The 144,179-nt window shown below is 41.1% G+C and overlaps 2 protein-coding genes across 15 annotated transcripts in view; one reads left to right on the top strand and one right to left on the bottom strand.

The window, feature by feature from the left end:
* The first annotated feature begins 56,420 nt into the window (after positions 1-56,420).
* Positions 56,421-98,304, top strand: DIPK2B (divergent protein kinase domain 2B). The gene is made up of 5 exons (XM_058535705.1): positions 56,421-56,917; positions 64,340-64,604; positions 93,714-93,887; positions 96,470-96,758; positions 97,955-98,304. Exons 1-5 carry the CDS (start codon positions 56,685-56,687, stop codon positions 98,293-98,295), a joined length of 1,302 nt encoding a protein of 433 aa, XP_058391688.1. The 5' UTR covers positions 56,421-56,684; the 3' UTR covers positions 98,296-98,304.
* Positions 98,305-143,816: 45,512 nt separating this feature from the next.
* Positions 143,817-144,179, bottom strand: part of KDM6A (lysine demethylase 6A) — a 200,495-nt gene continuing 200,132 nt past the window's right edge. For all 14 annotated transcript variants that reach the window (XM_058535698.1, XM_058535699.1, XM_058535700.1 and 11 more), the window contains one exon: positions 143,817-144,179. This exon is cut by the window's right edge and continues 1,040 nt beyond it. The gene's annotated coding sequence lies outside the window, so the exon portion shown is untranslated.

The raw sequence follows: 144,179 nt of genomic DNA, 5'->3' as shown, positions 1-144,179 counted from the left end.
GTGGAGGGATCCATACTGCCGCACATCTGAGAGCAGAACGTGCTGGGCCCCCGGAGGAAGTGGGGAGAGGTAAGGAGAACTCCGCTCCCTCCCCATCAGATCAGTGATCCCAGTCCGCGCGGCTCCCAGAGAGGGGGGAGGGGCGGCCCTCGGCGGGAAACTGTAGCTCTTCGGGCTCTCTCAACCAGTGGGAAACTCCCGCACAGAGGGCTCAGAGGAGCCACAGGGCTACCATCAACATCTGAGCACCACAGAGAGCGGATAAAGAGGGGCAAATGAGAAGCCTCCCACGTCAGGGACCCAGAGGGCAAAAGAGAGAGCTCCCCCCTCCCCGCAACCCGGAGTCTGCAGCTCGACCAGACCTAGCGATCCGAGGCAGACCTGAACAAACTGGACTGGACCCGTGGATCGCAGTGGGGAAAAGAAACAAAACAAAACAAAACTGCAGATCGCAGCAGAAAAACTGGGGCAGAGCGCAGGGGGCTTAGACTACACAGCCCTTTACCACCAGACAGTGACGGCAGGTGGAAATTGCAACCAGAGACTTCCAGGATGAGGAAAATCAAAACCAACACAGGAACCACAATGCAAAAATATATGAAATCACCAGACCAGAAACAAAATGACAAGCACCCAGAAATCAACCCCGAAGACACAGAAATCCATAAACTAAATGACAGAGATTTCAAAATAGCTATCATAAAAACACTCAACGAAATACGAGACAACACAGACAAACAATTAAATGAGATTAGGAGTTTTTTCACAAAAGAGATTGAAATCATAAAGAAAAACCTATCAGGGCTGATGGAGATGAAGAACACAATGGAGGAGATAAAGGAGAATCTGGAATCTTTAAAGAACAGAGCTGACAATATGGAGGAAAGAATTAGTACTTTAGAGGATAGGAATACAGATATACTCCAGATGGAAGAAGAGAGAGAACTAAGACTAAAAAGAAATGAAGAAAGACTCCGAGAAATATCTGACTCTATTAGAAAATGTAACATAAGAATTATAGGTATTCCTGAGGGAGAGGAGAGGGAAAGAGGAACAGAGAGCCTATTCAAGGAAATAATAGCTGAAAATTTCCCAAATCTGGAGAAGGAACAGGAAATACCAGTAAGCGAAGCCAACAGGACACCTATATATATTAACAGACAAAGGCCTTCACCACGACACCTAGTGGTAAGGCTAGCCAGGGTCAACGACAAAGAAACAATATTAAGGGCAGCTAGACAAAAACAAAAAATAACGTACAAAGGAACTCCCATCAGGCTCTCAGCGGATTTCTCAACAGAAACTTTTCAGGCTAGAAGAGACTGGAATGATATATTCAAAATACTAAAAGACAAAAACTTTCAGCCAAGAATACTCTATCCAGCAAAAATATCCTTCAAATATGATGGAGAAATAGTAACTCTCCCAGATAAACAAAAGCTAAGGGAGTTCATGGCCACGAGACCCCCACTACAAGAAATACTCAAGAAGGCCCTCAGGCCTGAAAAAAAAGAAGAGAAAGGGAAAACAAAGCTTGGAGTAAGGAGAAAAGTAGGTAGACAAAATCAGAGAAATAGTAGATCTTTACCGGAATAGGTTAGCAACCACTTAAATACTAAACTCAAAGATCAAAGGAAGAAATTCACCAAAAATAAATTTAACCTCATCACTGTAAACACACAGCCACAACACAAGATAGAATAAGGTATAACAAGAGCAACTTAGAAGGGGAAGAGGAAAGTGACTGAATTGACTTAGTATAAGGAAATAGGAGGCTATCAGATAATGGACTATCTCATACACAAGATTTTTTGCCCAAACCTCAAGGTAACCACTAAACAAATAATCAAATTAAAACCACATATGATAAACAAAGAGAAAACTAGAAGAATCATAAGACAGAACAACCAAACTGAATTGGCAGTCCAAAACAAATGGGACAAGAAACAAAGGAAATGCAAAAGAACCAGAAAATAAGTGACAAAACAGCAACATTCAGCCCTCATATTTCAATAATTACCCTAAATGTAAATGGATTGAACTCTCCAATCAAAAGATACAGAGTGGCAGGATAGATTAAAAAGCAAGACCCAACAATATGCTGCCTTCAGGAAACACATCATAGCACTAAAGACAAGCACAGGCTCAGAGTGAAAGGATGGAAGACAATACTCCAAGCTAATGGCAAACAAAAGAAAGCAGGTGTTGCCATACTCATATCAGACAAAGTAGACTTCAAGATAAAACAGGTTAAGAAAGACAAAGAAGGGAAATATATAATGATAAAAGGGACACTCCATCAAGAAGACATATCACTTATAAATATATATGCACCCAACATAGGAGCGCCAATGTACATAAAACAACTATTAACAAACCTAAAAGGAGAAATCAACAACAACACAATAATAGTAGGGGATCTTAACACCCCACTTACAGCAATGGATAGATCATCCAGACAAAAAGTTAATAAAGAAATATTAGACTTAAATGAAAAACTGGACGAGATGGACCTAGTAGACATATACAGAGCACTCCACCCAAAAACAGCTGACTACACATTCTTCTCAAGCGCGCATGGAACATTCTCTAGGATAGACCATATGTTGGGAAACAAAGCAAGCCTCAATAAATTTAAGAAGATTGAAATCATAACAAGCATCTTTTCAGACCATAAGGCTATGAAACTGGAAATGAACCAGGAAAAAAAAACTGGGAAAGTGACAAAAACGTGGAGATTAAACAACATGCTACTGAACAACCAATGGATCATTGATGAAATTAAAGGAGAAATCAAAAACTATCTGGAAACAAACGAAAATGATAACATGCCATATCAAACCATATGGGACGCAGCAAAAGCGGTCCTGAGAGGGAAACTCATAGCGATACAAGCCCACCTTAACAAACAAGAAAAAGCCCTAATAGGCAACCTTAAATTACACCTAACAGAACTAGAAAAAGAAGAACAAACAAAGCCCAAAGCCAGCAGAAGGAGAGAAATAATAAAAATCAGAGCAGAAATAAATGATATTGAGACCAAAAAAACAGTAGAAAGGATTAATGAAACAAAGAGTTGGTTCTTCGAGAAGATAAACAAAATCGACAAACCCTTAGCCAGGCTTACTAAGAAAAAAAGAGAAAAGGCTCAAGTAAATAAAATTAGAAATGAAAGAGGAGAAATTACAACGGATACCATGGAAATACAGAGGATTATAAGAGAATACTATGAGAAATTATATGCCAACAAATTGGACAATCTAGAAGAAATGGATAAATTCTTAGACTTATACAACCTCCCAAAATTGAACCAAGAAGAAATGGAGAATCTGAATAGACCAATCACAAGTAAAGAGATTGAAATAGTAATCAAAAACGTCCCAAAAAATAAAAGTCCAGGACCAGATGGCTTCTCCAGTGAATTTTACCAAACATTCAAAGAAGATTTAATATCCATCCTCCTCAAACTATTCCAAAAAATAGAGGAAGATGGAACACTTCCTGAATCATTCTATGAGGCCAACATCACCCTGATACCAAAACCAGACAAGGACAATACAAAGAAAGAAAATTACAGGCCAATATCGCTGATGAACATTGATGCAAAAATCCTCAACAAAATATTGGCAAACCGAATACAACAATATATTAAAAAGATCATACACCATGATCAAGTGGGATTTATACCAGAGACGCAGGGATGGTTCAACATCCGCAAATCAACGTGATACATCACATCAACAAAACAAAGAATAAAAACCACATGATCGTCTCAATAGATGCAGAGAAGGCATTTGACAAGATACAACATCCATTTATGATAAAAACTCTCAATAAAATGGGAATGGAAGGAAAGTACCTCAACATAATAAAGGCCATATATGACACACCCACAGCTAACATCATACTCAACGGGGAAAGACTGAAAGCCATTCCTCTGAGAACAGGAACGAGGCAGGGCTGCCCACTCTCACCACTCCTGTTCAACATAGTACTGGAGGTTTTGGCCAGAGCAATTAGGCAAGAAAAAGGAATAAAAGGAATCCAAATAGGTAACGAAGAAGTGAAACTCTCACTATTTGCAGATGACATGATTGTATATATAGAAAACCCTAAAGAATCTGTTGGAAAACTTTTAGAAACAATCAACAACTACAGCAAAGTTGCAGGGTACAAAATCAATCTACAAAAATCAGTTGCATTTCTATATGCTAATAGTGAACTAACAGAAAGAGAGCTCAAAAAGATAATACCATTTACAATTGCATCAAAAACAATAAAATACCTAGGAATAAATCTTACCAAGGAGGTGAAGGACCTATACAATGAGAACTACAAGACATTATTGAGGGAAATCCACGATGACATAAAGAAATGGAAAGATATCCCATGCACGTGGATTGGAAGAATAAACATAGTTAAAATGTCTATATTACCTAAAGCAATCTACAGATTCAATGCAATCCCAATCAGAATCCCAATGACATTCTTCACAGAAATAGAAAAAAGAATACTAAAATTTATATGGGGCAACAAAAGACCCCGAATAGCTAAAGAAATCCTAAAGAAAAAGAACAAAGCAGGAGGCATCACAATTCCTGACTTCAAAACATACTACAAAGCAATAGTAATCAAAACAGCATGGTACTGGTACAAAAACAGACACACAGATCAATGGAACAGAATTGAAAGCCCAGAAATAAAACCACACATATACGGACAGCTAATTTTCGACAAAGGTGCTAAGAACATGCAATGGAGAAAGGAAAGTCTCTTCAATAAATGGTGTTGGGAAAACTGGACAGCCACATGCAAAAGAATGAAAGTGGACCATGTGCTATCGCCATTCACAAAAATTAACTCAAAATGGATCAAAGACCTGAAGGTGAGACCTGAAACTATAAAACTCATAGAAGAAAATATAGGCAACACACTATTTGACATTGGTTTTAAAGGAATCTTTTCGGATGACATGCCTACCCGGACTAGGGAAACTAAAGAAAAAATAAACAAGTGGGACTTTATCAGATTAAAGAGCTTTTATAAGACAAATGAAACCAGAATCAAGATGAACAGACAACCAACCAGCTGGGAGAGAATATTTGCAAAACATACATCTGACAAGGGGTTGATCTCCATAATATATAAAGAACTCACACAATTGAACAACAATAAAACAAACAACCCGGTCAAAAAATGGGCAGAGGAAATGAACAGACACTTCTCCAAGGAAGATATACAGATGGACAATAGGCACATGAAAAGATGCTCAACATCACTAATCATCAGGGAAATGCAAATCAAAACAACACTAAGATACCACCTCACGCCCGTTAGAATGGCTATAATCACCAAGACAAAAAACAACAAATGTTGGAGAGGATGTGGAGAAATAAGAACCCTCATACACAGCTGGTGGGAATGCAAATTGGTGCAGCCTCTATGGAAAACGGTATGGAGATTCCTCAAAGAATTAAAAATAGAGATGCCCTATGATCCAGCCATCCCACTACTGGGAATCTATCCAACGCACCTGAAATCAACAATCCAAAGAGTCTTATGCACCCCTATGTTCATTGCAGCATTATTCACCATAGCCAAGAAGTGGAAGCAATCTAAGTGTCCCTCGACTGACGATTGGATTAAGAAAATGTGGTATATATATACAATGGAATACTACTCAGCCATAAAAAAAGACAAAATCGTCCCATTTGCAACAACATGGATGGGCCTGGAGCGTATTATGTTAAGTGAAATAAGCCAGAAAGAGAAAGACAAACACTGTATGATCTCACTCATATGTGGAATATAAACCAACACATGGACAGAGAAAACTGGACTGTGGTTACCCGGGCAGTGGGGGTGGGGGGTGGGCGCAAGGGGTGAAGGGAGTCATATATGGGGTGATGGACAAACAAAAATGTACAACCCAAAATTTCACAATGCTAGAAACCATTAAAACATCAATAAAAAAAAAAAAGGTGTATGATCCTTTCAACATATTGCTGTATTCGATTTGCCGATATTTTGTCAAGGATTTTTGCATCTATGTTCATCAGCGATATTGGCCTGTAATTTTCCTTCATTGTGTTGTCCCTGTCTGGTTTTAGTATCCAGGTGCTGTTGGCCTCATAGAACAAGTTAGGAAGCATTCTGTCTTCTTCAATTTTTTGGAATAGTTTGAAGAGGCTATGAATTAAATCTTCTTTGAATGTTTGGTAGAATTCTCCAAAGAAGGCATTTGGTCCTGGACTTTTGTTTTTTGCGAGGTTTTTTTATTACTGTTTCAATCTCTTTACTTGTGATTGGTCTATTCAAATTCTCTATTTATTCTTGATTCAGTTTTGGGAGGTTGTGTGAGTCTATGAATTTATCCATTTCTTCCAGGTTATCCAATTTGTTGGCATATAATTTTTCAGAGTATTCTCTTATAATCCCTCTTATTTCTGTGGTATCCATCGTAATTTCTCCTCTTTTATTTTTAATTTTATTTATTTCAGCATTCTCTCTTCTTTTCTTAATGAATATTCCTAAGAGTTTGTCAATTTTGTTTATCTTCTCAAAGAACCAGGTCTTAGTTTCATTGACTCTTTCTATTATTTTTTTAGTCTCTATTTTATTTATTTTTGCTCTAATTTTTGTTAGTTCCCTCCTTCTGCTGACTTTAGGCTTTGTTTGTTCTTCTTTTTCTAGTTCTGTTAGTGTAGTTTGATTACTTATTTGAGATTTTTCTTATTTGTTGCGGTAGGCCTGTATTGCTATAAATTTCCCTCTTAGTACCACTTTTGCTGCATCCCATAAGAGTTGGTATGTTGTATTTTCATTTTCATGTGTCTCTAGGTATTTTTTTATTTCTCCTTTGATTTCTTTATTGATCCAATGGTTGTTCAGTAGCATGTTGTTTAGTCTCCGTGTATTTGTGACTTTCTCAACCTTTTTTCTTCTAGTTGATTTCTAGTTTCATAGCATTGTGGTTGGAAAAAATGCTTGATATGATTTCAATCTTCTTAAATTTATTGAGGCTTGCCTTGTTTCCCAACATATGGTCTATCTTTGAGAATGTACCATGTGTACTTGAGAGGAATGTGTATTCTCATGATTTTGGTTGGGATGTTCTATATAAATCTATTAAGTCCATCTGGTCTAGTATTTCATTTAAGGCCACTCTTTCCTTGTTAACATTCTGTCTGGATGATACATCCATTGACGTAAGTGGGGTGTTGAGGTCCCCTACTATTATTGTGTTGCTGTCAATTTCTCCCTTTAGGGGTATTAATAGTTGCTTTATATACTTTGGTGCTCCTGTGTTAGGTGCATATATATTCATAAATGTTATGTCCTCTTGGTGGAATGTCCCTTTTGTCATTATATGTTGCACCCTCTTTTTCTCTCATTGTCTTTTTAATCTTGAAGTCTGCTTTGTCTGATATAAGTATGGCAACACTTGCTTTCTTTTGCTTGCCATTTGCTTGGAATATGGTCTTCTATCCCTTCACTCTGAGCTTATGTTTGTCTTTAGAGCTGAGATGTGTTTCCTGGAGACAGCATATTGTTGGGTCTTGTTTTTTAGTCTATCCAGCCACTCTGAGTCTTTTGATTGGAGAATTCAATCCATTTACATTTAGAGTGATTATTGACATATGAGGGCTTAATACTGCCACTTTATCTCTTGTTTTCCTGTTGTTCTATATTTCCATTGTTTCTTTTCCCTTGTATTTCTGGTTGCCATTTCAGTTTGGTGGCATTCTGTGATGGTTTTCTCAGTTTTCTCTTTATTTACAATTTGTGGCTCTGCTCTGAATTTTTGTTTAGTGATTACCATGAGGTTTGCATAAAAGATCTCATAGATGCAATAGTCCATTTTCTGATAGCCTCTTATCTCCATTAACCTAAGCAGATTCCATCTCTTTCCTCTTCCTTGTCTGAGTTATTGTTGTCACAAATTGTTCTTTTTTATGTTGTGAGTTTGTGCCTAAATTGAAGTATTTATAGTTATTTTTTATGCTTTCCTTCCTTTTATCTTTTATGTTATAATTAAGTGTTTACTAACATATTCTGACATAGAGCTACAATTTTCTGATTTTATCTATTTTTCTCCTTGCTCAAGGTTTTGTAAACCTTTGCTTTTTAGTTTCAGATGAGAGGGCTCCTTTCAATATTTCTTGTAAAGCAGATCTAGTGGTGATGAACTCCCTCAATTTTGTTTATCTTGGAAAGTTTTTATTCTTCCATCGTGTCTGAAGGATAGTTTCACTGGATAGATTATTCTTGGCTTAAAGTTTTTGCCCTTCTGTATTTTGAATATATCATCCCATTCTCTCTTAGCCTGTAAGGTTTCTGCTGAGAAATCTGCTGAAAGTCTGATAGAGGTTCCTTTTTGTAGGCTATTTTCTTCTGCCTTGTTGTCCTTAATATTTTTTCTTTGTCATTGACTTTTGCTAGTTTTAATATTATTATTTGCCTTGGAGAAGGTCTTTTTGCATTGATGTAATTAGGAGTTCTATTGGCTTCATGTACTTGTAAGTTCAGTTCCTTTCCCAGGTTTGGGAAGTTCTCAGCTATAATTTCTTTGAACAAGCTCTCTGCTCCTTTCTCCCTCTGGAATACCTATAATTCTTATGTTGCTTTTCCTAATTGAGTCAGATATTTCTTGAGGAATTTCTTCATTTTTCAAAAATCTTAGTTCTCTCTCCTCCTCCACCTGAAACATTTCCATATTTCTGTCCTCTAAACCACTAATTCTATCCTCCATAACATCAGCTCTGTTTTTTATGGTTTCTACATTATTTTTTATATCATTAATTGTGTTCTTCATATCCAGAACTTCTTTTTTTTTTTTTTTTTTAAGAGCTTCAATCTTTTTGGTGAAGTATTCCTTCTGTTCATTAATTTTATTCCTAAGCTCTTCCAACTATCTTTCTGAGTTTTCCTGTAACTCGTTGAGTTTCTTTATGACAACTAATTTGAATTGTCTGTCATTTAGATTGTAAATTTCTGTAACTTCAGGATTGGCTTCTGGGGACTTGTCATTTTCCTTCTGCTCTGAAGTGTTACTGTAGTTCTTCATGGTGTTTGATGAACTGATCCTTTGCCAGTGCATTTGTGGTAGTATCAGGTCACAGATTCCAGCTGCCACTGCTGGGGGGGCGGTGGGCAGGAGCTGTGTTTTATGATCCTGCCCCATCTGCTGGAAGTTGTATCAGTAGGGCTGCTCTGCATTTGTGCAGGCTGGCCACAGCTGCTTGGTTGGTCACGCCCACACACACAGGCAGGGCCTCTGTGCTCCACCTGTGTGTCACTCTCATGCAGGTAGGACCACTGCACTCAGCAGGGGACCAGCTGAGCTGCTGCACTAGGTGAGGGGAGGGGCACTTTCTTTCATGCATGAGTCTGCTCTGAATTTGCAGGTTGTTCAGCTGAGCTGCTGCACTTGGTGGACGGGGCTCTTTCACAGGGGCTGATTTGCTGCCACTCAGTGGGGAGCATTCCCCTGGGTGGGGCTGCTGCAGCACAGTGGGCACTCCCATGGGCCAGGCTATCACTCCAAAAGTGGTTGCATACAGGCCGGGCTGCACCCACCTCCTCTAACAGTTGCTGAGTGAGGACTCGTGATTTGGATCACTGCCACTGGGGAGGGAGATGGGTTTGTTCACCTAGTTCCATTGCTTCCCAGGGATCCAGTCCACCCGCCTTCAGGGCTGTGTGGATCTCTCAGGTGTTCTATTGTGCTGTGTAGGGAATCCTCTGTTGGTTAATGAATGTCCATTTAGTTGTAACTTAGAAGAGAGAGACAGAGGGAACAACTTATTCTGCCATGATGCTGAAGTCACTCTCCAGCAATAAGGTATTTTTTAATCAAGATATGTAAATTGTTTTTTTAGACATAATGCTATTGCACACGTAATAGATGACAATATAGTGTAAACATAACTTTCATATGCACTGGGAGATGAAAAAATTCATGTGACTTGCTTTATTGTGATATTCACTTTATTATGGTGGTCTGGAACTGAACATGCAATATGTCTGAGGTATGCTTGTACTTAAGTATAAATCTAAAAAAACATGTATAGGACTTGAATGTTGAAAACTACAAAATGCCAATGAAATAAAACAAAAATCTAAATAAATGGAGAGAGACGTACTGTGTTCATGAATTGGAAGACTCAACATAGTAAAGAGATCAATTCTCCCCAAATCGATATGCAGGTTTAATGTAATTTCTATCAAAATTCTAGCAAGATTTTTTGTAGATATAGACAAGAATTGTCTAAAATTCATATGGAAATACAAAGGATGTGGAATAGCTAAAGCAACTTTGAAGAAAAAGAATAAAATGGGAGGAATCACTCTAGCCAATTGCAAGACATTTTATAGCTACAGGTGTCAAGACTGTGTGGTATTGACAGAGGGATAGACACATAAATCAATGGAACAAAAGAGAGATCCCAGCCACATACAAGTACAGACTACTGACTTTTTGACAAAGGTGTAATAGCAAGTCAATGGAAGAAGGATAGTCCTTTTAACAAATGTTGCTGGAGCAATTGGACATCCATAGGCAAAAGTATGAACCTTGACCTAAACCTCACATTTTTTACAAAATTTAACTCACTTAAATGTAAGCTTTTACACTATAAAACTTTTAGAAGATAACGTAACAGAAAATCTTCAGGACCTAGAACTTGGTGAAGAGTTATTAGACATGACACAAAAAGCATGATCCATAAAAGAAAAAAGTGGATAAGTTGGGCTTCATCAAAATTAAAAACTTTTGCTCTGTGAAAGACACTGTTAAGAAGATGAAAAGACAAGATACAGACTGCGAGAAAATATTTGCAAACTACACATCTGACAAAGGACTCGTATCTAGAATACATAAATAACTCTCAAAACTCAACAGGTAAAAAAAACTTATTTAAAAGGGAAAGAAGATGTGAAGGAATATGTCACCAAAGAGGACATACAGATGGCAAATAGGCACATGAAAAGATGTTCAGTATCATTAGCTATTTGAGAAATGCAAATTAAGACCATGAGGATATATCACTACATTCTTATTAAAACACCTAAAATAAAAAATAATGAAAATGTCAAATGCCAGCAAGGATATAGAGAAACTGGTTCTCTCACACATTGCTAATAGGAACACAAAATGGTACAGCCACTCTGGAAAACAGTTTGGTAGCTTCTTTAAAAATAAAATAAAACATACAATTACCATATAGTCCAACAATTGCAGTGCTGGGCATTTATCCCAGAGAAATGGAAATGTATATTCCCATAAAAACCTATACACAAATATTTACAACAGTTTTATTCATAATAACCTAAAACTGGAAGCAACTCAAGTATCATTCAACAGTGAATGGTTAAACTGTGGTATATGTATACCATGTAATACTACTCAGCAACAAAAAGGAACAAACTATTGATACACACAACAACTTGGATGGACTCCAGAGCATTATGCTGAGTGAAAAAAGCCAATCTCAAAAGGTCTCATACTGTATGATTCCATTTTTATAACATTCTCAAAATGACAAAATTATGGAGAAACATATTAGTGGTTGACAGGGTTTAGAGACAGTGAAGTAAATATAAAAGGGTAGCAGGAGGGAGATCTTTGTGGTGATGGAATAGTTCTGTATCTTGATTACAGTGGTGGTTACACAAATGTACACATGGTAAAATGACAGATCCATACACACATGCCTTGTACCAATGCCAGTTTCCTGGTTTTGAAATTGTACTATAGTTATGTAAAATGTAACTATTGGAGGAAACAGGGTGAAGGGTTTACAAACTCTCTGTACCATCTTTGCAACTTCTTGTGAATCAAGAATTAGTTTAAAATAAAAAGATTCTAAAAAAGGAAAAAAACATAGAAATCAATGAATAAACAAACTGTGGTATACCCATACAAAGGAATACTACTCAGTAATAAAATGGAATAAACTGATACACACAACAACATGGATGAATCTCAAAAACATCATGCTGAATGAAATAAACTTTACACAAAGTTTATACAGCTTAATTCCAAGTAAATGAAGTTCTAGAACAGGAAAACCTAATCTATGGTGAGAAAATCAGAACAGTGGTTTTGGAGGGTGAGGATTAACTGGGAAGAGGCATGAGGGAGCTTTCTGAAGTTATGATAATATTCTGAATGTTGATAGAGGGTTGGGTTACACAGGTGTATAAAACAAGGATTTACTGAATGATGCTGGGATAATCTATTATTCTTATATAAAGATAAAGTAGTTTAATTACAAAAATTAATTTCTAATGGATTAAATACCTAAACATGAAAGGAAATTTTTTAAGTTTTAGAAGAAAACATAAGAGAATATATGTATAACTTTGGGAAAAGGAAGGAGTTCTTGATAATGACATAAAAAAAAGAAAAAATATATATAAAGTTTACAAAGTCACTATAAACATGGTGAAAATATAAGCCACAGTTTGGTAGAAGATATTTACAGTGCACATATCTAAGAAAGGATTAGCGGGCCAACCCCAGTGGCCTAGTGATTAAGTTCAGCGTGCTCCACTTTGGCAGCTGGGGTTCGGTTCCCAGGCGCCGACATACACCACTCGTCTGTCAGTGGCTGTGCTGTGGTGGTGACCCACATACAAAATAGAGGAATATTGGCAGTGGATGTTAGCTCAGGGTGAATTTTCCTCAGCAAAAAAAAAAAGACAGAGGATTAGTATCCAGAATATATATAAAGAACTCCTAAACAAACCAAACAGTCAAATAGCAAAATGGGCACAAGATATAAAGAGACAATTCAAAGGTGAAGCAACTCAAATGGCCAATAAACATATGAGAAGGGTCTTCAAGACAATAGTATTGAGGACAATGAAAGTTAAAAAGAATGAGACAGCATTTCATACCCATCAGGTTGGAAAAAGTAATGTCTGATAACACCAAGAGTTGTGAAGATGTAAGGGAAGGAGAACACAGTATTGGTGGGGTAGGGTAAATTGGCACAACCACTTTGGAAAACAATCTTGCTTTGCCTATTAAGATCGAAGATGCTCATACCCCATGACTTGATGATTCCACTTCCACATGTCAAGAAAGAAACTCACGTACGTGAAGAGACAGAAATGAGAGTGTTCATTGCAGCAGTGTTTGAAATAGCAAGAAATGAAAACAATCTGTCAACAGCATTTGACGCAATCAATCATTGCCTCTTTCTAGAAACATTTCCCTCATTTGACTTGCAGATAGCCCATCTCCTGGATTTCCCCTTATCTCACCAGCTGTTCCTTTTCATTGCTGGATCTTCCTTCTCTTCCTGACCTCTACAGTTTGGAGTGTCCTAGGGATCAGTCTACATCTGTTCCTTAGTTGACCTCATAGATAATTTTGGCTTTTAGATACCATTACCAGGCACCAACCTGGACCTCTTCTCTGATCTTGACTTGGATATCCAACTGCCTATTTGATATCACTGATAGGATATCAAATTGACAGTGCAACATGTTAACATGTCCAGAACCAAAGTCCTAATTTCCCTCCAACCGCTAATCCTCCTTTAGGCTTCTCCATCGTAGTAAATGGCATCACCATTCACCTAGCCACTCAGGATAAACTCTTGAGGTCAAACTTGAGTCCTCTCTTTTGCACACATCCTGATATCTTTTTTTTCTCCACATTCTCCACAGTATCCTGATCCAAACAATAATCTCCTCTTACCTGGACTGTTGTGATTGTGTTCTTTCTATCTCTCAGTTTCTCCTCTAGCCCTCCTACAGTCTGCCTTCCTCCGGCAGAGTGATGTCAGAAACATGTACGCTCTCTGTGGCCAGAGAGAACTTATGACTTCCCACATTTGGTACGAAATGAAAACCCCTCTGACCACTGTTAACACTCTGAGTTCATCTCCTATATAACCCCCTACCCAGGGTCACTATGCTCTGGCTACACTGGCTTTCTTGCTGTTCCTTGAATACACCAAGATTATTCCTACTTTAGGGACTTTGCATTTGATGTTCCTTCTGCCATGAGTATTGGTATATGTGACTGATTCCCTAGTACCCTGCTGGATGACCTGGAAGAATCCTCATCATATGCCTCATACGGACTGGGAGATCTCAACAGGGAAAGGATTTGGAGTAACAAAAACCCCCTATAATGTTCTGAATTTTTGCGTCAAGAACACTCATCCCTGACTTAAAGAAATGGGCTGCTGGGCCGGCCCAGTGGCGTAGTCATTAAGTTTGCACGCTCCACTTCGGCGGCCTGGGGTTCGCAGGTTTGGATCCTAAGTGCGGACATATGCACCGCTCATCAAGCCATGCTGTGGAAGCATCCCATATATGGAATGGAGGAAGATGGGCACAGATGTTAGCTCAGGGCCAATCTTCCTCAGCAAAAAGAGGAAGATTGGCAACGGATGTTAGCTCATGGCCAAGCTGCCTCACAAAAAAAAAAAAAAGAAATGTGCTGCTGCATATTCCCACAACCTAGAAAACACATGCTAGGGGCAGGGGATGAATCCAAAGTCCAGATCAATCCCTGGCAGAGCCTCTGTAAAGGGGATGGAAATATCCACAGTACAGCATTGAAGAAGCTTTTCTTTCAGGAGGGCAGACCTGAGAACAGGGGAACATGGCCAGCAGCTGGAATGTTCCTGAAGGTACAAGGCCAGGAATAAGGGTGTCTCCCTATTTAAAGGTTGTATTAGTCTTCTGGGGCTGCCATAACAAAGTACCACACACTGGGTGGCTTAAACAACAGAAATTTATTTTCCCACAGTTCTGGAGACTTGAAGTCCGAGATCAAGGTATCAGCAGGGCTGTTCCTTCTGAGGTCTCTTTCCTTGCCTTGTAGATGGCCGTGTTCTCCCTGTGTCTTCACATGGTCTTCCCTCTGTGCCTCTCTGTGTCCTAATCTCCTCTTCTTATAAGAACATCAGTCCTACTGGATCAGGGCCCACCCCAATGACTTCATTTTAACTTAATCCCCTCTTTATAGGCCTTATCTCCAAATACAGACACATTCTGAAGCCCTGGGGGTTAGGACTTGAACATATGAATTTTGGGGTACACAGTTCAGCCCATACCAAAGGGCTCAACATATTTTCCTTTGAACCACGGGGACATATATTTGAAATATTCCAGTTCTTCCTTTTCCTATTTACCCCTGGGCCTTCAGAAAAGTGTGATCAACATTGTTTGGTAGTGTTGAGAAGAATAAAAGGAAATGTGATCTTCCCTACATTCACCCCTTCGATGACACCAAGAGGCAGAGAAAGCAACATGTTATAAAGGGGGCCATGTCCTGGAACTCCTACTAGGGACCAGCGCAATGGGGGACAGGAATCCTCCCTTGGAAGAGCTAGATGCCATGAGCAGGGGTAGGGCCCTCAGAGTGGCACCCCTGTGTGAGCAACTCAGCCTTGTGATCCAAGCTCCCCTCCCCACTATGTGCCAGAGCAAGGACACCAGAAAGGAAGGTGGTCCAGTGATCTGGATTCATTTATTTATTCTTTCAAAAATAATTATTGAGGGGTCGGCCCAGTGGTGTAGCAGTTAAGTTCACGCACTCCGCTCCAGCAGCCCGGGGTTCACAGGTTCGGATCCCGGGCATGGACCGACGCACCGCTTGTCAAGCCTTGATGTGGCGGCATCACATATAAAGTAGAGGAAGATGGGCACGGATGTTAGCCCAGGGCCAATCTTCCTCAGCAAAAAGAGGAGGATTGGCAACAGATGTTAGCTCAGGCCTGGTCCTCCTCACAAAAAAAAATATATATATATATTGAACACCTATCATGTGCAAGACAGTGTACTAGTTCTGGGATATTTAAAGAACATGACAGACAAGATCCCTGCCCTACATTGCAGTGAAGAAGAGAGACAATCATGAAATAAATATAATTGTATGCCGTGAAAGAACAACGTAGAATAAAACAAACTTGAGTTAGGGACTAGATAGTGAAGAAGGGGTGATATTTAAGACAGAGGGATGAGAGGAAGCCTCTCTGAGGGGGTGACTTTGAGAGAGATCTGAATGAAGTAAGTGAGAGAGGGAGCCACGTAGGGGTCATAGAGAAGCATTCTAGCACAGGGAGAGAGAGACAGAGAACGATTTCCAAAAGATTCGTATTCATTCTGAAAATATAGAGATTGGGGTTTTGTGTCAGACAGGGATGTGCCTCTCAGATCATCCTTCAAGAAAGAGCTTACTGCCCAGTTTTGAGAAGTATGGTTAACTGACAGTCTCCACCTGTTAGCTTCATTAGAGTTCACCTCAGCTTTTAAGCTGAGGTCATACCTTTCTCAGGGTATGACAGTCATTGCGGGCCAATGACTGAGTAAGGAGGTGGTGGCTAAGAGTAAATTGTTCTGGGGGCAGCCCCTGACAACTGACTGAGCAAGGTCATGATAAAGAGCCTAGCCATCTCCACCAAATGCAGGAATCCTGGAGTGGGTCGTCTTTGCCTCAGAGCGCTCCACTGGGCTGGGAGAGGTCTCATCACAGTCTGATGACTCCCCTTGCCCAATCCTGCTTCCTCCTTTTCCTTGCACAGGTGCTACTCCCCAAGGGAACTTCTGTACTATTTACTCTGTCTCAGCGTCTGCTTCCCAGAGACACCAAACTGCGACAGTTTTAAAGAAGAAAACATTTCCCTAAATTCAAAGTAATCAACTGGAGCAAGATGTTGAATGGAAATTTCATCCAAGACCATAAGGCGGTAAATAGCACACTCGAAGTGAGTTGTGAGATTTCAAGATAGGTTTTGAAAACTTCATGATTTGATGAGTCACCTTCATTGAGGGCATAAAAAAGTTGAGCTGGTGGAGATTAAGAGAAGAATGATTTTAGACAGAATTTCTCTAGAGATAACTGTGTTCTGAGTACTCCCCCAGAAGAGAAGTTGGGGGTGCCTGTTCCTCCCCTCAAGCCTATGAAAAGGTTTCAACAGGACCACTTGGAGTGTTTGAAATGTGTTCCCTGGAACTTGAGGGAGAAACAACAGTGTCCAATTCATGCCAAAAACCTCCCACAGGAGAAAGATTTGCTAGCTGGGAAGAGTTTGCTGTGTTGAGGGTAGCCCACACTCCCGGAGTTTGTGGAGACAGAGGATGGCATTGGAGAGACAGTTGATCTGGAACCATTTAAATCCTACCAAGAGGACCTCCAAAGGGGCAATAAAGCCTCCACAGGGAGAATCTGAGTTGACTGGATTAGAGAGTAAGAGGGGAACACAGACACTGAGGAAAATATGTTACCCACTTATGGAAATTACTATTAAATGTCTTCATGGGGGTTTCTTCAGAGGAGGAAAAGGAGTCAGCTTTTAAAACCCACCAGCCAGGTTTGGAAGACCTTAGTTAAAAGATCCCAGTGATTTAGAGAGTGGCCAGCCAAGAGGAATTTTTACTTGTTTTTCCCATTTGCTGCCACCCCCACATCTCTTTCTAGGTGGTATACTTTTTATTAGGGTCTCCCCAACACAGAACATTTGCATTTAATGCACTTATTAGGAAAAAAAAAAACATTTTCAAAGGATGACTAGAGGTTGCCTACGATTCATCTTGTCTCATAAACACAAACCTGGCAAGCAGGTAGAGGAGTTAAAGAGAGAGAAAACACAGACCATCTCCAGATGCCATCGACAACACTGCTTTCCATCTTCCCAGACCCAGGCCTCATTGGTCAAGTTGGCAAGTCTCTGGACAATTGTAACTCTGAAAAATCACTACCCCTTGATGAAACCTACCTGCATTTTCATCCCAATTAGGGGCTTAGGGAAGTGTGAAGAGCATCTTATTTCTTCCCAAAGACAAGTATTTCCCTCCCTTTGACCACAGCTGCCTTGGGAAATACTTTGAGAGTCTGTTCATTCTTGGCTTTGAAAGCAGCATTCTTTTCGAACTACCACTTGGTTCTCCTTCTCCATTCCCCACTGATTTAACAAGCTAAAGATATCTGAACTTGGGCCTGTTACCAATGGGATCTGATAGTTTACATCAAGAACCAATGGCTGCCTTATGAAATGCCACATGCCCTTCTCTCATGTTGTAGAATCTTTTTGTCAAGTTTATGGCCCATGACCAATGGAAGTGCCACGGGGTGCAAAGTTTTTCCCAATTATAGTATTAGCCAAATCTATAAGTAATAATAAGCCATATTGGGAGCATGTACTTGTGACCATTAGCCAGGGGACCCACAGGTCATTTGTGTATCTGATAGTTCAAGCCTATGAGGAGCTGGAGGGGACAGCCGAATTCATTCCAACTTTTTCTCTTCCAACAGAGTCAAGGCACAGAACCCAGCTTTGCTCCTCCACAACAAAAAGCTGCCTCTTTTGACTGTGTCACAAGAAAGGAAAGAAAACTGCAGTTTGAAAATTTGAAAATGCTTTGGAAACGAGAAGATTTTTGAAGAAAAGCACCGAGGGTCCATCTAAGCCTGATGGTCTGCTGCTAAGGATTACATTCCAACCATCCTTGGCAACTTTGCAGAGAGTTTGCCTGTTGGCTCTCATCTCTTTGCTGAGCAAAAGGCTTTGCAAATAGAAGACACTAATTGATTGATCTCATGCAGACCACAGAAATCTTTTCCAAGAGAAGACAGTTGGGAAATGCAATTAAAAAGAAGCCAGAAGGATTGTCCCCAGTCCCAGGCTTTCAGGGGCCAGTGATGTTTGTTTCACTGGCTGGAACATAACCTCTGTGGCTCATCTGATTTCACATTTTGCCTAGTGTAGGTCATCTGGTTCTGATCACAAGACAAGCAGAGTAAGCAACTATAGCTGGATTGACACAAACCCTCAACCACTCCTAGTAAACAAAGCAAAAACATACTCTATGACAGCACCAATAATACCACGTCCCACTGGGAAGGAAAACACAACCCAGGTCTCAATTCCCCATCCAGAGCTTTCCCTATTACAAGATGAATCAGCTTTCCCTATTACAAAACGTTCACAGGACAACCAGTGTTAGGTAGAGACCATATTAGCATTTCCAAGGGGTGGGGGGTGTGAGGAACACTAGCTGTGCAAGTTTCTGCTAGCAAGTGTTCCTTGTTCAAAAACTTGCAGGAAACACTGCATACTATTTCGTTCCCTTGGAATTTCATAGAACATTTTGACATTTCAAGAGCTCTAAAAAGCCCTGCAGTTAAACACAACAGCAACAAAAACCACACTTGTGCAACCATAGAAGTCTTTATTCTTGTAAAACATATGAGCATTCTTGTGGATTTGTTTTTCCATAAAACACACTTTAAGAAACACTGAACTGCATCCACATGTATCTTCCCACTCAGCAGCACAATTCTTGATGCTGAGTCAATCCAGAGGACAATACTCTCAGAAGGGCAAGGTCTCCCTAGACCCATTAATCTGAGCCTGTTGTGGTCAGCAGCCCCAGGACAAAACAGTGAGAGTCCTTCCCTTGGGAGAAGCAGCCTGGTGTCAGGCGGTACTCACTAGACTGAGCCAGAGCCCTGGGTTCAAGTCTAGATCAGGAACTTCAGAAGAAGCCCAAAGCCTTAAAAATATTATATGCCCCCCCATATATGCTATAATTCAAAATAAACCCAAATCAAATTATAGAATAAATATAAGGACGCTTAACAGAATTCTGAATGATTCCATAATGACAACTTCAATATTTGAAATATCAAATTCTTGCCAAGAAATTAATACTCATGCTTTGCTGGTGCCCTTGACACATGTTTAGTCTGTGTTAAGTTACTAGTCTTGCCAGCGTTCCCATCCCAGGATCTGCCATTCATTGACCCAAGGTCATCAATTCTTCTCTCATGGCCTCAGTTAAAATGACATAATAGGATAAACTAGTCTACATAATTGCTAAGAATAGTTTCTATTATTTCTCCTGCTATATTAATGAGTCCTTGGTCTTCAGCCTGACATTGGAGGTTAAAGGCCTTTCCTACAGCAATTTCCTAGGTGTCTACTGTAATAACACTGTCAGCTTCTCACCTTAGCAGACACTGTTGATACCCAGCCCATCTGCCCTTGGCACTCCCTTCATTCCCATATTTTCCACCTAACTGATGGCTTCCAGCTTCAAACACTGCAATGCTTTGCCTGAGGCCTTCCTCTGGCCATCAGAGCTCACTCAGCCTGTGTGGGGCAGGCTTGCACTGCTGCGGAGTTAATATCTTCCAGAGCAGTGCTCAACCAGTGGCTGATGAGAGTTGGTCTGTAAATACCCCAGCTCCCTGACCCTCAGTCAAAATAACTCTGAGGTGTGTGCGCTCCACTGTCTCCCAGAATTCCCCATCAGGATTGAACCACAGTTGTCCACAGTGGTAGCTGGCTTGATAATGTACTCTTTTTTGGCTTCTTTCATCTCTATATCTTAGTCCTCTCCTCCTTTACCAGTATTTCCTGGGATCACCTTTCAAATAATCTACTTACCCTCAAATCCTTGTTTCAGAGTTTGTTTCTGGGGAATCCAAACCAAGACACTAGACAGTATTCATTTCCCCACTTTCTTTCTCCCTAACCATATCTTATTTTGGTTTAGCTGTCCACTCTGCAAGAAAATGTATTCCTATCCCTAGTTCTAGGGATAGAGTCAAGCCAACCATGGTAATCTCAGTCCTCTGCCCAGTGATGGGGTAGAATTTGATCCAACTCTAGCCAATGAGATCTGAAGGGAGAATGCTGGGGAACAGTTCCTTGCTCCAAAAAAAGAGATGCCCCCTAATCTTCCTCTGGCAGTTGACATGTCATAATGTGATGCCCAGAACTGCAGCCACCAACTTATGACCAGGAGAGCCAGCCTGGAGGGAAAACTGACTCACCTATATGCAAAGTGGAGAGATGGCAAGATCCTGTCTCCTTTATGGCGTATTTGAGCTGCTGGAACCCACTAAATCTCTGGACTTCTTACATGAGATAATAGATTTTGTAATATTTAGACAAATTTCAGTAGGAATATTTCGTTACTTGCAGTTAAAGATATCTTATCTAATATACCTTCCCAAAGATTTCAGGAATGAAAGCAAAATGTTTGTTTTGAAACCCTGCCACTTGAGAAATTAAATCCTGCATAATTTTTAGCAGATGTCTTAACAATAGGGACTGGTTCAATAAATTATGGTACATACTATACACCCATGGAAAATCCCCCTTTAGGAAAAATGTTTAATGATACAGAAAATTTTTTAAGTGAAAAATCAAGTATGGTATAAATGCATTGAAAAAATATTAAAGTTAACATCCAGAACTGTTAACATTTACTTTAAATTTTTTTTGCATCTTCCAAGTTTTCTCTTAAGATGATGCATTGCTTTTATACTTGTTTTTAAAAAATGGTATTTGGAAAATTACCTAGACTCCTTCAAGTGTTCCTTCTCTTTCCTCCTTCTCAGGGAAAGGACCAAGTGTCCAGCATCAAAGAAGACACCAAGGGGCAGAAAGTGGCCAGGACTCTGCAGTAACTTAAGTTTCAAAAGGTCCTCTTCATGAGTTGTTTGGGGCAGAGTTGTCAAGGAAGCCATAAATGATAACCATTTGTCTTGCTGCTCAAGGGTTATGAGCAAATGTGAGAAGGCTTCCAACAGCCTGATGGGCATATCTAGATGTGCCTTCCTGCCTGAGCCACTCACCATTGGGAATGCTGTAGGTACATTCTGGACTTCTGGTTTCAGGAGAGGTGGCAGGGTTTGAAGAATGTCTTCTATGAGCTAATTTACTGGAAAGGAAGTAGGGGTTTTTTGCAGAATGGAAAAAAAATCCAAAAGGGAAACCAGAATAAGAAAGCAGAGAGAAATTAAAACCAGCATCATGAGGGTGATGGTGAATGGAGAAAAATAACAGAGTTAAGAAGGAAGAGAAACAGTACCAAGAAACCCGGTCACTGGCAACCTCTCCTAGGGTGAGTCCTGGACATCTGAAGTTGCCAACACTTCATGACAACATACACGTCTTCACAGGCACCAGCAGCTCCTACAGTGGTCCCTGCTGGGTAGAGTGGAGGGGACACAGGCTGTAACCAGGTGGCTGATTCAGAAGTATGCCATTTTCCTTGGGTGTGTTGCCAAAACATGTGGAAAGCCTTCTGAGAAACCAAGGCCACTTCTGCACGTCTGGGGATGCAAGTTAGACTTGCTGAAACCACCAGTACAAACTCAAGCCACATGTTGAGAGGCAGTGTGGTAGAGTAGACGCTGCACTATGTAACGCTTCAGAAGAGCTGGGAGTTCAAGCCTCAGGTCTGGTGCTGACAGAGAGAAAACTTGAACCCTATCGGGTTGTCATCTTTTATATCAAGGGGAATAATTTTCAAATATTAAATATTAGGGCTAATATTATTGAGAAAGAATCAAAGCGCAAGCGATCTGAGAGAATCATGAGATCACTTCCTTGGGGCTTTATGCTAAACAAAGTATTTCTGAGCCCCCCCTCAAAAAAAATTTAGACATTTGATCCCAGGACCAATGTCAGGAGAGCACAGAAGAACAATGTTTGTGTCAGTTGGGTTTTCCAGGAAGCAGACTCTGAGATACAGTTAAGAGTGTAAGAGGTTTATTGGTAAGAGATACTTGAGATAGATAGTGGGAGAGGAAGCAGTTTGGGGCAAGAAGAGCCTCAAATCACAATGCAGATCTGCCAAAGCCTCAGCCAACCCAACAGAAAGCTCTGAAGCAAAGATTCCCCATTAAAGTAATCCCATGATGGGCAGAAATGACCATACCTTACTACCTCCACCATGTTCAGTCATTAGCTGGGGGCTGCCCAGGAAAAGTATGGCCTCGGCTCAAAAGCTGAGGCGGATCCTGACGTGCTCACAGTTGGAGAGCATCAGCTAACTGTGCTTCTTGCGTTTGATCCATACTTTCTTTCATGAAAGGAGATGGAGCAGCACACCTCCACAGCTGCCACAACGTTGAATAAGAGAGGTGCCAGAAGGCTGAAGATGTTCAGACATACTGTGGGTTTTTAAAGGTGACCTCTAGAAAGTCTAGACTTGACTATTGAGCAGACTGTTTGTGAGCACTTACAATAAGCAGTGGACATCATTAGGGGCCAGTAGGGGTTCACCAAGAAAATGCCTTGATAGCTCATCTCACTTCTTGTTTTTAGCATTACTAGTCTGGCACACCAGAAGAATGCTGAGGACATAGCATAACTGGATTTCAGTAAGATATTTATCAAAATTGTTTTAATAGCCTTATCATTAAGATAGAAATATGGGAACTGGATAATAGTTTAGTTGGGCAAATTTTGATAGTCTAAAGCAATCATATCCATGGAGATTAATTAATAAGATCTATGTTAGCACCTAATGTTTTAAATTCAAAGGTCCCAAACCAGGATTTTTGTCTTCTTCCAATACTAGCTCACTGGTTTTTCTTCTTCATTCGCAGCTCCTGTCAATAGTATTATATTTTCCTAAACATCCAGATCGAAAGCTCTGAGTTTCCATGGATTCTTGCTTCTCCCTCATTCCCTTCATTGACTCCGTTTCCAAATCAGGCAGACTATGCTTCTTATTTTCTCTCACATTTGTCCCTTTGCTTCCATTCCTACTGCCATGTCCCTGGCCCTGGGCACCATTTCTTCAAACCAACCTCATGTCGTGGCCTGCCAAGTGTTCTTCGCCCATTAATCCATCCCACACACCCACATTGACCTTCCCTACCACTCCACACCATTGGCCTGCTAGCCAAGGCCCCTACAGTGGGGCCCTTCATCTATGCCCCTCCTCCCACCATTTGCCTATGTGTCCCACCCCCAGAATCAGGAAAATTAAAGTACTGTGCCTCTTCCTTGCTGTCGGCTGCCTTGCAGATTTCTTCAATGTTAGGCCACACATTTTTTAAATCTTTTAATGTTTCTGAAATTAGGAAGCACCTTATATTCAAGGTCAGAAAAAACTGACAGCCTCAGAACTGAGGAAGAAGTTATGAAAGGGTCCTCACTGCCTGTGACTGAGAATTTTGCAATGTGTAGAAGGGATCAGTTCATCTAATTGTCATTGCAGCTCTATATTAACTTTGGATCCCTAATTTTAAAATGAAGCAGCATATGCTAGAAATTGCTCTGGATGCTTGAGGCAAAACAGATAAAAATCTCTGCCCTGCTGGAACATACATCATGAAGAGCTGTTGCCAGGTTCTGAAAGATCTATCTGTCATAGGGTCTGGTTCTTTTAAGAGAAGCTCTTTAACTTTTAGTGACAACTCAATTAGGGAAAAAATGAAACTATGGTGCCAACCAAATAGGACATGCAGACAAAGCCTGTTATACTTTGTGTGGTAGAAAAACATTTGGAGAGAGTAACCTATGCTTCGTTACCCCTGTATTTTCCTCTTTCTGCCCCACTGTCTTGCCAATTCAAGCAGAGTTAGTCCCTTTCTCAGGGGGAGAATGTGGCAGGTTAGAAAATAAATATGGCCTAAGAGAGAGGGGATCTAGGCTCCACTTCTTAGTGGTACTAGGAACACAGGAGGAAGAGAGTGGCAAAACCCGAGAAAGGAAATGGCACTAGATGTACATCTAACAGCCTGGCAGGCAGGCTTGCAGGCTGAAGCACGTGTCCCAAGTGGAGCTTGAAGGGATTGAGAAGCAACCGGAACTGGATGTGACAGTCCATATGGAAGGGGAACAGTGGTACCAAAATCACCATTCAGTAACTGCATGTTGAGTAAGTCCCCCAGAACCACAATGAAATTCCAAAACAGAAGGTAAGAACTCAAGAAAGAACCACGCTAAGATTTCCCAACAATCCAGGATGGAAGGCTCAAAATAGAAATTAAGTTATAAAATGTAAAGTTATATGTCTTAGACATCTGAATTTATAGACTGAAAATCTTACCTACTATATTTGCTGTGTCATGAAATTAAAGGTGCCAAATAGACCAAGAATCATGAGAACATTATGAAAAGCAGAAAGTTACCTGGAATGCTTGAGGAGAAGAGCAATTGAGGAAAATATTCAGACTCTGAGTGTGAAAAACACATTCAAAATTTGGTCATGATTCTAAAAATGAAAATAGCGTATTTAAAAAATTGTAGGGATAATTTAGACCCCTTTTTAATAGATACTTGACATAGTTTTTCTTACTTTTTCCTTTAAAAAGCTGCTGTTTAAATTGATGGTGGATCTTACAATTCATGGCATTTTGGAAGTGGGGAAAAAAATCTGTTTTTCATCATTTTCAGGACTTTCAGCTGTGAAAATCCTACCCATCAGCAACCAAAATGTCAAAAATAAGGGATTTGTTAAATAAATTGTTCTACATCTATATAATGGAATGCAGTACTTATAAATGGTCTCATAGAAGAATATTTAATGACAGGAGAAAATGTTAAAGTTAACTTAGTGAAAAAAATCTGTGTGTGTGTGTAATCTACAGGTCTGCCTCCAAGCTATTTCTCAAACTCTCTAACCTCAAAGATTGTCCTTTAATCTAATAGCCAAATGGCACACTTGAGATCCCATCTCATACACCTCATATGGGAGGTCTCCCAGTGCTAGAGTGATCAACCATTTGAGTTTTCCCAAGATTAAGGGGTTGCCTGGGATGCCAGGGCTAAAACCAGGGCAGTCCTGGGCAAACTGGGACAGCTGGTAACCCTAATCAGTGCCCTTCCCATTGTCTCAAGAGCTGAGTCAAGTCCTCACTGCAGCAAGCCACTGCTGTACTGGCCATGAGCAACTTCCCTGGACTCTTGGCTCCCCTGCTGGTAAACCTACCTGCAGGACCTAAAATAAGGCCTTAAAGTAATAGTAAGTGCAACAAATATTTTGTTAAATCACATTGAACCTGGAACGCCATTTCCAGCATTTTTCCCAGAGCTCTATACTTGGCCCTGTACCTTTTTCAGCATTTCTGTACTTTTTATCAATGCACTGGATAAAGACATGCTTGCAAAAGTTGCAGATGACAGAAATTGGAATTAACAAACTCTCAAATCCAAAACATCTGCAAGGCTGAAACTAAAGCCAAACTCAAGATGCAGTGAGTGACATCAGCATCATGGCTGAATAAGAAGTCCTTTGTTTATGTGCCCTTCCTCAACAATAACAATTTGGCATCCACTCACAGACAAAAGTGCCTCTGTGGGAGCTGTGGATTCCAGCACCATACACCAACAGACTCGGGAGGAGTCTCACCCACCTGTGCATGGGGCAATAGACATACATATCTCAGTCCTGGCTGTGGACCCTGCAGTGGCCCATGGACCAGCTCCACCTCCTCTCATCCACATTCCAGGAGCCTCTAGAAAACACTGTCTTAGACAATCACCTACAGATGGCAGAGCCTTTGTGGGAGTCCAGGTTTCCAGCAGAGAAGTTCCAGCACACCATTGGAGCAAAAAAATACAAGTTTGGTTGCATTGGAGAGAGTAAGAGGAACAGTTTGACTTTACTCACATCACCTCTCTCCCAAGGTGCCAACACTTAAGGCCAAGAAAGATTTCAACTCATGATTTTTCCCATGGAGGAAAGTAAGAGCACGTGAATGAACATCCAGATTCCCTAGCTGTGTGAGATGCTGCCAAAGAGGCTCTTTTCACTCTCACCCCATACAGAGTACTGAATCATGAGCTGCATGACCAGAGAGTGGGAAGGGGCTGGAAGAGCAACAGATAGGACACTTGGAGAGCATTAAAGAGGCACAGATTCTACTAACTGTGTCATGGACTCCATCAAGAAGCCACCCATAAGCCACTAGGGACGTCTCACCCTCAGATCTCCCCAGCTGGTCCATGGGCACCACCAGCACTCCTCACACCTCACCCACACACACCTCCACCCTGCGGCTGGCTGCCTGTGCATGCTCTCAACGGTGGCAGCAAGAGCAAGCTTTGGCAGATGACTAGTGAGCATGTGCAGAAAGCTGATCCAAATCTGTGTGCCAGGGAGAAACCACAGACTTGAGCTTTAGTGGCACCTTTGGGGAAAAAAAAAAGCAAGACTGTCAGTGCTTGGCTTGGTGCATTGCAAGATGGAGAGAAGGTATACAAGCTTAAGAATTCTGCCACAAGAAGGGGCAAGGAACATGAAGAAGGTGTAACCATACATACCTCAGAAATTCCTAGCAGGGCTGACAGAAAGTGTTTCTCTCCCAAATGCAGTTAGTAAATACTGGAGGAGTGACGGCTACTTCAAATGCAAAGACAGCAATGCAAAACTTTGAGGAACATGAAAAATCAAGGAAACATGACACCATCAAAGGATTACAATAATCTTCAAGGAACTCATCCCAAAGACATAGAGATCTATGATATACCCAATAGAGAATTCAAAATTGCTATTTTAAGGAAACTCAATGGGCTACAAGAAAACATGGAATGACAATTCAAAGAAATCAGAAAAATGATGCACGAACAAAATGAGAAGTTTAACAAAGAGATAGAAATCATAAAAAAGAACCAAACAGAAATTCTAGAGCTGCAGAATACAATGAATGAAATGAAAAATGCAATAGAGAGAATCAACAACAGAATGGCTCAAGTAGAAGAAATAATCTTTGAGTTAGAAGACAAGAACCTTGAAATTTCCAGTCAGAGAAGAACAAAGAAAAAATAATGAAAAACAGTGAATGAAGCCTACAGGATCTATGGGATACCATCAAAAGAACCAATTTGCGAATTATTGCAGTTCCAGAGAAGAGAGGGAGAGGGGGCAGAAAGCTTATTTGAAGAGATAATGGCTGAGAACTCCCCAAATCTGGGGAGAGGTTTGGATATCCAAGTTAATGAAGCTCATAGGTCACCAAACTCAACTTAAAAAAATCCTCTCCAAGATACGTTATAATACAATTGTCAAAAATCAAAGAAAAAGAATCTTAAAACCAGAGAGAAAAGAAGCTTGTAACTTAAAAGGAAACTCCCATAAGGCTATTAGCAGATTTCACAGCTATTAAAATATACAACACACTGGAAAAGATAAGTATACAGTCAAATTCAGAATACTCTAGTGCTGATGTAATGCTGTTTTAACCATTTAACTTTAGTATAAAGGTTAAAAGACAGACTATTAAAAATAACTATAGCTAAGGCCAGGCAGGACCCAGGTCCCATAGGGAGAGCAGGGCCATGTGGGGTCTTGTGGTGACCACCATTCAGGCTTCCTGGTCAGTGGCATAGTGTAGAGAGCTGCTGGCCCCAGAATGATGGCCTGGTGGATGAGAGTGAGCCCTGTCCTGCAGGTTGGGAGGGCCTAATGCCTGAGGGCAGGTGTGCAGCAGAGAGCTGTGCATGCATGTGCTCGGTGGCTCAGCATCTAGGCTTCCTGGGATTGGTCTCTGGGTTGAGGCCATGTAAGGATAGACCAGGCCAAAATTAAAAATAAATAAATAAATAACTATAGCTGCAATAATTATTAATGAATACACAACATAAAAAGAGGTAAGTTGTGACATCAAAAACATAAAAAGGGGGGGCCTTCCCAGTGGCGCAAGTGGTTAAGTGTGCATGCTCTGCTGTGGCGGCCCGGAGTTCACTGGTTTGGATCCCAGGTGTGCACTGATGCACCGCTTGTTAAGCCATGCTGTGGCAGCATCCCATATAAAGTAGAGGAAGATGGGCATGGATGTTAGCCCAGGGCCAATCTTCCTCAGCAAAAAGAGAAGGATTGGCATTGGATGTTAGCTCAGGGCTGGTCTTCCTCACAAAAAAATAAATAAATAAAAAATAAAAAGGGGGAATAAAAGAGTAGAGTTTTTGTATGCAAAGTTAAGTTGTTATCAGCATAAAATAGACTATTATATCAGTAAGACATTTTATGTAAGCCTCATTATGACCACAAAGCAAAGACCTACAGTAGATTCACAAAAGATAAAGGCAAGGAAAATTAAAGTATACCACTACAGAAAATCATAAATTCACAAAGATGGCAGCAAAGAGGAAGAAAGGAACAAGGGAACTGCAAAACAGCCAGAAAACCATTAATAAGACAGCATTAGTAAGTCCTAACCTATCAATAATTACTCCAAATGTAAAGGAATTGAATTCTCCAATTAAAAGACATAGAATGGCTAGATGAAAAAAAAAAAACAAAAATCAACTATGTGATGCCTACAAGAGACTCACTTCAGCTTTAAGGACACCCATAGGCCCAAAGTAAAGAGATGGAAAAAGAATTCTATGCATGTGGAAAAGAGAGCAAAGGTAACTATACTTATATAAGACAAAATGGACTTTAAGCAGAAAATGGTAACAAGACCAAAGAAGATCATTATATGATGATAAAGCGGTCAAATAATCAAGAAGACACAATAATCATAAATATATATGCATCCAACATCTGAGCACCTAAATATATTAGACAAATACTAACAGACCTGAAGGGAGAAATAGATGAGAATACAATAATAATAGGAACTTCAATACCCCATTTTCAACAATGGACAGATCATCCAGACAGAAAATCAACAAGGAAATGTTGGATGTGAACCATACATTAGACCAAATGAACTTAACTGACATTTATAGAACATTCCATCCAACAACAATAGAATACACATTCTTCTCAAGTGCACATGGAACATTTTCCAGGATAGATCATATGATAGGACACAAAACAAGTCTTAGCAAATTTAAGGAGATTGAAATCATACCAAGTATTTTTTCTGACCACATGGTATAAAAGTAGAAATCAGCAACAAAAGGAAATCAGGAAAACTTACAAGCATGTGGAAAATAAACAAAACACTCCTGAAAAATCAATAGATCAAAGAATAAATCAAAAGGAAATCAAAAAGTATCTCGAAATAAATGAAAATGTAAAAACAACACACCAAAACCTACGGGATGCTGCAAAAGCAGTTATGAGAGGGAAGTTCATAGCAATAAATGTGTGTATTAAGAAAACAGAAAGATCGCAAATAAACGACCTAACTTTGCACCTCAAGAAACTAGAAAATGACAAACTAAGCCCAAAGTTAGCAGAAGGAAGTAAATAACAAAGATCAGAGCAAAAATAAATGAAACAGACATCAGAAAAATAATAGAAAAGATCAACAAAACTAAGAGCTGAGTTTTTGAAAAGATAAATTTACAAACCTTTAGGTAGAGTAAATAAGAAAAAAGAAGACAAATAGGGACTGGCCCAGTGGCGCAAGCAGTTAAGTGCACGCGCTCCGCTGTGGCGGCCCGGGGTTCACCAGTTGGGATCCTGGGTGCGCACCAGTGCACTGCTTGTCAAGCCATGCTGTGGCGGCGTCCCATATAAAGTGGAGGAAGATGGGCATAGATGTTAGCCCAGGGCCAGTCTTCCTCAGCAAAAAGAGGAGGAGTGGCAGATGTTAGCTCAGGGCCAATCTTCCTCACAAAAAAATAATAAAATAAAATAAAATATAAAATAAAACAAAATAGTAAAGAAGATAAATAAAATCAGAAATGAAAGAGACATTACATTGATACCACAGAAATAAAAATGATCATAAGAGATTACTTTGAACAATAATACACCAACAACTTGGACTACCCAGAGGGAATGAATAAATTCCTAGAAAGATCTACCAAGACTGAATCAGGGAGAAATAAAAAATCTGAACAGTGAGTAAGGATATTGAATCAGTAATCAAAAACCTCCCAACACAGATGAGCCGAGGACCAGATGGCTTCACTGGTGAATTCTACCAAACATTTAAAGAAGAATTAATACCAACCCTTGTCAAATTCTCCAAAAAAAAATGAAGAGGAGAGAATACTCCCAACTCATTTTACAAGGCCATCTTACCCTAATACCAACGCCAGATAAGAATGCTACAAGAAAAGAAAACTACAGGCCAACATCCCTCATGAATATAGATGCAAAAACTCTCAAGAAAATATTAGCAAACCAAATTCAACAACACATTGAATGGGTCATACACCATATTCAAGTGGGATTTATCCCTGGGATGCAAGGATGGTTCAACATACACAGATCAATAAATGTCATACACAACATTAAGAGATGAAAGATAAAAATCATATGATCATCTTCATAGATGCAGAAAAAGCATTTGACAAAATACAGCATCCTTTAATGCTAAAAAAAACTTTCAACAAATTGGGTATAGAAGGAACATATCCCAATATAATAAAGGCCATATATGACAAGCTTACAGCTAACATCATACTTAATGGTAAACGTTTAGAAGTTTTTCCTCTAAGATCAGGAACAAGACAAGGGTGCCCATTCTCACCACTCCTATTCAACATAGTACTGGAAGTCCTAGCCAGAGCAATCTGGCAAGAAAAAGAAATAAAAGGCATCCTAAGTGGAAAGGAAGAAGCAAAAAAATCTTTGTTTGTAGATGATATGATCTTATATATACAAAATCCTAAAGATTCCACCAAAAAACTGTTAGAACTAATCAACAAATTCAGTAGAGTTGCAGGATACAAAATCAACATACAGAAATCCGTTGAATTTCTATACACTAACAATGAAATATTTGAATAAGCAAAAAGAAAATAATTGCATTTGCAATGGCCTCAAAAACAAAATACTTAGGAATAAATTTAACCATAGAAGTGAAAGATCTGTACACTGAAAACTATAAGACTTTCTCTGAACAAAATTGAAGAACACACAAATAAATGGAAGATATCCCATGTTCATAGATTGGGAGAATTAATATTGTTAAAATATACATACTACCCAAAGCCATCTATAGATTCAATGCAATTCCTATAAAAATTCCAATGACATTTTTCATCAGAAATAGAAAAAGAAATCCTAATGTTTGTATGGAACCACAAAAGACCCCAAATAATCAAAGTAATCCTGAGAAAGAAGAACAAAGCTGGAAGCATCACACTCCCTGACTTCAAACTATACTACAAAGTAGCAGTAATCAAACAGTATGGTACTGGCATAAAAATAGACACATGGACCAATGGAGTAGAATCAAGAACCCAGAAATAAACCCATGCATATATGTCAATTAATTTATGATAAAGGAGCCAAGAATATACAACGGGGAAAGGAGTCTCTTCAATAAATGGTCTTGGGAAAACTGGACAACCACATGCAAAAGAATGAAAGTAGACCACCACCTTACTCCACACACAAAAAATCAACTCAAAATGAATTAAGGACTTGAAAATAAGACCTGAAACCATAAAACTCTTAGAAGAAAACATAGGCGGTAAGCTCTTGACATCAGTTGGCAACGATTTCTGGGACTTGACACCAAAAGCAAAGGCAACAAAAGCAAAAATAAACAGGTAGGACTACATCAAACTAAAAAGCTTCTGCACAGCAAAGGAAACCATCAACATATGAAAGGCAACCCATGGAATGGGAGAAAATATTTGCAAATCATATATCTGAAAAGGGTTAATATCCAAAATATATAAAGAACTCATACAACCCAGTAGCAAAAAAAACAAAACAAAACAAAAAAAATCCGATTGAAAAATGGGCAAAGGATCTGAATAGACACTTTTCCAAAGAAGACATAAAGATGGCCAACAGTACATGAAAATGTGTTCAACATCACTAATCATCAGGGAAATGCGAATCAAAACCACAATGAGATATCACCTCACACCTGTTAAAACGGCTATTATCAAAAAGACAAGATATAACAAGTGTTGGCAAGGATGTGGAAAAAAGGGAACCCTTGTGCACTGTGAGGGAGATGTAAATTGATGCAGCCACTGTGGAAAATAGTATGGAGGTTCCTCAAAAAATTAAAAATAGAACTACCATAGGGTCCAGCTATTCCACTTCTGGGTATTTATCCAAAGAAGACAAAAACACTAACTCGAAAAGATATATGTACCTCCATGTGCATTGCAGCATTATTTACAATAGCCAAGGCATAGAAGTAACCTAAGTGTCCACTGATGAATGAATGAATAAAGAAGATGTGGTATATATATACAATGAAATATTATTCAGCCATGAGGAAGAAAGTAATGCTGCCATTTGTGACAATACAGATGGACCTTGAGGGCATTATGCTAAGTGAAATAAGTCAGACAGAGAAAGACAAATACTGTATGATCTCACTTATATGTTTAATCTAAAAAACAAAACAAAAACCAAAGTCATAGATACAGAGAACAGACGGTAGTCACCAGAGGTGGGAGTGGCAAGTGGACACAATGGGTGAAGCTGGTCAAAAGGTACAAACTTCAAGTTATAAGAGAAATAAGTCATGGGGATGTAATATACAGCATCATGACTATAGTTAATAATACTGTATTGTATATTTGAAAGTTGCTAAGAGAGTAGATCTTAAAAGTTCTCATCACAAGAAAAAAAATTGTAACTGTGTGTGTGATGGATGTTAACTAGACTTATTGCTGTTATTTCACAATATATACAAATATCAAATCATTATGTTGTACACTTGAAACTAATATGTTATATGTCAATTATATCTCAATAAAAAAATTTGCCATTTGAAATAAGTAGTGTTGGGAAAACTGGATAATCACGTGCAGAAGAATGAAACTGGACCCCTATCTTACACCACTCAAAAATTAACTCAGGGAGAGAAGTAAAGATGGTGGCATAGGCAGACTCTGAACTCACCTCCTCCCACGGACACAGTCAATTTACAACTACTCTTGGAAAAATTACCCCTGAGAGAGAACTGAAAACTGGATAAGAGGAACTCCTGCAACAAATGACAATCCTAATTGAAGTGGAAGAGGCAGAAACTCCCTTCTGGAGAAAAAAAATGCCACCTTCACAAGCCACAGTGCTTCACAGCTGCCCGGGGGGAGACCAAAGGTATGCAGCCTTCCCTGGAGGAGTGGGACCCTGATCCAGGGAGCGTCCCTGCTATAGGCATATTTTGGACCCAGCACAAATCAAGACAAATGGCATAATATCTGACTTTGCTTACTACTAAAATATTGGGGAGTAACCCCAGAAAAGCTATTTCACAAAGAAATTAAAGCTGGCTCTTAAAGGGCCCATGCACAAACTCACCCATTTTGGAAAGCAACCTAAAATCACCAGAAAGAAAGCTGCACAGTCCTTTGGTGAAAACAGACTCACCTTATAGGCTCTGAGTGCATCTTGGTGAGAGGTGAGACCTCTCCAGGGGCTGGGAAATTGGCTGCAACCATTGTTGTGACCTGGTGTGGGTGTGCTGGCACAGATGCTGGCAGACACCCTTGGAGTTCTCCCTGGGGCCTGCTCACCCAGGGTCTGCCCCACCCACTAGAACACCGATTTAATCCAGCTCAGGCAGGGCAGGCAGACCACCCTAGAGACTGGCCCCACCCAACAAAAAGCCCTCGGGCAACTTGTGGGCCTGCTAAGTGAGCTGCCTGGATTTTCTGCAACCTGGCGGGTGGGTCCACCTCTCTGGGGGCAGAGCACGCACAAGGTGGAGAGTGTGGGGCAGCAGTGGAGTTTGTAAGGCTCCTGCCTTGGAGATACTGGGTCCACTTCAGGTGTTTGGGACACGCCCATGGGGCAGGAGTGTGTTGACTCTGTGTGTGGACCTGTGGGCAGTGGGGCTTGTCAGCTGCAGAAGACTTGTGCTTCTCAAAGAGCCACATAGGGGGTTGGCCCAACATTCCAAAGCCTGAAACAATTGGTGGTCCCATGCCTGAGGCCAGCCCCACCTAGCTGCAATCCTCAGAGAGCTGACAAGAGACCTAAAGGCTGGAGGCTTATAGCATATGTAAGCCCCTGAGCCTAACAACCTGCCACGCTGGGGACCTACTCACTTAATAGAAATACTGCAATAGGAATGTGCTATTAGAACTTGCTGCCAACTGTGCTGGGGCTCCCCACACCCAATAAACAGACTGAAGGGCCCACAACAATTACAAGCAGCTGAGCATTACAACAGCTGGCCAGGGGCATAGCTTAGCCTCCCCATGCTCCTACTGGAAAAGCAGCCATGCCACAACAGAAGGACACACGTAGCTCACAGAGGGGTCACTCCTGGAACATTCAGAATGGAGGGAAGCACACTGCAGGCCTCCTAAGGCATAACTTATATAAAGTCACCTATCAAAGAGCAGGAGACGTAGCTGACCTACCTAATACATAGACATAAGCACAGGGAAAGAGGCAAAATGAGGAGGCAAAGAAGTACATTCCAAGTAAGGGAACAGGACCAAAGGAACTAAGTGAAACAGAAATGAGCAACCTACCCAACAGAGAGTTCAAACAAAGAGTGTTAAGGTTGCTCACTGATCCTGGGAGAAGAATGGATGAACTCAGTGAGAATGTCAACAAACAAATGGAAGATATAAAAAAGAACCAATCAGAAATGAAGAATACAATACTGGAAATGAAAAATGCACTAGAGGGACTCAAAAGCAGAGTAGAGGATACAGAAGAACAGATCTGCGAGCTGGATGAAAGACTAGAAGAAATTACCCAAGGTGAACACGTAAAAGAGAAAAGAATTAAAAAGGGTGAGGACAGTCTAAGGGACCTCTGGGACAACATCAAGCACACTAACATCTGTGTTATAGGTGTCCCAGAAGGCGAAGAGTGAGAGAAAGGGGCAGAGAATCTATTTGAAGAAATAATAGCGGGAAACTTCCCTAACCTAAGGAAGGAAACAAGATAAATCCAAAGAGGCCCACACCAAGACACATCATGATTAAAATGTCCAGAATTAAAGATCAAGAGAGAATCCTAAAAGCCGCAAGAGAAAGACAAGTTACATACAAAAGAAACCCCATAAGCCTATCAGATGACTTCTCAGCAGAAACCTTACAGGCTAGAAGAGAGTGGCACGATATATTTAAAGTGCTAAAAGGAAAAAACCTACAGCCAAGAATACTCTACCCAGCAAGATTATCATTCAAAATGGAAACAGAGATAAAAAGTTCCCCAGACAAGCAAAAACTAAAGGAGTTTGCCACCAAGAAACCAGTAATACAAGAAATGCTAAAGGGACTTATTTAAGGGGAAAAGACAAATAGGAAAAATTATCTATTTCCATGATAAGAGGGTAATGGACACAAATGAACAAAAAGACGTTATTTATGATATCAAAAACATAAAATTTGGGAGGAGGGAAGTTAAAGAGTAGAGCTTTTGGACAGAGGTCAAACTAAAGAGACCATCAACTTAATATAGATTGCTATACATATAGGTTACTGTATATGAACCCCATGGTAATCACAAACCAGAAACCTATAATAAATACACAAAAAACTAAGAGAAAGGAACCCAAACATAATACTGAAGAAAGCCATCAAACCACAAGGAAGAGAGCAAGAAAAGAAGAAAGGAACAGAGAAGAACTACTAAAACACCAAGAAAAAAAAGCTAAAAATGGCGGTAAGTACACACTTATTAATAGCTACTTTAAACGTCAATGGACTAAATGCTCCAATTAAAAGGCAAAAGGTGGCTGATTGGATAAAAAAACAAGACCCATATATATGCTGCATACAAGAGACACACTTCAGACCTAAAGACGCTCAGAAACTGAAAGTGAAGGGATGAAAAAGATACTCCATGCAAATGGCAATGAAAAGAAAGCTGGGATAGCAATACTCATATCAGACAAAATAGACTTTAAAACAAAAACTGTAAAAAGAGACAAAGAAGGGCACTACATAATGATCAAGAGAACAATCCAACAAGAGCATATAACACTTGTAAATATCTATGCACCCAACGTAGGAGCACCTAAATATATAAAGCAATTATTAACAGACATAAAAAGAGAAATAGACAGTAACACAATAATAGTAGGGGACTTTAACACTCCACTTACACCAACAGATAGATCATCCAAACAGAAGATCAATAAGGAAACACTGGCCTTAAATGACACACTTGAACAGATGGACCTGGTAGATATATACAGAAAATTCCGTCCAAAAACTGAAGAATACACGTTCTTTTCAAATGCACATGGAACATTATCCAGGATTGGTCACATATTAGGCCACAAAATAAGTCTCCATAAATTTAATAAGATTGAAATAATACCAAGCATCTTTTCTGAACGCAACAGTATGAAACTAGAAATCAACTATAGGAAGAAAATCAGAAAAGCCACAAATAGGTGGAGATAAAACAAAATGCTACTGAACAACGATTGGGTCAACGAAGAAATCAAAGGAGAAATCAAAAAATATGTGGAGACAAACGAAAACGGAAATAAGACATGCCAGAATTTATGGGATACAGCAAAGGCAGTTCTAAGAGGGAAGTTTATAGCAATGCAGGTCCATCTCAACAAACAAGAAAAATCTCAAACAATCTAACAATGCACCTAAAGGAACTGGAAAAAGAAGAACAAACAAAGGCTAAAATCAGTAGAAGAAGGGAAATAATAAAAATCAGAGCAGAAACAAATGAAATAGAGACTAAAATACAACAGAAAAAATTAATAAAACCAAGAGCTGGTTCTTTGAATAGATAAACAAAATTGACAAACCTTTAGCTAGACTCACCAAGAAAAAAAGAGAGAAGGTCAAATAAGTAAAATCAAAAATGAAAGAGGAGAAATTGCAACAGACACCTCAGAAATACAAAAGATTGTAAGAGAATACTATGAAAAGCTATATGCCAACAAATTGGACAATCTGAAAGAAGTGGATAAATTCTTAGAATCATACAACATTCCAAAACTGGATCAAGAAGAAATAGAGAATTTGAATAGACCAATCACCAGTAAGGAGACTGAAACAGTAATCAAAAACCTCCCCAAAATAAAAGTCCAGGACCAGATGGCTTCCCTGGTGAATTCTACCAAACAGTCAAAGAAGACTTAATACCTATCCTTCTCAAACTCTTCCAAAAAATTGAGGAGGGGGAGCAAGCTCCCTAAGTCATTCTACGAACCCAACATTACCCTGATACCAAAACCACACAAGGACAACACAAAAAAAAAGAAAATTACAGGCCAATATCACTGATGAACATCGATGCCAAAATCCTCAACAAAATACTAGCAAATCGCATACAACAATACATTAAAAAGATTATACAGGGGCCGGCCCGGTGGCGCAAGTGGTTAAGTGCGCACGCTCCGCTGCGGCGGCCCAGGGTTCGCTGGTTCGGATCCCGGGCGCGCACCGACGCACTGCTTGGTAAGCCATGCTGTGGCGGCGTCCCATATAAAGTGGAGGAAGATGGGCACGGATGTTAGCCCAGGGCCGTCTTCCTCAGCAAAAAAAAAGAGGAGGATTGGCGGATGTTAGCTCAGGGCTGATCTCCTCACCAAAAAAAAAAAAAAAAAAAAAAAAAGATTATACACCATGATCAAGGGGGATTTATTCCAGGGATGCAGGGATGGTTCAACATTCGCAAATCAATCAACATGATACACCACATTAATAAAATGAACAATAAAAATCAGATGATCATCTCAATAGGTGCAGAGAAAGCATTTGACAAGATACAGCATCCATTTATGATAAAAACTCTGAATAAAATGGATATAGAAGGAAAGTACCTCAACATCATAAAGGCCATATATGACAAACCCACAGCTAATATCATCCTCAATGGTGAAAAACTGAAAGCTATCCCTCTGAGAACAGGAACCAGACAAGGATGCCCACTGTCAACACTCCTATTTAACATAGTATTGCAAGTCCTAGACAGAGCAATCAGGAAAGAAAAAGAAATAAAAGGGATCCAAATTGGAAAGGAAGAAGTGAAACTCACTATTTGCCGATGACGTGATTTTATACATAGACAACCCTAAAGAATCCACCAAAATCTTTTAGAAGTGATAAACGAATACAGTAAAGTTGCAGGATACAAAAATCAGTTGCATTTCTATACACTAACAACGAAGTAGCAGAAAGAGAAACTAAGAATACAATCCCATTTACAATTGCAACAAAAAGAATAAAATACCTAGGAATAAGCTTAACCAAAGAGGTGAAAGATCTGTACACCGAAAACTATAAAACATTGCTAAAAGAAATTGAAGAAGACACAAATAAATGGAAAGATATTCCGTTCTCTTGGATTGGAAGAATTAACATAGTTAAGATGTCCATACTTCTTCCTAAAGCAATCTATAGATTCAATGCAATCCCTATCAAAGTTCCAACAACATTTTTCACAGAAATAGAACAAAGAATCCTAAAATTTATATGGAACAACAAAAGACCCCAAATAGGTAAAGGAATCCTGAGAAAAAAGAACAAAGCTGGAGGTATCACACTCCCTGACTTCAAAATATACTACAAACCTATAGTAATCAAAACAGCATGGTAATGGTACAAAAACAGACACACAGATAATGGAATAGAATCGAAAGCCCAGAAATAAACCCACACATCTATGGACAGCTAATCTTCAACAAAGGAGCCAAGAACACACAATGGAGAAAGGAAAGTCTCTTCAACAAATTGTGTTGGGGAAACTGGACAGCCACATGCAAAAAAAAATGAAAGTAGACCATTATCTTACAGCATACACAAAAATTAACTCAAAAAGGAATACAGACTCGAATGTAAGACCTGAAACCATGAAACTTCTAGAAGAAAACATAGGCAGTACGCTCTTTGACATCAGTCTTAGCAACATATTTTCAAGCACCATGTCTGACTGGGCAAGAGAAACAATAGAAAAAATAAACAAATGGGACTACATCAAACTAAAAAGTTTCTTCATAGCAAAGGAAACCATCAACAAAACAAAAAGACAACCCAGCAATTGGGAGAAGATATTTGCAAACCATACATCTGATAAGAGGTTAATCTCCAAAATTTATAAAGAACTCATACATCTTAACAACAAAAAAACTACCACCCCAATTAAAAAATGGGTAGAAGACCTGAACAGACATTTCTCCAAAGAAGATATACAGATGGCCAACAGGCACATGAAAAGATGTTCAACATCATTAACTATCAGGGAAATGAAAATCAAAACTACAATGAGATATCACCTCACGCCAGTCAAGATGGCTATAATTAACAAGACAGGAAACAACAAGTGTTGGAGAGGATGTGGAGAGAAGGGAACTCTCATACATTGCTGGTAGGAGTGCAAACTGGTGCAGCCACTATGGAAAACAGTACGGAGATTCCTCAAAACATTAAGAATAGAACTACCATATGATCCAGCTATTCCACTGCTGGGTATTTATCCAAAGAACGTGAAAACACCAATATGTAGAGACACATGCACACCTGTGTTCATCGCAGCATTATTCACAATAGCCAAGACTTGGAAGCAACCTAAGTGCCCATCAAGGGACGAATGGATAAAGAAGATGTGGTATATATACCAATGGAGTACTACTCAGTCACAAGAAACGATGAAATCCAGCCATTTGTGACAACATGGATGGACATTGAGGGTATTATGCAAAGTGAAATAAGTCAGAGGGAGAAGGTCAAATACTGTATGATCTCACTCATTAAGTAGTGGATGATAACAACAACAAACAAACACATAGAGACAGAGATTGGATTGGTTGTTACCAGAGGGGAAGAGGGGAGAAAGGAGAGTGAAAGGGATAATTAGGCACATGTGTGTGGTGATGGGTTGTAAGTAGTATTTGGGTGGTGAACATGAGAACATGATGCAACCCATGCAGAAATAAAAGTATAATGATGTACACCTGAAATTTATACACTGTTATAAACCAATGTTACCGCAATAAACAAAAAAGAAAAAAAAGTTAACTGAAAATGGATTAAAGATTTAAACGTAAGACCTGAAACTGGAAAAATCCTAAGAGAAAGCATAGGAAAAACGTTACTTGACATTGGTATTGGCAACTATTTTTTGGCTATGATACCAAAAGCACAAGCAACGAAAGCAAAAATTAATAAGCGGAACTACATCAAACTGAAAAACTCCTGCCCAGCAAAAGAAACAATCAACAAAATGAAAAGGCAAGCTACAAAGTAGGGGAAAATATTTGCAAATCATATATGTGATAAAAGGGTTAATATCCAAAATATATACAGAACTCATATAACTCAATAAAGAAAAACACAAACAATCCATTTTAAAAATTAGCAGAGGAACTGAATAGACATTTTTTCCAAAGAAGACATACAAACGGCTGACAGGTATGTGAAAAGACGCTCAACATCACTAATCATCAGGGAGATGCAAATCAAAACCACAATGAGATGTCATCTCACACCTGTTAGAATGGCTATCACCAAAAAGACAAGAGATAACAAATCTGGTAAAGATGTGGAGAAAAGGAAATCCTTGTTTGTGGGAGCATAAATTGGTACAGCCACTATAGAAAACAGTGTGGAGGTTCCTCAAAAAATTAAAAATAGAACTACAATATAATCCATAAATTCCACTTCTGGGTATATATCCAAAGGAAATGAAATCAGGATCTCAAAGAGATATCTACACTTCATGGTCATTGCAGCATTATTCACAATAGCCAAGATACGGAAACAACGCAAGTGTCCACCAAGAGATGAATGGATAAAGAAGATGTGATATATATGTGTGTGTATATATATATATATATAGATATATATATATCCACAATGGAGCAATATTCAACTATGAGGAAGAAGGAAATCTTGCCATTTGTGACAACATCAATGGACCTTAAGGATATTATGCTAAGTGAAATTAGTCAGAGAGATAAATACAAACACTGTATGATATCATTTATATGTGGAATTTTAAAAAGCCAAACTCACAGGAACAGAGAGTAGAATGATGGTTGCCAGGGGCTGGAAGGTGGGGAAAATGGAGACATGTTGGTCAAAGAGTACAAACTTCTGGTTATAAGATGAATAAATTCTTGGGATTTAATGTACAGTATGGTGATTATAGTCAACAATATTGTATTATATACTTGCAAGTTGCTAAGAAAGTAGATCTTAAATGTTCTCACCATGAAAAAGAAATTATAATTATGCGACGTGTTGGAGATGTTAACTAAAGCTGCTGTGGTAATCTTTTTGCAATATATGTGTATCAAATCAACGTGTTGTACACCTTAAACTTACACAATGTTATATACCAATTATATCTCAATAAAGCAGGAAAAAAAGCCCAATATGCAATCAAACAGGGAAAATATCAAGATCCCAAGTTAAAGCTTTTTTTTTTAATTAATATACTAGTGTAGACTAAGGGAACCTAATAAGGCAGTTCGTATGAAAAATAACTGAGTATTTTAGTTTGCTGAAAGAAGACAAGAAGATTATATGCAGCTGCCAAAAAAAGGAAGTATAATCTTTGACATATCAATAGATATATAATGCCCAGAATGAGGAGTGTAATCCAGACCACATCGGCCCTTTAAGATGGGGATCAATTAACTATATCGTTGGTTCTCAGCATGCATCAGAATCACCCAGAAGACTTGTTAAAGCACAGATTGCAGGTCCCCACCAGAGAGTTTCTGATCAATAGGTCTGGGTGAGGCCCAAGAATTTGCATTTCTAACAAGTTCTCTGTGAAGCTTGTCCTAGGACCACACCTTGAGAACCACAAAGTTAGAACATTGTCAGAGGGTACACCATACAATGGCAAATGTTCTAGAAGCGTTATGATATGAGGAAATGTTGAAAGAACTGGATATATTTAGCTTGATAAGAGTTACATGGTAACTTGCTATCCATATTTGAAGGTTTATATGGCAGAACAAATAGGCTTGTCAGTTGTAGTTCTAGAAGCAAAACTAAAGCAAAATCTAATTGGAAATTACAGAGGCAAATTTTAGCTCATCATAAGGACATACTTTCTGTTAGAATCATTCAAAAATAGAATAGGTTAAGTTTAAAAAATCAGGTTATAGACTTGTATGGATATATGTATTTTTATGAGTATATGTATCCTTTTCTAAACCTGGAATAATAATACATATCAAAAGTTTAGCAATGGTTATCTTTTGATGGGGGAAAAACAGATTTTTTTCTTTTGGTTATTTGTATTATCTAATTTTACCATAATGAATATAAATTACTTATGTAATAAAATACTAAGAGCTAAAAAATGAAATGGGTTGGGGGCCGGCCTGGTGGTGCAAGTGGTTAAGTGCGTGCGCTCCACTATGGCAGCCCAGGGTTCGCTGGTTCGGATCCCGGTGCGCACCGATGCACTGCTTGGCAAGCCATGCTGTCGCGGCGTCCCATATAAAGTGGAGGAAGATGGGCACGGATGTCAGCCCAGGGCCAGTCTTCCTCAGCAAAAAAAGAGGAGGATTGGCAGATGTTAGCATAGGGGTGATCTCCTCACAAAAATAAATGAAATGGGTTGCTTTGTAGGATAGATGTGTCGTTCCTTGTTACCTGAAGTGATCAAGCAGAAGCTAGTGAAAAATCTTAGTAAATTACTTAGAGAAATGGTTCTCAAATTTTAGCATGCTTCAGAATTCCCTGGAGGGCTTGTTAAAATACAAAGTGATAGGCCCCACTCTCACAGTTTCTGATTCAGTGATCCTGAGTTTGGGCCCAAGAATTTGCATTTCTAACAAGTTTTTAGTGATGTTTATGCTGCTGGTCTAGAGGCCACAGTTTGAGTAGCTCTGGTGTGGTAGGCATCCTTCTAAAATGGCTCCCAAAAATTCTCATCTCCTGGTATTCATGCCCTTGTATAATCCTCCCTTCTTTTGTGTGGGCTGGACCTAATGACCTGCTTCTAACAAATAAAATGCAACAAAAGTGATGGAATGTTACTATTGAGATTAGGCTATAAAAGACTGAGATTAGGTTATAAAAGACCTCTGCTTCCAGAAAGATGGAGTAGAAGTACTTTTCTCTATTCCTTCTGCTAAGGACAATTAAGAACTCTCAACATTATGTGTAAACCAAACATAAGAAGACACTGAAAAGACAAAAGAAGACAGATGGGCTAGAGACCTTGGGACCCAAGAAATGATATGGTTGTGAATTCCCTGAGTTTTCTTATCACCTCATATACTCAAGACTTAGGTGCTAGAAAAGCCAGCAACGTGCACAGGTTGGACAGAAATTTTTTTAAAGCCCCAATAAGACTTATATCTTTCTAGCCAAAGGACTAGGAAAGGGCAGCCTAGAAAGACAGAAAAATCTATGGCCTTACTCCCACCAGCAAGGCCAAGAAGAAAGCCTAGATTTCCACCTTTGCCAGTCTATAATGAGGCACCTCAACTCCCCTCCACCACTGGAGTGGTGTCAGAGAAGGCCACGTGGGAGCCAAAACTTGCATGCCCACCAGGCAATAATGAGGCATACCCACTCTTCCCCCACCATCAGTGGGTATCATGTAGGGAACTTGGATTTCAATCTCCACTCAGTGGTAATGAAGTACCCACTTTATCTCCCTGCTAAGGCTGTATCAGAGGAGGCCTAGTGGAAAGTCAGGACTTTTACCACTGTCCAGTGGTAACAAGGCCACCATCCTCCTGCAGTATCAGTAGAGGCCACAGTGGGGATCAGAAATAGGGCACTCCTGACCTCCTAGCCAGGGTGAAATCAGCAGAGGCCTAGTGGGGAGCAACACCTCCCATAGCCTCTCAGAAGTAAAAAGGAGACCCTTTTAGGGAGTCTGAGTGGGAGCCTGAACTTTCGCCCCCCTCTGGAAATAATGAGGTGGCTCTCTCCCCACAATCGCTTGTCAGAGCTATGTCAGAAAGTCAGCTAAAACATAATATCTTGAATAAGATATGAGATATATTGATATTGAATAAGATATGAGATCTTGAATTTCATAACATAATACCAAAAATGTCCAGATTTCAATTGAAAATCACTTGTTATACTAAAAACTGGGAAAATCTCAACCTCAGTGAAAAAAGACAATCAATCAATAGGTGTCAACACCAAGATGACAAAGATCTTGAAATTATCTGACAAAGATTTTAAAACAGCCATCATAAAAATACATCAATGAGCAATTACTAAAACATTTGACATAAATTTAAAAAATAGAAAGACTGAATAAAGAAATAGAAAGTCCCAGAAAAGAAATAAGATACAAAGAACAAAATAAAAATTTTAGAACTAAAAAAATACACTAACTGATATTAAGACTCAATGGAAAAGATCAACAGCAGAATGGAGAGAACAAAGGAAATAATTGTAAAGATACAGCAATAGAAATTACCCAATGTGGGGGCCAGTCCGGTGGCACAGCAGTTAAGTGCGCGTGCTCTGCTTTGGCATCCCAGGGTTGGCAGGTTCGGATCCCGGGTGCACACCGAGGCACCGCTTGTCAAGCCATGCTGTGGTGGCATCCCATATAAAGTAGAGGAAGATAGGCATGGATGTTAGCCCAGGGCTAATCTTCCTCGGCAAAAAAAGAGGAGGATTGGCATTGGATGTTCACTCAGGGCTGATCTGCCTCACAAAAAAAAAAAGAAAAGAAAAAGAAATTACCCAATCTGACAACAGAGAAAATATACTGAAAAAAAAATGAACATGGCCTCAGTAACCTGTGGAACTACAACAAAAGATCTAACATACATATCATCAGAGTCCTGGAAGGAGAAGAGAAAGAGGGAGGGATTGAAAAAGTATTTGAAGAAATAATTGCTGAAAAATTTACAAATTTGGCAAAAGACATAAACCTACAGAGGCAGGAAGTTTGATTGAGCCCCAAACAAAATAAACCCAAAGAAATCCACTCTAATACACATCATAGTCAAAGTTCTGAAAACCAAAGATAAAGAAAGAATATTGAAAGCAGACAGAGACAAATCTACAGGCAAAGAACAATTTGAATTAAAGTGGGTTTCTCAATAGAAACAATATGAGCCAGAAGGAAATGGAACAACATTTTTTAAGTGCTGAAAGAAAAGAATCATCAGCTCAGAATTCTATATCCACAGGAAACATCCTTCAAGAATGAAGGGGAAATAAAACATTTTCAGATAAAGGAAAACTAACAGAATTTGTTACCAGCAGACTTACCCTAAAAGAATGACTGAAGGAAATTCTCTAAGCAGAAAGGAAATGAGAAAAGAAGAAATCTTGTATAATCAAGAAAGAAGAAAGAGCAATGGAAAGAGCAACAAAATGGGTGAATACAATAGACTTTCCTTCTCCTCTTGAGTTGTCTAAGATATGCTTGATTTTTCAAACAAAAATTACACCACCATGTAGTGTGGCCCTAAGTGTACATAGAGGAAATATTTAAGGCAATTATATTATAAGTGGGGAAGGGAAAGGGAGGTAAGATTTCTACACTTCACTCAAACTGGTAAGCTATTGACACCAGTAGACTGGGATAAGCTGTGTACATTATATATACCCAGAACAACCACTAATAAACCTACATAAAGAGGTACAATCAAAAAGACTATAGATAAATCAAAATGGAATTCTAAAAATGTTCAAGTAGCTCACAAGAAGGCAGGACAAAGAGAATAAACAGAAAAAATAAAATTAGGGGACATCATCAACATGGTGGTGTGACAAGATCTCTTTGTCTCTCCCCTTCAACCTACAATGAGTAAAGCGTCCATAAGCCAACAAAGGCTACATTCACCAAAACACCAGGATGCCGGAGAGATCCACAAATTGCTACATACAAAGGTGGGTGGATTGGAGCACACAGAGGAAGCAAAACGAGGGAACAGCAGAGATAGTGCCTAGGACCCTGGACCCCCAGCCATGGCGGCTGAGCCAGCTGCCCTCAGCCCCAGAAAACCTGGTGGAGGCAGCAGTGGAAGTGTGTGTGCAATTCCAGCCTGCCAGCCACAGCAGCACCTATGGCCATGGGGAACAGAGCAGCAGCAGAGGTGGTGCCCCAGGATCCCAGGCCCCCAGCCACAGCTCAGAGCCTGGTAGCAGCAGCGAAGGCACACATACGACTCTGACATCCCAACCTCAGCAGTGCCTGCAACCACAAGGCAATGAACAACAGCAGAGGTGGGTGCCCCGCATACCAGGCTTCCTCCCCACCCTCCTCCTCCTCCCGCCATAATGGTGAGGCTTTCAACCCAGGTGATCCTTGACACCACAGAGGCGTCAGCCATCCCTATACCCTGAGTGGCGAAGCCAGTGACCACAGCAACACCAGCAACAGCAAGGCATCAATGACCCCCAGAGGCACACGTGGTCATGACAAGAGTACCAGCGACGCCTTGAATAGAGGCAGTGGAGGGTCAAACGTGCCAATCCTCAAGTTTAGCCAGAGGCAGCTCAGGTAACAGAAACCAAAACCTAGTGCTATAGCACCACCTGCTGAAAAACAAAAGAAAGGCCTCTAATCTCCAATTGGTTGAAAAGTTTGAATCAAAACTAAGCTATACCTAAATAAGAAGTGTTTGCTACAATGAATGTACCAGCAGAGGAATAACTCAGCCAAGTACCACAAAAAGCCAACACAGCATCACAAAAAGAAAATAACAATTCCCCAAAAACTAAATATAAAGTCATGGAAGATTGTGATCCAACTGGTAAGGAATTCAAAATAGCTATCATGAAGAAACTCACTGAGCTACAAGAAAATTCAGAAAGGTAGTTTAATGAGCTCAGGAAAAAAAGTCAATGAACAGAAGAAATACTTTACCAAAGAGACTGAAACTCTAATAAAGAACCAAACAGAAATTCTGGAGCTTAAGAACTCAATAAATGAGATGAAGAATGCATTAGAAAGCATTGGAAATAAAGCAGATCATATGGAAGGGAGAATTAGCAAGCTCAAAGATAGAAACCTAGAAATGGTGCATGTAGAACAGGAGAGAGAACTAAGATTTTTTTTTAATGTAGAAATTCTACAAGAATTATCCTACTCCATTAGAAAAGGCAACAAAGAATAATGGGAATCCCAGAAAGAGATAAGAGAAAGAAGGGAGCAGAGAGCTTATTTAAAGAAATAATAGCTGAGAACTTCTCAAACCTGGGGAAGGAACTGGATACACAAATCCACAAAGCTAATAGAACACTCAATAATCTCAACACAAAAAGACCTTCTCCAAGACACATAATAATAAAACTGTCAAAAGTCAATGACAAAAAAAGAATATTAAAGGCAGCCAAGGGAAAAAAAAAAAACCATAACCTACAAGGGAACCCCCATTAGGCTATCAACAGATTTCTCAGCAGAAACTCTAAAAGCCAGGAGAGAGTGGAATGATATATTCAAAATATTGAAAGATAAAAACTGTCAGCCAAGAATAGTCTATCCAGCAAGGTTATCTTTCAGATATGAAGGGGAAATAAAGGCTTTCCAAACAAACAAAAGCTGAGGGAGTTCATCGCCACTAGACCTGCCTTACAAGAAATGTTGAAAGGAGCTCTCCTGCCTGAAATTAAAAGCAAAGATATACAAAGTTTTGAGCAAGGTTATATATAGACAGACAGAATCAGAAAATTGCATATCTATGTCAGAATAGGTTAGTAAACAATTATAACATAAAGGTTAAAGGGAAAGGAAGCATTAAAAATAACTATAACCACTTCAACTTGGTAACAAACTCACAATACAAAAAGGGGTAATTTGTGGCAACAAAAACATATGATGGGAAGAGGAAAAGGATGGAATGTGTATAGGCAAATGACGATGGGATGCTATCAGCAGAAAAAGGACTATCTCATCTATGAGACCTTTTATACAAATCTCCTCATAACCACAAAACAAAAATTTAGAGCAGAAACATGAAACATAAAAAAAAGAGGAAACTGAGAAACAAATCACAGAAAACCACCAACCTGAAATGGCAGGCAGAAACACAAGGAAAAAGAAACAATGGAAATATAGAGCAACCAGAAAACAAAAAATAAAATGATAGTAATGTCTTCATATATCTATAATCACCCTAAATGTAAATGGATTGAATTCACCAATCAAAAGACACAGAGTGGGGGGATAGATTAAAAAACAAGACCCAACAATATGCTGCCTCCAGGAGACCCATCTCAGCTCTAAAGACAAACATAGGCTCAAAATAAAGGGATGGAAGATGATACCCTAAACAAATGGCAACTAAAAGAAAGTGGCTTTAGCCATACTTATGTCAGACAAAATAGACTTCAAGCCAAAAATGATAACAAGAGACATAGATAGACATTGTATAATGGTCAGGGGGACAATCTATCAAGAAGATATAACATTTATTAATGTACATACACCTAACATAGGAGCACCAAAGTATATAAAGCAATTATTAACAGAACTAAAGGGATAAATTGACAGCAATACAATAATAGCAGTGGACTTTAATACCCCACTTACATCAATGGATAGATCATTCAAACAGAAAGTCAACAATGAAACATTGGCCGTAAATTAAACATTAGACCCCATTAAATTAGACCAGATGGACTTAATAGATATATATATATAGAACATTCCATACAAAAGCAACAGAATACACACTCTTCTCAAGTGCACATGGAACATTCTCAAAGATAGACCATGTGTTGGGAAACTAAACAAGTCTCAATAAATTTAATAAGACTGAAATCATATCAAGCATCTTTTCTGACCATAATGGTATGAAACTAGAAAATAAATTATAAGAAAAAGCTGGAAAAGTCACAAAAATGTAGAGACTAACCAACATGCTACTGAACCACTATTGGATCAAAGAAGAAATCAAAGAGGAATAAAAAAACACCTGGAGACAAACGAAAATGAAAACACAGCATACCAAAATCTATGGGATGAAACAAAAGCAGTAATAAGAGGAAAGTTTATAACAATACACCAAGAAACCTCAAGAAACAAGAAAAAAATCTCAAATAAACAATCTAGCATCACAACTAAAGGAACTAGAAAAAGAAGAACAAATGAACCCAAAGTCAACAGAAGGAAGGAAATAAAAATCAGAGCAGAAATAAATGAAACAGAGATTAAAAAGACAATAGAAAAGATCAATGAAAGAATGAGCTGGTTCTTTGAAAAGATAAACAAAATTGACAAATCTTCAGCTAGACTCACTAAGAAAAAAAGAGAGAAGTCTCAAATTAATCAGAAATGAAAGAGGAGAAACTACAATGGATACCGCAGAAACACAAAGGATTAAAAAAAAAGAACTATGAAAAGCTATATGCCAACAAATTGGATAACCTAGAAGAAATGGATAAATTCTTAGAATCATACAACTTCCCAAAACTGAATCAAGAAATAGAGAATGTGAATAGACTGATCACTAGTAAGAAGATTGAAACTAATCAAAAACCTCCTAAAAAACAAAAGTCTAGGACCAGATGCCTTCTCTGGGGAATTCTACCAAACATTCAAAGAAGACTTAACACTTATTCTTCTCAAACTCTTCCAAAAAATTGAAGAGGAGGGGATGCTTCCTGACTCATTTTACAAGGCCAATATTACCCTGATACCAAAACCAGATGAGGACAACACAAAAAAGGAAAATTACAGACCAATATCATTGAAGAACATAGATGCAAAAATCCTCAACAAAATATTAGCAAATTGAATACAATACATTAAAAGGATCATACACCATGATCAAGTGGGATTTATTTCAGGAATGCAAGGATTGTTCAGCATCCGCAATCAATCAACATGATACACCACATTAACAAAATAAAGAATAAAAATCACATGATCATCTCAATAGATGCAGAGAAAGCATTTGACAAGATTCAGCATCCATTTACGATAAAAACTCTCGATAAAATGAGTACAGAAGGAAAATACTTCAACATAATAAAGGCTGTATATGACAAACCCACAGTCAACACTATACTCAATGGTGAAAAACTGAAAGCTATCCCTCTAAGAACAGGAACAAGACAAGTATGCTCACTCTTGCCACTCTTATTTAACATAGTATTAGAAGTTCTAGCCAGAACAATTAGCCCAGAAAAAAAAATAAAGCGTTTTCAAATTGGAAAGGAAGGAGCAAAACTGTCCCTATTTGCCGAAGATATCATTTTATATATAGAAAACCCTAAAGAATCTGCCAAAAAACTATCAGAAATAATGAACGAATACAATAAAGTAGCAGGGCATAAAATAGACATACAAAAATCAGTCACCTTTCTATATACTAACAATGAACTAGCAGAAAGAGAAATCAAGAATACAATCCCATTTACAATCAAAACAGACAGAATAAAATACCTAGGAATAAATTTAACCAAGGAGGTGAAAGACCTGTACAGTGAAAACTATAAGACATTGTTGAAAGAAATTGAAGAGGACACAAAGAAATGGAAAGCTATTCCATGCTCGTGGATTGGAAGAATTAATAGTTAAAATGTCCATATTACCTAAAGCAATCTATAGATTCAATGCAATCCCTATCAAAATCTCAATGACATTTTTCATGGAAATAGAACAAATAATCCTAAAATTCATGTGGAACAACAAAAGACCCCAAATAGCCAAAGCAATCCTGAGAAAAAAGGACAAAGCTGGAGGTACCACTCACACTCCCTGATTTCAAAGTATACTACAAAGCTATAGCAATCAAAACAGCATGGTACTGGCAGAAACACAGACACGCAGATTAATGAAACTGAATTGAGAACCCAGAAATAAACCCACACATCTATGGACAGCTAATCTTCGACAAAGGAGCCACGAACATACAATGGAGAAAGGAATGTCTCTTCAATAAATGGTGTTGGGAAAACTGGACAGTCATGTGCAAAAGAATGAAAGTACACCATTATCTTATACCATACACAAAAATTAACTCAAAATGGATTAAAGACTCGAATGTAAGACCTGAAACCATGAAACTCGTGGAAGAAAATATAGGTAGTATGCCTTTTGACATCAGTCTTAGCAATATCTTTTTGGATATGCCTCCTCAGGCAAGGGAAACAAAAGAAAAAATAAACAAATGGCACTACATCAAACTAAAAGGCTTCTGTACAGCAAAGGAAACCATCTACAAAACAAAAAGACAACCTACAAATTGGGAGAAGATATTTGCAAATCATATATCTGATAAGGGATTATTATTAAAAGTACATAAGGAACTCATACAACTCAACAACAAAAAAACAAACAACCCAATTAAAAAATGGGCAGAGAATCTGAACAGATATTTTTCCAAAGAAGATATACAGATGGCCAACAGGCACATGAAAAGATGTTCAACACCACTAATTATTAGGGAAATGCAAATCAAAACCACAATGAGATATCACCTCATGCCCATCAGAATTGCTATTATTTAAAAAAACAAGAAATAACAAGTGTTGGAAAGGATGAGGACAAAAAAGAACCCTCGTACACTACTGGTGGAAATGCAAACTGGTGCAGTCCATATGGAAAACAGTATAGAGATTTCTCAAAAAATAAAAAAATAGAACTACCATATCATCCAGCTATTCCACTTCTGGGTATTTATTCAAAGAACCCAAAAACCTAATTTGAAAAGATATATGCACCCCTATGTTCACTGCTGCATTATTCACAATAGCCAAGACGTGGAAACACCCCAAGTGCCCCTCAATGGACCAATGGGTAAAGAAGCTGTGGTATATGTATACAATGGAATACTAATCAGCCATAAAAAAGATGAAATCTTGCCATTCACGACAACGTGGATGGACCTTGAGGGTATTATGCTAAGCAAAATAAATCAGACAGAGAAAGACAATTACCATATGATTTCACTCATATGTGGAAGATAATAAAAAACAACAAACAAATACATAGCTACAGAGAACAGATTGGTGATTACCAGAGGGGAAGGGATATGGGGGGGAGGATGAAAGAGGTAAAGGGGGAAATTTGTATGGTTACAGATGTAAATTAGACTTTTGGTGGTCAACACGATGTAGTCTATACAGAATTTGAACTATAATGATGTACACCTGAAATTTATATAATGTTAAGAACCAATGTTACCTCAATAAAAAAAAAAGAAAAGAAAAAATGGAATGGCATACTTAAGCTTTAACTTTTCAATATTTGCATTAAATGTAAATGATCTAAATATACCAATTAAAAGACTGGAGGGCCGGCCCTGTGGCTTAGCGGTTAAGTGTGTACGCTCCACTACTGGTGGCCCAGGTTCGGATCCTGGGCGAGCACCGATGCACCACTTCTCCGGCCATGCTGAGGCCGCGTCCCACATACAGCAACTAGAAGGATGTCCAACTATGACATACAACTATCTACTGGGGCTTTGGGGGGAAAAAATGGAGGAGGATTGGCAATAGATGTTAGCTCAGAGCCGGTCTTCTTCAGCAAAAAGAGGAGGATTAGCATGGATGTTAGCTCAGGGCTGATCTTCCTCACAAAAATAAAAATAAAAATAATCCTTAAAAAAAAAAAAAGACTGGAAATGGCAGTGTGGATAAAAAAAAAAACATGATCAAACAATACTGTCTACAAGAAACACATTTCAAATATAACAATATAATTAGGTTGAAGGTAAAAAGGATGGAAAAAGATATACCATACAAACAGTAATCAAAAGAAAGCAGGAATAGCTATATTAATATCAGATAAAGTAGACTTCAGGGCAAAGAAAACTACCAAGGACATTACATAATGATAAAAGGGTCAATCCATCAAAACATGGTAATCCTAAATGTGCACACCAAACAAGAGAGCTGCAAAATATGTGAAGCAAAAACTGATAGAATTGAAAGGGAAAATAGACAAATCCACAATTATAGTCAATCCACGATTCATAAGCAACTAGACAGAAGATTAGCAAGGATATAGAAGAACCAACAACACCATCAACCAACAAGAACTAATCAGCATTTGTATAACACTCTGCCCAGTAAGAACAAAATATGTATTCTTTTCAAGAGCTCATGAAATATACACCAAGATAGACTATATCCTGGTCCATAAACAAACCTCCACAAATTTAAAATAAAAAATTGAAATCATTCAGAATGTGTTCTCTGACCACAAGGGAATCAAACTAAAAATAACAGAAAGAAAGCGGGAAAATGTCCAAACACTTGGAAACTAAACAACACACATTGAAATCATTCATGGGTCAGAGAGGAAGTCTCAAGGAAAATTTAAAAAGTACATTGAACTAAATGCAAATAAAAACACAACATATGAAATTTTGTGGGATACAGGTAAAGCAGTGTTGAAAAATAAACTTATAATGTAAAATGCTTACATTAAAATGAGCAAAGTTTTCAAATCAATCATCTAAGTTCCTATCTCAAGAAACTAACAAAAGAAGAGCATAATAAACCCAAAACCAGCAGAAGGAAAGAAATAATAAAGATAAGACCAGAAATCAGTAAAATTTAAAATAGGAAAACAAAAACAAAAAAACAACTTGCAATGAACATGTGAAAACCAAATTAAAAAATACAATACCATTTACAGGACTTGGATCCTGAAATCTACAAAACACTGATAAAAGGAAGAAATGAAACTCCCTATTTGCAGATGACATGAGAATCTACATAGAAAATATCAAAGAATCTACAAAAAATCTCTTAGAACAAATAAATCAGTTCAACAAGGTCACAGGGTACAAGATCAACATACAAAACTCAACTGTATTTCTATATACTAGCAACGAACACATAGACACCAAAATTTAAAACACAACACCATTTACAATTGCTCAAAAAAAACAAAATACTTAGGTGTAAATCTAAAAAAACATGTACAGAACTTGAATGCCGAAAACTACAAAATTCTGATGAAAGAAATCAAAGATCTAAATAAATGGAGAGACGTATTGTGTTCGTGGATTTGAAGACTCAACATAATAAAGAGGCCAATTCTCCCCAAACTGATATACATATTTAACTCAATTCCTATCAAATTTCCAGTAAGATTTTGTGTATAGACAAGATCATTCTAAAATTTATATAGAAAGGCAAATAAAGTAGAATAACTAAAATAATTTTGAAAAAGAAGAAGAAAGTGGGAGGAATCACTCTACCCAATTTCAAGACCTACTCTAGAGCTACAATAATCAAGACTATGTGGTATTGACAGAGGAATAGACACATAGGTCAATGGAACAGAACAGAGAACCCAGACATAGCCACATACAAGTACAGATAACTGATTTTTTACAAAGGTACAAAAGCAATTCAATGGAAGAATGATAGTCTTTTTAACAAATGCTGCTGGAGCAATTGGACATCCATCAGCAAAAATATGAACTTTGATCTAACCATATCTTATACAAAAATTGACTCAAAACAGATCATAGACTTAAATGTAAGATGTAAAACTATAAAACTCTTATAAGAAACCATAGGAGAAAATCTTTGGGACCTAGGGCTAGGTAAAGAGTTTTTATACTTAACACTAAAAGCATGATACATAAAAGGAAAAATTGACAAATTGGACTTCATTAAAATTAAAAACTTTTACTCTCTGAAAGATCCTAAGAAGATGCAAGACAAATTACCACCTGGGAGAAAAATATAAATTTTGCAAGCCACATATCCAACAAAGGACTAGTATCTAGAATACATATATAAAGAATTCTCACTACTTAACCATAAAAAACAAACACGAGGGCCGGACCCGTGGCTTAGCGGTTACGTGCGCGCGCTCCGCTACTGGAGGCCAGGGTTCGGATCCCGGGCGCACACCAACGCATCGCTTCTCTGGCCATGCTGAGGCTGTGTCCCACATACAGCAACTAGAAGGATGTGCAACTATGACATACAACTATCTACTGGGGCTTTGGGGAAGAAAAAAAGGAGGAGGATTGGCAATAGACATTAGCTTGGAGCCAGTCTTCCTCAGCAAAAAGAGGAGGATTAGCACGGATGTTAGCTCAGGGCTGATCTCCCTCACCAAAAAAAACAAACAAACAAACACGACCAGACATTTCACTGAGTTAGCTAATAAGCACATGCTTAACTATCAGAAACCTGCTATTACTCTGCTTTTCCCACCAATCTTTAGCAAAACTCCCCAACTCCTAAGGGCACCCCCAGCCCCCTCTTACCTCCTTTTTTTCCCTCTCCCAGCCCAAGCCTGCCTTCCCTGATTTGATCCTCATAGGCTCTCTCTATTCCTAAATTAGCACTCCCCTCTACTCCATGCTGTGGACCTTATCTTGGTGTCAGGAGGAAGGCAATCCTGGGGCAGTTAAATCCCACCAAGTCAGGACGGCCACTGAGAAGTGAGGAAGGGTGGTAAAGGGAAGAGGGATTTTCAGGCATGGGTAGAGGGACGGATACAGCTGGGTGCAGGCAGAGGGATCTTTCTGGTTCTCCCCTCATCACATCAGAGTCCACCAGGTTCTCTCTCCTCTCTTCTCAGATTGGCAAGAGGAGCTGCAGCATGGACTAACTTAAGTTTTTCTATTCCCTACGCAGCAAAAAGGCTTTGCCTTTCAAACCAGTGTTAAATGTGCCGCTTGATGGCCAGCAAGCTGACCTCTACTTATTTCACAGCCAAATATGGTCAAAGTGGGGGAGGTATGGCTGGCTAAAGGGCAAGCCAAAATATCCACTGCAGAGGGGAGAAAAATTGGTGTGTGCGTGTGTGTGTGTGTGTTTATGTGATCCATAGGGACAGATACACCCAGAATTAAAACAGTGGAGGGTGGAGGCCTTCAGGATCCTTTGAAACTCCCAGGTGGAACCCAGGTCGGACATACATCCTGCAGGGACCTTTCCTGCCCAACCAGGAAATCCTGTGTTTGTCGAAAGGACTGCACAGAGAAGCCCTGACCATTGTCCTTCCCGAAATCTGCCAGTCAGCCCCTCCCCAGCCTGTGGCAGCCGCCCCAGGCAAAGGAAGAATAACTCTGGAAACGGTGTTATCAGCATCCTCCACGGACTTCCTCACCTCCTCTCCAGCCTCGTTAGCCCCAAGCTCCTTAGCATCCTCAAACAGAAACCTCGAAGGCTGGGATGGGGTCAGCGCCCTGAAGCCAGCCCCCTCTCTTTTGCCAAGACCTGCCTCTGTGCAGCCCTGAGAGGGCAGCCGAAGGCTGCAGCTGGAGTCCTGAGCCCGAGATGGAGCCCTGGCTGGGGTCTGAGGCTGCCGCCCTCTGCCCAGGCTGGCCGGCCCTCTTGCTGTGGGTCTCAGCCCTGAGCTGTTCTGTCTCCTCGCCGGCTTCTCCCTCTCCTTCTCTGGTGCCCCGAGTCAGAACCAGCTACAATTTTGGAAGGACTTTCCTCGGTCTTGATAAATGCAATGCCTGCATCGGGACATCTATTTGCAAGAAGTTCTTTAAAGAAGAAATAAGGTCAGAATCTCAATCAGATAACTTGCAGGGGCAAAATTCTGTTCCCTTCATGTGAAGATATGTGCAGGAGTTTGTTGAAAATGACTCAGTATGTAATTTAAGGGTGGGAGCTGAAGCAAAGCCACTTAATCATAGTGGTGATGGGTTGAAGTTGAGGGAGGGAGGAGGGTAAGATGTGAAGCCAAATTCCAGCCCTAAATGCTAAATCCAAAGTTTCCTTTTGAAGAGGGAGCTTAAAGTTTTCTTTTCTATGAATGGAGTAGCCTGGGATTGCTGAGTTTACCAAGTTCATTTCTCATAGGGGGAGGGAAATAAAATGTATAGAAAGCCTACTCTGTGACAGACATTTTAAAGCTAGTTTTATTTATGCCTTACAACCATCTTGGTAGTTAGTGTTTTGCACCCGTTATTCAGATAGTGAACTGAGACATAGCAAGATTAAGTGACTTGCCCAAGGTCATCACCTAATAAGTGGCAGATCTGGGATTCAAACCAGGGCAGTTTGTTTCAAGGTTTCTGAACCAGTTTTCTGTTGTAAGATGTTGCCTTGATCAGAGGAAAACCCAAGTTAATAAATTGCAATACACATGGTTCTCATCAAAGAATGCTATCACACAGTCAATGAGCCTTGACTACGGCCAAGACTCAGAAGATGCTATAGTGACATTGCTATAAAACTCTGGTCATTGCCCTCCAGGGGCTCAGGAGGAGGGAGCCATGTTACAAATAACAATAACAAGGCCTGGTCTGATGCAGGTCAGAAGTGGAGTGTAAAGGACCTCCAGGAGCTCCAGGGAGGGGATATTAATTCCAGATGGGGACTAGGGAAGGGCTTCTCCAGGGGAAGGTATTCTGAGCAAGGCCTTAAAGGATGAGCTGAAATTTGGTGGGAGTGGAAGGGCTTAAGGTGGAATGACCAGCTTAAGCAAAGGCCCAGAAGTGTGGGAAGAGGTGAGAAGCACTTAGTGGTTGGAGCATGGGGTGTATGCGGAGGCGTGGCAGAAGGAGGAGGTTGGAAGGGTCAGGTGGGGGACAGGGCGCCTTGGATGCCATGCCAAGGAATTGGGACCTTAACCTCCAGGCCAGTGGTTCCCAGCCTTTTCAATACCAAAATCCTGTGTAATAGGCCTCTTCTCCTCTGCCTTCCCCCAAGGACCTACCTCAGGCTTATAAGATTTGGTGACCGAACAAAAGGCATTAATTTACAATAATTTTATTTCCAATCTGTATTAACCAAAGGTATATTGGATTATGCAACTAAGTTACTAAATGGAAGTAACAAATAAAAAATATCAATCAAAAATGTTGAACTTCTTTTGCAAGATGGTAGATATTGTATGGAGTTGATGTGGACTTTCTCTATTAGGCCTTTTTTAAGGCATTTTGAATATTGAAAAGTTGAAAGACCCCCAATTGGGGAAGCTCTATTGCAGGCAATGGTTGAGGGTGTTAAGTGGGATAGGGACAAGATGAGGCCTGTGCTTTGGCAAGATCTTATGGAAAGCAGTGTGCAGGATGGACTGGTGACGCTGGCAGGGGCTGCCAGACCAGTTCTCCTAGTCCAGGAGAAAGGTCACAAGGAACAAAGCAGGGCAGGAAGGATGCGAGTTGGTTCAGCTAGAGAGTCGTTTTGTTGACCAACTCGATGTGCGAGGAAGTAAAGATGGAGATGTTGAAAGTGAACTCAAGATTTCCCACCTAAGAACTGGAATGGAGAGGACCAAGAACACAGGTGAAGTGGGGCTGATGCCCTGGAGAAAGGAGGCAGTGAGAATATGGACATAAGATAGGAGGGAGGAAAATTAAGGGATTCAACTGAAGAAGAGCTCCCGGTTCACATCCTTCTCCAGATAAGTAAATAAGAGTTTATGAATCTTACAACTGACTCTTCAAGTAGCAATAAACGAAGTTTTTCTCACCGGCCAGGTATTGGCCAAATTCAGGAAGCATTTCCCCAAATAGGTTTGTGTTCCAGCAGAGTTCAGGATATTACTTCACCCTCAGAATTCATTTTCCATGTGTGCCTGAAAGGGAAGTGTGCAGTGGCAAGCAGGAAAACACCAGGCGGGGCACGTTGCGGTTTAGAGCTCTTCATGTTGGAATGCACATTCCTCAGCACAAAGAAGCAGAGAGAGGCAGTGAGTGAGTCTGGGGACATGGACCTTTTCTCTACATTGTAAATAACTTTTTCCTTATTTTAAAAGTAATTTTCTGTTTATTTTAGAATTTTCAGGAAATTTTTCAGGAAATTTTTAAATATTGATTTAAAAAAGCACAAAATAAAAATCATGTATAATTCCTCCACCAAGAGATCACCCCTTAGTTAACATTTTAGTGTATATCCTTGCCACCTTTTTTCTAAGGATGGATTAAAAATTTTTTCAAGAAAAATGCGATCATACTGTGTATACTCTTTTATTCTTTTTTTGATGAGGAAGATTGGCCCTGAGCTAACATCTGTGCCAATCTTCCTCTACTTTGTATGTGGGATGCCGCCACAGCGTGGCTTGATGAGCAGTGTGTAGGTCCATGCCTGGGATCTGAACCCTCAAACCCAAGGTCGCCGAAGTGGAGCACACGAATTTAACCACTATGCCACCAGGCCGGCCCCCCATGTATACACTTTTGTAAACTTTTATTTAACAATGCATCAGGAATGCCTTTCCACATTACTAACTATTCTACACAATTTGATTTTTAATGGCTTCATGGTATTCGATTGCATCAATCAACCACAATTTATTAAACTAATCGTCTATCTTGAGACATTTAGGGGTTTTTTCACTTTTCAGTATTATAAACAGTGCTATGTTGAACATCTCTGTTTCTAGAGTTTTGTGCACAGCAGTGATTAATTCCTATGACAAACTCCTAAAAGTAGAATTTCTGTGTCAAAAAATGTAGCAAATTTTTAGGATTTTGAGATATATATATATATATCCAAATGGAAACTTCTACCTATAGAGCTCACTTCTTGCACACTCACAAATATTAATATTACTACTATTTTTACTTTGTATTTTTTCTGAGTTGAGCCCTTTTTTCAGGCTTATTGGCCATTTGTATTTCTTCTTTGCTAAATTATCTATAAGTTCACATCCTTTCCCTCTCTTTTCAATGGTATGTTTATTCATCCTGTTCTTGTTCATCTCTAAACATTTCTCTACTTTTAAAAATAATTATGATGATACCTTAGGATAAAGCCCATCCAAAACTCTCAGACATTTGGCTGAAATGCTATAGCCAGGCTAGCATGGCCTGGTCTTCACTAAGGACTAGACAAGGCTTGTTGTTCAGCAACAAATGAAGGGTGAGCTTCCCAGGCCAGCTGGGTAGGCTGAAGACGCAAGATTGATAGATGGTAGTCACCTTTCCTTCTTTTCCATATCTTTTCTTTGGTGATAAGGCTAATGATGAATCCGAGGCTTCCTATATTCAACCATTGACCTTTGAACATTTGAATGTTTCCAGTACCAATTTTCCCATGCATTCCATGTTGAGTTTCAAATTCTGAAGGAAAAGTTAAGGGAAGCTAGAAAAATGAGTAAATCTGGTTGACATATTCTTCTCACTGAAAATATACCTATGTGTGAAATCCTAAGTGATCACACCAACTGGCAAGATCTACCAGGATCTGACTGATCAGTATTTGTGTACATGCAGGTAACAGGTTGGGGTGGAGGGTTGGGGAGGTGTACTTAGTGACAGTATTTCTGATCAGAATCACTCCTAGGGATTCCTGGGCTCTTACCAGGATGGATACCTTACCTTGCCTTCCTTACTGTACCTACTTGGCCTTAAATCCCCAGCCCCCACTCCCAAAGTCTTAAAGAATGTTTAAATACTTCTAACTGAGTGGTGGAGAGCTCATAGTAAAATAATTAAATCATTAGGCTTGATTTTGCCTTCCCTTCTCCCTTGCCCTTGTCTGCCTCTTCCCCTCAAAAGATGATAGTAATTGTTGCTTTAACTCATTTCCTCAAATGAACTCAGAGGTCTTGGGAGCTGCATGGCCCCAGAGCTTATGGCAAAAGCATCCATCTACACATTCAGTCATCCATACATGCACCCATCTATCCATCTACCCGTTCATCCGGGCATCCCCCCATGCATTCTTCCACCCAACCATCACTCTGGGAATCCCATCTACCCAGCCCTCCATGTATCCCTCTACTCACTTATCCATCTATACATTCAAATACCCATCCATCCATCCATCCATCCAACTAAAATGTATTGGGCACTAACTTGGTGCCAAGCACTCTGCTAGGCACTGAGTTACAAAGTTGAAGGAAGCCCAATCCTGCCCCTGAAGAAGTTTACTTTCTATTGAGAAGACAGAGACATGAACCAATGATTAAAGCAAGTATGAGGACTATTAAAATATAGGACATGTGTGTCCTGGGAGAGTGTCATGGGAGCATATGGAAGGGAACCTATCTCAACTGGGGGATGAGGGAGTGAGAATCAGAAGAGATGGTACCTACGTGGGTTTTAAAGAGGTGGGTAGGGATTATCCGGGCAAGAAAGAGGAAGAAAGTATCTCAGACAAAGAGATTAGCACATGACAAGGTGAGTAGAGGCCAGAGGCCCAAAACAATGTGGCTTATCCAAAGATGGTCAGTGGTTTGGTGAAGTCAAAGCAAGCTTGTAAGGGGAGCAGCAGGAGATGGGCCTAGAAAGAGCATTGTGAACTGCTCTAAGGAGTAGGAACTGTGTCCTGAGAGCTTTGGGAAGACGCTGGATGTTTTAAGGGTTCTGTACAGAGCTGAGGGATGGAGAAGAGGGAAGAGAGGCAAGACATATTTAGGAAGGCATGTCGGCAGACCTAGTGTTTGACTGGATGCAAGCGTGAGAAGTTTACAAGAGAAGAGGGCATTTTATTCTCATTCTAACACTGTTGCTCTCCCCCACACCTCCACTCTGCTCTCCATGTTGAGGGGCTTGAGGGGATTGGACCACACGACCTTTATGCTTCCTTCCAGCTCTGGGAAACTATGATCCTGCTTGTCCATCTTTCAGCCCAATAAGAAACTAGGCCAGCCTCAATTCAAACACGCCCACGATCTCAGTTCAGAAGGAAGATTAGAACTCTGCCTCTGTTTTGTGGTTTTCCAAATTCCAGGATATTAACATTTTAGTGAATAAAAAGCAGGGCCATTTTCTCATTGATTCTTCTATTCAAAAAAGTAGGTAATCAAAGTTGTAAGAATACACATTTTTTCCCATTCAACGCTCTAAATTGATTACCATTTTGAACAGGGGGGAAGTGTTGCCTGTACACCTGTTTATTTGTCCTCAATTGGTCCTTAGCGGACGCCTTGAGCCACTGCTGAACGTGCACCAGGCATTCATTACAGGTCACCTACCAAGTCAGTGCTATCCTCTCAGCAGAGCCTCCTCAGGAGGTGGGAACAGAAAAAAAAGACAATGAGCTTGTCCCACAGGGCAAGAAGTCCCTCCCCATGCCACTCTCACCAACTGGGAGACAAGGGCCCCTAAGATCTGACCCCTCTGCCACTAATTGTCTGTGATTCTTTAGACAAGTCACCTTCGATTTTCTCATCCTTAAAATATGATGGGGAAGGGGACAGGGGCAAAATCATCCTTAAGGACCCTGCTGGCTAAAACCCCTAATAATGTCTCCAATCTGTTCCCAAGAGCAAATTCATAAAATGGATGATAGAGGACTAAGCAGAATGCCACTTCCTCCAATTCCTGGCTGTGTGACTTTGGGCAAATTACTTAACTTCTCTGTGCCTCAGTCTCCTCATCTGTATGGTAATAATAGCACCCACCTCATAGGTTTGTTGAAAGGTTTAACTGAAATAATACACATAAAGTATTTAGCAAAGCCACTGGCACGCTTAAGTGTTTCACAAATGTGTGTTGCTCTTATTGTTATCTAAGAGAGCCACCTAGTTTTAAATCCTTAGTCACAGGCCCTGGTGAGGGTGAACCCTCATGAGCAAGAGCAGCTACAGGAAATAGACAGACAGGCCTGCCTCTGGGCGCTGGCCCTTCCTTATCCTCCCAGAAGGGAGGGTCATTTCCCATGGTCGTCCTAAAAATTCCAGTAAAATTGACTCGTTGTTGGTTTACAGTGTTTTTTGTCTTTTTAAATAGATGTGGGGCAATGTTCTTGAACAGAATTCTTTGTGCCTACTTCCATTGCAATTTGAATGGTCCTGCATTGCAGAAGGCGCTTATTGACACTTTCTGCTAGAGCACCTTCTTTGAAAAGCTTGCAGTCTCTTAGGGTAAAGCTGTGTCATAAGGGAGAAAACAAAACAGTCTAGATTTGGGGGCTAATCAAACTGCTAATTATTCCAAAACTCATTATCATGAGTTTGCCCAGTAAAGCCCAATAATAAGAATCTTCACATTCTTATTTAAATTAAAAATATAACATATCTTATAATCCTAATTTTCATTTGCGGTATGACCCGCAATTATTAATAATAATGAAGGTAAACGTTACCTTAGTAATTTTTCATATATAAATCGGAAGAAGATTTAACATTCTTCCCTAATGGAAATGTCTGCACACAGCTGGAGGAATGACTGGAGAAAAGGGCCAAGTGGGGCCTGGGAAATCAGCAGGTGGTAATAGGCCGGCGCCTCTCCCCTGGACCGAGAAGACTATTGTGTGGAATTACACACCTCCTGGATCCCAGATAGCTTTGAATTTGGTGACCCTTTAGCAGCCCTGTTCCCTGAGACTTGGTTGGTACTGATAACTTAAATCTTTGGACTGAAAGCAACATTGATGGGGCTGCTTGGGGTTGGATATGGAGAGGCAGTGGTCTCCCCAGTGCAGGCTCAGAAGCCTCTTCAAGAACTATGATTCCAAAACCCAGCCGTTGGTAAGATGGTGGGCAGTTTCTGGAACCAGTGCAGGGAAGGGGAAAGATGATGGGTTTTGCTGATGGACAGCCCTGGGTTTGCACCCCTGCTTGGTAACGTATTGTCTGACTTTGGGCAAGGTGCTTAAGCTCTATAAGCCTTAGTTTCTACATCTGTAAAGTGGGGATGGGGTATTAGGAGAATCAAAGGTACCAGCATGTGCAAAGCTGCTGTCTTTACATGGAGTAGAAGTTCAGAAAGCCATGGACAGTCCTTCTGTGCCAGTTGTGTGAAGAGGATAAAGTTTGTGTTTGGCATGCACTTCCCTCATCTTTTCTGAAAACCCATATAAACTTCCCTAAGTTTGAGAAAACACAAACAATCATTTCACAAAAAGTGTTCGGAGTGCCCCAGTCTAAAGAGGAGAAATAGATCAGACCAGATGTTGTCCCCTGTCTCCCTGTCCCCGGGCTCTACTGGCTCTGGCTCTGGCTCTGGCTGTGTGGCTAGTCCCTGCTTAGGCCCTGCTCCATCTCTCCAGCTCCCAGGCAGACCCTAAAAGGGCTATTCTTCCAGGTTTGACAACTGGCTGGCCTCCCACCTCGGACTGCCTTCCGACTACTTGCCTTCTTACTCTGCAAATTACACGGATGATTCCAAAACCTGGCGCCCTGTGGAGATCTCAAGGCTGGTCAGCAAACAGCAAAACGAGATCTCGGACAGGACAATCTGTGCCTCTGCAGCAGCCCCAAAGACCTGCAGCATCGAGCGTGTCCTGCGGAAAACAAGGAGATTTCAGAAATGGCTGCAGGCCAAGCGCCTCACGCCGGACCTGGTGCAGGTGAGTGTGCTAGCCATGGGGGGCGAGGGGGGGCATCCATTCCCATCTCATATCTCTGTATGGGGAAAAGGATCTGTGGTCTGTCTAAAGTGGGACAAAACAATGTCATGAAACAGAGTGGCTTGTGACAAGACAGGAACTAAACAAGGTTTAGTTATAGGGACCCATCCCATTGTCATCCTCCATTCTGACTGATGTAACCCTCAGCAACTGTTTGGGAAACAGCTCCTAGCTGCCACCTCTGGTCTGAAGATCTGACAGGATGACCCTCACCAGCCCTCCCCCCTGACAGGCATTAACTCACCTACAATCTTCTCAGGGGGCCTTTGCCAACCCCCAGACTGCACCCTCTCTTGGAATCTCCCATATACATCCTTTTTCACAATCCAGAGAGCCCATTTGAAAATCAGCTTCCTCATCAATCTCCCACCGTAAAGAAGAGCCAAACCTCAGTCATTACAAAAGCAGACTCTGATAACACAGCTCCCTCTTCCCACCTGAGAGCTCCTACCCACTCCCACGAGTAGGCTTCCCTCAGAATGACAGCATATTGCCAGTGCATCGGTCCCCTCCTGCACCACTGTCTCCAGTGTCATCATTCTTCATACAAACCAGCACAGCCATGTACCTTCATACACATCCCACTGGGCCCCTTGGGACAGAAGATGCCACCTCAGAGGATTGAGGAGCTACTCACCTTCAGCAGAGATGGGAAAGATGGGGCTCACCCCAACCTCCCTGCCATGATGAGGCTGGAGGACTTAAACTGGCCCACTCAGGCGGATGCAGAGGCTGCTTCTCACACTCTCTGGGCCACTAGCCCCTTCACATGGACACCTAAGGCTGCCCAGGTGACTTCTGAGTACTTCCCTTGGCCTCTTCAAGACGAGGGGTGTGGAGCAAAGAAGAACGACTGGTCCCTGGATATCTCATCCATGTGACAAGACCATCTGGCTTTGCTCTTAGGTTGTGTGGACACTGCTTTGAAATCAGGAGGAGTAGAGTTGCTGGTAACATGGCCATCATCTGACATTGAGCTTTCCAATGTTATCCTTTTACACTCTGCACTCCATAAATCTCACTGGCATGGAGTGGAGAGAGAATGAACCAGAGGAAGTCAAGCTGTTCCCAGGCCAGCTAGGTGCTGGCAGGATCCAACATAAGGATCTTGGAGTTGGTGCAGGAGACAAGAAGTAAAGGTCCAGGTGGCAAGAGCCCCAAGGGGGCTACTCTACACTGGGCAGAACTAGAGGACAGGTACCAAAGCCCACACCATGGTCCACACCCTAGGTGTAATCCCTCTGCACCTGTGCCTGCAGACAGACCCTCCATGCACTGGCCTGGGTACCCACCATCTGTCATTCGCAGGCTGGCCACATCTAGTACTGAGGCACTGGAAGGACTAATATGAGACCTCCTTTACTTTGCCTCCAATATGTGTTCAGGAACAGATAGAAATCCTCAGGAAGAGCAAAACAAGATACACAAGGAATTGTTTCAGAACCTCTTGAAAATCCCATCACCTCTTCCTGCCCCCATCACTGTCAGGTCCACACTGAAGGGCACAGTTCCTCCAAGGCACTGGCTCTAGACTACCTCCACCTGGGACCTGGACAGCATACCAAAGGACAGAACTTTCTGGTGCACAAGATACACGTGAGATCCCACAGAAAGTAGCTAGACTGGCCTTAGGCTTTGAACTAAAGAAAACTTCCTCTTTCCCTCACCTTCTAGACACTTTCATAGTAACAATACCGTGAAGATTATCCCAGGGGCCCTGGCAAGTCCAAAGCAACCTGCCAGGTACATCTAATGTCACCTACTTTGATGAGTATAGACATTGAGATATAGGCAAAAGATCTCTGGGGCCTGGAAACTGGTTGGGTCCTAGCTCTGCCACTAAAAGCTGTGGCAGAACGAGAAGGGGCAGAGACCCAGGAAGAGCAGAGAGCTTGCAGTTCCTGTTTATCCGTTCAACAAGTTTCCACACTGTGCTACACCCTGGAGACACAAAGATGAATCAGACACAAGCTCCACCTCCAGGATCATGTGTCCCAGTAGTGAGGACACACAAGAACATCCAAGACAAAGCAATGTAGTGGATGTTATGAAGACACTCTGTACAAGGATAGACTATTGACTTGGGTCTCTCACTCACCAACCACTTGACCTTGCATTTAAGCCCAGGACATCCCCCCTCTGCGCTGACATTCCTTCTCCAAAAATGGGTTGGGAGGAGGGCTTCTGGATAATCTCAAAGACCCTCCCAGTCTGACATTCTTTGACTTGATATGACTCTGCTTCACTTATTTAACAAATTCTGATTGAATACCTACTGTCACAAAGCCCTATTCTCGGTGCCTTGATTTCCTGTTTCTCAAAAGGCAGCAAATAGTGCCTGCTCTACCTGATTCACTCATCCTAATGACCTTATAGATACTTTCGAAAAAGTCCACTGTCATAGAAATGCGTGGCAGCATTGTTGTAATAAGAGGGTCCTTTTCTTCGGTTTGTTGTGATAAAACTTGCTCTACCAATCTTGTCATCTTGCATTAATGCGCAGCTGAACAAGCTTTCTTTCTGCCAAAAATGCCTCCATTAACAACACCCTGTTAAGACACAGCCAAAGCCATAACCATTTTCACTTTGCCTTGGCCCTCTCCTAACCCATCTTTTCATCCCCACCAGAGATTTTTCCTTTCCTTATAAAAAACAGGAAAATATCAACAGCCTTTTTATAAATTCTGGACAAACCCATTCTTCTTCCATCCACCAAGCTCAAGGTCGTTGCTATCCCATTTTGGCACCCTCTCCTCCCTCTCCTGTTCTCCTTTCCAGAGACCCTTTGCCCCTAGGATTCACCAGCATGCCCAAGGTGCTCTGCACATTTTCCCTTCCATGCCTCATCCAAGCAGCACTCAAACTCCTGCTCTTTTCTTCTTAGCAAAACTGACCTATCAGACAGTTTCAAATAGGTCCATCATCACCAAATTGGGGGGCGGGGAACCACCTACTCACCTAAGAGAGTCGACAACAGATGTTTAAACAAAAATTTGTATGTGAATTTCATAGCAGCACTATTCATAATAGTCAAAAGGTAAAAAATACCCAAATGTTCATCAACTGATGAATGAATAAACAAAATATGTTATATCCATACTATGGAATACTATCCAACCCTAAAAAGAAATGAAGTACTGACACATGCTACAACACGAATGAACCTTGAAAACAAACAAAGAGAAAGAAGCCAGACACAAAAGGACAAACATTGTATGATTCCATTTATAGGAAACATCCAGAATAGGCAAATCTAAAGGGACAAAAATCAGATTAGTGGTTGCCAGGGGCTGAAGGGAAGGGAGAATTAGGAGTGACTGCTTCACAGATAGAGAGTTTCTTTTTGGAGTGATGAAAAAATTCTGGAATTAGTGGGGCTGGCCCTGTGGCATAGTGGTTAAGTGCGCACGCTCCGCTGCTGGCGGCCCGGGTTCGGATCCTGGGCGTGCACCGAGTCACCACTTGTCAAGCCATACTGTGGGGGTGTCCCATATAAAGTGGAAGAAGATGAGCACAGATGTTAGCACAGGGCCAGTCTTCCTCAGCAAAAAGAGGAGGATTAGCATGGATGTTAGCTCAGGGCTGATCTTCCTCGGGAAAAAAAAAAATTCTGGAATTAGTACTGATGGTTGCACAACCTTGTGAATGTACTAAAAGCCACTGAATTGTACACCTTAAAATGGTGAATTTTATGTTATGTGTATTTTAGCTCAATTAAAAAATAAAAGAAGAAGAACCCCATAAAAAACTTCTCTAGTCCTGTGACTCATTCCCTTAGAGCCCTGAGAGGTAATGGACAGCTAATCTAATAATTTAACTCATGCCACGATGTTAACAGCTAACAGCATTTCACTGTTAGCCCTCCAAGAAACCATTTGCGTGTAAAGTCAATATTGTAATACTTCTGCTATCACATCCCATGACTATCTCAGACCTTCCCAGTAGATCTCTGCATTCTTCACCACATGAAACCCGGACGTGGCCCCAGAATCCTTCTCAATAGTGTTCCAAGCAAGCAGCCTCTGCCATGATCTCAGCTGGAATATGAGGTGAAATCTATTTCTGAGCGATCATTTGTCCCAGATTTGGCCAAACAGCTCTGTCCTATTTTTCTGATAACCTGTCAGATATGATCCCTAATTTCTAGTTTGAAAATAATGATATTTCTCTATTTATATGGGAGTTTCAGGAGCCAACTGGAGCGATATTATAGGATGTACAGTACCAAGACTTGTCTCATCCTTCAACTCATACCAATGGCCCAATGCCAACTCAGCCCACCAGTTGCGCTGTGTGACTTAATGGGTTTTCCCTGATTTCCTCAAGAGCCACTTCCCAACAGCGATCTAGGCCAGAGCCCTCAAGTGTGCATATTTGAGTGTGTGTGTGCTGGTGTGTGTTTGGTGGAGGCAAAAGGGGCCACAAGGAATTCACAGGTTTGTTCAGAGAACTGGTAAGGCAGAGAAGAGAGGAGAAACAATCAAAGAAATCAAAGAAAATTGAAGGCAAGAGGGATCTGACTGGTGCAAGGATCTCAGAACCTTGACTGTCAGTCCTGCTGATGAATAAATAAACTCTACTTGGATGAAAAGCCCTGGTAATCACCGTCAGAGGCTGAGCCAGGAAGTCCGTGGCTCCCCTCCTGCAGGGCCAAGTGCAGCTTTGTATTAAGGACGCTCTTTTGAGCCTCAGGCAACAGACTGCAGCAAGGGGCTGCCAAGGAGGCAGGACAGGACCAGGAATCAGCAAGAGGGTGAAACAATGCCATGTGTGTATCTGCGTGTCTTTGTCTGTGTCTGTGTCTGTGTCTGTGTCTGTGTCTGTGTCTGTGTCTGTGTCTGTGTGTGGGGGGGGCACTTATCCTAATCAAACCGTGACTTTTCTCCTCTAAAAGCTGCATTGCTCTGATGGGAATATCCCACAGCTTAAATTACTAGCCCACGAATAGAACCACAGCCAAGAACACCACCCAGAGTTTATCGTGATGTGTTTGTTCGCAAAACGACAAAGAAGGCTTCCTCTGCTATTATGCCAAGCACAAAGAGGCAACCACCCTCAGCAGCACGTGGCTAATCAGAGGAAAACATATTCTCCGTCGTGTCCTCCTCCCAGCCTCTCAGCTACCAGCCACTTCTGACATTGTTCTAAACACGGACCCTGTTTCTTCCTCGAGTGGAAACGAACTCCATAACCGTGGAGCCTTTTCTCCCACTAGATGGCAGTATAGAGTGTTCAGGGAGCTTTGTTTAACCTAGGATGGCTGGCAACTTTACTTCCTCGGTCTCAATTATTTTTTTAAATTAGTGGAATAAGGAAAAGAAACAAATTTACGAAAATGCATGTTAACCATTTAATCAGAATATGGGTTTAGAGGTAACTACTAAACAAAATAAAATTTACTTTTGCTTAAACTTAATTCAAAAATATAGAAGAGGTATTTACAGGACATATGCTAGGCCCTAGAAGGGTATAAAGTTGTCAAGCCAAGGTCCCTGCATTCTGGGAGATTACACCCCACTGGGGGAGACAGGCCATATTTGACTCATTCTTGTAGACAGGTTATGATAAAGTGTTTGAATGAAGATGGAAATTTTATATTGGAGTCACAGCTAGTTTTCAGACTATAAATATTTTAATCCCTCACAGGCTACCAGGTCAAGGACCTTTCCAAAACATTGCATTCATTTTTTAAAAAATACCATGGCTATACTGATGCTGAAAAAGAAAAACAGCTGATTGGTGGCTGTACCATTTTCACACTCATCTAACATTGGAGTCGAAGATGAAATAACTATTAGTGGAAAAGGAAATTTGAGCAATTAAAAGTGTCACGCCAGTCCCATGGAGGACAATATTCCCAGGACATCAGCACACACTTTCTGGCTGAATGGTCTTCAGAAAGCAGAGCCCCTTCAGAGGTACATTGTGACCATGAGATCATGAGAACTTGCACCTCGTAACCCGTGGGAAGTAGTCATGGTGCTTCGTTTGTTGCCCATAGGAGTTTCAGGAGCCAAATGGAAAGAGATTATGGCGTGGATGCGAGCCCCCCACAGTCCACTTTCTCCTTCCAATTATGGAATTGGTCAGAGTTGAAACAACTAAGACTTTGAATCATGGGATTTGTTTAGGGTTAAAACCACTGAGATTTCATCACCTCAGCATTTGCAGCAAAGGGGTTATGTGGAATGGGACAGAGACTAACCTATTAATTTCCAGGCCTCCATTGTATCACAGGCTCATAGAAAAGGGACTAATAGATCACGCAGCCTGCCTGCTAAAATGACTCCTAAATTATTCTCTATGGATCTCATGAGTGAAAAGGAGACATTGAAAGGTTCCCCTGCCGTGACACAGACAAGTTGAGAAAGAAAAAGGAGGCAAGAGAAGACTTTGAGAAGGTAGACATGACATGAGTCACCAGTGGTTCCTTCCCAATGAGTCTCAAATGCAGAATAGAGGCAGCTCCCGGCCAAAGCACAACTGAAGCCTGGACAGTCCCAACACGGACCATCCAAAGCAGCCTTCACCTTCGTGGGGCTCTCAGCTTCCCCTGAACGTAGATGTTAGCCAACCAACCCCTTTCTTAAAGAAATCAAGACATGCTTTGTTCTTGCTATGATTTCTTCCTTTGTTATCTCACTATCCTTTTCTGATGTACTCTGGCACAAATGCTTCTCCTGTAGTGTGACTTGGCTCAGAGGCCTGGGGATTGGCTGTGCCTCTACATATGTCCACATAATATGAAGTAAACAGAGGTTAAACTATATAGTATATAATATGTATCTATAAAGATATTCACTTGAAAAAAATCAATGATAGAACTAATTGATATATTGGCTATATTCTAAAAGCTGCTTATTAGGCCACAAAACTCTCAATACATTTTAAAACATAGAAATACCAAAGACCATTTTCTCTAATTAGAAGGCAATAATATCAGACATTAACAATAATAAAAAGAGAAAAACAAAAACCTCCCAAACCTGGAATTTAAAAACCTTATATTTGAGCTGTAGAACAAATAACTGAAGCTGTAATCATATCAGGAAAATAACAATGATGAAAACTCTATATATCCCCAATCTATGATTTAACATTTGCCAAATCACTGCTCAGAGGAAAATTGGAAATCAATCCGGTGTTGTGTTAGGCAGCTGTCGATACAAGTTTGGTCATTAATGTGGAGGAATAATACAAAAAGATATAAAAATGGGGAATTACATGTCAATTTGGTCCTAACATAAAAGAGTAGACCACAGAGCAGTATATCAATTTGTTAAAGATCAAAATAGATTTCTACCCACTGAACCATACATATGTCATAGATTCTTGGGGTCGAAAGAAGCTTGAAAGCTCACCAATTCAAACTCTCAAAATATTTGCATCCTTTGTCCTACCATACAATGACAGGAAATTCACTGCGTTCAGAAATAGCCTATGTATTCCTTCTTTGAACTGAACAGATCATTAGAAAGTTCATCTCAAGTCTGTCTTCTTGTAGCTTTCACTCATTTAAATTATTAAATTATTTCTACTCCAAGGAGTTACATATGACATTTCTGCCTCCCATATATTTGCCTCCTAAATCCAGACTTCCCAATCTAAACATCTCTAATTCTCTTTCCCATCTTGGTCATCCCCCTCCTATTAATACACATTAAAAGTTGTGTCAGCTAAAACCCCTTCTGCAGCTAGATTTTAGTTTTCAAGAATAGAACCTTTTGGGCTGGCCCAGTGGCACAGCGGTTAAGTGCGCGCGCTCCGCTTCCGCGGCCTGGGTTCGCAGGTTCGGATCCTGGGCGCGCACCGACGCACCGCTTGTCAGGCCATGCTATGGCGGTGTTCCATATAAAGTAGAGGAAGATGGGCATGGATGTTAGCCCAGGGCCAATATTCCTCAGCAAAAAAGAGGAAGATTGGCATCGGATGTTAGCTCAGGGCTGGTCTTCCTCACCAAAAAAAAAAAAAAAAAAAAGAGTAGAACCTTTTATTTATCACGTTAAATATGATCTTCTTAGATTAAATCCACTACTCTGGCCTGTCAACTTGATTCTGTTACTTATCATAGTCACTATTACCGAAACTACATATCATCTTCGATTTTGATAAACACAACTCTTTGCCTAGTCATTAATAAAAATGTTAAACAGAACAGGGCCAAAGAGATAGCCTTCTTACTCTATGGGGATTGATCCATTAATTGTTAGGTAAACTCAGTTAATAAATTACTAATCGTCTTAATTTTCTATGCAGTCAAAATCTTACTTCACCATCTCCTTTATAGAGTTATCATGCGAGTTACTGCTGAAGGCCTCACTGAAGTCTATATATGCTAGGTCTAATGCATTTCTCTGATTAGAAATCAAATAATCAGGTCAAAGAAAAAAAGTTAAGTCAGTCTAGAAGGATTTGATTAAATGAATCCTCAGTAACTACTTAGGGTCATCACTTCCTCCTCTAGAGGTACACAAATCATTCTACTAATAACATGTTTTAGAATATTTCCTATAATCCAGGATCAGTCCACTAATCACTAGTTTGTGAAATCCACCCTCTTACTCCTTTGAATATCAGAAATGGATGTTCATGCGTGTTCTGTTCTCTGCTTTCACTGCCCGTGGTTCAGCAATACCGCTTACAAGGTCTCTGTGAATCTTCCAGATGGGAAAACTCATTCAGGACAATGAAGGATTCCTTTACACATTCTGGCTTCCCATTCCTGTTCAACACTTTTTGCTCCACTCTTTTCAGGTCAAAGGCCCAACACCTGGCCAAGAAGACAAGCAAACATTAAGAATAAAAATTGGACCTTCATTTTGTTATCCACCAAAATTCTCCCCATGGTCCTACTCAAAAGGTCTTTAGTTTCTTTTTACTCTATACTTTGTAAAATATAGTTATTTTTAAAGTTTTTAAGTCAAAGTATAAATTACATACTTAAATGCACAAATCTTAAGTATACAGCTAGATAAATTTTTACACTTATCATTCAGGTTACCACAATCGACATCAAGATTCTGAACATTTCTGGCCCCTCAGAAGCCTCTTTCATGTCCCCTCCCTAAAAAGATCCCCTCCAGGATGACCTACCATCTGATTTTCTTGAGGCTATCCTGGTTTTAGCACTGAAAGTCCCACATCCCAGGAAACCTCTCAGTCCCAGGCAAACTGGAACAGTTGATTACCCTGCCCCCTCCCACTGGTAACCACTATTCTGACCTAAATCACCATGAATTAGTTTTGACTGGTTTTGAACTTTATTTAAATGGAATCACACAGTTTGTACTCAACATATTGCCATGCTATTTATCTATGTTGTTACATTTATCAATAGTTTGTTTTTTCGTTGCAGTATAATATTCCATCGTATGATGATGTCACAATTTATTCATTCTATTGTTGATGAACATTTGGGTTGTATTTAGTTTGGGCTATTGTGAATTAAAGCTGCTGCAAACATTCTTATATATGTCAGTTGGTGAACGTAAGCATACAGAAGCAAAGCTGCTGGGTCACAGCATGTACATAGGCATGGATTTGGTAGATACTGTCAAACGGTTTTCCAAAGTGGTTGTACTGATTTCCTCCTATAAGCAATGGAAGAGAGAGTTCCATTGTTCCACATCTTTATCAGCACTTGATATTGTTAGTTTTTCATTTTAGTCATCTTAGTAGGTGTCTAGCAGAATCTCATTGTGTGGTTTGAATTTGTATTTTTCTCATAACTAATAATATAGAGACCTTTTTCATGTATTTATCAGCTCCTTTGATTTCATCTTTTGTAGAGTGCTAGCTTAAGTTTTTGTCCATTTTTTATTGGGTCATCTGTATTTCATATTGATTTGTAGAAGTTATATTTATATTCTGGATATGAGTTCTTTATTGGATATATATATTACAAATATCTTCTTGCAGTCCATGCCTTGCCTTTTCACTCTCTTAATGGTATCTTTTGATGGATTGAAATTCTTAATTTCAATGAAGTCCAATTTACTGATTGTTTTATTTTAAGGTTACTGTTTTTCATGTCCTGATTATCCCATGGTCATCAAGGTATTCCCTTGTTTACTTCTAGAAGATTTCATGTACTATCTCTCATATATAACTCATTAATCTTATGTTCTGCTGTGCCCAGTTTGGTGTTAAGTCCAGTCGATAAGTTCTTAATTTCAGATACTGCATTTTGTATTTCTAAATGTCTATTTGATTTTTTTATGGATTTTTTATAAATTCTCTCTGTTGAAATTCTCTCCTTTTCACTAATTTTGTCTGTCTTTTCCTCCATTTTCTTAAAATTTTAATCATAGTTACTTTGAATTCTATATCTGCTAACTCTAATATCTGGATTATCTCTGGTTCTACTTCTGTTTCTGTTGGTTGTTTTCTTTTTTCTTGATTATCAATTAGTTTTTCTTCCTTCTTCACATTTTTTGGTAATCTTTTATTGTATGCTGGATTTTAAAGATAATACATTGCTGAGGTTCTGAATTATGTTATCTTTCTCTAAAGATTGTTGAGTTTTGTTCTAGCAGCCAATTAAATTGCTCACAGATCACCTAATCTAGAGTTGCTCAATGTTGGAACTCTTGACATTTTAGGCTGGATCATTCTTTGTCGAGGGGATGGAGTGGGGTCTGTCCTGTGCATTGTAAGATCTTCAGCAGCATCTTTGGCCCCTACCCACTAGATGCCAGTAGCACCACAACCCCTAGTTGTGACAACCCAAACTATTTCCAGATGTTGTCAAATATCCCCCTGGGGAGCAAAATTGCCCCCAGTTGAGAACTGCTGCCTTATTTCTGTTGAGGCTGTGTTTTAGACTTTGTGAGTGCAGGTCTCTTTCAGTTTTGTCTTTACTCCTAGGACATGGTCCTTCTGGTAGGACTTGTTGGTAGGACATGATCCTTACTACTGGGATGTGGACTTTCCGAGGTCCAGGGTTGAAAGTCCAGGGTGCTCACTAAGACGTCTAGCCCAAACTCCAACCTCCATCTTGCCAGCACTATGTGGCCTCTGAAATCTCTGCTCAGTGATACCGCCTTCTAATATGGTTTTCTGCTGGGCCTCTGGAGTCCCACTCTGCTCCTCTGCAGCTTAGGAGTTGGCCAAAGACCTGAGGGGAATTTTTTCATATATTTTGGGGGCTCTTTCTCTGTGGCCCCCCAAATCCCAGCTACTCTGGCATCCCCAAACTCTGATTGCTGTTTCCCCTACCTAGCAAGACCCTGCACTGCAGCTGGAAAATGCCCTCAGGGAAAAAAGATTAGTGTGAATACAGGGCTCAGCTCATGTGCATCCTTTCTCTCAAGGATCAGTGCCCTATGTTGGTCATGGTCCAATGCCCATGAACAGTTGTTTTATACATTTTGTCCAGGTTTTAGAGCTATTTACAGCAGAAGGGTAAGTCTGATACCAGATATTCTGTCATGGCTAGAGCTAGAAGTCTCAGAATGATCTACTCTCCAGGAGAAAAAAAAACAGTGCTATGCATTCATATATCCAAATCCTAAATATAGCTATTAAAGCCATCTTTCTTGCTTTTGAAAATCTCACCTTATTCTAAAAGGCTTTGGCATTTTGGTTACTGTTTCAAGGCTGAAGAAAGTGTGGGGAATACCTGTGGCTTTCAGCCCAGCACATAGGAAAGAAACCAAGCCTGGCATGGGAGCCAGGGGAGAATCTGACTTGATAACACACAGCAGACCAGAAAAACACTTTCTATACATTACACGACATTGATTATCTTTCTTTCTTTCTGTTTTTGCCTCTCTGACCAGACAGGGAACTGACTGAGGGCAGGGACTGAATCTTGTTCATCAATGTCTTCCCTCACACATGTCTGATGTGGAGTATACACCTTGTAAATGTTTGGGAAATGAAGGAATGATAGAATGAGTGAATGGCTAGGACATCATTCACCATTCACTATTCATGGCTTCAGGGTGACTCTCCATCCATACCTGTGCTAACGCCCTGCTCAGCTCTAGAAGCCATCGGATTTCAGTCTCTGAAAGTCCTGTCTTTCCCCAAGAGAGCATCTTTACTGGCCCGACTAGGGTGTTAACAAGCCTGAAAGTCTCATGGTTTCTACTTCTTGGAACATGATTCTTGGTACTAGAAATGTTTACCCGATTTGGGTGCGGAGGCATGGTGACACAGCTATCCGCTAACATTCTCCAGGGCTTTATCTCTCCATAGTTATCTTTGAAAAGAGACAACTGAACCATTTTGACCCAGGGCAGGGGAGGAAGAAGTAGATGGGGAGCCTCTTGCTCAGGAGGACAAGGGATGGTTCCTCCAGGGACCTTGTAAGTTGGCCCAAGCACTTCTGAGAACTGTGCTTCAAAGGGAATGTGAGACACCAGAAGGAAAGATGAGGGGCAAAGACCAATTGCCCTTCCATCACTATTGCTCCAAAGGTCAGCACAGCCTCCCTACCAAGAGGCTTCTGGGAAGGTCAGTGGTCTAGGGTGACCCTGCATCTAGGGCCCCGAAAATGGTACTGGCTGCAGTGAAGACTTTCTGCACACAATCAGTCATTCAGATTCAGCAGTACCTGGGGCACTTTCTAATTCTGGGGACAAGACACTGTACAGTATGTATGTCTTTGGGGGGGACAGGTCTCTAGAATATAAATGACTTTTTTATTAACCAACAAATATGACTACCTTCTAGACTCTTGAGATTGGCGCTTTCTTTTCATCCTAAAACTATAGTCCTTTCCTCAGAGTTCTGGGTCTAAGGAACTCTATATGTGAAGCTACTATTTTTTATACGGCCAGACGGCTGTAGTCACGTGTGAAAAGTCATGGGAGTCACCTCATTCCTAACATTCATTGTTCTTGGGTCCATCTGATCTCTCTGTCCTCCCTGCAGTCCTGCCCATGGCCCAGTAGTGAACAATCTATGGCCTCCCCTTTCAGTTGTCTGTTTCACCTTAATACCTCAAACCCTCGCAGCTCAGGAAGCCATAAGATTGCCTGAGCATATTTTCCTGCAAGAGGTGACAAACCTCCTTCCCTTTGCATAGACCTCCTGGCTATGCACAGAGAACTCTTCTATCCAAGTCCCTCCCCTACACAGCACCCTCAGCACTTCCCCATCCATTGTGACATGGAAAGGCACCACTTCTGGCCTGCTTCAGAGAGCCTTGTGAACTATCTCCTTGCCTCTCACCTTTCCTTTCTCAGACACATCCTCAACCTAGCCACCTGCTACCCTCCCCAACAAATAAATCTTTCCCTTCCCATTCAGTTTTTAAATTTTATTTTTAATCATCAAAGTAACATATGCTCATTATAAACATTTATAAAGTATATATTTTTAAAAACCCATAAGAAAGTAGGGAAAAAAATCACATAACCCAGCATCCAGAGGCAACCACTGTTAATACATTGGCATTTTTCCTTCTAATCTTTTTCCTAGTCATATTTAACTTGATTAAAAATAAGTTTAATAGTTATAAGTTGAATAAGTTGAAAAATTATAAGAATAATTTTTAAACATATTAAACATTAAATACATTTAATGTTGCATATTTCTCTATGACTTAATATTATATCACGTACTATCCCCTATATCATTAATGAAGAGACAAGTCACTATGAGAGATGCAAAGAAAGCCAAAGGTGATGTGGTAGCTTTGTAATGTGTCAACTTGGCCAGGCTAAACTACGTTTCCCAGCATTCCTCCCCCCCCCCCGCCCCCCGTATGTTTCCAGTTAGAGTGGGCCACAGGGAAATTCTATCGGGAGTTTTGGAGGGTAGAAGAGACAGCGGCCATTTTGTAGCTCACACTGAGTGTCGCCTATCTTCTGGTTCCACTTGCTGGAATGAGGCACCGGCCGGGCCTGCAGCTGCTTTGCTTTCCCCTGGCTCCTCCTTCAGCTTCTCTGCCTCCCGGGCTAGGTTTAGCTCCATACCGAAGGGCCCTGGCTTCTACAGGTCACCACACCATCAAGCTCAAGGGCAATAAGAACTGACATAGGTTTCAGTCCATCTTTGTGAATTCCAGTTTGTGTTTGTGGGTTCAATCTTGTCCTCGACTTTCTGTCACTTCGCAACCGTCTTCCCTTCCCAGCTGCCTGCCTGTGGACTGCAAGCTCTAGCATCAGATGGGGGGGACAGCAGCCTTACAGAGACTGCCTAACCTGCTCCGACAATTGTGTAAGGTCAAATCTCTGTAAAAAAAAAAAAAAAAATCTAGTTATTCTGCTTCTCGGATTGAACCCTGACTGATACAAATGGTACAACTTGAACAGAGGGGCTGGGGAGAAGAAGAAACCTGGCAATCCCTCCCCTCAGGCAAGTGTGAGGCTAGTTGGAAGGTTCTCCTGACAATCAGAAATTCTGTCTGAGCTTCCTGGACCACAGCACCTTCGCATAGCAGAAGCCACTGAGCTCCTATGGAAGTTTCTGCAAGCTTGCATGCACAGATGAGTTGTCAGAAGCACTTGGTTTCTTGTCTTTTGATTAAAAAAGAAAGAAAGAAAAAACCGCCTATAAAATGAAATGGCCCAGTGGAGAACATGACCAGCCTTGGCATACCTGAATCAAAATGACAGACCATGAAATAATGTGTTTTACTCGGCGTCAGCTGCCCTGCCTGTCCCAACTATCAGCCGAATTGCCTGCCACAATGATTATTTCATCTGCCACAGGGAAAATCTTTGAGCAGCCCACAAATGTTTTCGTGGCAAAGCCTCAAGAGCCTTGGAATGGAGGAAGATGGAGGATGAGGTGAGAAGAAAAAAAGAGAGATTCCAATAGGAGGGAAAGCTAGTCACCACTTCCACCAGCAGGACCATCCAAGAGGTTGGCTACCCCATGGAAGAGGGGGCCACGATTGACCCCAAGTGAGCCTCTGGCTGCTAAAGGTTTGATAGCAAGGGACATAGGTAGGCAAGGGGAAGTACCTCTGGCCAGGGCTTCTGCTACATAGATACCGTGAGGACACTGTGGGGAAGTCAGCTGAGATGGTCACCTATGTAACCACAATGATGCAAGTCTCCAAAAGAAACAATTGCTTGTATCTTAATCAAGGATCAGTAGTTTCAAGGATCAGAAACCTCCTCAAGCCAATTAAAGTAAAAAAGGGACTTATTGTGGTGGAAGTACATCCATCCAGGCCTCATGGAAACCAGGAAGTTGTCAGGCACCTACTTGGCCCGTCTCTGCCTCCAGAAGCTCCTCGTCTCTGCTCCTTATGCATGTCTGCTCCTTTACCTTCTGGGCAGACTGGATCTCTCTGTGTGGTCGTGCTCCTTGCTCCTCCCCAACATGACATGACATTACAGTTCTTGGACCCACAACCAGCCGCCTGACTCAGCCTCTCAGGAATTGTGGGTAGGGGCAGACGCCCCAAGTAAGTGCGCTGTGATACATCAATCAGTCTGTGACTGTGTATTTGCTTGTCAAGAACCTCCTAGGTGCCCACCCCCATCTAGGAGCTGAGGAGGTTACAGAAGTGTTATTATTCAATGTTCCCATCCACAAGGCACTGAAAAGCTAGGGAGAAATCTGACACACAGCGCAAGGCCCGTGTAACACAGATTCCAGGAGCGGGAAGAAAATGAGGGCTTGGAGGGGTCAAGAAAGCTGCTTGGAGAAAGTGTGACCTGAACTGGGAGAGGAAGGATGGGCTAGGGAAAATGTCACTGGCAGACCTTCCAGAGAATAAAAGAAGAGCAGGCCGGACAAAGATGTAGAAGTGCGAATAAGGCACGATTGTGGGAAGTAGCAAGTGTCATGACCCATGATTACAGTATGTGTCGAGAGCAGTGGGTAAATGTTGCAATGGCAGGACCGGCTTGGGGGGAGTAAATTTCATTCTATAGGACAGCAGTTCTCAAACATGAGCGGGCATCAGAATCCCCTGGAGGGCTTGTTAACACACGCCTCACTGGGCCCCAGCCTCTGAGGTTCTAATTCAGCAGGTCTGGGGCAGGGGCTGAGAATTTGCATTTCTGAAGAAAAGTGACTTGAGGACAGTGGACCTTGCCACAAATGGGCCTAAAAGTCGTAGGCAGGGTGGATGGGCAAGAGAGTGGGATCAGAGAGGCTGTGTGGCAAAAGTAGGACAGAGCCACACACACACAGCAGCTGGTGAAGAAACTAGGGACGGGAGGGCACATCCAAGAGGCATAGCATCTGCCATAAGCCAGACCCTGCCCAGGGTTCCTGGAGAAATGAGGACTCACGGGATCCAGGTCCTGCGCTTGAGGCCCAAACCACCTGGCAGTACCAGAGAAAGAAAGCCCAACAAGGAAGCTGCAGGTTCAAGTCCTGGCTCCACCACTAAGTAGGAAACCCTGAGCATGTTCCTGAACTTCCTGCACACAGAACCCTCACTGCAGGCTGTCACAGTGCCTACCCCCACGGAAGTGTGAGAATTAACCAAGGCAACACATGCGAGGCACAGGGCACCATGCCTGAACGAGAGCAAGCACTTGATAATGTCAGCTATGGTTTTTATCATCATCAGTGTCAAGGGTCGTAATACACAGCAATGCACGGTGTGTCACCAGAAAGGCCACCCTTTCTTCTGGCTGCCAAAGAGTCTCACAGGCTGGCATTTACCCTGGTAAATTTACCACAGTCCAGATGGGCCTTCAATAATTCCTCCACTGATCTGTTTAACAACTATGTATTGAGTATGAACTTTCTACCCAGTACTAGGGACACAGTGGTGAACAAGACAAAGTCTCTGCTTTCTTGGAGCTGCCATTTGGTGGTCTTGGAGCACACCCACAGAGGGGCCAACTCATGGTGGTCACGTAAGTCACAGAGCCAGCAAATGAAATGGCTACTAATAAAACATTACAGTCATCCAGAGTGGAAATCACTTCTCTCTGCGTGAAGACAAACGCAGTGGAAGAAGCCAAGTGGAAGACAACTCGCAGTTAGAAGGCTGGTGGGTAGGCGCTGATCCGAGAGGGGCGTAGGCCAGGTGATCCTCAGTGGCCCGGCCACCTGTCCATGGACTGCAGTGCTGGAGGCGGTGGGCTGGACACCCTCTTCCCCAGACCCTAAGGCTAACTTCTGACCCTCGGGTTTTCCTGTCTAAGTGCCCAATCTTACCAATCCCTTATGTCCACTTGGCCTCTCCAAATGGGGGACAAGACGATAACACTCACTCCTCAGCCCTTCTCTCTGAAATTACTTCCAGAGCTCCCTGACTAGGGTTTCCCAGGGTTTCCAACTGTTTTCCCCATATTTAAAGTCAGTCCTGGGTCAATCAGAGTCACAGTGTGGAGGTCATTTTTTGAGCCTCCAAAGGCAACCCTGTTCAGAGGTCCAATTTATTGTGAAATGTGGGGAGGGGGCATATTACATTTACCCAATGACCCTTTGAACTGACAACAGTACCTTGTGATTACAAAGTACTCCACAGCCAGTAAAGCAGAGACGTGTTTATCATGCATTCAGGAAAGCCGTATCAGGTGCCGATGATGTCCAGAGACCCAGCTAGAGCCGGGCAATGGGGTGATGTCCTTGGTATAAGCCAAGAATCTCCCATCATCCCCACATGAGAGATGAGGAAACAGGCTCAGAAAGGGACTTGCCTAAAGGCACACACCTGGGCCAGCTAAACCCAGAGAGAGCACAAGCTGAGGGAGAGGTCATGAAGGTCACAAATGGACACAATGGAGTGCATGTTATAGGTCACAGTGATGACAGCACGAATTGATACGGGAGTGAAAGACGGGAGAAATCAGCCATTAAGTTAAGGAAGCTGAAATAGTTCCAGATGTTCTAACCCGGAAGCCCGGGAGAATGGTGGGGCCCCTTACAGAGATGGAAAAATTGGGAAAGTGCCGCCTTTGGGGCAAATGATAGCAAATACTTATAGAGCCCTTCCCATATGCCAGACACTTTTCCCACAGATTTGACCCTCCCAACATCCTGATGAGGATACCATAATCATTAGGGTAATCATACATCCATGTTTGTCAGTCCCAGCATGTGCCTGTTGTCCTGATTTAATTATTAATATCATCCCTTTCACTCTCAAAAATATCCAGGTTTAGAAGATAAATCATATAGTCCCCTTAATTATTATCCTTCAGTTACACATGAAGAAACTAAGGCACAGATTAATTAAAGAGCTTGCCCCAGGTCATGCAGTTGTAACGTGACAGAGCTGGGATTTGAACCCAGGCAGCTTGCTTGTAGATACTTGGTCATACTGCCTCCCGAAGGTGGTGTTAAATCCAGTTTTTCACCTTTGCAGTTTGAGGTTAAGGCTGTCCACCCATCCAGGCAGAGACCTCGGTCTCAGGCCAGTGGAATCCAAGAGAGAATGGAGGGAAGCAGGCAGTGGCCTGGAGAGGTCAGATATAGAGAAGATCCGCCAGGAGGCCGCTGGTAGAGGCGGGAGACCGGATGAGGCCACGTAATGCCACACACTCAGGATGGCTCTACATTACTCCTCTCCTGGGAACCCTCCCCATCAATTTAAACAGAACTTCTCGAACATTCCATCAGGGCTCAACCCAGAAACTCTGCAGAGTACCAAGAATCTAAACAAACAGAAACCCTGCCCAAGGAAAGGATGTCACCCAGAGTTAGAGGCCCTGTTTTATGTGGAAACGGGAGCTCTGCAAGAGACTGACCTTCCGGTGCAAGGGAGACATTTTATGTCTCTCACTCTGCTCCACCAAGTATGTTTAGTTTTTTAATTTAATGTTGTTTTAACATCTATTCAACCCTCCTGGGTATGTTATCCACTCTGAGATGATCCAAGGCAAACTCCGAATTCTGGACCCACTCCTGGCTGACATCCTGTCTCTTCCTCTACCCTTTGAGCCCGACTTTCCATCAGTGACTGAGTTGCAGAGAACCTGAATTGATCAGCTGAGGCAAACGATAGCAGAGAGAAACTTCCTAAAGGGAGAAGGGGCCTATCATTAATCTACCATATCTTGTGGATTTCAAAGCAAAATTGAAATGATTTGGGGACCATCTACTGTACAAAATTACCTCCCTCCGCTAGTCCCAGTAACAGTAGCTGAGAGGATGAGCTGTGTCATAAAGCAACATGATTGAGAGTTACGAGGACATTTTTGGATGTCTAAACTTTTAAAATCATCCAAACGGTTTCTCCAAAATAACCACTGGGGTGGCAGGCACTTGTAGAATGAAAAGTTAACAAACCAAGAAGCCTCGCGCTGTGTCTGGGTTTCAGAGAAAAAAATCAATCAGAAAGAACTTTGACAAAAAGGAAGAAATCCATCTACTGGAACAGGAAAAGAACTGTGAGATGTTTCTCTTAATAACATAAATCAAATGGGAGTTTTCATGGTTTTGAATACAATTCACCTTGAAGAAATGTTCAGTAACTTTTGGCTTAATTATCCACAACAATTGATACAGTTATTGAATCGTTATTGCTTTAATTATGACACATTGATTAACTATGATACATAATTAACCTAAACCCCACTTCACAAGCATATTTAACAACTAAATCATGTAAAAGGTGTTCAAGTATGTAACCAGAAAGTCAACTCACAGGTTTATTAGCACTAGAACTTTCTCTTCTTCTCCCTGGGTACTAGGAGAGCTTGAGAATAGTAAATTCACCCAAGGTAAAACCTCTAGCTGGCCAGGGCAACCTTCTTACTGGGAAAGCTGACTTCTGATCATAAAGGAAAAGCCACACTTCTGGTGTTAGATTTTCTTCCTAAGAGTACTTAGTGTTCTTTTCTTCCACACCTTTATTTCCATCGGAGCAAGTGTTCAAATATGTTCAGTGCTGGTAAATCTTTGTCTTTTGAGAAATATTTGCTTTTGGGAAAAAGCCAAAAGTCATCCAGGACCAAATGGGACAATTAATATGGGAAATAGGCTTGAGGATAATATGGCTATCTAGCGGCCCAAGACATTGAGTACTTTAAAGAGATTCGCATACATTATCTTCCTGAGTCCCTCTGCCATTCCATCACCCCCTCTTACACAGGTGGAAGCTGGGTCTCAATCAGGCCAAGGTTCCCATCCCTTCCCTCGTGCCTCAACAAAGCCACATTTCTCTGGGTTAGCAGGTGCTTGGCTGTGCTGGGGTGAGGAGCAAAGACTCAGTGAACTCACTCTTAGGAAAGGGAGTTTGTGGTAAGGCCATCCCTGGCCCAGAACTGGGCCTGGAAGTTTCTGGGACCTGAGGCAGCTCTGGCATCCAGCAACCATGCATCTAGTGCTTCAGCCAATCTCTCGTGAGGCCCCAATCACCCTGGCTCATGGCATCTCTGCTGCTTTCCATAGCTCTGCCCCCGCTCCTCTTTCTCAGATGGATTCTAAATCTAAATCCCAAAAGAGAGTCAGAATAATTGGCTTCACTCTTCACCAACACTGCATTAAGCAGAGCCTTTCACATCAGGCACCCCCATCCCATCAAAGATGGCCTTGTTCTGCTTGCCTAAGCAGGCGGCCATGGGAGAGGAAGCTTCAGCTAGAAGGGGACATGAGGCATGGAGAGTACCATGGCTGGTTAGAAGGCAAGTCTATAATGTGACAGTGATGACTCTGACGCTGATGCTGATGATGATGATGGTGATAATAATGTGTACCATTTACTGAGTGCAAAACACGTGCCTCTCACCACGCCAAGCCTTTAGCATGCATGTTCTGTGAGGCTTGTAAACTGGCTCTGTGCTCAATTCCCAAAGAGGTAGCAGGACAGACAGCAGTATGGAATTTGAACAACTTCTCCAGTCCTTCTACTATATCAAAATGAGCTACTCAGCAGCGTGACATCTGGCACCTTTTCCTGGCCAAAATGACCAAAGGAGCAATCCTAATATCTTCACCCACCCCTGACCCCACATAGGAAGTATAAAAATGGAGGCACCCAGGAGTCCCGCTCTCCTTTTGTTCTTGTCACCCTAAGGGGCAACATGGGGCTAATGGCCTATTTGAGTCAGTATGTGGCCCTTGGACAGTCAATGCCTTTTCTGCTGCAGCTTGGCGCTCCTGATGCCTCCTCCTTCTCCTCCATTCCTCATCCTCCCACTCGAGCTCTCCTGGCTCTCTAGGAGAGAGGCTCAAACCTTTTGAGAAGGCAGAGTGGGCTCTGTGATGGGATTAAAGGGGTCAGCAACCCATCTCTCCTCCAAGCATTCGATTCCCTCCGGAGAGATTCATTTGGTTGAGTTTTGAAGGTTGTCTGGGCTTCCAGGGCACCTTTGTTACAGGGGGCATAACCCCTTTTAAAGGGTAATGCTTTGGGCTTTTATCAACCAACACCTTCCAGGGAAGGGTGCTGGCCGTCTGAGGAGAGACGGGGAAGTGCTTCTCCACCAAATGTCCACTCTGCCATCGAGAATGCACAGTCATTTGTATTTGTGTTCAAAATAAAGGAAGAAGTCTGCCCAGGGACTTCTCCCAAATGTCTTAAGATAGGAACGCTGAATCACAGCTCCCCTCTCATCCCCACCTGTTTCCCAGGCTTGCCTGGTAACAAGAATGACCTGGGACACCTGTCAAAACTGCAGAGTCCCAGGCCCTCACTGGACCTTCCTTTTCAGAATTTCTAGAGATTTGTATTTTTACAGCACTCTGAAGGGTTCGACTGTCAGTCAACTTTGGGACACATTACACCATTCTGAAATCACCAATTTCTTCTCTTTTTTTCCCCCCTCTCTCTCCCTATTAAATCATTTTTATTGCCCTACTGAGATCTGGGTATGAAAACAAGCTTGGGCACTAATAAGCAGCATGATCTTTAACAAGCCACTTTCCTTTCCTGGTCCTTACCTTAGTATTCTTATCTGGGAAATGAGAGCATTTTACTAGCTCACTTGATAATGCAGTGTACCATTTGCATTTGCCAGCATGGGCCGTGAAAATTAATGTCACTGAGTTTTCCACAAATTTGTAAGCCTTCTTTTAATCAATGACTTTACATTTCCAGGAGAGTCACTAGGGCAAGAGAGAACTAAAGGCTCAAAGTCCCTGTGTGTGCCGAGATAATGTCTGTGAGAAGGCTTGCCATAGAGCCTGACACTTAGAACTTCCGGAAAGTGTAAGCTTCCTTGCTCCAACTGTGTCGTGCCAACCATGTTTTCAAATAGCGATCACTACAGAAACTTCTGCATCAGCCCTCCACATGCAGCCCCCATGCCAGCCTCCAGAACACACCGACACACAGGAGCACGGGGAATGGGCTGCATGTGCACAATATTCTCTGATGGCAGGCGGGCAACTCCAAAGCCCGGACTCCTTCCACGGCTCTGCATGGCTCCCTAGGTGGGGCCGTCACTCAGCCCACTCCAACTGAGATGGGGTCCCCCTGCTGCCATCTTCCACTTCGTATGGGACCCTCAGGCTGGGCAGATCTCACCCATGAGATGGAACTTGAGATGGAGCTAGGGCAATTCTGCCAAGATTATTGAAGATCCACACAACAGAGCCACACAACTGTTAAGTTGTGGTCTGCTCTGAAGGAAACCCCCTTCTTGCTCTACCAATAGATGAACTCTCTCATCTCTAGCTTCTAGAGAGGAACAACAGGCATAGCTCTTTTACTTTTTAAGTACCTCCATCAGAGTCACGAAATCATTTGTCTAGACAATTTAACTTTTTTGTGTGTGTGTGAGGAAGATCAGCCCTGAGCTAACATCCATGCCAATCCTCCTCTTTTTGCTGAGGAAGACCGGCCCTGAGCTAACATCTATTGCCAATCTTCCTCCTTTTTTTTTTACCCCCTTTTCTCCCCAAACCCCCAGTAGATAGCTGTGTGTCATAGTTGCACATCCTTCTAGTTGCTGTATGTGGGACGCCGCCTCAGCATGACCGGAGAAGCGGTGCATTGGTGCTCGCCCGGGATCCGAACCAGGGTCGCCAGTAGCGGAGCGCGCGCACTTAACCTCTAAGCCACAGGGCCGGCCCCTAGACAATTTAACTTTTATGCTTCTGTTCTGGTAAGACTCCTTTAAGTAAGGACACTACTGATTGCTGGTAACATTTTTTGAGCCAACACATCTGAGAAAGTGGATAAAAGCCATCTGAAGGTCAAACAACTCATTGAGGAAGTTACGTCTTGTGTACTCAGATTTCACAAGAAACTTCAAAAGTGAAAGCAAATCTAGATTCCGGTCTCAGCTGCTGCCGTTTCCACGATGAACAAGTGCTTTTCCCTTAACGCCAGTGTATAATCTGTGTGTGCGTGTGTGTGTGTATGATATTATATGTATATATTATTATATTATATATAATATATTAATAATTTATTAATTAATATAATAATACAAACTAGGTTATGAATTAGTATAAAATATTTTATAAAAATAATTATATATAACGTATAATATAATGTTATATATTTATATATAAAAACAGATTTATTTCAAGGAATTGGCTTATGTGATTGTGGGGGCTGGCAAGTCCAAAAGCCATAGGGCAGGCCAGCAAGCTGGAGACCCTTGAGCAGGAGCTGACACTATAGTACACAGGTGAAATTTCTTCCTCCTCAGGGAAACCTTAGTTCTGCTCTTAAGGCCCTTCAACTGATTGGATGAGGCCCACCCAGATTATCAAAGATAATCACCTTTACTTAAAGTCAACTGAACGTAGATGTTAACCACACCTACAAAATATCTTCACTGTGACACCTAGATTAGTGTTTGATTGAATAACTGGGCACCATAGCCTAACCAAGCTGACAGGTAAAACTGACCATCAAGTGACAGAGCCACTAAATTTTATTGACTGTTTTACAGACTGATAGGGATTGTGGTCTATTGCTCTCAGGGCCATGCTGCACAGAAGGCCCCTGGGAAGTGACAGTGCAGCAGAGCAAACGCCCGGGCACTAGCACCATACCATGAAGACCTTGACAGGGTGGCTGGTTCCCTAAGGGATAGCGTCAGACAGGAAATTCGAGGATGAGGAAACCAGACATGGAGGGGGAGGAGCAACAGAGGGCCCGGGTTCAGCTTTCCTTTTGCCTTTTGTTGGAAGGTGGTGAGTTAGCCCTGTCGCCCACCTACGCAGAAGGCAGGGGTGATTTAGAAACTCCAAAGCAGTGGGAAATCCCCAAAAAGGATGTATTTGGCTTTGAAATTAATCATTATTTTATTGGAAATGTTTGTTTTCCCAATTCTGTCTGCCATTGGCCAATATAATTGTGGCCTTGCACTCAGCCAGCACACACCAAAGAGAAGTAGATGGAGCCCCGCTCTGCAAGCAGGACCTTGGAAAGGAGCTGCCTCCACCACAAAGGGAGGTTGGGGGACAAGATGGTCTTTAAAGCCTTTTCTGGCTATAGTTCTCGAGGTGGCTCAGAACCTTCTCAGCAAATAGGTCAGTTATTTATTGATGTAACAAACCACTTCAAAACTTACTGGCTTAAAACAACAACAATCATTGATTTTGCTCATGCAATCTGGGCAGGGCTTGGTGGGGAAGGCTCACCAAGCTCCCCGCAGCATCAGCTGGGATGGTTCCATATGGCACTGGAGGAGCCATTTCCGAGATGGCTCAGTCACATGGCTGGCAAGTGGGGGCTGGCTGTCAGCTATGCACTCGGCTGGCGTGAGAGCCAGGGATCTTGCATTCTCTCTGTGTGGCCTGGGCTTCCTTACAGCATGGTGGCTGGGTACAAGAGAGCTAGATAGAAGCTGTATCACCTTTCATGGCCGAGGCTCAGAAGTCAGGCAGCATCATTCCTGCAAGCGTTCCAGTCACGAGAAGCAAGTCACCAAAGCCAGTGCATATTCCAGGCGAGGGGAATTGGACTCCACCCCTTGATGGGAAGGGTGGCAAAGAATTTGTGAACATGTTTTAAAACCACTTCAGCAAATGATACCTCTGGTGTCCACCCTCATGTGGGGTACTATCGCTGACACCTCCTTTTTCCTTGTCCCCCTCCCCTATTCAGCCAATCACCAAGACTTGTAGATTCTACCATCAACAATTATCTTCAAATCTTTTCATTCTCTCATTTCACGCCTGCACCATTGCATCATCCTGACTGACCTTCCTGCCTCCACTCTCTCTGTGACATTTAGGATTAGATTCGATTGCATGTGAGAAAAAATCCAAATAACAGTGGCTTAACCAAGATCAAAATATACTTCTCTTTTACATAAAAGAAACTGATACATAGCTGTCCAGGGCTGCTATAGTGGGTCCCTGATTCTCAGACACCCAGGCAGCTTTCATTCTTCTGCTCCACAACCCTTAGCATGCCCTGGTCCAAGATGGCTGCCCAAGCACCAGCCATCGCTTCCACATTGCAGCCAGGAAGGAAGACTAGTGAAGAACCATACACCCTCTCCCTTTAAAAACCCTTCTCAGAAATTTCTACTTAGATCTCATTGACCACTACCTAGTCACATTACCACACTTAGCTGCAAAGGAAACTAAGAATGGAAAGTTTGTTCTAGGCAGCCATATGCCTAGCTAAAATCCAGGGGTCAGTAACTAGCAGTCTTGGCCACACTCCTCCGAATCTATGCTCCACATGGCACCCAGAATCATTTCCCTAAAATGTATATCTGAGCATATCACTTCCCTGCTTAAAGCCTTCAGTGGTTCCCCATCCCTTCTGGATAAAATCAACATTCCTTAAAACGACTCCAACCTTCCTATCGGGGCCTCTTCTCTGTCCGCTCTCACTAGTGATGCTCGAGCTTCAAGGAGTACTAACCTACTCGTAGTCTCCAGCATACTCTCTCATCTCAAGGTTTTCGCATGGATTATTCCCTCTGCATAAAATCCCCTCCCACCCTCTTCGCAGGTTCACTCTACCCATGCTTCAGGCCTCAGCTTAGATTTCACTGTCTTTCAAGCAGCCTTCGAGGGGCCCATGAAAATGTTTTGATTTCTTTTAAAATCAGAAGAAAAAATGAACTCTTAGGTCCAAAAAATGTTTGAATACATAATATAAATAATATATTTGTCTTTATACCAATGCAGTTGCAAAATATAATTTTTAACGTTTTTATGGAGGAAGGGGTCCATGAAGACAGAAGTACCAAGGCCTACAAAAGTTGCAGGTGCCCTGCTCCCGCAGGCTCCCCTAGCTCCCTGACCTCACTCCAGTCGTAGCTCTCCCTGCACCACATGGTAACTGCTGGGCACTTGATGCCTCCCCCACCCGACAGGCCCTGGGAGGGCAGGGCCCGTTTTGTTCCCCTTCGTATCCACAGTGCCTAGAGTACAGTCTGGTCCTGGTAGAGTCTCTGCAAACATTGGTGGGTGAATGAATGAATGAGTGCCCTGATCTCAGGTAACAGCAGGGTCACATTCCCAGTAAAGATAAGGCTGCAGGTCCTGCCTGGCTCCACCTACCTCTCACCTGGTGTACAGTCTTGGTACAAATACTAGGTATGTGTGACCTGGGGCAACTCACTTAATCTCTCTGAATCTCAGTATTGCCATCTGTAAAATGGGAACAATAATAGTCCCTAACCTCATTAGGTTCCTATGAGGAGTAAATGAAAGAATACACTAGTTGTGAGGGGCTTAGAACAGTTCCTGTTGTATAGTAAGCACTCAATCATTATTGCCTATTATTATTGTTGTTGTTGTGGCCAATGAGTGTCCTATCTCTCCCAGAGGTATTTTCACTTGAGAGTTGCTCTTGGAGACAAGAAGACATTACTTACCTCCCCCGACTGCCAATGATTATCTCTAAAGGTGGAATTTCAGGTTGTGTAGGAAAGACTATCAGAAGCAAAGAGATCTTCTCATAGCTTCATGAGAAGCTATGAGGCTTCTATGAGCCCCACCTGGGTAGCTTATGGGGTTGGGGGTGGGGCAAGACCTATTACAGGGGAAAAGGCACGAATATTAGAGTCCGATGGATTGGGTTCTGTCTCAGGCTGCTATAACAGAATATCATAGACTGGGAGGCTTAAACAACAGAAATTTATTTCTCACAGTTCTGGAGGATGGGAAGTCCAAGATCAAGGTGATGGCTGATTTGGTTCTTGGTCAAGGCTCTCTTCCTGGTGTGCAGACACCCGTTTTCATGCTGTATCCTCACATGGTGGAAAGCAGAGAAAGAAAGCAAGCTCTCTCACGTCTCTTCTTATAAGTCCCATCATGAAGGCTCCACTGTCATGACCTCCTAAAGGTCCCATCTCCAAACACCATCACATTGGGGATTAGGGTTTCAACATATGAACTTGGGAGGGGGACATAAACATTCAGTCCATAACAGGTTCAAATCCCAAATCCAATCCTTCCAACCCTTACTACACTCTGCAAACTTCCAATTCCTCAGTTGCAAAATGAGGCTCATAATAGCACCTACCTCGAGGGGTGCCTGGGAGGATTAAATGAGCTACTGTACGTGAAATGCCCAGCCCACTGTCTGGCACTTGGTGGGTTAGTCCCCTCTCCTCCCACCTATAAACATTCTCAAAGGATGGAGCACACATGAATTGGACACCACGTACTCAGAGGTACAAAAATGGAATGTTCCTTAATTTTCTCTCCCTGAACTGAGCTCTTGTGCTCCCACTCCTCTGAGGGGAGGAAAGTATCATCTAAACTATCAGGCAACCTCAGTCACATCCCATCATGCCCAGTCACTTCAGAATCCCAACCAGCCCCCTCCCTCCGTGGGGAGTCCAGGGCTTACCTGGTGCTCAGGCTATGTGTCTGGCCAGTGGTAGTTCGACAAGCATCCACACTGGCCTCTGCCAGACTGTTCTGGTCCTCATCTGGGGGCAGGAGCATACTCTGCCCACAGCCATGGTCCAGCTGTGGCCCTGTGGTAGTGTGACCAACCATCTCAGTTTCCCAGTTTTAGCACTGAAAGCTCCATGTCCCAGGAAACCCTCAGTCCCAAGCAAACCAGAATGGTTGGGCATCCCACCCTGTTGGCCTGTCCATGCCCTCTCCAACCTCCAAGCTCCAACCTCATGGCCCCCAGAGGTCCTTCCACCCTCCTGGGTTCCCACTGGGGAGCTCGAGAGGTCTATGCTGCTGTATACACCTCACGCTGGAGTGGCCAGGGCTCTGGAGACTGCCCTTAGCCACCTACCCAATGGACCACTGAGCCAGAGCCTCTGCTAGGCTGGCAGCCTGCAAACACGGTCTACAGACACGCTGTTGACACACTTTCTGCCCTGGGTCTTTCAGGCTTTGGTTTGTGACCTTTAAAGCCAGCCTCTTGGAACTTGAAAATCCTGTTCTCACTCACAAAGCCTGACTCTTGCTATCATTGCTATCACTGGCTATCACCACTGTTCTCTGTGCTGGGAGTTTAAACTTTTTTAATTTAGCAAGAGCAGATAGCATTTACTGAGTGCTTACTGCTCGCCAGACACTGTTCTAGTATTTTACATCTATTAACGTATTTGATCCTCATGACCTCTTAGGGTGCTATTACTGGCACCCTCACTTTAGACTGGAACCCGAGGTCCAGAGAGACCAAGTAACTTGTCCAAGGTCACACAGCTAGCTGGTAAGTGTGGAGCCAGGGTTGAATTCCCGCTGACTGGGCCCCAGGGCCCTGTTCTTAGCTATGTTTCTTTTCTTTTATTAGTAGGTTCATTGTCTTTGTTCAGTGTGGAGAGGAAGGTGTAGGGGAGGGCTAGAAGGTCATGGAAAATAAGCCTAGGTCCATATCTCCCAATTTTATCTCAAGAATACAAAGCGGCACATATAAACCTGCTCATGTATAGCGTCATAATTGTGGTGACATCATAGCGAAATGGTGGAAGGAATCGAAAAGGCCGATCGCAGAGGGCCAATCTGATTAATTCAGCCTGAGATTAACTCTGTGTGGAAGGGCAGGGCGGAGGTGCGACGGTGGGTGGAGACGCAGGCCTGCCTGCCGGGGGCTCGCTGCCTGCCCGGTGCCCACCTACCCTGCCCCGGGTAGATTTCTTCAGTCGCTTCTCCTGGGCTCCCGGGGCCTCGTCCCCCGCCCCCCCCCCCGTCCCCATCCCCCGCGTAGCCTGCTCAGCCCCCTCCCGCCACGCCCCCTAGGGATGATCTGCCCCCAACCCCGCGATCTCCCACACCAGCAGGGCCTGCCCGTGCTCGATCCTGCCGGCCCCCCACGAGTGCTCAACACCCCTTCCCCTCTCGCAGGGCCTGCCCAGCCCCCTCCTGCGCTGTCCGTCGCAGCGACTCCTGGACCGCGTGGTCCGGCGCTACGCTGAGGTGGCCGATGCCGGCAGCATCTTCATGGACCACTTCACGGACCGCGACAAGTTGCGTCTGCTCTACACGCTGGCTGTTAACGCCCATCCCATCCTCCTACAGGTACGCAGCGACCCCCGGAAAGCCCCTCTAGGGACCGGGTTCAAGTTAGGCTCTGAGGGGGCTGGCCCTGGGTTGAGCTCTCTCCTGCTTTGCTGCCCGCATTGGGGCATCAGCCCATGTTTGTACCCGTGTGGCATTCAGTAAATACCCATTGACTTCTGCAGTGAGAAAGTGCTGTTGTTGCTATAGAGGAAAGAGGTGTGAGAACTCAAGGCTGGGGTGGGGGGTGACAAGGATCAATGGCCACCTTCACTGCCTGAGGCAGCCCTGAAGGGCTTTGTGAAGGAAGGAAACCTTGACCTGTACCTCAAAGATCATTAAGATTTGAGCAAGCTCAAGAAGTGGAGAAATAGCCAAAGAATGACCCACAGGGAGATGTGCCCTGCAGCTATGCTTGGAAAGTAGAAAAAAATGGAAGTAACCTAAATGTCCATCAATAGGGGAATGGTCAAATAAATGAGTGCACTAGAACCTGGGGATACACTGGTCAACAAGGCAGGCTTGGTGGCCCCTGCCTTCATAAAGCTTCCAGTCCAGTGGCAGAGATAGCTGCTTATCAAGTCAACAAGCATCCATAGAACACGTGGAGCCCAATTGCACCCATTTGCCCCAAATTCCAAGAGTCAGGACACTCACATAATGGGCATAAAGGAAACTAGGAAGTGGGAGGAAGGAGCAGAAAAAGGAGGAGGAGTAGAAAGAGGAGGAGGGAGGAAGAGGAGGAAGGGGGGAGAAGAAGGAAGAAAAGGAAGAAAAGGAGGAGAGGGAGGAGGGGAGGGAGAGGAAGAAGAAGAGAAGGAAGAAGAGAGAGAGAAGGTGCAGGTAAAGGAGAGGGTAGAAGCGGAAGAAGCCACAATGAAGACAGTTAATATTTATTATTGTAATTAATTACATAATGTAATTATACATAATAATTATATAATATATTATATATAACTCTAATTATATTATATATGTTATATTTTAATTATATGTTATTAAATATATATTATATATAATTATATATTATTGGCCAAAAGGATGACGGCTAAATAGGTACTAACAGCTCTCATTTATTGAGCACCTGCTGTGTGCCAGGCATTGTGTTCAGTGTTTGACATCATCATCTCATTTAATGCTCAGGACAACTCGACAACCCCATAGGAATATTATTACTGTCCCCTTTCCCAGATGACGTAAGTGGGGCTCAGAGATGTGAAGTGACTTGGCCACAGTCACTTAGCCAGTGTCAGCAGTGGAACCCAAACCCAGAGCTGTCAGACTTCAGGGTCCGTGCTCTTTCCGCTAAAACCCGCCCAGTAACGTTGGCATTTTCTATCCGAGAGGAGGAGGAGGAATTGCTGGTTGTCCTCCACTCTCAGAGGTCGTCTTCTCCCGTTGTCCTAATCTTGGCAGTGGCAGAACCTGGCTACTGGCAGCCCTGGCTCCTGAGAGGCCTCGGCTGGGACCCTCCAGCCACCCTGAGCTCTGCCCGCGAAGGGCATGGCGTGGATCTGCCGCCAACCCGGGGATGACTCTGCAGCTGGACATTTAGACATCGCCAGTAGCCCTGGGCCCTCCCTCCACAGCACGTAGTGGGAGAAGTCCCCGTTAGGCAGGGGAAACAAGAAAGGGTTTGTCACAATGTGGCAGGAGGGTAAAAATGGGCAGAAGGCCATGGGAAATCATCAGAGAGGGGGATGACTTCATTTTTTTAAGAAGGAAAACGAGACAAAAAGTGCTAAGTATTTATAGTTTCTGTCATTTCCCCCATAGTTTAAAGAAATACCATTCTAGATATAGCTGCTTCAATAAATAGTCAAGAAAAGGCCAGCCAGGATTCCCTCCTCTTTTTCGTCTCACACATCCACAAGTTTGGAGCTTTTACAAGGAGACGGAGGAGACCAGCTGGGGCTGCGTGCTTCCCTAGACCAGTGTTAGGCTGTCGGAAGGTTCCAGTCAGTTGGGGAGCATCTGTGAGTATGTACTTACCCCAGCCAGGCAGATTCGCCCAAGGCCCGGAGGAGACGTTGGACCAGTGCAGTGGTTCCTAAAACTTGAGTCTCCGAGGGCCATCTCCACGATTCTGCCCTATCCCAGAACCTGGTGCCTGCACTGTTATTTTTAAAAATATTTTTGCTTAAATTGGCCTTAAGTTGACTCTCTTTTTTTTTTTCCCCATGGGCTCTTCCTAAGCAGCGGTATCTGTGAAATCTCAAAACCTAGTCACATTTTTTTCAACTCTCCAACTCTTAAAATAAGCATATTCCCCTGAATCCCGAATACCATCTACAATCGGCAAGTGCATCAGCGTTCTCATACCTCCGGGGAAACTCCGTTGAAATGCACCCCACTGCATGGAAATAAGGCTTCCTTTTCTGAATCTCTCCATTAAAAAAGAGCAGGAGGGCGGGGGGTGGGGGAGAATTGCCATGTTCCAAGAGGTATAAAAAAGGTTGAGGGACACTTTGCCGACATGTTTTGAGAAGAATGCCTGTATAAGGCTGATCTTTCTGTGTGCTCGTGGTGAGAGGCAGAGGGAGAGCTGTCTCCGTGAGTTTTTTCTCTCTAATCCTCTGATGCCTCCTCCTCCCGGCTGGCAGATCTTCCCTGGCGCCGAGGGATGGCCGCTGCCCAAGTACCTGGGCTCCTGCGGCAGATTCCTCGTCAGCACCAGCACCAGCCCGCTGCAGGAATTCTATGGCGCACCCCCAGACCAGGCGGCCGACCTGGCCTACCAGCTCCTTGGTGTCCTGGAGTCTCTGAGGAGCAACGATTTGAACTACTTCTTCTACTTCACCCACGTTGATGCGGGCATGTTTGGCATCTTTAACAACGGGCATCTGTTCATCCGGGATGCCAGCACACTGGGCGTCATCGACAAGCAGGAAGGTAGCCAGCATGGACCTGGCTGAGCATCTGTCAGAGGGGAAGTCAGAGTGACAAGAGCTAAGGAGAGGCGACCAGGGGTCACACAATTGGGCCTGTCCAGTCTCCGTGTGTCATAGCGAGAGCAGCTCAAGTTCAGGGGATGTTAGCTGTCACGTAAAAAGTGTGACTCCCCCTTTAGAGTCTCTGCTCCAACTCCATCGCCAAAGGGGAGCTGGACTTGACCTTACCCATGGCCAAGGGGGCATTTTGCATTGTGGCGTGGCCTGACTGCACCCTCCGAGGGACCTGCTGTTGTCCAATTTAGTCTGTGTGGCCTGGAGACCAGCCCTGCCCCCCCAGCACACACAACGCCTGTATCCGTCTCCCCCTCAGAACCTTTCCCATCAGATGCTTTTACCCTTTATCTGAAACTTAAATATCTGGCTGATTCACTGGCACGTTTCACAATCCATTTTGGGATGTTTGCTTTTTATAAAGTTTTCAAATTAAAAAGCATGGCACCCAATGAGGTGTATGAGGGAATCATGTTTCTCACTGTGTGCACAGGCTCATCCAGGGTTCTAGAATCCTTTGAACATCCCAATCTCTAACAGTGACCAAATTTTCTGAGCCCAATAATAGGACAGAGGATTTTCTTTTCCAATTTCTGATTTTGTTTATATCAGAAGGCCTACAAAGATAGACCAATGAAACAACACTATTCATTTCCTGATTTGCCTTTATTAAGAAGAATCAAATTATAAGAAATGAGGCTGATTCCATAATATTCGAGATATGTAAACCACTGAATGTCAGTCCCACTACAACCTGCGAAATGCATAAGAACAGGATTACCTTTTCTTTCCCCTGACTTTGTATTTAAAAAGAGCAAATGAAACTGGTCCTAGTAATTTCCTGAGTTCCCTAATTCCGTAATAATAATGGGAAAATCACAATGTGGAAGTGAGCCTTACAATTAGAAGCCCAGCTTCTGGTGGGGATAAGTGGATTTCCACGCCCAGGCCTCATCCTATTGTAGCAGAGAGAGTTCCTCCCATGTTCTTCTCAGCAGGGCCATTGTGTCCCCGAGCCCTAAATCTCCTGGTGACAGGAGAGGCTAGGAGACTAAACCACTTCACCCAACAGTTCTAAGCAGTGGTGCCTCCCCCAAGGACAAGAGGCTGTAGGATGTGTAACATCTCCCGTTTCTCTTCTAGGCAACCAAGCAGCCACCAGGGCAGGAGAGAACAAAGACATCTTTAGCTGCCTGGTTTCTGACTGCCAGGGCGCGTTGCCTTCCTGTGACACCGTCCCTGAGAGGCAGAGCCTGGTGCTGGTGTGTGGGCAGGTGCTGCCTCGACTTCTCCAGGGGAAGTTCCCCTCCCCGGTGCAGGAGGAGATAGACGCTGCCCTTGCTTGGTGTGGGGACGACACCCGCCCAGACGCCGAGGTCCTTGGGGCCGCCAGCCGGCTGAAGGACATCTTGAGGCCCCTGAGAACCTGTGACCCCAGATTTGCCTACCGTTACCCAGACTGCAAGTATAATGATAAGTTCTGAGGGGCTGAAGCCTAGCTGGCCTCCTGGAACAACATCCTCTGCCCTCTGTTCCCCAGTTGGACTGCTGCAAGGTTGAAAGCAGCAGCTCCATTGTAGACATTAGGAGAAACGCACATTCATGTCCCAAGGACTGAGGAGCACTCCCGCGACCAGAGGGCAGTCGTGGGACACAGCGTGATTGCCCCCACTAGCCGGGATGTCATGGGAGAGCCCAGGGGTGGGCATCAGAAGACCCCAGTGCGGACTCTTCCTCGACCTCTTTGAGCCTCAGTTTCCTCTGTTCTCCACCAGACTCTTGAGTTAGTGAAAGAAGACAAAGATATGAAGGGCCAGGAACACATCCTCCCCACCCCGAGCCCAGGTGGTTACAGAATGTTCCAGAAGCATGCACAGGCACGGCAAATGAGACAGAACCATGGAGGTGAAGAGGCTGGCGCGGAGGGAAGGTGAGGCCTCTGGCCAGTAGCACGTTAGACTCGGGCAGGAGGGACCCCTTCCTGCTCCCTGTGCCCCTGCTCTAGCCCTCTTGCCACACTCCCCACACTGCCATGGGGTGAGGAGACTGCAGGCCAAGGGGGAATGTGGACAGGACCATGCCCTGGGTGCCTCGGGCCCCACATGCGTGCGTGTGAGGTGCTTCATGGTGTGGGAAGGAGCCAGGGCTCAGAAGAGAGGGGAGTGGGCTGGCGGCCAATGTGTTCATCTAGGTCCTCTGAGAAGCAGGTGTCAAGACAGGATTAAATGACCAAGGATTGTATTAAGGAAGATGCTTGTGTGGAAGGAAAGAAGGAGGGAGCCGGAGATGGCTGGGAGAACCATCAGGCCATGCTGCAAGTCTGAGCCCCAGTGAGGGAGAGAAGGTCACGAGGGAGCATCCTAGACTGCCCTCTGGAAGGTTCGGCAAGGCTGTCAGGGTGTCCTTGAGGCAAAGCCAGCCATCAGAGGAGCCCTGAGTCTCCCAAGGATGGGTGGCCCTTATATCCCTGCTGCAGGGAACAGCCTATGGGAAGCATGGCCACAGCCAAACCGCGAAGATGGATTTCAAAGCTGAGGGCAGGGCACCTAACCAGTTCTGCTCCCTGGAGCGGGAGGTCTGTGAGTAGAACATTCTCATTGTAGCCACAGCTGGAGACCCGGGCCAGCTCTCTCCACATCACAGCCTCCAGTGCAGGACTCTAAGCAGTCCAAGAATTTTCATTCAAACTTGGCCTTACAGGTCATAGTAAAAATGTGTTTTTCCAAGGTCAGCCAACAGAACATATTTTATTCAACAGTTTGTTAGTTTGCTTTATACCTTTTAAATGTTTAGCCATGGTATGTGGGCCTCCATGTATCTTCTTGCCCCAGCCCCTCAAACATTAGTGGGGGTCTCTTTGGACCTTTGTCTGGCCTCCCTGCCAGCCCTCTATCCCCAGGACCTCTCAGTTGCCCTCCTCTTTTCTACCTCTGAATCACCACCTATAGGTCAGAATGTCTGGCTTAACAGGCTCCATGCTGCAGATGGGGAAACTGAGGCCCAGGGAGGAAGAGTAACTTCCTGCTACCAGTCCCTGCCCCTCTTGCCTTCCCCTTCAGCCTCTGACTTTCACCCTGTCCTACCCAATTCTGGTCCCTTCAACTCACATTTAAAGATGGGCCAAGAAAAGTCCTATTTTCTGGTGCACTAGATTGCCTTTGGGGTTTGCTTTTTGACTGCTCCAGGCACGACCCCCGGGGCAACCATGACAGTGAGGATGACAGGCCAAGTTTCTGGAAGGGCAGGCTTGGGCTGCCTGAGAGTCTTTGAGACAGTTTTTCTGGCCTGGTCGGGAGGGTGAGGATTGATCACCCTCTCAACACCTTGCTTTCAGCCCAGTGAAACCGATCTTAGATTTCTGGCCTTCAGAACTGTGAGAGGATAAATTTCTATTGTTGTAAGCTACCCACTTTGTAGTAATTTGTTACAGCAGTCACAGGAAACTAACACACACCTGGAACTCCATCTTAACGTCTGCTTCCAGAGAACCCAACCTGCAGTACTCCCCAACTCCAGTCTATTGTGATGGATTCAAAAGCCAGACCCGACGTGAGGGGTGTGTTATGCGTCTGTACCCAGGGCTGAGGATTGGACGGTGCCGTTCCTCCACTTGCTAAGTCCCCAGCATCATTTAAGACCCTGTCTGAGTCCTACCTTGATGGGAAGCTTTTCCTGACAGCCCGGCCCCCAGCGAGCCCTTTCTGAATCCCATCTCTGTAATCCCAAAGGTATTCCAGAGAGATCTGTGTCCTACCTTCCCGTCCCGCTGGGATCACCCTGAGCATGGCAGTGGCATAGGGCCCTTTGTGTTCCCCATAGCACCGGCACAGGGCTGGGCACAAAGCAGGTGCTCGGAAAATGTTCTTGCTGAGGATGACTGTGTTCTTTAGCCCTTTTTCCTTGGTGTTTTTCACATACCACGTGCTATAGACTGAATGTGTCCCCCCAAAATTCATATATTGAAATTCTACCCCTTAAGGTGAAGGTATTAGGAGGTGGGGCCTTTAGGGGGCGATTAGATCATGAGGGTGGAGCCCTCATGAATGGAATTAGTTCCCTTATAAAGAAAGCCCAGAGAGCTCCCTCATCCACCACATGAGGACACAGTGAGAAGCCACCGACTATGAACCAAGAAGTGGGCCCTCACCAGACACTGAATCTGCCGGTGCCTTGATCTTGGACTTCCCAGCCTCCAGAACTGTGAGAAATAAATGTTTGTTTCTTATAAGCCACCCTGTTTGTGGTATTTGGTTATAGCAGCCCGAACGGACCAAGATACCATGCTGGCCATTTACAGGACACAGCCACTTCCTTGAAAACAGCTCTTTCCCCTCAACAGCCAGGAGACGGATGAGTCCACACTGAACCAGAACAAAATCATTGCAGTACATTCTCAGTCCCCTGGAATCTGATTGGAGGCGTTAGAGTATTTTTCTGAGTTTTGCCAGCCACTGCCTTTTTGCCTACAGGACTGGCTACGTAATTTGTGGAGCCCAGTGCAAAATGAAAATGTGGGGCCTCTTGTTATTAAGAATTGCAAGACGGAGACAACAGAGCATTAAACTAAGTCCAGGCCCCGTGCGACTGCATGGGTTGCATGCCCACGAAGCCCACCCTGAGTGCCTGAGAGTACTAATTCTCCTTAACCTTGGCATAGTGTGTTCCTGGAGCTTGCTGGGGTCTCACTCAACCTCCACAACCAAGGGAAGTAGGTGTGGGACCAGAGGTGATGTATAAAATAGTTCACCACCACCATGACATAGGAACTGACCCATGAGAACAGACTCCATGGCTGCAGCTATCAGGTAGGCATAACACAGCCCTGAGCGGAAATCCTACTTTTCAAATGAGGAGACTGGTTTAAGTTATTTGCTCAAAGTGACAAATTTTAGATCTCCTGCCTTCCCAGTCCTCCCCTGTAGCATCTGACTTCTGCCTATTCCAGGAGCCTGAACATTCTCTCTAGAGTTACTTTGTTGGATTTGTGTTCTTTTTGGAAAGATCTGGAGCTCTGAAATCAGACAGATCTGGTTGCAAATCATGACTCTGCTGGTTACTGTGTAACGTTGGACAAGTTGTTTGACCTCTCTGAGCCTCACTTTCCTCCTCCATAAAATGGAGAGGAAAAGATTTATCCTCAAAGGGTTATTGTCCTGTTTAAATAAGGCAATGTCTCTCAAGAGCCTGGCACATAAGGACATTCTGTATTTAAAGGCAAATGTAGGGAAACAGCAGAGGGTCTCCTGGCAGAAAGGGATCCTCACACAGCCAAGGTGAGGGCTGCAGCCTCTTGGGAGGGACACTGATCCCTGCCCCAAGCCTCTACTCCAGCCCAAAGGAACTGCCAGGATGCAGAAGGCTGCTAGATAGTCTGACTGGGGCCATTTTCCCTCCCGCTATCCAGACTCTGGGTTAATCACGAATGGCAGCTGGGAAGCCACTACACTCACCTCCCCTGCCCAGCCCTCCTCAAGCAGGGAATGCTGGGAACCTTGGGAAGTCCATCCACACTCAGTATTGAAGAGAAAGGAGGAAGCCATCTTAGCCCATTGAAAGCTCCAGGTTCACTGCCTGTTGGTGGTGACGTGGCTTTTCTGGCCACTTCAGGCCTGTTGCCCACATATATTGGCACAGCTGGGCTCATGTGCACACAAATATACTCTGGTCCATCCACAGTTCTTTATGGCATTGTTTAAGAATGGTTGTGGGCTGTGTGAGAGAGTAAACACCCAGGCGGGAGGCCCCGAATTTGCAGATATAAGGACCCTCCAAAAAGGCAACTTAGAGGAATGGACCGGCAAAGGGGAGCTAGGCAACTTGTTTAAGTGGCCCACTCATTGGAGTTCTTTGTAGAAGTAGACAAGGAGAGGGAGCATCCTTGTCCCACTAGGGTGACCAGGGCATAGTCTCAGGCCCGGGCTGCAACTGGAGAGGCAGTGTGGCTGCACAGAGGGAGCAGCTTCTCTGGAAGCAGACACGTCTGCCTTCAGATCCGGCGCCAGCCCCTCTCACAAAAGTCAGTGCATCAGAGTTATTTATTGCAGCGTTGTTTGTAATTGCAAATACTGGAAATAACCTAAATGCCCGTACATGGGAGAGTGGCTGAGTAAACTGCAGTACATCCTCTTGATGGAGTGCTATGCAGCTCTGCAAATGAATGAGGAAGAGCCCTATGAACTGACACAGAATGATTCGCAGGATATACTGTTAAGTGAAAGAAAAACGCAAAGCATACAAGGGTGTTTATACGATGCTACCTTTCGTATATGAAAGAAGGGGATAAAAGAAAACATTCATGTATCTGCTAACCTGTGATGCAAAATATATATATATATATTTGTATATAAAGATACATATATGAAAAATAAACTAGCAGCTAATGAGATCGGTTACCTATAGGGGTGGGTGAGAACACGGTGGAAAGAAGGGAGGGATGGGAGTGGGGTTGCAGGGATAAGGAAGGAGGGAAACTTTTCTGAGTATACCTTTTTGTATAAATCTGACTCTCAGAACCATGGGAATGTCTCCCATAATCCACAAATAAATAACTAAGATCAACCAGGTGTGGGTTGAACTAAAATGAAATATAAACAATAGCAAATGGATCTAACTTTATTACAAACGAATAAGATAACTACACCAAAGAACTAAGCTAAGTACCTTGAAAAGTGAGCGTTTTGACTACCCAAGTATAAGCCAAAGACAAAAAGAACTGTACGCACGCTTTAAAATGATCAATTTTATGTTATGTGAATTTCATCACAATTCAAAAAGAGAGCAGAAAAAAAGAACCATACACAAAAATTGTGCTCTAGTTAGTAAATATTTTTCCCATGGGGAGCTGGGTTAGCAATTCTGAAACTACTTGAAGTGTTGAGCAAGTAAGTAAATATATTGTGGATAATGAGAGATGGGCTTCTCATTGTTGGAGAAAGGAGTTACAAGTAAGGAAAGACGGAAGGCAAAATTGAACCCTGTGATGTTAGACTGGAAGTTATCACTATGAACTCAGGATTTTTGATATGTATACACAAATGGATAGGTATAGAAACAGATAAAGATGTGAGTATAGAGAAATATATTTCCTAGCTCTGTCTTTAAGATGGCCTATAAGCAGTGACACCCTCATGCCTAGTGCTCAGGTCTTGGTTTCTCCAGTAAAAGAAACCAGAGCTCTTTGGAGAAATGGCTGATTCCAAGACCAGGACAGGGAAAGTACAAGATGAGTCTGGAATAATTTTGTGTTGCCAGAAAGGAAGGAAGTGCTCAAAAAATTGGGGGCGTGTCAAAACGACACGGGAGGCGACTTGAAGGGGCTCCCAATGGCCAAATCTGGGACAGTTTGAGCTACAAAATAAGTAATGATAGTAATGGGTTATAATTTACAGAATAAAATAAATTATTATGAGACCACACTGATACAAATAAATAACCAAATAAGTAAATAAATTGGGGAGGCAAGGGCTCTTCCTTACAGTACAATTCCAATTAATAAATGTAGAGGGAATGATGGGAGTGGAAAATCACCACTTGGCAAACACCACAGTAAATAATTGTTGCAGGCAAGAGTCATCAGTGGGGGCTAGAACTAGCAGATGAAAGTATGAGAAACAGGATGTTTGCATAGTCTCAAAGTTACCTCGCTACAACATACTCATTAATTACAAAGGGCAAGTAGTAGCTTTATGGTGAAGAAACCTTGCAGACATAACCTTAACCAAGTGACTCAGGTCACTGGTAAGTGATAAGTCACATAGACATCATGTACCCCCTGATATGATGCACTGAGAAGGGCACAGCATCACTTCTGTGGTATTCTTGCCCAAAATGCAAAACTTCAATCGAATCATGAAATAACATCAGACAAATTGAGGGACATCCTACAACTGGCCCTGAAAGCCAAAAAAAAAACTAAGGATTATCACAGATTGGAGGAGACTAAGGAGACATGAGAACTACGTGCAATGTGGGATCCTCGATTGGATCCTGGACCAAACAAAGGACATCAGTAGTGTCAATACCCACCAGCCCCAACTCACCAGAAACACACCTGTAGCTGAACAAGTTGGGTTTATCGCTCATCGCAACAAAGGAGAACGCACACCATGGAGCAACATGAGGTTTCTCAGTAAGAGGGGGTTAGAAATGACTTCTTAGAGGATTGGGGCTCATTAGGTGATTTGGAGGAAGGTTCAAGGAAGCGGGGCTTTGCTCTGGATTGAATGCTGTCAGGAAGCGGGGGTAAATCCATGACTGCACATCTCAATAAATCTTATCTATAGGGCAGGAGGAGTGAAGCGGGCTAGGGCTGTAGTTAGTAAAGCAGCAGTCACTCATGGTAGCCAGGATAGGGGGAAGTTTGGTCATTGTTGTTTAAACAATGTTTATGTTGTTGTTTGTGTTCAGACACGAGTATAGAGTGGCCTTGTTTTGTCTTGATTCATCAAGGTCACAGAGTGGCCTTGTTTGATGTTAGTGATCTGAGAAATTGTTTATGTTCAAGGAGAACACAAAGGCCCAGCTGCGAGGGCCAGGCCAGCTCCAAGCAACGCCAAGGGGAAGGCCCAACAACACCAGGCGAGTTTCCAGCTACCGTCAGCTGCTTTTCCCTTTCTCAGTCGGACAATTGGTGAAATTCCAATGAAGTCTATTAGATTAGTACATAGTATTTTATCAATGTTAATTTCTTAGTTTCAGTAATTGTACTATGGTTATGTAAGATGTTAACATTAGGGGAAGTTGGATGCAGAAATTCTGTATTTTGGAACTTTTTGGTAAGTATAAAATTATTCTAAAATAAAAAGTTAAAAAAGCAACTCAGTGCGTGAAGTAGAAATTGGTTTGGCACCGGCTGAAGAAGCTGGCTTGCATATTGGGGCTGTGCTATATAAAACAAAAGACGTATCCCAAAACATGAAAGCATTACCTGTGTGACAAGATGGTCCCAACTACGAGAAACACATGGAAACTGAGTTAGATTAAAAGTCAGATTCATGTCTCCCATTTGGGGCTTGTTCTAGGGTGATGCTCATTGAGTAGAAGCACCACTGCACCATTTTCATTGTTACTGATCCTTCTCTCCGTCTCTCTTATTCAATTTGCCCAAGTGAATGTGCCCACGCTAGAATCAGAGCTGCCCCCACCACACTGGACGCCAGTAGAGATCTGGGGCTCACACGCTCACTTCTGATTCCTTCCCTTCTACACACAAACCACAGTGCTTCGTGTAAAGAGGGCATCTAGCATGAGTTGAAATGCTCCTTCACACATCCCCCAACCCCGCCACTTAGCTGAATCCACCTTTCTGCCTCATGCCCCCACCTGAAGATTCTCTCTGAAAAATCATTCTTTAGGGGGAATTGTGCCAAAAGTGAGTTAATATTCCCCTTGTCAAAATAACACATATTTTCATATTTTATTTCTTTAATGATCCTACCCAAGGCAGGCAAAAATTCAGGAAAAGAGGCAAGTCATGGAAACTTGGTGAGAATATAATCCTATTGAAAAACAATTTGGCAAAGTTCATCAAGAGCCTCAAAAAGGATTGCACACTCTACCCAATAATTCCACTTCTGGGATGCTATCCAAAGGAAGTAATCAAGAATGCAGAGAGATTTATGCACAGACTGACTGTTAAAAACCACCTATTGAACACTTGTAACTCCTACTAAAATGAGAATAAGTGGAATTTTTAATAGCTATAAACTACCACACGGGAGGAAATGAGAGAATAGAAAAACGGAAACAAAATTTTGAAAGCTGGAAAGCAAATAACTTAGCGAGACCAAAAGAACTGAATTCTAAGCTGGCAGCAAAGAATGCTGAGAACCATCCCAATTTACACCACAAAAATCTCTCAAAAGGTTGAGGAATTGGTGGCACTAGATCCCTGAGGAAGTGAGGGGGAAGGCTGAAATAAGAATGAGTCTTAAAAGGCCCTTTTAAGAAGTAATTGGATCCTGCATGCCCCCTCCCCACTTCACAGCCAGGTAATGGCCCGATGATAGCTCTCCAAGACCCAACAAAAGATCAAAGGCTCCTTCCCTGGAACGAGTCCATTCAAGGATCTTCAGGGACAGCACAGAGATTAGGACAGCAGGTCACACTGAAAACTGGGGTATCAAGGGTGAAGGGGAGCAGAATGTTCCATCCCAAAATGTGCCACTTTGGCACATGCATTATTTTGAGTTGAAGGCAATCAAAACCCAGCAGACTCAGGAAAAACTTTTACCTCTCCCTTAACTGCCTAAAATAATTTAGATAGGGGGTCTGGCTCAGAGAGACAGCTATCATCAGAGATAACTTTTTATCTGAAAGACTTGCCTGCATGGCAGGGCAAACATCTGATTACCAAACATCTGCCTTTCTTATCATCCTCTGAATTGCCCTCCTCCCCTTTGAAGCCCCAGGTCTCTATTCCATTCCTAAGTTCAGGATGGCATATAAGCCTCAATTGCCTGATAGTGTCATACTTTTATGGGGCTCCTGTACATGTGAAATTAAATTTGTTTTTCTCCTGTTAATCTGTCTTACATCAATTTAATTATTAGACCAGCCAAAGAACCCAGAAGGGAAGAAGGGAAAATTTTTCTGCCCCTACAAGGGCATGTGTGCACAGTGATTGCCAGCTCCCTGCCCCCCACCACCACCCCCCACCCCCTGCACTGGCAGCCTGGCCTTCTCCCCAGGGCAGGAGAACTGATGAGTGAGCCTCCAGGGAAAAGACCAAAAGATCCTGACATCAGAAGCCCCTCAACCACCCCACACAGCCAGGTCCCTACAGTGAAAGTCACAGCTGACAAACTCCACTGGCTGTCCAGAGCACCCAGTCATCTTTTTAGTTCCCCACTCCTTTTCTTTTCTGTTTTTTTTTTATCCTAATATTATTTTGAAATAATTTTAGACTTTCTGAAAAGTTGAAAGTACAAATAACTCCCATATAACCTGTATCCATATTCCCAATTGTTTCCTTTTTCCTCATGTTTGCTCTATCATTTTCTCCCTCTTCATCTCTCTCTCCCCCTCCCTGTCTCTTCTCCTCTGTCTCTTTCTCTCTCCACTTCCCCTTCCATTTTTTTTCTGAACCATTGTAGAGTAAGTTGCTTATGTGCCCCTAAATACTTCAGAGTTTATATCCTAAAAACAAAATAAAGGCTTACATAACCACAGTACAAGTCTCAAAATCAGGAGATTAACTCTGATACAACACTGTTCTCTAACTACAGCCCTTGTTCAAATTTTGCCAATTTCTCATATAATGTCCTTCATAGAAATTTTTTTTTTTTTGGCCAAGGATCCAATTCTGGATCATATATTGTATTTAGTTGGTATGTCTCTCTAGTCTCCTCTAATCTGGAACAGTTTCTCAGCTTCCATGTGTGTGTGTGTTTCCTCGTCTTGACATCCTTGAAGAGGAAAGGCTGGTTATTTTGTAGAATTTCATTCAACTTGGGTTTGTCTCTTGTTCCTTCATGATTCAATTTAGGTTTCTCACTTTTGGTAGGAATGCCTTAGAAGTGATGCTCTGTTCTCTTCATTGTATCCTATCAGAAGACACATAAGGTCAGTTTGTCCCATTATTGATGATGTTCACTTGGTTAACGTGAGGTCTACCAGGTTTCTCCACCGTAAATTTAATATACAACTGAAGAAGAAATACTTTGAGACTATGTAAATATCCTCTATCAAACTTCTACCCACTGATTTTAGCATCCATTGATGATTCTTGCCTGAATCAATTATTTTATGATGGTTGCCAAATGGTGATTTTTTAATTCTATTATTTCTTTTACATTTATTAATTGGCATTCTGTTGTAAAAAAAAAAAACTTTTCTTCACCCCTACTTACTTATTAATACATTCATAAAATATAGACTTGTGGATTCTTATTTTATTCAATGGGTTATAATTTTTTATTATCACTTATTTTGATGCTCCAAATTTCCCCAGGTTTGGAAAATGGAACAATTCCCAGGAAGTAGAGCAAAACGTCAGACTTAAAGTGAGAGAAAAAAATTAATTACAGAATTACTCCAGGAGTAATGAATCGGGCAGCAACCAATCTAGCAGATAGAAAGGAGCTCTGAAGAGCTATTCAGGTGGGAGATTTTTATAGACCAAAGTGAGCAGGAACAAGGAAGTTCAACGTCCAATAATAGGAGTTCCAAAGAGAACACACACACGGACAGACACACAGAAACAGATACATACATAAACACAGACACCACAGAGTAACATAGGCACAGACACAAAGACACATACAGACACACAGACACACTCAAACACAGATACAGACACAGACATGGAGACACACACACACAGTAACACACAGATACACAAACAGAAACACACAGACATACAGACACATACACGCAGAGGAAGAAATCATCAACAAGAAAATTATATTTCCCAGAATTAAAGGCCTTTAGTGTTTACATTGGAAGGACTTTTGGAGTGCCCATTCCAATGGATGAATGTTCAGAGCCCTAGGGACAAAGGAACGGCCCTACAAGTTTCCAGAGGTTGGAGGGCAGGGCAGATGGTCACATACACACACGGTCAGGAGACAGAACAGCCTCACACTTTTCAACACTGGAAGCCAGAAGACAATGATCTCAAAATTCTGAAAGAAAATTATTTCTCACCTTCAATTCTCTACCCAAACAATCAATCAATCCTATATCTAGTCAAACTATCAATTTCAGACATCCAAGTTCTCAAAAGTTTTCATTTTCAAGCCCTCTGTCTTAGGAAGCTATTGGAGGATGTTTTCTACCAAAAGGGTGCAGTAGACCAAGAAAGAGGAGACCTGAGATATAGGAAACAAGATTTCCAGTGTGGGAGAAAGGGGAAAGGGGTTCGTGGATGATGGCAAAGGGTGGTCCCAGGAGACAGCTATGCACCAGGCATAGGGCCACCCAGACCAAAGGGGAGCAGATCAGAAGGCTTCAAGAGCCATTCCTTGAGGAAGGTGCAACTCGTACAAACTTGATGCATCTGAATCTTTTGAAAGAAGATTTAGACCATTGGTAAAAAATTTGGATTTGAACTGACAATAAATACATAGAAAACCAATCAAAGGAATTAACAACACAATTAAGAATTTCTGAGAAAACAAAAAATTATGCAGAAAAAGAAAAGTGGGCATTGTATACTACACGGCTCAGCCTTGAATGGCATTTACATAGACATAGTAATCTAAACACTGTTAAAGTAACCAGATTAGGCCCAAGATGGAGTCCCTCATGCTAAGCCCCATGTCAGCAAACTAAAACTTAACTAAATTTCTATGCTCTGCTCTCCCAGAAAAGGAAGGCCTAGGTCAATCAATCAGCGCTTGCCTGCTCAGCACAAGTTACCTGACCCGGCTCCAAGATGTCCCTTTGCTCCATATAAGGAAAGTAATCCTGCTTTAACCAACCAGCAAATGCCTGGTATAACTTCCTTGTTCCTGCTCACTTTGGTCTATAGAAATCTCTCACCTGTATAGCTCTTCAGAGCTCCTGTCTGTCTGCTAGATTGGATGCTGCCCAATCCATGAATCACTGAACAAAAGCCTACTAGATTAGTACATTGTCTGGAAATTTTTCTTTTAATACTAAATATTGATTTAATCAGAATAATGATGTATCTATATTGGGAGTATGGAAAGAGTGTGCATGAGAAGAGGGGGCCAGGGAGAAGAAAAATAAAGCAAAACAAATCATCTTCCATAGTGGAGATTCAATAGAAAAATCAAGAAGTCTCCATTCAAACCTGTTATTCAGAGAAGTGGGTAAGTAGGTGAAAGAATTAGCTAAAAGATATTGTTGCCTGTGTGGCAAGGTAAATGGAGGGGAAGAGGTGGGGGCAGCTGGTTTTTGTAACAAACTCTACAGCACCATATGACTCTCCAAACTATATATATCTATAATTTTGCCAAAAATTTTTTTAAAGCAACACCAAAAAATTTAAATATAAGAAACAGAAGATTTATGCATTGAAATTATAATCACATCATTATTTTAAATAGCAGAGAGTTGTATATAATTTAAATTCCCAAGAGTGGAGAAATGGCTAAGTAATTTGAGTGGCACCCAGGCAATTATATATGCAACTAAATTAAAATACTGTTCACAGAGAAGTTATAATGCCATGAGAAAATGCCTAAGACCCAATGCTAAGTGAAACTAACAGGTCACAAAACGTTCTATATGCATTGAGCTTTTTCTGTTTTGTTTTTTGTATTTTTTCTTTTTTCTTTTAATAAATAAAGTTTTGCATAGAAATAAGACTGGAAGTAAAGATATTGAAATGTTAACAGTGGTTGGATTTAGATAATGGGGCTTTGGATTCTTTAAAAATCAGTTCTACTTTTCTGTATTTAACAAATATTCTTTAGGAACTTTAAAAAATATTTTTAATAATAATATTAAATATGTGTTTATTATAGAAATATTGGAAACATTAACATGGACCAAGAAGAAAATAAAGTCATCCAGATGTACTGCTTTTATTATGAAAAAATGCAGACATTTTTAGAGAGGATTTCTCCCTCATGCATGCTCAGCGGCCTGGGCACAGCCGCGCCCCAGACAGTCTGGCTGGCCAACGGGGATTTGACCAAGGCTTCTGAGTCTTGGCCTTGACTTTGAGACAGATCTAAGGCACCAAGATCGCTATTTTTTTAAAACTTAGATAAAACCTTATTGAAAAAAAATATCTGAACCAGTTTTGATGTTTATTTTCAAGTTGAGTCCTGGGAACTATAAACAAACCAACACAAAGTTTCAGAAGAATTTCAGAAACTGGGTGACTAACAACGAAAGCTGGAAAAAATAATTTTCACATTTATCATTCTTTTTGTTTTATTTGCTTCAGTCTGCAGCCTGCTTTCTCTCGGTTTCCATTTGAGTTGTGCGCTGCTCCTTAGAGTCATGAGTTGTATGGGGAATGATAGCTTATATTGCCTTCATGTACTCATACGAAAGGAGGCTAATAGTTATACATAAATAATTTTTGCCTAGGTTGCACATGCATAATTTTGGGTTGTTGTTAGCGCCATCCAGTCAATTCTGACTCCTAGTGATCCTGTGTACAGCAGAGCAGAACCCTGCCTGGACTTTTTGTGCCATCCTCTCACCTTCCGGAGCTGTATCAGACAATGCTCCACTGCTACTCATAGGGTTTTCATGGCCGATTTTTTCGTAAGTGGGTGGCCAGGTCTTTCTTCCTCTGTCTTAGTCTGGAAGCTCTGCTGAAACCTGTCCACCATGGGTGACCCTGCTGGTATTTCAAAGACCAGTGGCATAGCTTTCAGCATCACAGCAACACACAGCCACTACAGTATGACAACTGACACACAGGTGGTGTGGTTCCCTCACCAGAAAGGAACCCAGGCTGCGGCGGTGACAGTACCGAATCTTAACCACCAGACCACTAGGGCTGGGTAATTTTTTTTTTAATTTTGTTGAGGTCATATTGGCTTTTAACATCGTGCAAATTTCAGGTGTACATTATTATATTTCAATTTCTGTATACATTGCATTGTGTTCACCACCAACAGTCTAGTTTTTATCTGTCACCGTACATGTGCCCCTTTACCCGTTTCACCCCCCCTCGACCCCTTTCCCCTCTGGTGACCACTAATCTGTTCTCCTTATCTATGTGTTTGTTTATCTTCCACATATGAATGAAATCATACGGTGTTTGTCTTTCTCTGTCTGGCTTATTTTGCTTAGCATAATACTCTCAAGGTCGATCCATGTTGTCACAAATGGCACGATTTTGTCTTTCTATGGCTGAGTAGTATTCCATTGTGTGTATATATATATATACCACATCTTCTTTATCCATTCATCCATCAATGGGCACTTAGATTGCTTCCACATCTTGGCTATTGTAAATAATGCTGCGATGAACATAGGGATACATAAATCTCTTTGTATTGTTGATTTCATGTTCTTGGATAAATACCCAGAAGTGGAATAGCTGGATCGTACGGTATTTCTGTTTTTAGTTTTTAGAGAAATCTCCATCCTTTTTTCCATAGTGGCTGCAACAGTTTGCATTCCCACCAGCAGTGTATGAGGGTTCCCTTTTCTCCACATCCTCTCCAACACTTGTTATTTCTTGTCTTGTTAATTATAGCCATTCTGACGGGAGTGAGGTGATATCTCATTGTAGTTTTGATTTGCATTTCTCTAATAATTAGTGATGTTGAACATCTTTTCATGTGAGGGCTGGCTAATTTTTGGCTACATTATATTAAAAGTAATTGTCTACCCAAGTGTCCATAATAGAGTTTTTCACAGATAGATGCATGAAAACTATATGTTGAATGCGCAAAATAAGAGAGGAGGGTGGGATGGAGGAAGAGAGACAGAAATCCAACTTGCTATCAACGCTGTTAGGACCCACAGGAGGAAAGAAACAAATGGAAGCAGGGGCAACTCTAGGCTGAGTGAAAGGGGACAAACGATCTCTGCTCTTTGAGGATACAGCTCAGCTCAGCGTAGACATAGAGGGAACAAGCAAGTAACGCAACAATGTGAGTGGGAGCTAGGAATGTGGAGGGAGGGAGTAAGGAAGAGGGGAGAAAGATCAGGAGCTGTGTTAGCAATAATTTCTTCCCCATCAGTGGTTCGAAAGTCAGAGAGCCAGCCCTCTGAGAATAGGAGGAAACCGCCCAACACAGAACTTGGCTGCGACTTCAGGAGGCAGTTTCGCCCTTCAGTAAAGCAGTCTTGGCCTCCAACTACTATTTCTTCACCTTCTTTTAAGTTGCCATTTTTCTTCCTGTTTGGCAGCAAATCTGTGGGATTAATGCCTACTCTGTCACACTGTGGAAAGTGTCTCAACTGGCTCTGTGACGCTCCCAAAGCAGCTGCCAAAAGGTTGAGGCTGAACGGGGCGGCAAAAGCTTGAGTAATTTTTACAAAATTATATGTCTTCCCAGAAAGACTATGCGATGACTGTTTCTGGAGGCTGAGAGCCCCTGGCCTGGTAGAGCCCATCCCTGCCCCAAGATCAAGTCAAGCCTCCCTCCTTGGGCCAACTCCACACAGGAGTCTGGGGGAAGCAGCCCAGAAGACTGGCTCCATTCACAGCCACGCTGCAGCTGCCTGCCTCCACTCTGCTGAGAACACGCCTACATGGCACTTCCTGCTAGATTCGGTTTGTGCTTTGCTGGGCTTATTGATGACTTCATTTCCCACTTCCACTCCTGTTCTTTCTTTTCTTCTTCTTATTTTAATTAAGGTGTAACTTAAGACACCAAAAAGGCATACATCTTCCATGTACAGTTTGATGAATTTTCAGATATATGCACCCAGGTGAGCACCATCAAGATATAGAACGTTTCCAATCCCCAAGAACCGTCCTCCATGCAACTTCCCATTCACTATTGTACCCTCTCCCACCTGCAAAGGTAACCGTAATTCTGGATTTTCTCACCATAGATTCCTGTTACTTGTTCTTGAACTTCACATAAATGGAATCACACAGTATGTACTCTTTTGCATCTGGCTTCTTTCACTCAACAGGTTTTTGAGGTTTACTCATGTTGTGTGTACTTCATTCCTTTTTATTGCTGAGTAGAATTCCATGTGTGGAGATATCATGTATTGTTTATCCATTCATCCGTTGAGGGACATTTGGGTTATTGCCAGTTTGAAGCTATTATAAATAAAGCTGTTATGAATGTTTTTGTACATGTCTTCATGAGACATATCCTGTTTTACTGAAGAATCCATTTCTCTTGGGGAAGAACAAGGCAGTTGAGTCTGGGTCCAAAGTCTTCATCGAGAGCAATAAGACATTGGAGGGATGGCCTCATCTCCAGAGGCCCGGCTCACAGATAGATTTAGAGCATCAAAGAAGCTGCCCCAATTTTGCCCAATCAAGGAAGCCATCCATAGCTTCTAACAGTCCAAAGGAAGCTGTATCTGATGGCAATGAAACGCAATAGCAATGGGAGCCGTTCTTGGGCTCAAGTCTTTATTTTTAATTAAAATTTTGTGCTTGGCTGAGTTTCTCAGACTCTGGCCTGACAAATCCAATGTAAATGACCTGGTGACCATCTGTGGGATTTAAACCAACCTCTTTGTGGATGACCCCTGTCGTATCCATTCATCCCTTAACTGTCCTACGGCACTCAGGAGGGGTTATTAATGATGGGTCTAAAATAAAGACTACTGATTCCACCCCATGCCATGGAGACCAAGGACACTGATCTGATCTCCTTTGCAGAATCTGTGATGCTAAAGAGGGTTCCCTGCAGTCACAATGATGCCTGGATGTTTGCCCTGCCCCCATTTCCACTCCCTATGAGAAACTCCACCTCACTTTCCGTAGCAGATTTGTTGAGTGTATACCCGGTAACAAGAACCATTCTGACTTTTGTTTACTTGTTTGTTTTTTGCTTGCATTTACTTCTCACATAAGCACTAGGAGGTAAGTATTATATTATTCTTTTCATGGGTGAGGAAACCACAGCTTAGAGAAGATAAGCATCTTAGCTCAGGCTGCTATAACAAAATATCACAGACTGGGTGGCTTAAACAGCATAAATTTATTTCTCACTGTTCTGGAAGCTGGAAGTGGGAGATCAGGGTGCCAGTATGGTTGGGTTCTGGTAAGAGCTCTCTTCCTGGCTTGCAAACAGTCGCCTTCTGGCTGTGTCCTCATGTGGCAGGGAAAGGGAGCAAGCTCTCTGGTGCCTCTCCTTATAAAAGGACTAATCCCATCATGAGGGCCTTGCCCTCATGACATCATCTAAATCTAATTACCTCCCAAAGGCCCCACCTGCAAATAACATCACATTAAGGGTCAGGGCTTCAACATATGAATCTGGTGGGGGACACAATTCAGTGCATAGTAGTAACTTGCCCATGGACACACACTAGTAAGCAGCAGACCTGGGATTTGAGCCTAGGTCTGACTCTAGAGTCCATGCACTTAACCACCATGCTATACTGCTTTGATGACATCAGGACCTTTGCACACATTCATGTCCCACCACCAACCTCAGGATGGGCTCCAGCCAGGCAGATCCTGTGTGCCAGCTACAGGGTCAGATTGCAGGGGCAATGACCACCAACTTGAATGTCCCACCAGACTCCAAGCCCAATCCCATGTCTGAATTTGCTCTTTCCTCTGGTTGGGATTCCCTAGGCCTAACCATCCTTCAAAATCCATCTGAACCCTACCTCTTCCTAAAGGCCTTCCTTGTTGACATTGCTCTTCAGTAGTCTCTTTCTTAGTAAGCACCTCTTATCTCTATTATCCAGATTATACAATCTGCTCCATGTTTACTATCTTGTTCACTGTCTCTACAAAACATTTTGCTATGTCATATATGACTGTCGTTGCTTATTGCTTCATTTCTCCAAGGACTGAACCCCATAACTCTGTGAGATATGTAAATCATAACTTTACTTTGGTATGTTAGCTACCAAAATATAGATTATAAGTGCAGAGATGGTAATTCATTCTTGCAACAAACCAACATTTATTAAGTACTTATGATGTGCCATTGACCAGAACATGTGCTTTGTGTGGGCTGGATTTAATTGCATTTTAACAGAAATTTGTTGGGTAAGTGCTAAGCACCAGGAATTCAAAGATGAACATGAGAGAAGGAAGTTCAAAGTTGATGGAATAGAAAGAATAGAATAGAAAGATCAGAGTTGTGACAGGACTGAGAGGAAGATAAGGCAAGAAGTGTGGAAGGAGCATAGCCAGCCAACAGCTTTGATGACACGCTGTATGCTAAAATTCTATCCTTAAAGCCATGGGAAACATAAGTGGGGTTGAAAAGAGGGATAATATAATAAATTTAGAATTTGAGGAAGAGGTGAGTGGTAGTATTATGTATGAAGGGTGTTAGAGTGAGGCAGAGAAATCTCCATTCCAAGTGAGAGAAAGGGAAGATCTGACCTATGTTGATTTAATGAGAATGCAGGAGGGGGGAGAAGTACCAGAGAGTGCTCAGTTGAGGTGCTTGATTAGAATTAGGGGGAGATAATAAAAGATTACTGTTCATGTGAGGAGACTGGCAGCCTGAAAGAGGCTAACAACCTGGATCCCTACTTCACACCTTAGATAATCACTCTGGTGGACTATAAAACAATGTAGACAAAACTTTGACGCCTTTAGAATACAATATAGGAGAATATCTTCATGACATGAGACCAAGGAAAGTTTTCCTAAACAAGACACAAAAAGCAATAACCATAAATCAAAAGATTGATACATTTGACTACATTAAAATTAAGAATTTTTATTCATCAAAAGACTCCATAAAGAGACAAGCCATAGAGTGGGAGAAGATATTTGCAACACATTCATTGACAAAAGACTCACTTTCAGAATATATAAAGAATACCTACGTACAAACGAGGGAGGAAAACGTAACTCATTATAAAAATGGGCAAAACACTGAAATAGCCATTTCAAAAAAGAGGAAATCTAAGTACCCAATAAATGTCTGAAAAACTGTTCAACCTCATTGTTAAAGAGGGAATACAAATGAATACCATGATGATATGCCACTATACACATATCATATTGGGAAACATTTAAAAATCTGATAATACTAAATGTTGGGAGGATGTGCAGCAAAGGAAACTCGTAACTGATGATGAATATGCAAACTGGTACTACCTCTTTGGAAAATGGTTTAGCACATTCTGATAAAGGTGAAGATTACCTACCCTATGATGCACTAGTTCTACTCGTGAGTATCTACTAAAGAAACTCACGCATACATTCACCTCAATTCATGACAAGTTCCTCGTGGTTTCCATCTCCGTGTTTTTGCTCTATGCTTTGAAGTATTTCTTTCATTTGAGTTTGCAGGCCACAAAGTTGTGTCTCAATAATGACCATCCTTTTCTTCTAATCAACTACTGAATTGAGCAGTCGGGAAGTCACACTGACTCAGAACTTGTCCTGGATTAATATTTTTTTAACAATTTTGGTTGGACATGTGTTATCCTTATTCTGATTGATCTTTCTCCACTTTCTGGGACCCCTTAGATGAGTTAGTTCTACTTGGGGTTGAGGTCTAATTATTAAAGTACAGGGGGAGTAGGCCCCAAAGTTGTGGGAAACCAAGTGGTTTCACCCCTCAGGAGCTCCCCTAGCAACAGGCAGGCTACCAGTTTACCCCGCTGACACACCAGGAGAAAACCTTCCTGCTCCCAGGTCTCCTTACACCTCCTCAGACTCAGGCATGGAGAGGACATAGTCTACCCTTTTAGCTCCCTTTCATCTCTTGGAAGTCCAGACAGTCAAACCCACCTGACAGAATCCAATGTCAGTCCCCCTCCCCTCCACACCTTGAGATCCATGCCTTGGTGGTCTGAGCTTTTTCCAGTAGTCACCTCATTCTAATCCCCTCCCTGGGGGTCTCCCCTTCTGGTCTCTGAGGCTTGACCACTCCACCTGGGAGAAAGCTCCATCCAAATTCTCCTTGCTAGGACTCTCATGAGGCTCATAGCCTCACTTACCCCCAACTATCAGCTTCAGAAACTGACCAGATTTGGGTTGCTACCCATATCCAGTTTGTCATCTTTACAGAATTCTAACTTCAAAGTATTTTTCAAAAGGAACAAAATCCTTATACCAAAACCTGTCAAAGATAGCAAAAGAAAAAAAAAGAAATTAAAAAAGAAAACTATAAACCAATCTCACTATTAACTAGAGATGCAAAAAATAACAAATGAAATATTTTCAGTTGAATTCAGTGGCATATAAGAAAAATGCTACACCTACTTTATTGTCAATTGCAAAGTCTCTATTCAAAAGCATAGGTCTCCTCTCTGGTCTCTCACAGGGCTGCCTAAAGATTGGGTCATGAGGTCATGTTCTTAATATTAAGAGATTTCTTCCCCACAAGACTGTGTGAGTAGACTTTTTCTCTTTATGGTTTTCCAGAAGGAAGACATATAATCTCAACCATTTGCTGTTTAACAAGTGGAATATAGTATATGAGAAAGATAAAGGACCAACTGAAGGTTACGGACCTTCTTTTCTGTTCCTTCTGGGAATTGTTGCAGGCTTTTTATTCAGCCTCTAGAGGGCAGTCAGAAAGAAGAAATCACATTCTTCTATTCTGTTGTACCCCAGCTGTCTGATCTCAGCAGTTTCAGTGGGTCAGTGTTATGATTTCTGCAGACTTGGAAGCTATCCCTTTAAAATGGTCCTGGCCCTGGGCGGGGTGGGGGAGCAGGAGGAAAACACAAAGGGAAATTTTTAAGGTGATTGAACTGTCCTGGGGTGGTGGACACATGATTCTACCCATACAGAGTAGAACTTTACTGTATACAAATTTTTAAAAATCAACAAAGGTGTCAGGGGACGCCAGGATGAATGGAATGCAGACTGCAACAAATGAATCTAACTGTATTACAAATGTGTGATGTAACCTCATTGAAGTGGGTGAGGATAAAAGGAGCTGAACAAAGTAACTTTGGAAAACAGTGTTTTAATTAGATACTCAAAGACTAAAGACAAAAAGAACTGTATATAAATACTGCACTCTAGTTTGTAAAGATTTTTTCTCACAGGGCCACAGAATAATAATTCTGAAACTACATTACATGTATTGTAGAGTTGAACAAATAATTAAATAAATTGTAGATAATAGGAACCATGGTACTAGAGTAAATAGTTACAAATAAACAAAGGAGGAGGGCAGATGGCTAGACTGAACCCTGTGGTGCTGGATTCAGGTCACAGATATCAGTATGAATTCGTGTTTATGTATGTATGTATGCAATTACATCACACTTATTTTAGTTATAGATGAAACAATTCTGGAAGATTGGGAAGGCAAGGCATGATTTTAATTTTTTGCATCAATTTCCTTGTACTTTTTATGTGAGTGAAATCATGTTTATTTTAATATATATGGAGGTAGAAACAGAATTATGGATACATGTGTATACATGTGTTAGTATACATACATATATTTCCTAGTTCTGTCCTTTTAGAGGGTCTAGAAGCAGTGACAGCCAAGTAGCAATGAGCACACTCATCACCCAGATCATGGTTTCTAATACCATTTTTCAATAAAAGGAACCAGGATTCCTAAGAGAAATGATTGAGTCTACGACTAGGGCAGAGAAAATACAAGATAAGCCTGGAGCATTTTGTGGTAGCAAAAAATTTGGAAGTGCTAAAAAAAAATGCATGGGGACTTGTCAAAAGTACACAGGAGCCAATTGAAAGAGCTCCCAATGGCCAAAGCCAGAACATTTTGAGCAACGAAATAAATAACAACAGTATTGGATTATAACTCCAAAAATAAGATAAATAACCATGAACCAATACTGATATAAATAAATGTTTGATTAAATAAATAAATAAATGGAGAAGGAACAAATATTTCTTACAGAAGATATATTCGTTGCAGAAGAATTCCAAGTAATGTACACATTGATACTACCCCCCCTAGGAGGTGCAGCTTAATTCCCTCTTCTTGGGTGTGGTCTGGACTTAGTGACTTGCTTGAAAAGAATAGAGCATGGAAAGGGAAAATAGTAACTTTACACTAGAAAAAACATGTGGACACCACCTTAACCAAATGATCAAGGTCAAAATCACCAGTGATAAAGTTATGTGATACCATGGACTCCCCTCATATCATATCCTTCTCACCATATCACTACCTCTGTAGTGTTCTTCCCCAAAACCCGTAACTCATTTAATCATGAGAAAACATCAGATAAACCCAAATTGAGAGGTATTCTACAAAAATACCTGACTGGTACTCTTCAAATTTACTTTTTTAATAAATAATTTAAATTTTTAAAAATAAGCAGTGTGACGGTTAATTTTATGTGTCAACTTGGCTGGACCACAGTGCCCAGATATTTGGTCAAACATAATTCTGAATGTTTTCTGTGAAGGTGTTTTTTGAATGAGATTAACATTTAAATTGATGGGCTTTGAGTAGATTATCCTCCATAACGTGAGTGGACCTCATCCAATCAGTTGAAGGCCTTAATAGAACAAAAACTGACCTCCCCAACAAGAAGGAATTCTGCCAGCAGACCACCTTTGGACTCGAACAGCAACTCTTCTCTGGGTCTCCAGCCTGCCAGCCTACCCTGCAGATTTAGGACTTGCCAAGCCTCCACAATTGTATGAGCTAATTCCTTAGAATAAATCAATCTATTAGATAGATAGATGGATAGATAGATAGATAGATAGATAGATAGATAGATAGATAGATCTCCTATTGGTTCTGTTTCTCTTGAGAACCCTGGCTAACACAAGCAGTCTCTTCATGGTTACTGAGAACACAGAATTCAAAAGGCACACAACTAAAGGGTAGACAGAGAAAAGTCTTCCTCCCCTCCCCGGCCCAAGCTACCTAGTTTGTTGTCTCCGGAGGCTCTCTCTGTAGCCAGTTTCTTATCTTTTTAGAGCTTTTCAGTGGCTTCAAAAGTTCTAAGGTCCTAAAAAACAAGGAAAGATTGAGAAATTGTCACATATTAGAAGAGATTAAGGAGACATGATGACTAAATATGATGTAGTATCCTGGATTGGATCCTGAAATGGCAAAATGATATTAGTGGAAAAACTGGTAAAATCTGAATAGTCTGGAGTTTAATAGAATTGTACCAACGTTAATTTCTTAGTTTTGACAAAGATACCACGGTTATGTGAGATGTTAACATCAGGGGAAACTGTGTGAAGGGTATAAGAGAACTCTAGGTACTACCTTTGCAACTTTTCTGAAAATCTAAAATTATTCCAAAATAAAAATTTTAATAAAAGATAAATATTCCAGACTTCTGATTGCAGGCCAACATGGAATAGACGCACTTCTTTCTATTCCTCCTACGAAGTAAAGCTAGAACTCCTGAATATTATATAAAAAACAAATGTAAGATGACTTAAAAGGCGAAGAGAAGGTGGCTGATCTGCCAGGAGCCCAGGGCCCTGAAGAAAAACGTGGCAGTGAGTTCCCTGGGTTTTCTTTATGCCTCATATATCTTGGACTAGGTGCTGGAGAGGCTGGCAACCCAGAAATGGCCATGGGAGCAGACAAATGAACCACATACACCCCAATCAAAAAAAAGAGCCTGCTGGGTGACATTTATTTCTTTTTCTTGCCCTATTGAAATGACCCAAATCTCCAGTACAATTACAGAATAAAAGTGGTGAGAGTGGACGTCCTTGTCTTTTTCATGATCTTGGGAGAGGATTCAGTCTTTCATCATTAAGTGTGATGGTAGCTCTGGGTTTTTCATAGATGCCCTTTATCAGATTGGGAAAGTTTCCTTCTACCCAAGTTTACTGAGTTTTTGTTTTTGTTTTTGTTTTGTTTTGGTTTTGGTCGGGAAGACTGGCACTGAGCTAACATCTGTTGCCAATCTTCCTCTTTTTACTCGAGGAAGATTAGCCCTAAGCTAACATCTGTGCCAGTCTTCCTCTATTTTGTATGTGGCTCACTGCCACAGCATGGCTTGACGAGTAGTGTAGGTCCACATCCAGGATTCGAACCTGTGAACCCCAGGACGCTGAATTGGAGCCCACGAACTTAACCACTATTCCACCAGGCCGGCCCCTGTTTTTCTTTTTGCTTTTTGTGAATGGTTGTTTGATTTTTCAGATGCTTTTCTGGCAACTATTGAGATGATCATGTGGTTTTTGACTTTTATTCTATTAATAAGGTATATTACATTAATTTTGGGGTGTTAAACTAACCTTGCATTCCTGGGATAAATCCCACCTGGTCATGATGCACACTCCTTTTTGTATGTTGATGAATTCAGTTTGCTAATATTTTCTTAAGAATTTTTGCATCTACGTTAATGGGATATTGGTCTGTGATCTTCCTTTCCTGTGATATCTTTGTCTGGCTTCAATATCAGGGTAATATTGTTCTCACAGAATTAGTTGGGAAGTGTTCCCTCCTTTTTCACTGTATGAAAGAGTTTGTGAAGGAATAACATTATTTCTTTAAATATTTGAGAGGACTCACCAATGAAGCCATCTGGGCCTATGCTTTTCTTTGTGGGAAGTTTTTTTTTTTTTTTTTTTAGTTTATATGGCTTTTACTCTTGGTTAGAATGGGAAGGTTGACCCTTGCAACTTTCTACTTTGTAACCAAAATTGGAAGAACCTTAGTGATGTTTCAATTTCTGTTTATTGGAATTTTTTTTTCACTGTTTTTTTTTTTTTTATTGCAGTAACACTGGTTTATAACATTGTATACATTTCAGGTGTACATCATTATACTTCTATTTCTGCATAGATTACATCATGTTTTCCTGTTAATCACCCAAATACTAATTACAATCCATCACCACACGCATGTGCCTAATCATCCCTTTCACCCTCCTCCCTTCCCTCTTCCCCTCTGGTAACCACCAATCCAATCTCTGTCTCTACGTGTTTGTTGTTTTTATCTACTACTTATGAATGAGATCATATGGTATTTGACCTTCTCCCTCTGACTTATTTCACTTTGCATAATACCCTCAATGTCCATCCATGTTGTCACAAATGGCTGGATTTCATCATTTCTTATGGCTGAGTAGTATTCCATTGTGTATATATACCACATCTTCTTTATCCATTCGTCCCTTGATGGGCACTTAGGTTGCTTCCAAGTCTTGGCTGTTGTGAATAATGCTGCGATGAACAGAGGGGTGCATGTACCTTTATGCATTGGTGTTTTCATGTTCTTTGGATAAATACCCAGCAATGGAATAGCTGGATCGTAGGGTAGTTCTATCCTTAATTTTTTGAGGGATCTCCATACTGTTTTCCATAGTGGCTGCACCAGTTTGCACTCCCACCAGGAGAGTATGAGAGTTCCCTTCTCTCCACACCCTCTCCAACACTTGTTGTTTCCTGTCTTGTTAATTATAGCCATCTTGACTGGCGTGAGGTGATATCTCATTGTAGTTTTGATTTGCATTTCCCTGATAGTTAATGATGTTGAACATCTTTTCATGTGCCTGTTGGCCATCTGTATATCTTCTTTGGAGAAATGTCTGTTCAGGTCTTTTGCTTATTTTTTAATTGGGTTGTTAGTTTTTTTGTTGTTGAGATGTATGAGTTCTTTATAAATTTTGGAGATTAACCCCTTATCAGATGTATGGTTTGCAAATATCTTCTCCCAAATGTTAGGTTGTCTTTTCGGTTTGTTGATGGTTTCCTTTGCTATGAAGAAACTTTTTAGTTTGATGTATTCCCATTTGTTTTTCTATTGTTTCTCTTGCCTGGTCAGACATGATGCTTGAAAATATGTTACTAAGACTGATGTCGAAGAGCGTACTGTCCATGTTTTCTTCTAGAAGTTTCATGGTTTCAGGTCTTACATTCAGGTCTTTAATCCATTTTGAGTTAATTTTTGTGTATGGTGCAAGATAATGGTCTACTTTCATTCTTTTGCATGTGGCTGTCCAGTTTTCCCAACACCATTTGTTGAAGAGACTTCTCTTTCTCCATTGTATGTTCTTGGCTCCTTTGTCAAAGATTAGCTGTCCATAGATGTGTGGGTTTACTTCTGGGCTTTCGATTCTATTCATTCATCTGTGTGTCTGTTTTTGTGCCAGTACCATGCTGTTTTGGTTACTATAGCTTTGCAGTATATTTTGAAATCAGGGAGTGTGATACCTCCAGCTTTTTTCTTTTTTCTCAGGATTCCTTTGGCTATTCTGGGTCTTTTAGTTGTTCCATATAAATTTTAGGATTCTTTGTTCTATTTCTGTGAAAAATGTTGTTGGAACTTTGATAGGGATTGCATTAAATCTGTGGATTGCTTTAGGAAGCATGAACATCTTAACTATGTTAACTCCTCCAATCCAAGAGCATGGAATACTTTTCCATTTCTTTGTGTCTTCAATTTCTTTCAGCAATATTTTATAGTTTTAAGTGTACAGATCTTTCACCTCTTTGGTTAAGTTTATTCCTAGGTATTTTTGTTGTTGTTGTTGCAATTGTAAATGGGATTGTATTCTTAATTTCTCTTTCTGCTACTTTATTGTTAGTGTATAGAAATGCAACCGATTTTTATATGTTGATTTTTTATCCTGCAACTTTACTGTATTCATTTATTACTTCTAAAAGTTTTTTGGTGGATTACTTAGGGTTTTCTATATATAAAATCATGTCATCTGCAAATAGTGACAGTTTCACTTCTTCCTTTCCAATGTGGATCCTTTTTATTTCTTTTTCTTGCCTGATTGCTCTGGCTAGGACTTCCAATACTATGTAAATAGGAGTGGTAGAGTGGGCATCCTTGTCTGGTTCCTGTTCTTAGAGGGATAGCTTTCAGTTTTTCACCATTGAGGATGATATTAGCTGTGGGTCTCTCATATACGGCCTTTATTATGTTGAGATACTTTCATTCTATATCCATTTTATTCAGAGTTTTTATCATAAATGGATGCTGTACCTTGTCAAATGCTTTCTCTGCATCTATTGAGATGATCATGTGATTTTTATTCTTCATTTTATTAATGTGGCATATCACCTTGATTGATTTGCGAATGTTGAACCATCCCTACATCCCTGGAATAAATCCCACCTGATCATGGTGTATAATCTTTTTAATGTATTGTTGTATGCGATTTGCTAGTATTTTGTTGAGGATTTTTGCATTGCTGTTCATCAGTGATATTGGACTGTAATTTTCTTTTTTGGTATTGTCCTTGTCTGGTTTTGGTATCAGGGTAATGTTGGCTTCATAGACTGAGTTAGGGAGCTTCCCCTCCTCTTCAGTATTTTGGAAGAGTTTGAGGAGGATAGGTATTAAGTCTTCTTTGAATGTTTAGTAGAATTCACCAGGGAAGCTGTCTGGTCCTGGGCTTTTATTTTGGGGGAGGTTTTTGATTACTGTTTCGATCTCCTTACTGGTGATTGGTCTATTCCAATTCTCTACTTCCTCTTGATCCAGTTTTGGAAGGTTGTATGATTCTAAGAATTTATCCATTTCTCCCAGATTGTCGAATTTGTTGGCATATAGCTTTTCATAGTATTCTCTTACAATCTTTTGTATTTCTGAGGTGTCTGTTATAATTTCTCCTCTTTCATTTCTGATTTTCATCTCAAATAAGCCTTCTCTCTTTTTTCTTGGTGAGTCTAGCTAAAGGTTTGTCAATTTTGTTTATTCTTTTCAAAGAACTAGCTCTTGGTTTTATTAATTTTTTCTTTCTTTCTTTCTTTTTTTTTTAGTCTCTATTTCATTTATTCTGCTCTGATTTTTAATTATTTCCCTCCTCCTACTGATTTGGGGCTTTGTTTGTTCTTCTTTTTCCAGTTCCTTTAGATGCATTGTTAGATTGTTTATTTGAGATTTTTCTTGTTTGTTGAGGTAGGCCTGTACTGCTATAAACTTCCCTCTTAGAACCACTTTTGCTGTATCCCATAAATTCTGGCATGTCGAATTTTCATTTTCATTTGTCTCCAAGTATTTTTTGATTTCTCCTTTGCTTTCTTCGTTGACCCAATCGCTGCTCAGTAGCATTTGTTTAATCTCCACATATTTGTGGCTTTTCTGATTTTTTTCCTATAGTTGATTTCTAGTTTCATACCGTTGTGGTCAGAAAAGATGCTTGGTATTATTTCAATCTTATTAAATTTATGGAGACTTGTTTTGTGGCCTAATATGTGATCAATCCTGGAGAATGTTCCATGTGCATTTGAAAAGAATGTGTATTCTTCAGTTTTTGGATGGAATGTTCTGTATATATCTACTAGGTCCATCTGTTCTAGTGTGTCATTTAAGGCCAATGTTTCCTTATTGATCTTGTGTTTGGATGATTTATCTGTTGGTGTAAGTGGAGTGTTAAAGTCCCCTACTATTATTGTGTTACTGTCTATTTCTCTTTTTATGTCTGTTAATAGTTGCTTTATATGTTTAGGTGCTCCTATGTTGGATGCATAGATATTTACAAGTGTTATATCCTCTTGTTGGATTGTTCCCTTGATCATTATGTAGTGCCCTTCTTTGTCTCTTTTTACAGTTTTTGTTTTAAAGTCTATTTTGTCTGATATAAGTATTGCTACCCCAGCTTTCTTTTCATTGCCATTAGCATGGAGTACCTTTTTCCATCCCTTTACTTTCAGTTTGTGAGTGTCTTTAGGTCTGAAATGTGTCTCTTGTATGTGGCATATATATGGGTCTTGTATTTTTTATCCATTCAGTCACCCTATGCCTTTAATCGGAGCATTTAGTCCATTGACGTTTAAAGTAGCTCTTGATAAGTATGTAGTTACTGCCATTTTTTAACTTTTTTTCCTCAGTGTTTTAGTAGTTCTCTGTTCCTTTCTTCTTCTCTTGCTCTCTTCCTTGTGGTTGGATGGCTTTCTTCAGTATTATGTTTGGGTTCCTTTCTCTTAATTTTTTTGTGTATTTATTATAGGTTTCTGGTTTGTGATTACCATGGGGTTCATCTACAGTAACCTACGTATATAGCAGTCTATATTAAGTTGATATTCTCTTTAGTTTGACCTCTGTCTGAAAGCTCTACTCTTTAACTCCCCTCCTCCCACACTTTATGTTTTTGATATCAGATCTAACCTCTTTTTTGTGCATTTGTATCCATTACCCTCTTATCATGGAAATGGATAATTTTTCCTATTTGTCTTTTCCCCTTAAATAAGTCTCTTTAGCATTTCTTGTAGTACTGGTTTCTTGGTGACAAACTCCTTTAATTTTTGCTTGTCTGGGAAACTTTTGATCTCTCCTTTCACTTTGAATGATAACCTTGCCAGGTAGATTATTCTTGGGTGTAGGTTTTTTCCTTTTAGCACTTTAAATATATCGTGCCACTCTCTTCCAGCCTGTAAGGTTTCTGCTGAGAAGTCATCTGATAGGCTTATGGGGTTTCCTTTGTATGTAACTTGTCTTTCTCTTGCGGCTTTTAGGATTCTCTCTTTATCTTTAATTCTGGACATTTTAATTATGAGGTGTCTTGGTGTGGACCTCTTTGGGTTTATCTTGTTTGGTGCTCTCTGTGCTTCCTGTACCTGGATGTCTGTTTCCTTCCTTAGGTTAGGGAAGTTTTCAGTGATTATTTCTTCAAATAGATTCTCTGCCCCTTTGTCTCGCTCTTCTCCTTCTGGGACACCTATAACACAGATGTTAGTTTGCTTGATGTTGTCCCAGAGGTTCCTTAGACTGGCCTCACTCTTTTTAATTCTTTTTTCTTTTATCTGTTCAGCTTGGGTGATTTCTTCTAGTCTTTCGTCCAGCTCACAGATCCATTCTTCTGTATCCTCTACTCTGCTTTTGAGTCCCTCTAGGGAATTTTTCATTTCAAGTATTGTATTCTTCATTTCTGATTGGCTCTTTTTTATATCTTCCATTTCTTTGTTGACGTTCTCACTGAGTTCATCCATTCTTCTCCCAAGATCAGTGAGCACCCTTAACACTCTTTGTTTGAACTCTCTGTCGAGTAGGTTGCTCATTTCATTCCTTTTCTGGGGTTTTGTCCTGTTCCCTTACTTGTAACATATTCCTTTGCCTCCTCATTTTGCCTCTTTCCCTGTGCTTATGTCTATGTATTAGGTAGGTCAGCTACATCTCCTGCTCTTGGAGAGGTGACCTTATATAAGTGATTCCTTATGAGGCCTTGCAGTATGCTTCCCTCTCATCACCAGTCCCAAATGTTCCAGGAGTGACCCCTGTGTAGGCTACATGTGTCCTTCTGTTGTGGTGGGGTTGTTTTTCCCGTAGGCGCCCAGGGAGGCTGAGCTGTCCCCCTGGCCAGCTGTTGTAATGCTCAGCTGCTTGTAGTTGTTGTGGGCCCTTCAGTCTCTTTATCAAGTGTGGGGAGCCCCAGCACCTTGGCTACAAGGTCTAATAGCACATTCTTGTTGTAGTATTTCTATTAAGTCAGTAGGCCCCTAGCGTGGCTGGTTGTTAGGCTCCGGGGCTTACAATTGCTATAAGCCTCCAGACTTCAAGTCTCTTGTCAGCTGAGGATTGCAGCTGAGTGGGGCTGGCCTCAGGCATGGGAGCACCCAATTGTTTCAGGCTTTGGAAGGTGGGGCCAATTCCCTAAGTGGCTCTTTGAGAAGCACAAGTCTTCTGCAGGTGACAAGCTGGTGGGAATTATTTTAATTACTACTTAAATCTCTTTATTTGTCTATTCAGCTTTTCTATTCTTTTTCTTTGATAACAGCTTTATTGAGATATAACTCACAACCATAAAATTTACCCATTTGAAGTATACAATTTAATATACTCACAGAGTTGTGCAACCATCACAACAATCAATTTTAGAATATTTGCATCACCCCAAAAAAGAAACCCTGAACACTTTAGCCTTTACCCTCTCCCCAGTTTCCCCATCCTCCCTACCCGCGCCCTAGGTAACAAGTGATCTACCTTCTGTCTCTATAGATTTGCCTATTTGGGGCATTTTATATAAATGGACTCATACAATATGAGGTCTTTTGCGACCGGCTTCTTACACTTAGCATAATGTCTTGAAGGTTCATCTATGTCGTAGGATGTATCAGTACCTCATTCCCTTTTATGCCCAAATACTGTTTCATTGTATAAATATAGAACTTATTTATCCATTCATTAGTTGATGGACATTTACTTGTTTCCACTTTTTGGCTATTATGAATAATGCTACTATGAATATTTGTGCATAAGTCTTTGTGTGGACATATGATTTCATTTCTCCTTAGTATATTCCTAAGACTGGATTCTACCTCTTCTTGAGTCAGTTTTGGTAATTTGTGCCTAAAACACCTAGGTTGCTTATTTGTTGGCATAAAGTTGTTCATAACATTCCCTTATGATCCTTTTAATTTTTGTAAGGTCAATAGAATGCCCTATTTTTCATCTCTGATTGTGATAATTTGCGTTTTCCCTCTTTTTTCTTGGTTGGTCTAAGTAAAGATTTATCAATTTTGTTGATCTTTCAAAGAATCAATTTTTTATTTCATTGATATACTCCTTTTTTTAGTTTCAAATGATTCAGGAAAGCAAAAAGAATATACACAAATACCACACACACACACACAAACATAGAGAATGACAAAGCAAATGTGGCAAAGTATAAGCAACTGTTAAATCTGAATAAAGACCTTTGTTCTAATCTTGCAACTTTTCTATAAGTTGGAAATAATATCAAAATAATATTATATAACAATATTAAATAGAAAGTTATAAAAAAAAATGAATATTTCTTCTCCTACTCTAGATCAAACTGCATTGTGGCAGCTCCAAAGCGAGATGTGGAGGACTCAAGGAAGACATGCCCAAGGCCTTCCAGAGTTTTCTCACATGCTAACACAGCACAAAGAAACCCAGAAAGTGTTTTCATGAAGCTGAGAGCAGTGTGGATGGGGCCCTGAGAGCTGGCAACAGCGAAGAGAGAGGCCTGGTGCCCAGGATGAAGGACAAGTCTGTGTGGTCCAAGGACAGGAAACAAGGGAGAATGAGGTATATTGGCAGATGCTTGCATTGACAGAGGGTGACTCCTCCTCCTCAAGCCTTGGTGACACATAAGCCCTCTACAAAAATGAGATACAACACTGAGGAGGGTCTTGAACTCTGAATTGGCTGTGATTGTCTCTGTCAGTCAGTGAATGGGGGCTCCAAATAGAAATTATAGAAAAAAGTTACATTTCTTGTGCATACCTTTCCTGGCCTAAGAAATATATATCTACTAAACACACACACACAATGATAACACTAACCAAAAAAAGTTGGAGTAGCTATATTAATATCAGGCAGAGTAGATTTCACAACACAGAAAATTATCAGCAATAAAAAGGAACATTACATAATGATAAAAAGTCAATTCTCCAAGAAGACATAACTATTCTAAACATTTATGCACCTCACTATAGAGCTCCAAAATACACGAAACAAAATCCAATTGAATTTAAAGGAAAAATGGACAAAATCCACAGCCATACTTGGAGACATCAACATTCCTCTCTCTGTAATTGGTAGAGTAAGAGACAAAATCGGCAAAGATATAGAACATCTGAACAATACTACCAACCACGTTTGGATCCTGAATTCCTTCAATTTAACCCCACTTTGAAAAGAGACCTTCTTCATTCGTCACCAACTGTCCCCTAACTTAACATCAGTCTGAGGCCCTAAAAATAAACCTAGCTGGGGCCGGCCCGGTGGCGTAGTGGTTAAGTTCCCATGCTCCACTTCGGCGGCCCAGGGTTTGGAGGTTCGGATCCCAGGCGCAGACCGATGCACTGCTTGTCAAGCCATGATGTGGCGGTGTCTCATATAAAGTAAAAGAAGATGGGCACAGATGTTAGCCCAGGGCCAATCTTCCTCAGCAAAAAGAGGAGGATGGCATCGGATGTTAGCTCAGGGCGACTCTTCCTCACAAAAAAAAAAGAAAATAAAAGAAATAAACCTAGCTGATGCAAGTTGAGGTTAGCTGTCAATATTAGGTTTGAAATAGAAGAGTATGAATATTTAGCATTGTATGGAGGTTTTAACCAGTACAATCAAACAAAACAATTAGAGGCATAAAAATAGAAAAGGAAGAGATAAAACTATCTTTATTTATAGTTGCTAAGATAATATATTTGAAAAACCAGAGAGAAGTAATGTCAAAACTAATACAAATAATAAGAAAAGTTCAGGAAGATAACAAGATAAAAATAACATACAAAAATCAATAGGCTTTACATATCAAACAATTATTACTTCTAAGATAGAGTGGAAGAGAAAATTCCATTTGCAATAGCAATGGAAAAGAAAAAATATTCAACAATAATAAAAATTTAAAGGAAGATAGTTCTATATTAAAAAGCAGAGACTTCGGGGCCAGCCCGGTGGCGCAAGCGGTTAAGTGCGCGCGCTCCGCTGCGGCGGCCCGGGGTTCGCTGGTACGGATCCCGGGCACGCACCGACGCACTGCTTGGTAAGCCATGCTGTGGCGGCGTCCCATATAAAGTGGAGGCAGATAGGCACCGATGTTAGCCCAGGGCCGTCTTCCTCAGCAAAAAAGGAGGAGGATTGGCGGATGTTAGCTCAGGGCTGATCTCCTCACAAAAAAAAAAAAAAAAAAAAAAAAAAAAAAGCAGAGACTTCTACTTCCAGCAAAGATGGAGTAACGGAACTGTTTACCCTCTTGCCTTAAACAAGTAAATAACTGGACAAAATATATAAAGGGATGGTTTTCAGACATTGGAAACCAGGCATTACAAGACAGTAATCACTGAGAAAAGGGAAACAAATGAAGTGATCCCTACAATTGTCTCAGTTTCTTGCTTAGAGAGAGTTTCCAGGCTGTAGCCCAGAGAGAAAGAATCCAGAGCCCAGTGCTTTCCTGAGTTGAAGTGACAGAGTTGAGAATTCAAAGAGGCAAAGACAACTAAAAATTCAGAGTACCACAGTAGATAGAAATGCACAGAAAAACGTCTTTGGAGACCTGTCTAGGTTTCAAGTCTTCAACTGAAAGGATCAGCATGGGTGTGAAGAAACTGCTTGAGGTCAGGAGGGATAAGGGAGAGGAGAACCACCCAAAAAGATTAGATGGAAGGGTCCTGGAGCTAACTTAGCCAATAATAGTTTCTGTTCCCACCAACTGGACTGGAAAACCTCAGAAATCACATAGCATCAGGTAGAGTACTCTGAATGGTTCTGCCTCAGTAGTGGGACAAAATTAGAACTAGACTGAATATTGCTCTAGTCTCACCTAATAAAGCTTAAAAGTAAGACCCAAAAGGTTCAAATTGTTTCCAAGTAACTTACCTGCATCCCAGAATAAGACCAAGGATATTTATAGAAATAAAACAATATCCAGCACGCAACAAGATAAAAGTCACACTGTCTAGCATTAAGTAAAATTAAATTCAAAGAAACAAGAGAATCTGACCCATAATTAGAAGAAAAATCAATCAAAATAAACCTAGAATTGATGCAGATAATAGAATGAGTAGACAAGGATATTGAATGAGTTTTTAAGCTATATTAATATGTTCAAGAAGGAAGAAGAAAGGAGGAGACATGGAAGATACTAAGAAGATCCAAATCTGATTTCTAGAGATAAAAATTACAATGTAATGTAATATCTGCAATATAAAAAATACACTACATGGGATTAAGAGCAAATTAGACACTGTGGAAGTAAAGTTTAGTGAAATTGAAGACAGTGCAATGGAAATAATCCAATATGAAACCCAGAAACAAGAAAGATTGAAAAAAAAAGTGAACAGATGATCAGTGAGCTATGGGACATTTTCAAGTAGCCTAACATATTCATAATTAGAGTCCTCAAAGGAGGACTCAGAAAACAATATTTGAAGGAATAACAGCCAAAATTTTCCAAATTCAATGAAAACTATAATTCCACAGATTCAGGAAACTCAAAGAACAAAGATACATGAAGAAAGTTACATCAAGACACTCATAATCAAATTGCTTAAAACCAGGGGAGAAGATAAAATCTTCTTAAAAGCAGCCAGATAAAAATTATAACAACAATGTTTATGGGGTTTACAATATACATAGATGTAAAATATATGATGAAAATAGAAGTATACTGTTGTAAAGTTATTAAACTATACATAAAGTGGTATAATATCATGTGAAGATAGAGTGTGATAAGTTAAAGATATATAATATAAACCCTAAAGCAACTACTAAAATAGCACAACCAAGAGCTATAGCTAATAAGCCAACAAAGGAGATAAAATAGAATCAGAAAAAATACTCAGTCCAAAAGAAGACAGAAAAAGAAGAAAAAGAGAACAAAGCAAAGATGGTGCAAATGAAAACAAAGAGCAAGGTGCTAGATTTAAACCAAACCACATCAATAAGCATACTAAATAAAAGTGGTCTAGACAACCTGTGGTAGGCAGAAGAATGCCCTCCACAAGTTATCACACCCTAAACCCTTTGAACATATTATCTTACACGGCAAAAGGGACTTTGCAGACGTGATTAAGGGCATGGACTTGAGATGGGAGATTATCCTGGAATATTCAGATGGGCCCAATCTGGGAGTCCTTAAAAGCAGAGAACATTTCCTGGCTGGGTCAGAGAGACGAGGCAAAAGAAGAAAGAGAAATGTGACAAGGAAGAGAAATATGACATAAGAAGGACTCAACTTGCCATTGCTAGCTTTGAAGATGGAGGAAGGGAGTCACAGGCAAGGAATGCAGGAGCCTCTAGAAGCTGGAAACAGCTTCCAGGTTACAGCCAGCAAGAAAATGGGAACTTCAGTCCTACAACCACAAGAAACTGAATTTTGTCAACATCCCAATTGAGCAGGAAAGGGATTCTCCCCTAGAGCCTCCACAAAGGAATATAGTCTGCTGACACTTGATTTAATCTGTTGAGAAGGATATCAGACTCCTGACCTACACAACTATAAGGTAGTAAATGTGTATTGCTTTAAGCCACTAAGTTTGTGGTAATTTGTTTTGGAAGCAATAGAAAAGTAATACACACTCCAATTAAAGGACAGAGATTACCAAATTGGATTAAAAAGCGAGATTAAACTACATGCAGTATTTAAAAACATGTTTTTTATTTAAAGACATTTAAAGGTTATTTCAATAGGGTTACTTGAAAGTTAAAGTGTAAAAAAAACATACAGCATGCTAACACTGATCAAAAAAAAAAAGCTAGAGTGGCTATATTAACATCAAAATGGATTTTTGAGCAAAGAATATTATCAGGAATAAAGGTCATCTCATAGTGATAAAGGGGTCGATTCATCAAGAGAACATAACAAACCTAAATGCTTTTGCACCTAATAACCGAGCTTCAAAATACATGAAGTAAAATCCAAGAGAAGTACATGGAAAAACAGATGAGTCCACAATTTTGGTTGTAGACATCAGCACCACCCAATTAATAATTGATAGAAAAAATAGACAGAAAATCAGTATTGAAATAGACTTGAATAACACTAACAACCAACTTTCCCTGTCCCTTACAGAAAACTCCATCCAACAGCAGAATACACATTCTTTTCAAGCATACATGGAACATTTACCAAGGGCCATATTCTAGGCCATAAAACAGTCTCAATAAATTTAACAGGGTTCAAGACATATAAAATATATTCTTTGATTACAATGGATTTAAATTAGACACCAACAAGAAAAATATTTTGAAAAGCCCCAAACAGTTGGAAGCTAAATAACACACTTTCAAATAATCCATGTATGAATGAAATAATCAAAGGGGAAATCAGAAAGTATTTTGAAGTGAGTGACAATAAAAATACAGTATATCCAAGTTTGTGGAAGGCAGCTTGTGCAGGAAAAGGTTAACTCAGCAGTCCTGGGTTGCTCAAATCCTGCACATTCCCAAGAAAAACTCTTGGCCAGCTCCTGGGAACTAAACACTGAGCTCCTGGAATGTTCTGTCTGTTAAGAGTATTTTTGTATGTCTGAGATCTTGGGCCATGTGGTACCAGTTTGACCAGATAGTTTGTGCTGCTAATGTGATTTATAGTGAACACCTCTATTTGCTCTGGGGGCCTAAAGTCTGAGTAGGTGAGGTCAGTTATGCAGGTGCTGATTCCCAATAAAAATCCTGAAGCTTCCTTCCCTGGTTGGCAACACTTCTCACATGTTGTCACACATTGTTGCTGGAGGAATTAAGCACGTCCTGGGCAACTCCACTGGGAGGGGACACCTGGAAGCTTGAGCCTGGTTTCCTTCATATGTCTTCCCATGCACCTTTTCTCTTTGCTGATTTTAATCTGTGTCTTTCACTGTAATAAACTGTAACTGTGTATAAAACACCTTCTGAGTCCTATGACTTTCTAGCAAATCAGCAAGCCTGAGGCTGGTCTTGGGGGACCCCTGACATACAGCTAAAGCATTGATTAGATGGAAATTTATAGGACTGAATGACTATACTAGAAAATGTCTCAGACCAATGACCTCAGCTTCCACCTAAAGAAACTAGAACAAAAGCATAAAAGCAGCTAAAGAAACCCAAGGTAAGCAGAAGGAAAGAAAATAATAAAGGTGAGAGAAAATCAATGACAAAGAAAACAGAAAAACAATAGGGAAAATCAGTGAAATTGAAAGTTGGTTCTTCAAGAAGATCAAGAAAATTTGTAAGCCTCTAGCCAGACTGATCAGGGGGGAAGAAAAGACACAATTCACTAATATTAGGAATGACACAAAACTACAGATTCCACAAATATTAAAAGAATAAATTACTTGAAGGACGCAACTACCAAAACTCACTTCAGAAGAAATAGATAACCTGATCAGCCTATATATATATAAAAGAAATTGATTTCATAGTCAAAATCTTTTACACAAAGAAAACTCCAGGTCCAGATGGCTTTACTGATGAATTCTATCAAAGATTTTAGGAAGAAATAATACCAATTCCACACAAACCTTTCAGAAAACTGAAGAGAGAGAATACTTCCCAACTCATTCTCTGAGGCCAATATTATTCTGATAACAAAATCAGATAAAAATATTACCATAAAATAAAACTATTGAACAATACCCCTCATGAACACAGATGCAAAAAGTCGCAACAAAATTTTGGCAACAATATATAATCCAACAATATATAAAATAACAACATCATGAGCAAGTGGGATTTATCCCAGGAGTATAAGATTAGTTTAACATTTAAAAATAAATCAATATAATTCACCATATTATCAGACTAAAAAAGAAAAACCATACAATCAGCTCAATCAATGCAGAAAAATCATTTAATAAAATTCAACAAACATTCCTGATAAAAAATCTCAGCAAACTGGCAATAGAAGTGGATATTCTCAACCTGATAGAGGGCATCTATGAAAAACCTTCAGTTAACATCATACTTACTTTCCCCTAAAACTGGGAACAGGCAAGGATGTCTGCGCTAACCACTTCAATTCAGCATTGTACTGGAGGTTCAAGCCAGTACAAAAAGGCAAGAAAAAGAAATAAAATGCATCCAGATTGGGAGGGAAGCAGTAAAACTGTCTCCATTGACAGATAATTATTTATGTAGAAAATCCTAAGGAATCTACAGATAAGCTACCAGAACTAATAAATGAGCTTAGCAAGGTTGCAGGACACAAGATCAATACTCAATAATCAACTGTAGGTCTATAAACTAGCAACAAATAGTTGGAAATTAAAATTTAAAAAAATATATAATTCACAATAGCATCAAAAATATCAAATACTTAGGGATATGAAGACCTATTTACTGAAAACTACAAAACACTGCTGAGAGAAATTACAGAAGATCTAAATCAATGGAAAAAAATGCCTTTTTCATGGGTCAGAAAACTCAACATTGTTAAGATGTCAATTCTCTACAAATTGATTTATAGATTTAAGGTAATCTCAGTTAAAATTCCAACAGGATTTTTTTGTAGAAATTCACAAGCTAATTCTAAAATCCATCTAGAAATGCAAAAGACGTAGAATAGCCAAAACAAATTTGAAAAAAATTAAAGTTGGGAAACTTACACCTCCTGGTTGAAAGACTTCATAGAACACAAAAACTGAGATGACTTACAGACCTAAATGTAAAAACTAAAACTATAAGACTCCTAGTAGGAAACATAGGAGAATATCTTTGAGACTAAGGGTAGGCAAAGATTTCCTAGACAGAACACAAAAAGACACTAAACATAAAAAAATTGATCAACTGGACTTCATCAAAATTAAGAACTTCTGCTCTTCAAGACACCATTAAGAAAAACAAAAGGGAAATCAGACTGGGAAAAATATTTGTAATACAAATATCTATCAATGACCTAATTATTATATAAGGAACCCTCTACAAATCAATAACACAAAGACAATCCAGTTTAAAATGGGAAAAAGATTTGCACACTTTATAAAAGAAGATATATGAATGGTCAATATACACATGCAAAGATATTCAACTTAGTCATTAACAGAAATGCAAATGATAACCACAATGAGCTACTACACACCAACTAGAATGGCTCAACTTTTGAAAACTTAACAACACTAAATGTCTGTGAGGATGCAGAGCAACTAGAGCTCTCACATATTGCTGGTGGAAGTATAAAGGTACAACCACTTTGGGAAAATGTCTAACAATTTCCTATACAGTTAAATATATACCTACCTTATGATCCAGCCATGTTTATTCTTAGTAGTAAAAACTGGAAACAATCCAAATGTCAATCCGGGGAATGGATAAACATACCGTGTTATAGTCATGCAGTGAAATACTACTCAGCAATAAAAAAGAAGGAACTACTGATACGCACAGCAACATAGATAAATTCCAAAAACATTGTGCTCAGTGCAAGAAGTCAAACACACAAAAAAGTACATTTTGCATGCTTCCATTTTTATGAATTCTAAGAATAGCGAAATTAATCTACAGGAATAGAAATCAGAAAAACAGTTGCCTGGGGTGGGGGGCGGGGTGGGGGAGCGGCAAGGGAGGAAGGAGATAGAATAGAAAAGGATACAAGGGAACTTTCCAGGGTGATAGCAATGCATTAATTCCTGATAGTGTACACAGTTGTCAAAACTCACCAAACTGTACACTTAAGATCTGTTCAGCTTATTGTATGTAACCGTATCTCAAAAAAAAAAGATCAAGTTTAAAAAACAGGCAAATAGTCCTTAAATATATGAAAAATCGTCCAACCTTAGTCATAAAAGAAATGCAAATTCACACTATTCTAAGATTCCATTTTTACCTACCCTATTTGCAAAATTCCAAATGTTCCACAATAGTCTGTTGGCAAGGCCATAGGAGAAATAGTCATGTTCATACATTGCTGGTGTGAGTGCAACACAGTAGAGCTGTGAAGGACAATACTGAGCAAAACTATATATGCACTCACCTTAGGACCCTACCCTGAAGATACACCTCCACAAATACAAAACATATGCATAAGGTCAAATAGCAAAAGACTGGAAACACCCCAAAATGTCCATCATTAGGAGATGGCACATGCGAACAACAATGGAGCACCATGAATTGATAACGATTTTTAGAATATATTCAAGGTGCCAAAAAATGTATACAGTATGCTACATTTTGTGTAAAAAAGAAGGGAAATAAGACTATACATATAAATTTATGTACCTTTGGAAAAAGAAACACAGGAAATAAGAGCTAATGAATTGAAAACGGTTACCTATAGGCGATGGGTGGAGACAATCTGAAGGTGAAAGGGATGGGAGCAAGACTTTTCTGAAAGTACCTTTTAATACAGTGTTGCATTTTGAACCATGTAAATGTTATATATTTTTAAAATAAAGTTAAATCAAAACAAAGGGAGGGAAAGGTGGGTGGGGGTTAGACGGAAACTGAAACAAGCCTAAAATGCAAGTATCAGAGTGTTATCGTCCCACGGCCTTCAATGTTTTAACTAGCAGATTACCTACTGTTCACACAGCTCTTCAATGGGCTGTTACTCATGCAACTTTTGAGCAGACTGACCTTATCTGGAGGAGTTGATGGAGATAGTCTAGATACAGAGGAATTCTAATTCATGGATTATGAGCCCCATCTGATTTAGAATGATTTATGAGAGGTAATTTGTAGGCTGATCGATATTTAAAAACTATCCAGGTTTTGTATACAGCAGTTGTATTTTCAAACCTTTGGTACTTTAATTTTTATTTTTTACTGAAATTTTTGATGTATCAGTATCTCATATACTTTTGAACTTGCCCCTCCCCCCACCCCAATGTTTTCAGTACCTTAACCCAGAAAATCTTGTTGATCATAGATTTGGGTACTGATTTCCATTTATTAGACATAGAATCCTTTCTATGTGCAGACATCTCAAAATTTGCATCCGAGTACATTTAATGCAAGATAGTGACATTTAAATGATATACATCAAGTTTTCTAAAGATAACATTCTCATGTAGTTTCACTCTGTGAAATGTATTATTCTATCACAAAGTGGAGAGCTAAAGTTAATGCTTAGCTACAATTAACTATATAAACCTACAAAATCAGTGTATTTGCTTTCTCCTCTTTTCTCCCCTCACTCTCTTTAATAGAAGTTGTATCTGGGCATTTGGGGAAGTAGGTGTGGTTCAGAGTATTGCTTTGCGTTAATCATATGTTTAATCTATTTGAGGTCATCGTACACTTACACATACGGTTATAATTTAAATACCTTAGCATAGTCCTTACATTCATCAGAAACCTCTCTGCTGTTCATATTAAGACATGTTTACTCACTTGGAAGTAAACTACATGGCACTGGTTTTAAAACCCTGAGAAAACGGTGATTCTACATTTTTTTTAGGTTGGTATGCTTAAAAATCATATTTTGAATATGTTAAATCAAATTCCCTCCTTAAACTAGATTGGCAAATGGTAGTCAGACCAAGAGTTTAGAAAAATGCATATTATTAAATCTTTACATTGAGAATATTCTATTTACTCATTTTCTTGTCACAGTTTCTGGAAGTGCCATTATTTGATTTTAGGATGGGAACAACTCAGTAGACATCACTAAGACTTAACAGGAACTTCCCTTTCCTCTATCATTTCCACTTTCTAATACATGGCTTGCATCTTCACCCTGATAATTTACCATCATTTTTCAACCACAATTGTGGGTCCTAATGCAACCTAAATCCATGCTTCCTTTCCATTTTAAGTGTGCAAAAATCTAGGAGTATGATGTTGGGAGGTCAATATTACTCCCAAAATGCTTCTTCTGAAGACCAACTTACACACTATGCCATACATCCCAGCTTGCCTAGGATAGCCCCATTTTATGGCTGTTGCCCCATCCAATTACTAAGAGTGCCCCCTTCTGACCTCAAAGGAGTTCTGGTTTGGACTATAAAAGATATAGTCAGCCTAATTATAGGTTATCAAATTTAAAGACATCTTTCTCTTGTTAAATATTCAAAATGAAAAGCTTCTTTCAAATATGCCTTCAGAGTAAGCACTCAGCAATGCCTATTTCTCTGCAGTGGGAGGTAGAACAGCACCTGCTCTGGAGTCGGATCACCATAATTGGAATCTCGGCTTCAACACTTAATAACCACGAATCTTGGGCAAGTTACATCATCTCTCTTTGCCTCCATTTACTTATCGGTAAGATGGGGACAAAAGAGTACCTAACTCAGAGGGTCATTGTGATGACTAAAAAGAACGTATATAAAGTACTTAGCACTGCGCTTTGCACAAGTACTCAGTAATGGTAGGTATCTTCAGGCCACACTAAAAAATACCATCCTCATTTCCCTGTTCAACTAAAAAGTATGTCTTCCTTTCAAAAACAAAACACATGGGTTGCTTCATGGTATATATATATAAAACTATTACTATGTAAAGCACTCCAGGACAATGATACAAAATGTTTAAAGTTGGTGATCTGTTTGCTATTCACCAAAGACCAACATAATTTCATACCTGGGGCTCCTGGAAAGACCGAACTGACTGCCCCATCCCCTCAAATTCAGTACCTTTTGCCATCCACGACAATCAGATTGTTGCTCCACTGAAGGTGCTCTGGCAAATGTCACCAACTATCTTGTGCCAACCCAAAGGAATCCCCGTAATTCTCATCTTTGCAGCATGGTGTGGAGCAAGCAAGCTCTTGTTTAACATCACCCCAGGCTGGTTTCTTGTAGTTTTCTTCTCCTTTGAAATCTCCTCTCCTCTTATATGCTGATGTTGCTTAGTGGGTATTTGGTTCACCTCTCCTCACCATCCAGTTCCTGTATGATCTTATCATCATCTCCTCTGGCTCTAAGCACCACCTCAACGGACAGCCGGATTCCTGGTTGTGGGCCAAGTCTCTCCTAATTCCAACTACTTATATGCCCTACAAGCAATCCATTATCTTTTGCCTCCAGAACTACCCTTCTGTATTTCCTATACTGCTTAGAAGCAACCCCAACCATCTAAGACATCTAATGGGTCCTGTGGATTTTACCTTTTGTCTTCCAAATCTGTGTTATTTCCATTCTCACAACATCCAAAGTTCCAAGCCCAAATCATCTCTTACTTGAATTTCTCTGCTTTAGAAATATCCCTCTGTCAGCAACGTACAGGATAGATGGTGTGTGTGAAAGCAGGCAGGAAGACTACTGCAAATTCAATGCTGTTCTTTTGCTTAAATCCTGTGGATGGTTCCATATTAACTGCACCATAAAGTGTAAAATATCTCTTACAGCAGAGGCGGCTTTCCAACATCAAAGCTTTCCTACCTCTCCAGTAGTCTTGTAACATGCCTCCATCCCCTGAGTCCAAGTTCCCAAATCCTCTTGCTCTGGAAGGTGTTATAATGTAAACCCTGCTGAAACGCAAGCCCCAAAACTACTCCTCCTTGTACCTCTTCTAGGTTTTGTCTGATATATTACATGAATCTCCCATATTAGATGTGTGTATGGAGGGTAGAGGGCTGGGATCACATCTTGTTCAGGTTCGTTTTTTAGGAGATGCTAAATATATTGACTAAATTAAAATACACACGATGATAAAAGATTTAATAACCAGGATCTGAGAAGCAGATACATCATTTAGTTAAATTCATAATATTATGTGATCTTAAATTTTAGTTGACCAATTACTAGCATTTTGAACGTCCTATCAATTTACTACTTTGGAAAAGTGACTTCAAAATGCAAAAGCCAAAACTCTTTTTATTGATTTAACTTAGGTTAAGCAAGGTGAACTGCTATACTGATGGTATAAGATTTCCTATTTAACTGGTGACAATGAGAAAAAAATTTGATTTAGTTCCTACTTTCTGGACCAACATTTATTTGCTTTTTTATACATTGTGTAATTAGCTTCTTTCTCTAAACAATGTGTGCTATGATGCAACCTTATTTCATTATTAAGGCACCTGGATAGAGTGTGCTTTAATAGGATTTACCTAAACAAGCAGTAAAAAGAAAAAAAATTATTCTATTTCTTCTGAAACCTGAAAAATGTAAATTATAAAGAATGTTAAATCAATGAAAAGAAAGCAGTTTACGTAAGACTGTTCATCTAGCTATACTTCAGAGTAATGTTGATGTGTGTGATTTCTATCTATCCTCTACCCATTTCAAAGACTTTGTGTGTGTGTATGTGTGTTTGTGTGTGAGTGAGGAAGATCAGCCCTGAGCTAACATCCAATGCCAATCCTCCTCTTTTTGCCAAGGAAGACTGGCCCTGGGCTAACATCCATGCCCATCTTCCTCTACTTTATATGGGACGCCGCCACAGCATGGCTTGACAAGTGGTGCGTCGGTGCGAGCCTGGGATCCGAACCTGCGAACCCTCAGGCTACCGCAGCGGAGCGCGTGCACTTAACTGCTATGCCACTGGGCCGGCCCCGCAAGTATTATTCTTGACATATAACTTTCAAACATGTACTGGTGAACCACCACTAAATTACTCTTAAATGTCAGATAACTTAGAAAATCTAAGACACTGTATCAGTAAGATAAACCAGAACTGGTTAAGAAACATTTAGGCATAGCTTTGGCGTTCTTATAATCTTTGTTTCCAGGCAGTTGGCTTCCAATTTTTATTTGCAAAGATGTTTGTCTTGAGTTCTTTTAAAAATATCAGCGGCACTTAGACAAGCACTCTTGCTCCTTAACTAAAATAGATTTGTAATTATTTCCTTCTGAAATTATAAATAAGAGATGATTGCTACTAGTAGATATTCAATATTTATCAAATTGTTAACTAACTGAATAAAATATCTCCATACTTTCAAGCCTTCAAACTGTTTCTAGGAGGACAACGTACTCCAGAACTATCTGAAAAAGAGTACTTGATTAATGCAATCAACACAGCATTTCACCCAATAGGATTATAAATTCTCTTTAGTCATATATATAACTTCATTTATAGCATTCTCTATGCTTCTTCACTAAAGCTTCCTGGAAAAACCTTAGAAAGAACAATGTGATAAAATGAGAATATGTGCCAGTGGCAAGCAAGGTACCATTATTATAAAATGAAATACTATTGTTAATTAGAAGTGATTTGTTAATGCTAATATAGCTTGCTATATTTTACTAGTGATATGGAATTTGCAGACTCTCCCCACCCAATCATGTCATGCAAGCAGAAAAGCATGAGATTTCAAAATTGCCTAACATTAAAAAATAAGTCTCTTAATTTATTTGCATTCTAAAATAGAGCCCTTCATCTGAATCTTTTTTCCATATAAAACACTATTAAGCGATGTACAGGATTTGTCAAGCCCATATAACATTCCTTTTAAAATCTTAAGTTCAATCACTATTTGTTTTCTGCTATTATACTACGTTTTGGCAGCAATTGTTTATTGGTCTGTCATTGCAGTAATTGCAACTTAACAATAAACCAGTCTGACATTTTAGGTCTTGAAGATACATACCATATATATTTCTTTAAAAATAATCATACTTTTGTAAGCAATACTTTACAGTAGACACCTCAAAAATCTACCATAGATGTGAAACTTAAAACGAGAA

Source organism: Diceros bicornis, chromosome X, assembly GCF_020826845.1.
Source record: "Diceros bicornis minor isolate mBicDic1 chromosome X, mDicBic1.mat.cur, whole genome shotgun sequence".
In the NCBI taxonomy this organism is placed as follows: Eukaryota; Metazoa; Chordata; class Mammalia; order Perissodactyla; family Rhinocerotidae; genus Diceros; species Diceros bicornis.
Note: the sequence above shows the minus strand (reverse complement) of the source record. Positions and strands in the feature narration are given on the sequence as shown.

Excerpts from the sequence above, each read along its gene's own strand:
- DIPK2B (XM_058535705.1), top strand. The coding sequence starts at position 56,685 with ATGGAGCCCTGGCTGGGGTCTGAGGCTGCCGCCCTCTGCCCAGGCTGG. Across the intron at positions 64,605-93,713 it reads TCACGCCGGACCTGGTGCAG|GGCCTGCCCAGCCCCCTCCT; the intron begins GTGAGTGTGCTA and ends CCCCTCTCGCAG. Across the intron at positions 96,759-97,954 it reads CGTCATCGACAAGCAGGAAG|GCAACCAAGCAGCCACCAGG; the intron begins GTAGCCAGCATG and ends TTTCTCTTCTAG.